Source organism: Oryzias latipes (genome assembly GCF_053564925.1).
Source record: "Oryzias latipes strain Hd-rR chromosome 1 unlocalized genomic scaffold, Olatipes_Hd-rR_3.1 chr1_Y".
Taxonomy (NCBI): domain Eukaryota; kingdom Metazoa; phylum Chordata; class Actinopteri; order Beloniformes; family Adrianichthyidae; genus Oryzias; species Oryzias latipes.
In genome coordinates, this window is record NW_027616335.1 from 3,931,176 (window position 1) to 4,074,729 (window position 143,554).

The window sequence follows — 143,554 nt, forward strand, 5'->3', positions numbered from 1 at the left end:
TTTTACATTCCAGATCCACAGAACGGTTTTGAGTTAAAAAAGGGTATGTACAGTACTCCAAACTTTACTGCCATCTACTGGTGAAAAAAAGCTTTACATGTTTGGAAATTTCAGTTAACAGTGGGCCCAATTCTTGAACCTTAAGAATTTATTATTTTTTGGAAAGTAATACTTTCTTTACTCTTTCTTAATTGAATTTATCCACAAAAAAAAAAAAAACTCAAAAATGTGTATTAGGTTGACACTAATTAACTGAAAATTGTAATCCAACCCAAATTGGATTGAGTTTTGATTACAATTATTGTTCCACCTACTAGCTATATTTAAAGTAATGTACCAAATGTTTTAGCTATATTCAATAACATTGAGTGTTATTGAACATTTTTAATGTCAATGTGAAGACCCATTTAAATGAAAATCGTGGTTTTACTGTTGTCAACATGTTCTTGTAGTGTTTTTCTCCTTATGGAGGACAAATAATGTACATCTTTGATTTCCTCATCTGAGCTGGCATCAGGCTAAAACGGTACGGCTGGATAGCTCCTATATTGCCCATAATATACTTGTTGCACCGGTAATATTAAGTTGTGGTTGTGAGGGGCTGTAAGCTATTTTTATTTTAGTTATCAAACACCTCTGTTCTTTAAGAAATGAGAATGGCAAAAAAAGACTTCCTGTGTACTTTAAAAGCAAACATTTCCACATAGCTTTTAAACCGTTTTTATTTTGATCAATCATCTCCTATAACAAAAATACATTTTTTAATAATTACATGTTGGAGCATCATTGCAATGATCATTTTCAGCTAACCACTGTAAACCAAATTTTCTTGGAGTTGGTATTTTTTATTTATTTAATTTTCTCATTTAATATTTCAGGTTTTTATTTTTATTAACAATTTCATTTTTTACAATGGCTTTGAATACATTCCAGACATTGATCTTGTCTTGGTTTGGAAAGAAAAAAAATCTCTATCGTTTTTCTCTTGAAGTCTCCCAACAATTTATTTTATTTTATTTTCCCGTAGATGTATTTACTTTGCAGAGTTTCATAACCTTATAGTCTGCTGTAATAGAGAAATCCTAATCAAAAATCGTTTTTGGAAATGAGGAAGACTGTGAAAGCAGGTCTATTTATGAGGCTGCAGCTAGATAAAATACTAATATTGTTAATGATTGTATGTTGTGTGTGCAACTCTCTTCTATTGGCAGATTAATTGTGAAGCTTTGACTCTGTGAAAACGGTGGCTCTTTCAGTTCTTTTCTATCATGGAACTTCTCAATGTGGATTAGCATGAAATGCTAGAGCCCACCTCAAGCACTCAAACATTCAGAATCTTATCTGGAAGAATCCGATGGCCCTGTACTGCAAAACAGACACCATCCATTTTACATTTAGTTGGATTCCTGTATGCAGAAATGCAGCATGTTGAGTGTTGTTTTGCAGATGACATGATGGTTTTCTTCCTCTTTTTCTCTGGGGCCCTGTCTGGGTGTTCTTTTGAACACTTTTCTCAAGATTAGAAGAGGAGTTTTATTCAAAGGAACCCCATGGCTGGATTTGATTATTGCTGCAATAAAATGGGAAACCCAAAAAGGATTCTGAATAAAGAAAACTTTTGGGGAAAAAATGTTGGAGCTCTTACATCCTTTCATTCTGTAAACAGGTTGAGTAGTTGGTGTAGAGGGACCTCTCGTGGCACAAAGAGGTATTGCAAATAAAGGCTTCCTGAAGGTGTGCTGCCTTTGGGGTTAAAAAACCCTCAATTCATAGATAATAAACTTCTGTTAGATAAGAAATCTCTGTGTATAACTTGGTGGTGGGGATTGGCTGAAGTTGTATGTTTTGACAAACATGTCTTGACTTCACCCAAAGGTTTCACTTTTACTAAAGAGTGGAGAGCTTCAAGGTGCTAAGCCTCCCTCAAAAAAGCTCTGCAAGTGTGAAGGTTCAACAGGAACATGTAGTGTTGACTTCTCATCAGTCGCCGCAGAATTTCAAAGCCTTGAAGGAAAAGAGAACCAACAAACCTTGCAGCCTGGTGATATTTTAAATTGAAAAGCCTGATTATAGATCAACCAGAAACTGGTGGCAATCCCACTTCATCTATGCTGGTTAACAACATAATGTTTGTATGTAGTCTTTTTTTCTTTCTTTATTTCATCAGTGTAAGGATAGAGATGTAGTTTATATTGACACTGCAGTCTTCTTCATGTCATTGCCAGCTGTATACACATACTTGAAAGACAAAAAAATACATGATCTCTTTGACAAAGGGAAACTTTGAGGAGCACCAAAAAAAGAAATCCTCCCAAAAACTGTAAAAATACATACATTCAAAAAACATATTATCAAGTGTTTTATTATTTATGTCACAGAAAGAACAGTTATTTTCAGGAAAACCAAAACGTATGTGTAGCAGTTCCTTGCATGGATAGACTGCATTCATTATTTTAAAATGGATTTCTTTGTATTTTGGGAAAATTGGATATTTAATAAACTGAGATCTTTACTTGCTTATTTCCTCTCTTGTGTAACGCCGTGATATAGAAAGATTTTTGTAAGATGTTGGAAACAATTATCTAACAAACAAAGATCGTATAAATGAGCTTCGAAGTTTTGAATTAAGCGGTCGACCATCGAACAGCAGAGATAAAAGCAGAACTTGAACATTTTGAACCAAACTGGAGGACATTTTAATCAAAGTCTGAAGCATTGCTTTGATCACGTTGTTCTATTGTTTTCTATCATTTATTTTAAAGTTACTGGAAAGAGTTTCCAATGAGATAATGTTTCCATTATCATTCATAATATGTAGTATTGACCAAATACCGTTATCAATCCAGTTTTTGTAAAATTTTGATTTGTTCCTACATTAATTATACCGACACTTCCATGTGGGAGTGTTATGTGGACTAAAGTTATGTTTGTATGTGAGTTTGCCGTACAGTAACACCTGCTGATGAGAAGTAGAAAGTTTAATAGGAAGTTTTTTCACATTTTAGATGGAACTCAGTGGCCCCTAGATGAGAGAAAATGTTTGAAGGAATATGAAAACAAATATTTCTTCCATTTTGCAGAAAAGACCTAAGCCAATTTATCTTAATCATACCATCCAAACTTTCAAAGTCTATGGCTTTAAGTCCACCTTCACTGTAATCCTGAATTATAGTTCCTTTTTTTGTAATAATTTTTATTTTTTCCAGATTAAGTTGAACTTGGCCTGGTTTATTGCTTTCTTTGCAGATTTAGGGAATTGGGAGTGAATATGCTGGATAAATGAATCTGGATAAACATTCTAATTTAGTGAGAAACACTCTGCCCAAAAAAGAAATGTGACCACATGTTTAAATTGACATTACATTCCTCTAAAGTTTTCCATAAGTTCATTTCCTCCATTATTTGACTATCTTTGGTAATATGAACACCAAGATATTTCACAACAGTCCTAACAGCTGGTTTATGAAGAACTGACTGATCAGAATAGTGAACTGGCAACAATTCATATTTGCTGAGATTTAGTTTTAAACCAGATGCTTTAGAGAAGAAATCCACAGTCTGAATGATCTCCAGTATTTAATGACTGTCCTTCATGAATGTGGCCGTGTCGTCTGCCAGCTGAGTGATGGCTAACTGTTCTCCCGGGACATTGAGTTTACAGAAACCAGAGCTTTTTTATAAGTATTGATAACATTTTCAACCGTGTCAAAGGCTTTAAAGAAATTTAAAAATAAAATGAAGCCATCATCTTCAATTTATTGATATAGTCAATCAAATCAAGAACTATTATTGTGAATTGAACGTCCTTTTAAAAACCCTGATTGTGTGTCTGAGATGATCTGATTCAGTCCTGTTTTTAATCTAGATGCATAAATGTTGGTTAGAATTTTATAATCACTGTTGAGGAGGGATATTGATCTCAAATGATCAATTAGTCTGGCGTCTTTCCCAGGTTTAGGAATCAGGGTACTGACACCCTGCTTCATGGTAAAAGGATGTTCAACTCAACTTATGACCAACAAAAACTGCTCTTTCAAGTGTTCCCAAAAATGTCTGTAAAGGTTCATGATAAGCCCATCAGATCCTGGAGATTTATCTACAGCTAAACTTCTCATGGCTTTTTCTGCTTCTTCCATAGTGATTTCTGCTTCACACACTTGTTTAAAATTTTCATCCACTTTAGGAGCCAAACCCTTGATGTGGTTGAAGAAGCGATCAGCATCCTGAAATGAATAAGAAGAAGAGTACAACCCACTGTAAAACTGGAAAATATCTCTCTTCATGTTTTCCATATTTGTACTTTCTCTGCCATTAATTAGCAATCTGATAACAGCATTTTTCCCTTGTCGCCTTTTTTCCAGTCTACAAAAGTAAGCTGAACTTTTCTCTCCCTCTTCAACCCATTTAGTTATGGATCTAATAAAAGCTCCTTTGGCTTTAGAGATGTTCATATTATCCAGAGAGGTTTGCAGGAATGCAACTCTCTGTTTCTCACATTCACTCAATAGAGATTTACAACAAATAGAGTTCATATCTCTGATCATTTCCATTTCTTTTTGTTTACCATCTCTGCTCAATCTTTTTCTATGAGTTTTTGAAATCTGTCTTGCTTTGAATTTGAAAAATTCCCATTTCTCCCTCTGAGTGGTGAACTGTCAGTCGTTAGTTATCCTTTGGATTTCATTTATAATCGCCTGAGAATAAAATTCCTCCTCTAATAGACTAGCGTTGAACTTCCAGTAACCTTTGCTTTTAGGATTATTGCGAGATTGAATAATGAGCTTGATCATAGAATGGTCTGTTAATGGTGCAGCTGAAGTTTTAGCTATTGATGTAAAATTCTGTTGATTTTCATGTCAACCAAAAATCCAACCTAGATTTAGCAGATCCGTCTGGTTTAAACCAGGGGAACGCTTGAACATCAGGATTATCACGGCGCCAGACATCAGAAACATTGAAATCTCTACATAAATGAAGAAGAGGAGGATTATAATGATGGTTTTGAAATGCTGAAGGAAATCTGTCAAGGTATTCATCTTCCACCATATTGAAATCACCTCCAATGATGAGATTACTGTTAGGATATCTTTGGTTAAGTTCCTTAACAGAGCTTGTAAAGTCTGAAAACGTGATTTTGTTTTTGCTGCAGTTATATACACTTCCCAGAATAACAAATTTATCATCTTTCTGCCGTTAGAATGATAGCCTGTTAATATAGATTGTGTGTGTGTGTGTGTGTATATTTATGTATGTATGTATGTATGTATACAAATTTGGGTGTAATTAGTTCAGTACGGCTGTTTAACAAATCTGATATGAACTACTATTTATGAACTATTATTTTATTGTTATTTATTGTCTGTGTTTTGCTGTCAGACGCCTGAATTTCTCCCTTGGGAGATTAATAAAGTTTTTTTCTATCTATTTTTTTTTTTTTTCAGTACAAAAAAGGCAGTAAAAAATTACTTGCAAAATGCATTTATTGGTTTTATATAAAAATAAATAAAACTGACTTATTCAGGTGATCTGCTTCATAAAATAAGAAAACCTATTAGCTGCCAGAAACCAAAAACTTAACACTGGCCTGAAAAAAAATTAATGTGGCATTTGCTATCTTTGTGTAACAATGTCGACACGCAGCATTCGACTTATCCAATTCTCTTTTCCCTTCATTGATGATGACAACAAATCCAAAGAGCGTAAGGAGATGGGGGGCTGGGGGGAACCTCATGTCTGCCCTAGGCATGCTGATTCTGTGGACATACGCACTGTCACCTCCGTCACCTCCGTCACCTAACAGCAGTTGAACATGAACTGAAATGACCTTTCTGACCGTGGAAGGCGGATCTTCCTTCAGGTTTCACTTCCCTGTTCGAACCCTCAGTTTTTTACCGTTCGAACGGGGAAGAGGGTAAAATTTCAAATAATTTAGTTGAAAATTATTACTGAAAACCAACTTAACTTTTATTACATCTTTTAGAAAAAAACAGCTGCAACTTCCAGTTTTTTCTGCCACAATTATCACAAAAATGCAAGTGAGATTGTGGAGGGACATTAGATCAATACAGACCATAGAGTTTCTCCTTTTTTAATTTTTGGATGCTGGTGTGTCAAGGGATTTTTGTCAAGGATAAAGTGTGCCTTGGCTCAAAAAAGGATGAAAAACACTGAGCTAGAGGAGAAACGCCCACTTGGGAAGCCTGGCTGAAGGTGGTGGAGCAATGTTCCCATGCATGCACTGCAGCAGTAACTCCAAGATGACGGTGCTCTCCTCCCATGAGGAGCCACGTGGTCTCCTCTGGCAATATAACTCATGTTTGGGTGTAGCCTTTATTCTCCTTTTCATTCACACACCCTTGTCACCTTACGTCATGAACCTGTCATCCAAACACCAATGCGGAAGTAAAGACTGTCACATACGCCCCCTCCTCCAGATGAAACGTCCCGTTCCGACATAAAACAATAAAGAGGAAGGAAAGTAGTCTAAGTAGTCCTGCAAAAACAGGCCCACACCATACTTCCTCCTCCACCAAAATTTCTCACTGGGATTTGTTGCACAGGTGGAGTCCTATGACAGTTCCACTCTGGAATACACAGAGCTCCTGAGAGCGGCCCATTCTTTCACAGATGTTTGTAAAAACAGTCTGCATGCCAAAGTGTTTGATTTTATGCACCTGTGGCTGGACAAAGTGATTAGAAAACTGATTCTGATCATTTGGATGGCTGAGCCAATACTTTGGTAATATAGTGTAGGCACTAATGGAAAAAGAGGATAAGCCTAAAACAAATGTCCTTTAACATTTAATTCAACTTTATTTCAACTTTATTTATATAGCGCTTTTCATGCTTCATAGCATCTCAAAGTGCTTCCCAAAGAAAGAATAAAACTAATAAGATAATATTATATATATATATATATATATATATATTATATTGGTTAAAATAATAAACAAAGTAAAAAGAATGTAATAATAATAAAAATAAATGCAAATAATAAAATAAATGAATTTTATTATTCATGCAAATAAGCATTTAATCACCAACATTTATAGCTTAATGTAAAACAGGAGATCAGAATCAGCAAAACACAAAGATTTTAAAATACAATAACGATATCTGTCACTTGAAACAAAGTCACACTCAGCGGTTTTTCTGTCGACTTCCTGGTTAACTCAAGCAGTAAACCAAACTTAAACGTCGCTTCGGATCATTTCTTCTGAAAACGTTTTGTAGGTTGATTGGAGAGCCTCAGGTTCAGTTCCCGGTCTGCCATCCCATCTGTCGAAGTGCCCTTGGGCAAGGCACATGGTGGTTTTAGGTCGGCGTCAGTGTTCAGCAGCGCCATTGACGGTTTTCTTCTGACTTTCAGTGAGCTGTTTCAGCTGGTGAAAGATGTCACTCAGCTTTGTGTCGTCTCTGCTGTAGTTAGACTCTGGCTCTCTCCTTCCAGGTGGAAGATGAAGACGACCTCGACACCAAGGACCAGACGTCAGATGATGATGACGAGGAGGAGGATGAAGATGATTAATAAAGAATGGAGGGAGAAAAGACTTTGCAGAAACGCATCAGAAGAAACTCAACACTAGACATGGAAGCAGTTTCTTTCCCAGCTGCCGCGCTGTCTTCATTTTCCTTTGTCTTGGCGCATTACATGCACTTGTTTTTTCTGTTAAAGTTTGCCAACAGTTCCACTTTCTGTGCCGTTTAGCAATTTCAGTGCCTTCATCTCATCGACTTTATTCATTATGTTTTTTGTTCATTATAAAATCAAGTAAATGAGCAGAAGTGTTCATTTTAACACAGAGGGGTCGTCATGATGCCCAATTTATGAGCCCAGATTAGAAAAGTGACGGATGCGCCGGTGAGGATTACCTGCGACATGCCACGCCTCTGCATCCTGGATTGCTCCGCCCTCGTTGTCGGAGTGACGTCAGCATTCCAAGCATAGAGTTGCGTTCCCCCTTCACAGCTCAGGCCAGCCGCTCTGCAACATGCTGCAAACATCCACCAGTCAGAGAAATGGATTCTTTTTGCAGCGTTCTTGTTCAGTACTGGTATCCAGCTTCTGTATGATATTGTGTAACTTATCAATCTACGAGCCACCTTGAAATGAATAAAATAATCTAAATGTGGGCCGTATGGAGGATTATTTGTTTATTAAATTTTAATAAATCCAAAGTGAGACTTATATTGACTGTATCTTGATTTAAGATTATCAAAGCAGTTCATACATCTAATAGAACATCTTATGTTTGTTTTTTCTCTCCATTTTTTATTTGTATTTCAAAGGATTACTTAAAAAATGTCTAATACATCATTCATGTTTTATAATGGTATTTTTCCATCTGATTTGATTAATTTAGTAAAAACATTTTTGTCTAAATTAACCCCCAGCCCCAGTCTTCTTTTAATGGGTTATGTATAAAACAAATAATATTTTATTGGTTTAATGTTTCAGTTCTTACTTGAAGCACCTACATGAGTTTGTAGATGAATACAAAGGGGGCCCAGTAATAGGTTTTGAAGAACGCCATTAAAAGACATTTGTTCTAGCTATGATGCTTCTGAAGAGCCTTTCTTGAATCTGACTACCGGTATATTCAAGAATATATTAATCTACTAAGGTCAGGCCTGATAAACAGTATTTTATTTTTAAAAGAAGTTCAAATAAATGTCTTCCTCCAGGGCAAACCTCTACTGCAGCTTATCTATGAAGATTCATTTATGTAGGACGGTTCCATAGCAAAAACGTTTTAATTTTCTTCTCTTCTGCAGTGTTTAAAAAAAGAAGTCCAGGGTCGTCGGACTTCTTTCATAACCTCCAGTGTGGACAGGTGTGTCTAGAAGCGCTCTGACTATCAAGAAAAGTAAAACATCTTTAATTTGATCACAATTGTTGCATAACCAACAGCAAGAACTTAAAAAAGGCAAGGTAATGCTAAACTAGAAAGCTGGATTTAATTAAAAATAAAATAGTTGTTTTTGGTACCCTTGTGCTATCACTTTACCATCGGATTTGGGCCTCTAGACCCACTGGACAGTGCGCTGAATCTTTTTTCTTCAATGATTTGTGATCTTCACTGGTGTCCATGAATTACATGAAATCTTTCCACCTTTATCCACCTTTGTCATGGTAAGGAGAACAGGTCAATGTAAGGGTGAGGTCATCTAAGATAGCACAAGGGTTAAAACAAATCTTCCTGTTACTAATTACTTTTATCACTAGAGGGCAACAAATTCCAAATTAGTTTTCCGTAATAATTTTCAACTAAACTATTTGAAATGTTACCCGGGATTTGTAATCCTTCAGATACAGTTACAAAGCAGTCATGTCCGTGCAGATGGGATGTTCCGAATCAACGGCACGCGGGTATTTTGTCAGTTATATATAAAATACCAACGGCTGAAAAAACGATTCAGTCAGATTGACATCCCAGGCATACAGTTGGTGAGCTATATTTTTCTGTTTCATTGATTACAATTTTTTGTGTGTGGAAACTATGCTTAGATTGTTAGATGGAAAATAGAAATAGTTAAGATTTATGGTTCCCAAATAGTAACTTCTATCAAGCGGATTTGTTAACAGCCGTGGCCTGTACCGAACCGTATGGAACCGAACTCTGAATCCAACCAAATTATTGAGATTTTTAGCTGATTGTTACACCCCTAATAAATATAGATAGTGTAGCGACCCGGGGGTTAGCGCTGCCTTCAGCCCCAAAGGCTAATGGGAAGTGGGGAGCTTAAGGGTGAAACCTTGAGTCAGAGGGCTGGAAGCTGAAGTGACCCTCCATGCTGTTTGGGACGTATGTGTGCTGGAATAAACAGGCTTGTTGCTTAAACGCTAACATTGTCGCTCCTCCTGTTGCTTCTGCTTATGACTGTCCGGGGTCGTGCGGTGTATGGGGCACGGACAGCTCTCCAACGAAGCCATCCAAATGAGCAGTTGGCTGTCGCTACCCCACTAAAGTGACGGTCCGGCCGGATCACTACAACAGATATAATTTTGCTGGATGTGACATCCATAGTTACAATTAATAACGACAAAGCTAACAATATATTTGTTTTCTTTTCAAACTAACGGACGCAAATCACAGAAGAGAACCCCGTCAAGGTGAGACATTTGTCTTGATGTTACAATTTGTTGTGTGTGGAAACAAACTGTAGTTAGATACATTGTTTGTTAGATAAATATGCTTTCAGTGTTTTTTTTCTTTGCCCATTGTACAATAAAATGTAAGCTAACCACTCAGCTTGTAGGTACTTCAACGTTAACCGTTTCATGTATTTTTGCAGAATTAACAAAGAAATGGAAAATCAAAATCCCCCACCCCCACCCCACCCAAGGAACCCCCAACCTGCACCCAGCCGTGGGCCCAGGCCCCTGGTCTGGCACGCCGATGTGAATCGCGGGACCGCAGAATCGCCAGCGACAATCAGGTCAGTTGAAAGTGTTTGCTCTAAAACACATCTTTCTCACATACGACACACCTCATTTCTCCACCATTGTTAGATGGAAAATAGAAATAGTTAAGATTTATGGTTCACAAATAGTAACTTCTATATCAAGCGGATTTGTTAACAGCCGTGGCCCGTACCGACCGAACCGTATGGAACCGAACTCTGAAGTGAATCCAACCAAATTATTGAGATTTTTAGCTTATTGTTACACCCCTAATAAATATAGATAGATATAATTTTGCTGGATGTGACATCCATAGTTACAATTAATAACCACAATGTTATGCTAACAATAGATTTGTTTTCTTTTCAAACTAACGGACGCAAATCACAGAAGAAAACCATCCAGGTGAGGTACTATTTGTTTTATTATTACAATTTGTTGTGTGTGGAAACAAACTATAGTTAGATAAATTGTTTGTTAGATAAATATGCTTTCAGTGTTTTTTTTCTTTGCCCATTGTACAATAAAATGTAATCTAACCACTCAGCTTGTAGGTACTTCAACGTTGACCGTTTCATGTATTTTTGCCGAATTAACAGAAAAAAATGGACAATGAAAATCCCCCCCAGCAACCCCCCCCCAGGAAAACAACCCCCCCTCCCCCCCTCCCCAGCAAAACAACCCCCAACCACGGCAGAGGAACCCCCAACCTGCTGCAAATCGTGGGCCCGGACAATTGGTCTGGCACACAGCAAATGCCAGAGCAAAGGAGGCCCGTAGAGTCAATTGGGAGAATCAGGTACGATTCTCACATACGACACACCTCATTTCTCCACGATTTTTTTTCAAAGAAGTACAATTTATAGTTACAAATACTCTTTTAAAATTGATTTCAAATGAAAACAGACACATTTTAGCCTTTTTAGAGTTTTCATCATTAAACTTTTCCCGTCTATTACACTGACCTATGTAGAAATGCTTTGTGTAAGCCCAACGTTTAAAATTTCACGTCATTTTCTTATTTAAACAATTTTATACACGCAGATTGTCTGAAGTTTTTCCTTGTGAAGTCAAATATTGTTTTTTATTCTGTCGTCAGGTTCTTCTGAGGAGGCTGCTCCCATTGGCGCGGAACGAGGAGGAGAGGCGCCGTCTCCTGAGAATTTACGGTTCCAACTAAAATTGTAAGTTTGACTCCTGCTTGTTGTGTGTGAACAGATGAGTCGGTGATGTTATTTTTCAATCAAATGTGCATTAAAAAAAAGAAATCTAAAAACAAAACAAAAACAAAATAGAAAATAATTAAATAATAATTCAAAGAAAAGATTGACCTACAGTTTTTGTTCTCTTTTATGATATTATTAGCTCATTTAAAGAAATCAACATTTTATTTAAGTCAAAAAACGATAGATTTTCTTGTTTCTACTGGATACTTCAAGCCTGAAACCAACTTAAGGTTTTTGCCAAATACTCATACAATTTATTAATAAACGCATGAGAAAACCATCACCAGTAATTATTACACATTTGAAAAAAATAGAAAAACTAGGTTTTTCAAATCAACGAATTCCTATTATTTACTCAAAAACACATTTTTGTCTCATTTTTAAAAAACAAATTTGCATGTGGACGTTTCAGTAATAATTAGAAATGTATATTTCTGATTTGAACACCTTTTTAATTGAGTTTATGTACAAATAGAAACATTTGTCATTTTTTGCTTAAAAAAAGTTATGTTAGATCTAGGGCTGTGACGATAACCGCATCAACGCGGTGATGAGGTCATCAAAATGAGGTCCAATGAATTATGCTACACATTTACCAGAGAACGTCTTGAAAATGAAATGTCAAATACCATTTTCATTTTAATTTTAATTAAGTGACAGAATAAGCTGTGTTGAGGAAAGAAATGAAAAAGCATTTTGAAATATTGCTTTTTCATTTTATTTTTGAGTCAAAAAATGCAGCTTCATTTTGAAAATTAAAAAGCATTTCTGGTTTTGACTTTGCTTTTTATATATGCTACATAATCGCTTCCATAGTTTCTATATGGGAAACCTTTTATCACTCTTCTTCTCTCCTCGTCGCACCCGCCTGCGCGCGCCCGCGGCTGTCACTGTCTCAGAGAAGCACGCGGCACGTGCGCTGTTTCAGAAACACACATGTCCTCATCCTACATAAGTTTGTGTCTTGCGAGGAAATACGACATATTTGCTGCGTTCTAATTATTCATTTCCATTGTATTCATTTCCATTACAAGCTGCGTGCATTCTTGAGTGCGCGACACGGCCGCCCAACGGAGGATTTTGTGTTGGGGGGGGGGATTACTGTTCTCAGTCACTCTGTAACACCAAACATGAACGCGCGCTGTTAGATTTGCGTGAATATCACTTCATTTTCTTGTTGGGAACTATTTTGTTTGCAGCAAAGTTACGTGTTTGAATAAACAACGGCGGAGCCTCCTGCCCCGCGTTCTTCATGGGTGTCAGGCTTCACGACTACCGGATAGGTGACAAAGTGTCTGCAGTCTGTTTATTACTGGGCAATATCTAATATTCTGGGAAGATGTCTGTACCAGAGAGCACAGGCGAAGCCTCACATGCAGCCAGAGGGCAGAAGAATCAACACGCACCCCCCAACACACGTGTGCGCGCTTCTTTCTCCTAGTCCTACACAAGACGCAACGCGCAGACACAGTCACAGTTCTACTCCCAATTCCTAAATCTGCAAGGGAAGCGATAAACCAGGCCAATTTTAACTTCATCTGGAAAAACAAAACTCATTATATTAAAAAAGGAACAATAATTCAGGATTACAGTGAAGGTGGACTTAATAGTCTTTGAAAGTTTGGATGGTATGATTAAGATAAACTGACTTAGGTCTTTCTGCAAAATGAAAGAAATATTTGGTTTCTTATTTGTTCCAACATTTTCTCTCATCTAGGGGCCACTGAGTTCCTTCTAAAATGTGATTTTGATTACAGAAAACTTCCTATTAAACTTTCTACTTCTCATCAGCAGGTGTTACTGTACGGCAAACTCATATTCAAACATAACTTTAGTCCACATAACACTCCCATATGGAGCTGCCGGTATAATTTATGTAGGAATAAATCAACATTTTTACAAAAATTAGATCGATAATGGTATTTGGTCATTATTACATATTATGAATGATAATGGAAACATAATCTCATTGGAAACTTTTTTCCTGTAAGTTTGAATTGAATGATAGAAATCAATACAATGGAAATGCTTTGTGTGAAGCCCCAAAAAAATTCTAGTCATTTTCTTATTTAAACAATTTTATACACGCAGATTGTTTCCAGTTTTTCCTTGTGAAGTCATTTGTTTTTTATTCTGTCGTCAGGCTCTCCTTCGAAGGCTCCTGGCCTTAGCCACAAGCAACAAGGAGAGGCGCCGCCGATTTGAATACACAGCCCGCTTTAAGAAAAAAATTGGACAAAAAAAATCTTTGTTGTTGAATTTGAAAAAAAAATGTTTTGAAAAAACAAACTTTTTTTGTTGAAATTAAAATTTTTATTTTTGAAAAAACGAAAAAAAAAATTGTTGTTGAAACCGGAAAAAAATGTAAAGAAAAAAATCTTTGTTGTTCGTTTGTTGTTGAATTTGAAAAAAAAATTGTTTTGAAAAAACAAAACAAATCTTTGTTATTGAAACCGGAAAAAAATGTTAAGAAAAAAATCTTTGTTGTTTGTTTGTTGTTGAATTTGAAAAAAAAACATTTGAAAAACAAATCTTTGTTTGTCGTTAAAGTTGAAAAAAAAAAAAATTGGAAAAAAAAATCTTTGTTGTTGAATTTGAAAAAAAAAAATGTTTTGAAAAAACAAACTTTTGTTGTTGAAATTAAAATTTTTATTTTTGAAAAAACAAAAAAAAAAAAACTTTGTTGTTGAAACCGGAAAAAAATGTAAAGAAAAAAATCTTTGTTGTTCGTTTGTCGTTGAATTTGAAAAAAAAAATTGACAGCTGCACATTTGATCGTCAATGGCTACTTGGGCAGTCTTGTTGGGCAGTGCTCCAACAAGACCTTTTGGAAGAGAAAGTGACATTTCAGCTTGTGTGTGGAAGTTCTCTTTTTCTTTGTCTTTGGTTCAGCTCCAATTTGTCCCACAACTGGAGCCCTCTTTAGTTTAAAAAAGTAGGTTCTTGTCCATTCACTTTGTCCCATGCTATCTGCTTATCTCTTAAGAGTTTCTTTTTTTCAGCAACTAGGGGAGAGTTTGGCTCATTTTCACACTGGGGCTTGATGTGCCCGTCCTCCCCACATCTGAAGCAGTACCAGGGCTTTGGACGATTTCTTGGATGAGGTTCTGATTTTTGTTCTGAAGGCTGTGGCTTTGGAGTTTTAAGGCTTTCAGGGGGGACTTTTGTCTTGGTCGAGTTTGTGGATTTTGACTTTACTTTACTGTTTGAGTCTTTTTTGTTCTTTAGAGATGCAAGATGGGACTGCAGATTGGCGATCTGCTTCTTGAGGTCTTGTATTTCAGAAAGGGGGTCAACAGTTTTTGATGTATCTCGCTCTGGACTTTGGGACTGAGCGCCTTGGTAGTTGGAAAACACTTTTGGTTTTGTTGTATTCAAGTGCTGTTTCTCAGCAGTCCGGAGCATGAGAAGAAGTTCGGAAAAGTTAGGTGGAATTTGCCTTTTCTGCTTGTCCAGTTCACCAGCAGGAACACCACCTCTTATGAACGTGGTGTTCAGCATGACTTGAAGACGCTGGAGGTAAGACGATGGTGCCTCACCATTATTCTGCACAGTGTTCAAGTATTTGGCAAAGAGGTCGTCTCCATCTTCAACCGTACCGAAGGCAGAGTCGAGTATTTTCAAGTAGGTGGAAGGAGGTGACTCGGTAGGTATGTGCTTTACCAGATCGACAGCAGGTGAAGAGAGACTTTCGTAGAGCCTCCTGGACTTGCATGAATCAGGCTGTCTGGGGTCTTTTAAAAGGAGTTCCACACTCGAGCGCCAGCTCTCATAGTCGACTTCGTTGTTTGGGTGGGGACAGCGCCCTGAAAAGGGTCTCAATCTGAAAGGAGTGTTCATCTGAGCATTGAAGTCTTCAGTTCTCAGCACATGTTCCACTATTACTTTCTGAAGCTCTGGTGGGTTTACTTCAGAAGGTTTGAGAGTGGGTGTCTTAACATTGACCTGCACTTGTGGGAGATTCTCAACTGGAGCTTGGATCAGTGGGTGGACTGGTTCAAGAGTTGGTGGGTTCTCTTGCAGAGGACTCAGAGGAGCATTCGTGTCAGGGACTTGGGGTGAGTCCTGGCGGTCACCTGAGTCATTTTCGTCAGGGTTAACTACTTGGCTTATAGAGGAAAGTTCGTCTCTCAGTAAGTCTGCAAAGTCTTTACCTGTCAGTCTTGCAATGTCTCTCAGTTCAGTCAGGTAAGTCTGAGTAGCTGCCTTGCTAACTACGGGGCTGTAAACTGAGCTTAATGCCTCGACAAGGTAAAGTATGTCAGGTTTGTTCTTGGGTGAGAATCTGTATGGCAGTAAGCTAGATAATGCCTGCACTGGTGCACTGGACGCGTACTCAAGAAAGGACTGCTTGCCCTTTTCTGGACACGGGGGATTTACAGGTACCATTGTCTGAATGGACCCATATTGTTTGAGGAAGTCAAAAAGCTCTTCATCAGATTCAGTGTCAGTTAAACCAGTAATAAGAAGTGAGTTTGGCATCTTAACATTACTTCGTTGCACGGCTTCCATTTTTTTGTTCAGTTCTTAGTCAAATTTGAGCTCTGAAAATTATATACGAACCACTCCTGGCTGGCTCGCCAAGTACTTGTAGCACCTATGCTATTAGGCAGAGGTAGTCAAGCTACTGGACCAGATATAGGTTCGCACGGAGTGGTGTGTATTGAATAAAAGAGCCAAGAATCAATATAAAAGGTAGAATGGAAAAGAAAAAGCCGGCAGTTTACTGAACAATTGACAAACAACAATAAACATACAAATATGGTTCTTAAGTAATGTTAAGACACCTCTTAAACACCCTTTATGTTGTTTTGTTCCTTTACTTTTTCAGTTAAAGTTCAAATAAAAGGTTTTGTTCAAGTTAATTTCAGTTTCAATCTATTTTAATTAAAGATGACCGGTCATTTAGTTTAAAGGGATTTTAGTTACAGAACTAAATTTATTTAACTTAAATTTAGTTTTAAGCTTTCTTTTGAGTTCACTGTATTTACCCTTTTCACTTTTTTTAAAATCAGTTTTGTCACTTTAAATTTACACCAAAAGTATCCTTTAAAGTTACAAAATATCAGATATCAAACAAAAGACAATTCAATATGCAAAGCAAACAAAGAACTGTTTTTCTAAATGTCCAATTGCTTAGCAAAACCCTTTAAAGTTTGTTAGCAGATGTATCCAGTTTTTGGTAGTGCTCCTTTAAAGTGTATTGGATCCACAGTTAGTGTTCAATCTCCTACCGCGACCTTGGCAGAGATTTTGTAGTAGTGAGGAAAAGTAAAGGACCACGTGATGCTCTACAGCCAGTCCGGATTATTGTGCTCCTTGGGTAGGCTCGCCATCCATGGATCAGGAGAAGTCCAGAACGATCCGGTCCGGAACCATCTCCCAATTACTCTCGGGGGGGAATCAAAAACCTGGCCTGCAGGACAGGCCATAAAAATAATTTTAGTCCATATGCAAAATAAAACCACTCCAAAATGAAAGCGGAGCCGCACTAGAAGGCTACGTGACTCTTTAGAACTTAAAATGGCGGCTGCTCTTTTTTCTTTTTCATACATCCAACTCTACTTGCAAAATTAGCTTCTTTTCACACAAAATATACCCAAAATACATCAAATAAAATACATTCATGTTTCGAAGTGTCAAAAAAAAATTATAAATAACTCAAAAGTACTGTTTTGTCGTCTTTTCACAACTTAAATTGGTCTCAACTGGGCTCGCCTCATCACGGCAAAACCCACGCCACAAAAGTAGGCAAAATACAAAACAAAACTCACCAAAACTCGTCTCGTAATGGCATAAAATCTTATTTGGCTCACACCCCTCTTCCGGTCTGGCTCGACAACAGGTTTGCACCGTTATTTTAGTTTTTCACCGTAGTTTTTCAGCTAATGGCTACTTTGCTGCGCGTGCTTGCTGTCTCTGCCCTAAACAGGCCTATCTCTCCGCTACGCGCCGCACAGGTTGGGGAGGGCTCTTGAAAAAACTTAAACTTTATCGACAAAAAAAACAATTTCTCCTTTTAAACAAAAATAGCCTCCAGCTCCTGTAGCAACAGAAGACAAACAAGGAACTCCCATTAGCGCCTTGGTGACTGTAAAGAAATACAACTATTTGTGTCTAAAACCTGACACGTCTAGCATTAACCAGTCTTTTCTTGGAAAGGGATTGATGAAAGGATTATGGGTAAAAGTCTGTGAATTTCAGAGAATTTGAGAAGGCATTTCTGGCTGCTTAAAAATGGCTTTAATGTTCGCCAAATATTTTGATTTGATTTTTGATTTGAAATGGTTTATTTCAAGCAATCAAATAGAAGTAATACACAAAAGCAATTTAATCATCAGTTATACATTCATACAATAACTAATCAAACTTAGGATAATTAAACATAATTAATAAATATTGCTTGAAAGGGAGTGGAAGGAAGCGAACTTATATAATCCCACCCCGTTATACTATAACCATTTCATTACATGATTTATCAATATCCGGTTCCTAGGTTTTATCAGACAGAATTAACAATCATAAGGTATCAATAAAGCACATGCCAAAGATGAATTACTTAAGTACTAGGTCAAAAATAACTATTTTAGAAATCAACATGACAAATGCAGATCAGTCATCTGAAATATATGCAAATTATGTTACTTTTAAAAGTCATTCATATGCTTTAAAACATAATACTATATCAGTAAAATAGACACAACACTGTTTCAGGAATTTTCATAGCAAAATTTCATCAAGTATCAAAAGTTAAAAACGTGCAAAGTTATGATACATTAGGAAAGATTTTTGAATCAATTTATCAATTTTAGGAGCTAGTGAAGTAATATCAAAAGTCAATCAATTTAACAATTTTCAAAAGTGATTAATCATTTGTTTTACTCTTTTTATATATTTTTTTGTTTTTTTATTTTTTTTTATAATAAAGTAATGCTGTAGGGGAAAAAATAAAAAGGGTCCATAAACTGTCGAATTGTCCAAGGTTGGCATTTCTTCTTTTACTGATAACAGCCGATCTTCTGGGTTTAAACAGTTTACATTTCTCTTCGATGCTATGTCTGCAGACATTAGATTCAGGTCCATATCCTTCAGCTGATATCAGCTGCGGTGAAAGTTGAGGTCAAGTTGTCTGCAGGTCAGAACTCTGCTGTTATTCAGGTGACGTCAGACGTATGGAGAAAGTGAGGAATCCAGGCGTCATATTTCTTGAAATTATTTGGCTCTTTGATTTATTACTCCACGTTGTTTCATACAACCGTAATCAAGCACTTTTCAAAGTCCTTCATGATGTTCACAACCACAACCTTGGCCCGGTCCAGTGGACCGAGTGGTTTGACATGAATCCTGCAGCCTTTAACCCAAGTGTTCTCAATCTGCTTACGCTTCCTGAGAAGCCGTGCATGTTTTGAGATTGCAGCATTCCTTCTAGTCAGATAGTCGTTCAGATAAACAGCAGATCCTCTGAGATTTTTGCGTTGATTCATCAAAGCTAGCTTGTGTTTGTGATTCACAAACCTGATGAGGATCGCTGGTTTATCCGTCTCCTTTATCCTGGGGAGCAGGTGGCAGGTCTCGATGGTATTGAGATCCAGGGAAATTCCTTTAGATGTGAGAAATGAATGTATTTGCTGCACCAGAGACTCTGCACCGATCTCCGTATTAGCACTGCTAGCTACGCTAAGCGTTAACCCTGAAATCAGGGAAACCCTGGGTTTTCTGTTTCAGAATGGGAGGTTTGTTAAACCAGAGAAAGCAGATTAAGTAAAACCCATTTCTGAAAGAGAGGTAACTTATACTCGGAGTCAGTGTCCATGGTTACTTATGCTGTGAACCTAACCTGGTCGGGAGCAGGTTTTATTCTCCAAACTCAAAGTTTCTGCCGGTCCCCTCCCCTTTTTAAAAACGAAGCGGTATGTTTCGCTTTAACCTTCATTGCCCACATTTCCGTCACACAAAGACGGTCTAAGTGACAAGAATGGCTTGTTCTTTTTTGGAGGACCCAATAGACGAGGAGGCTGCATTAATTCGTAGAGAATTATATTTACCTCGTACGAGGATTTTGAGAAGACTCGATTTTTTTGTCATTTCCCCTTACGTTTTTGTTTGAGCGTTACCGTTTTTCGTTGCAGTCAATTACATATATACAATGAAAACAACATTGGGTATTGCTATGTAGATGTTTCATATGTCAAATATAGTCAACAAAGCCTACATCCATGACATGCTCAAATTTGACCTGATTGAATTATGTTTTTATACTTCATTTTTAGCTGCTGCCATGTTCTTTTAATTCCTGCAGGATTGCATCTACATAAAAATGAAATCAGGGACATTGAATTAGATTAATGTAACAATTACTTTTTGGAAACACAATTTGCTAGTACTGCTTACTTTCTTATTCCCATATAAACCTATACCACTTGATCAATACAAGGGTAGTGTTGCAGCGTGTGTGTGCTGAGCGGGGTGCGATCCACGAGAGAGAAGGGGAGGGGCGATTGCAGGTGCAGATGGGGGGGGGGGGGGGTGAGCACGGAGCGGAGGTGTGTGCGTGGTATATATTGTGTGTTCGGAGGACGGAGCACTTAGTTAAATAAAGAGAAGGTGTCATTCCCAGAATAACTGTTTTGGAGTCATTCTTAATCCGCTCTGGAGGTTGAGGGTTTCGAACGGAAGTGAACCCCGAAGGAGAATTCCCTTCGTCCCTGAAGGAAATCTCCCCTGCGCTTCTGACCACGGTCGGAAAGACGAGAGAAAAGAAAGGAGAAGTTTTCGCGCAGCGAAAGGTTCAACAGTAGACAAAAGTTCACTTTTAAAAACACAATTGCATGTATTAATATTAAACTGACCAACGTTTGCAAGAGGGGAAGGTTAACAAAAAAGTCCTCTAAACATTACCGACGTTTAATGCATTTTCCCCCCATATTGATTCTGTACACTATGCAGCATTTCATGCATTTACACCAGGAATGACACTTCAAAAGTACACCTAAATACCGCCATTTTTTATTTCACTCCTTACGCTGTTTAAAAAGTTATTACAGTCAATATTTCATAACAATGATTTAAATGCAAACTTTCGCATTAACTTGAGCAGCTATGTTTTCCCACGCTAACTGTCTCTGTTTTGCAGATGCAGCGGTGTTGCTTTTCTTCTGGAATATGTGCTCATATTCACTGTAACTCTGCAGCAGCACGTCAAGTTCAGCTGGAGAAAAATACGCAGACCTCTTTTTTTCACAGTTGCCATGGTGACTCGTGATATCTGCGCTCCATTGATAATGGCTTCTTATAGTCGCGGTGCGCACGCTCACCTCCGAATCAGTCCACTCTGAGTTGATTGACCTAACGTGGATCAGCTTCTCTGAAACAGAAAACTCAGAGTTGTTAATCTCCCGATTGACCAACTCAGAGTTCAAGTTCAACCTCAGAGTTGGTTGAACCCATATCTGTACTGAAAGGTCTGACAGTTTGTTTGCATTGAACGCTTTGCCCAATGTCTACATAGTTAATCATAAATTATACAAAACATGAGTCACGTGATGAGGTGCCAGGAGGTGGCTGCATAGTAGATGAGCTCCGTACCCCGTCTTAATTTTTACACGTCAAATTACGAAACTCTTCCCGTCTGCATAATTTAAACGCAGCTAAACTTGTTAAGATACAAGATTTTTTTCCTCTCCCAGCCGAAACATCGCCATGAGTCAGAAAAAACGAAGTATACAAACGCGCCTCCCGACTGTTTCTACTGGCGAAGCTAGCTCTGCTAATCAACATGAAGGCCAGAGGACCGAAATAAGCGACCTGCTTGCAGAAATTACTAAAGTGGGAGCTACACTGAACGTGGTGGCAAGTGATGTTTCGCTTATTAAGTCTGACACGACAGAGTTAAAGAACGCCGTAAGTGCAATCCAACTACGGCTAACTGGAGCCGAGAACCGCATTTCGGACATGGAGGACCAAGTTGCTAATGTGGCTAAAGACAAGAAGCTGCTAGCTAAGAAGCTTGATCTACTTTGGGCTCGTGCGGATGATCAAGAAAACAGACATCGGCAGAAGAATATAAGATTGGTGGGACTGAAAGAAGGAATGGAAGGAAACGGCGCTCTATGTGATTACATTAGGAAGTTAATCTCCGACGGCCTCGGGCTGGATGGAGTGGAATACGAGATTGAAAGCTGCTACAGAAGCCCGGGACCACGTCCAGGACCTAACCAACCTCCACGCATCATACTGGTGAGATTTCTGCGATTTACAGCCCGGCAGAAAGTCCTCATGGCTGCCAAGAAGAAAAGAGGCATATTGTGGGAAAACTGTAAGCTGTCATTTTTTGAAGACCTGACCAAGGAGCGTGTGGCTCAGCGGAAGCAGTTTTCCCCAGTGATGAAGCTGTTGTGGCAACGCCAGGTGAAACACACACTGGCACATCCAGCAACCCTCAGATTTACATGGAAGCAGGAACGCATGAGCTTCACAGATGCGAAGGAAGCTGAAAACTTTGTTAAAGAAAACATGGCCGTGGAGACGGAGTAATGCAAGAAGAGGGGAGAGAGGAAGATTTTCACACATGACGGGGAGGGGGGGCATCGAGGCGTGGCTACATCCAGAAGACAGGTGGAGGACAGGTAGAGTCTTCAGAACCCACACGGACCAAAATAAAGTCTACACTTGGTTGGAGAGTTACTACACTGCCATGTTCTGTTTTAGTGCAGTGTTTAAGTTTTCGTTTTTATATTTTTGTTAATTATGGGAAATTTTCAAACAGTGAGGAAGTTGTTTATGTTGCATGTGTATTTGTTCTAAAATGTCATTGGATTCTAGGTCACGTTAAACGAGAAGCTGATTCTGAAATTCTATAACAATGGGTAATATGGATATAAACCTGGTGTCTTGGAATATAAATGGCTGCAGCACACCGATTAAAAGGAAAAAAGTTCTCAGTTACCTCAAATCTCATGGTACTGATGTTGCATTTATCCAAGAAACGCATTTTGGAAAAGATAAGGAAGCCTTAAAAATGAGAAGAGACTGGGTTGGCAAAGTGTTTCACAACTCCGTGTCGAGTAAAAGCCGTGGTGTGATGACACTTATCAACAAAAAACTTAACTTTGTATTTCTAAAGCAGCTTCAGGATGATGATGGACGACTGCTATGCATTCAGGCCCTTATTAATGGAATTAAGGTTGTCTTGGTGAATGTATATGCCCCAAATGGGGATGAACCTGACTTTATTTACAAGATTAGTAAGATGCTGAGTAATTTAGAAGGACATATATTGATAGGTGGGGACTTTAACCAGGTGCCTGATGATTTTCTAGATAAAAGTACTAACAATGTTAAGTTCAACACCAGAAAAGGGTTAGCATTAAATTCCCTTAAGGAGGAAATTGGGTTGGTAGATATCTGGAGACTTGTGCACCCCTCGGAAAGGGAATATACATTCTACTCACATTCCCACAAATCTTATTCCCGAATTGATTATTTTCTTATCTCAAACTCTAGCACTGAACTAGTTACTAATTGTGAAATAGGTGTTATTGCTCTCACTGATCATGCACCAGTGGAACTACACATTCAATTTCAAATGGGTAAAATTAAGCGTGGTAGATGGAGACTAAACTTGGGTATCCTGCGTGATGAACAGTTTGTAGCATCATTAAAAGAGGAAATCAAATGTTTTTTAGATATAAATATTGGGTCAACCGACAGACTGGCCACGGTATGGGATGCTCTCAAGGCATTCATGAGAGGAAAATGTCTGGGCTATAGCTCTAAAAAAGCAAGAGAGAGCAGGGAGAAAATAAAAATACTGGAAAATCAAATAAAGGAATGGGAAAAACAGCTAGCACAAAACTATAATGAAAGTACATTTAAAGAAATTTGTAAACTGAAATTTAACCTCCATGAAACATATAACAAAAAGGCGGAATATGCACTTTTTCGGCTTAGAACAAACTTCTATGAGAAAGGTGAAAAGACGGGAAAGCTACTTGCTAGACAACTCAAACAGCTGGACAATCAAAACGTCATCACAGCAATAAAAAAGAATGATAGACTGGTGACATCATCTGGTGAAATTAACACCGTCTTTGAACAGTTCTACCAAAAACTGTATACATCAGAAACTGCTGCTAGCACAGAACAGTTAGATGCTTTTTATAATAAGGTGACGATACCACAGATTTCACGAGAGGGGAAGGATGCAATGGACTCTATTTTAACGGAAGCTGAGGTTAGGAAAGCAATCAGTAAGATGAAAACTGGGAAATCACCTGGGATAGATGGCTTTCCAGTTGAATATTACCAAACATTTACAGAAGTACTGTGCCCATTCTTAACTAAAGTACTTCAAGAAGCCTATGATTTTGGGACACTCCCTGAAAGTTTTAACCAGGCAATAATATCATTAATACCAAAAGGTGACAAAGACTTAACGGACCCAGCCAATTACAGACCAATAAGTTTAATAAATGTGGATTGCAAAATACTATCAAAAATATTAGCAATGAGGCTAGAGAAGGAGTTGCCAAAGATTATTCATAAAGATCAAGTTGGTTTTGTCAAAAATAGACTGTCAGCTGATAACATGAGGAGATTACTACATCTTCTATGGATGAATAAACATAGTTCGAACCCCGTAGTCGCAATATCCCTCGATGCCCAAAAGGCTTTCGATAGGGTTGAATGGAATTTTTTGTTTACAGCACTAACAAAATTTGGATTTGGAGACAACTTCTGCCGGTGGATTAAGACATTATACTCGAGACCAAAAGCTGCAGTTTTCACAAATGGGGTACTATCTCCTTTTTTTGATATCTCTAGATCAACCCGTCAGGGATGCAGTCTCAGCCCGCTCTTATTCACAATATTTTTGGAACCCCTGGCTATCCAAATCAGGGAAGACCCTAGAATTAAGGGCGTATATGGAGGAGATAGGGACCATAAACTATTTCTGTATGCGGATGATATTCTAATACTGAGCCAAGACCCCGCTAACTCCATACCAACTCTACTTGAGGTTATGAATGAATACTCCAAACTTTCTGGGTATAAAATAAATTGGCACAAATCAGAGGCAATGCCAGTATCTCAAACTTGCACCCCAAGTTTGCTGTCTGGCTTTAACTTTAGATGGGTAGATAAAGGGATGAAATATTTAGGTATAGAACTGAACCCAAGTATTCTTGACATTATGGCAGATAATATGGAAAAATTACTCACCAAAATTAAAACTAATTTAGATAAGTGGAGTAAGTTAAACTTGACATTATGGGGTAAGGTTAATACAATAAAAATGGCTGTGGCCCCGCTAATTAATTACTACACCGGAATGTTACCAATGAGCATCCCAAAACAAATCCTACTAAGATATAATAAAATGATTAAAGAATTTCTTTGGAATGGCGGGAAACCCAGAATCAGTATGGACCGGCTTTGCCAACCAAAAAAAGATGGTGGATTAGCTCTACCTAATATAGAACACTACAGCATCTCCTTTGAGATGTCAAGACTGACAAAGCACTGGGTTGGTAGAGAACTGGACGCAGACTGGGTCCTAGTAGAACGGGGCATTACGTTCCCATTTACACCGATGGAGATATTAGTGCAAAAGCCAGGTGAGCAGAGAGGCAGGACCAATAACCCAATCTTGGAATTCTCAAAGATGGTGTGGTTGGAGGTGCATAAAAAGTGTAAGCTTTCTCCACATCTGCAAAAGTATGCATCTTTATGGCACAACCCTAAAATTAAGATTGGTAAGCGATCTATCTACTGGGCACAGTGGTTGCAAAAAGGTATTAGAACAATTGGGGATGTATTCCAAGGGGACATTTTCATGTCATATGATGACATTAAGATGAAATATAATTTGGAAGGACATGGTAACTTTTGGAGGTATTTACAACTTAGAGATTGCTTAAAAGGGAAAGTCGGACTGTCGCAAGATGGGAATCCAATAGAAAACTTTCTAAGACTACCCACACTGCTAGGCAAGGCATCCAAATGGTATAAAATCTGCCCATGGGCTAAAAAAAACACAAGCAAAGGACTTAAAACAATATGGGAAAGAGACCTGCGTTGTATAATCGATGATGATTCATGGCAAACAATTCTTTCTGACAATGGAATTTACATCAGGGAAGCCAGAGGCAAATTTATTCAATATAAAATACTTAACAGGTACTACTACACTCCATCTAGACTTCATGTGATCGGAATCAGTGAAAATGATCTGTGTTGGAAGTGTCATAAGGAGAGAGGTACCTTTATTCATGCAATATGGGAGTGCCCACTTATTTCTAGACTTTGGAGTAAAGTGTTGGAATGCATACAGGGCTGGATAGCATGTGAACTTCCCAAATCAGCAAGACTATGTCTCTTAGGGGATAGAAAAGAGGTGCCGCTACTAAGCAAAACTACTTTCAGAGTATTGAATACTGGACTGGTAACATGTGCTCGTCTGATTTTGAAATTATGGAAAGAACCCCAAATCCCAACGCTAAAAATGTGGAAAGAAAAAATGATAGAAAATAGCGCCTGTGAAAAGATGTTAGGAAGAGTGAGTTGCAAAAATATATATGTGGCTGAAAAATGGGACAGCTTTTGTCTTTACTTATCAATGATGCCTTAATGATGACACGTTAATACACTATGTATTGGAAATTGTTATCGGTAATCCTCACTTGTGTATGTTTATGTTCTGTTTTTATTTTTATTTTATTTTTATTTTAGTGTTTTTTTGTTTTTATTGGGGGGATTTGTCATACATGTTAACTGTGAAAACTCAATAAAATACTTGAATTAAAAAAAAAATTATACAAAACATTTGTATTTTCAAGCTAAAAAAATAAATCTGCATGAGTTTGGGTTTCTTTTAGTATGATTTCAGGTCAAATGCGTTAATACCATACAGCAAAATGACAACTAAAACACCCTGGTAAAGTCGTACTGAAAAAAAATGACCAACAGTTTTTAAGGTGAAAACATCAAACTCCAAAGGAGACAAAAACTTTGAATTCCACCTCAGACTCCTGAGAGTTAAATAAAGGTTCAGCACCAAAGGTACCTCTGTAAGTCATGCCTCACAGGCGGTGAGTTTACTCCTCCTGCTGGAACAACTACAGACTTTCTCAGACCAGGGGCCTGTTTCAGAAAGGAGGTTCAACCAACTCTGAGGTTGAACTTGAACTCTGAGTTGGTCAATCGGGAGATTAACAACTCTGAGTTTTCTGTTTCAGAGAAGCTGATCCACGTTAGGTCAATCAACTCTGAGTGGACTGATTCGGAGGTGAGCGTGCGAACCGCGACTATAAGAAGCCATTATCAATGGAGCGCAGATATCACGAGTCACCATGGCAACCGTGAAAAAAAGAGGTCTGCGTATTTTTCTCCAGCTGAACTTGACGTGCTGCTGCAGAGTTACAGTGAATATGAGCATATATTCCAGAAGAAAAGCAACACCGCTGCATCTGCAAAACAGAGACAGTTAGCGTGGGAAAACATAGCTGCTCAAGTTAATGCCTAAGTTTGCATTTAAATCATTGTTAAAAAATATTGGCTGTAATAACTTCTTAAATAGCGTAAGGAGTGAAATAAAAAAGGGTGATATTTAGGTGTACTTTTGAAGTGTCATTCCTGGTGTAAATGCATGAAATGCTGCATAGTGTACAGAATCAATCTCGGTAATGTTTAGAGGACTTTTTTGTTAACCTTCCCCTCTTGCAAACGTTGGTCAGTTTAATATTAATACATGCAATTGTGTTTTTAAAAGTGAACTGTTGTCTACTGTTGAACCTTTCGCTGCGCGAAGACTTCTCCTTTCTTTTCTCTCGTCTTTCCGACCGTGGTCAGAAGCGCAGGGGAGATTTCCTTCAGGGCCGAAGGGAATTCTCCTTCGGGGTTCACTTCCCGTTCGAAACCCTCAACCTCCAGAGCGGATTAAGAATGACTCCAAAACAGTTATTCTGGGAATGACACCTTCTCTTTATTTAACTAAGTGCTCCGTCCTCCGAACACACAATATATACCAAGCACACACCTCCGCTCCGTGCTCACGCCCCCCCACCACCCATCTGCACCTGCAATCGCCCCTCCCCTTCTCTCTCGTGGATCGCACCCCGCTCAGCACACACACGCTGCAACACTACCCTTGTATTGATCAAGTGGTATAGGTTTATATGGGAATAAGAAAGTAAGCAGTACTAGCAAATTGTGTTTCCAAAAAGTAATTGTTACATTAATCTAATTCAATGTCCCTGATTTAATTTTCATGTAGATGCAATCCTGCAGGAATTAAAAGAACATGGCAGCAGCTAAAAATGAAGTATAAAAACATGATTCAATCAGGTCAAATTTGAGCATGTCATGGATGTAGGCTTTGTTGACAATATTTGACATATGAAACATCTACATAGCAATACATATCTAATGTTGTTTTCATTGTATATATGTAATTGACTGCAACAAAAAACGGTAACGCTCAAACAAAAACGTAAGGGGAAATGACAAAAAATCGAGTCTTCTCAAAATCCTCGTACGAGGTAAATATAATTCTCTACGAATTAATGCAGCCTCCTCGTCTATTGGGTCCTCCAAGAAAGAACAAGCCATTCTTGTCACTTAGACCGTCTCTGTGTGACGGACATTTGGGCAATGAAGGTTAAAGCGAAACATACCGCTTCGTCTTTAAAAAGGGGAGGGGACCGGCAGAAACCTTGAGTTTACAGAGTAAAACCTGCTCCCGACCAGGTTAGGTTCACAGCATAAGTAACCATGGACACTGACTCCGAGTATAAGTTACCTCTCTTTCAGAAACGGGTTTGACTTACTCTGCTTTCTCTGGTTTAACAAACCTCCCATTCTGAAACAGAAAACCCAGGGTTTCCCTGATTTCAGGGTTAATGCACTCAGAGTTTACACTTAACCTCCTTTCTGAAACAGGCCCCAGGTGGTTTGTGTAAAAACAACAGGCGGGGTATTAAATAGCTCTGAGATCAAAGTCCCACACAGCTAAACTGAAACTGAGCTGATAGCTGATCAGTGAGAATGATAAAAAAATCTCACCAAACCGACTTTGCGACTTAACAAAAAACGATCACTTGTGAAAAATATAGCAGTATTTTAGTTATGTTAAAATGCACGACTTTAGAAAACATTAGTCCCAGACTTTAGCGCTCTGAACGGTTTGCCAGATGGAAACGGTTCAAACTGTTCATCTGTTCTGATCGTCTCTTTTTAGATTGTTTGAAATGCTCAACTCCAACAATTCTAGGGAAAGATCTGGTCTTTCAGCAGCGGACAGACAAACAGTCAAGACAAACTGAGCTCCTGCAGATGTTCACAGGATGGAGGGAGGCAGTTTGGGGTTTGTTTGTGTTTTTTACACCTTGATTGCAGAGAAGTCTTAACCAGCTGGTGATAGTCAGTAAACTCTTCTTTCTACCATCAAGACTGGATCTGCAATGATCTGAACCAGGAGATCCTTCAGGTCTGCTTTTGAAAGCTTTTTCCATGAGGTTTGTGTCCGAGCACCACTTGCTCTGATGGTCCACATCCATTAGGATTTTCAAAGTAAAAACAGGGAGCAAAGTGAAGAAGATGAGGGCTCAGCACACTGCCCTGTGGCGTATCTGTATTCGTGCTTTTTTAAAGTCTCCATGACAGACATGACATGAACCGGATCTTTTTACAGTTTGGCGTTGTTCTCATGTACTAACTGGAGCAAACTCGTATCAGCACATAAAAAAGTCCCAGTTCACCTGCAGCAGCTCTGTGTTGTCTGATCCTCCTGCCGGGCTCTCTGTCGTCTGGGAGCTCGACTGCTACAGTTACAATGAAATAAATAAACATTAAATACCAGGAATCACATTTCAAGACATTTAAACCTTCAAATTGAAGTAGATTACAGCTGGTGACAAAAACGGATGCAATGGTTTTTCTTCAGATCTGAACAAAAATGTCACTTTTCAAATCAGCAGAAATTATTTTATTTACTGGTTTATTTCATGACGTTTTTAGAATCCTCCTCATCCCAGCACACACACACACACACACACACACTCACTCACTCACTCACTCACTCAATCTTCTAGATCTACTAACCAGGGTGGTGATTAGTGCGTCTCGCTCGGCGAGTTGCGTCTGCAGGACTGCGTGCTGCTTGCGGAGCTCGTCCAGCTCCTCTCTGAGCTGAGAGAGCTCCTCGGTCTGCAGTCCGTTCTGCTGGGAGCCGTCCCCCTGACTCGGACTCTCCTTACCTGAAGATGACAATACACATGATTACATACCAAAACACTCCAATCCTTCAGACATACCACACACCTGTTCTTAAAGCATCGATTAAATTCTGAGGTAAAACGAGTCTCATTTCTATAGAGGGCTGGCGGGAACACCGTTTCTGTTTAAACAAACAGGAGAGTCAGATAGAAGCTGCTGATTCAGCACTATAGACCTGCTGTGGTTCGCAGACATGAAGATTTATCTCTCAAATCAAAATGTCTGCTCAAAATTGTCTCATTGAACTTAAAAGGCTAAACAAGTCTTTGATTTGGAGAATTTTCTTCCATCATCAGAAGCTGCTAAACCTTTTTTTGGGTCACAAGCCAAAGGCGCGGTTAAAACCCTGAACATGTCGCCGGTCTGTTGCAGGTACACAAACTCACACAAGCACACCTGGGGACATTTTAGAGTCATCAGTGAACCTATGAAGACGCTTTTTGGACTGTGGGAGGAAGCCACAAAACCCTCACATGCATGGGAGAACATGCCAACTCCACACAGAAAGAACCCGGCCAGGATTCAAACCTTCTCCTGTGAGGCGAGAGTGCTAACCACTACACCACCATTAAGGCAATTGGGAGAATTTACAGACTGAAAATATTATTTACCATCAAAGGAAATCAAGAAAATATTTTAAGATTACTGGCTGTTTTTTTTCCCAATCAGGCACAGTAACAAATATCATGTAATGTGATATGACTACACTACCCAGAATGCCTAGAAGGGCCAGGAAGCAGGTGATTGGTCACAGGAGTTGATGGCAAATTGTGTTGTTATTCATGTTTGTGTCTTAACTGCAATAAAAGCTTCTGCTGCAACACGACAGACGGAACAAAGTTAAGCTTTGAAAACCAAGAAGTGACTTTCTTTTACATTTCTGGAAAACAGGAAAAAATAAAATAGACTACAGTAATCAGCAACGTTTCATACCAAAATCCATCATCAAAAACTAAAAATCTGAAAAAAGCTCAGGGAAAAGTGACTTTTTCTGTGGGACGTGTGACTCAAACCTTTCAAAGTGTAAATAAAAACCCTACAAATCCAGTCTTCAGCTACAGTGGAAGCTTTTCCCTCAAAGGCAGATAAGAGACAAGAAAATGAATTTCCTTTAATAACATAAGCTGCTCTTTATGGCAAAAAGGATCAGACATGAATGTCTCCATCATTTCTAAACCAACAAAAAGGTTATAGAAACTGTAAAAGTGTCAGAGTGAGCTTTTGCGTGTTGGACGAGGACTGACCTAGTTTCAGCTTCAGGATATTGTACTGGTCTTTGTGCTGCTGGATCTGGGATAGCTGCTGTGCGACAGTGGCCTGCATCTGCTCGTGCTGGGAGGACAGAGCTGCTACCTGCTCCTTCAGCTCCTGGATCTGAGCATCCTGAGTCACACAGTCCAAACTCTGATGTTATCTGGAGACTACAGCAAATCCACGACTAATGGGCAACATTTTTAGAAGCCAAATTCGACAAACCTGTTCTCTGATCAGCTCCTTGTATCGGGTTACGATGTTGTCGTGCTGCTCCAACGTCTTCTTCACCTCTTCCTCCTTTTTGTCCTCCTCGGTGGACTTGTGAACCGCTTTGGTGATCACCCCTGTGATGAGCAGCGTTACGTCAACTGGGACTCAAACCATCACTTGCACATGAGGACGGCGGCCTCCCTGACCTTCCAGTTCTTTGACCAGCTTGGTGAACTCGTGGTCGAACAGCATCTGCTCCGGCGACGGGAAGACGGGCTGCGGCTTTAGGGCCGCCCGCGAATACAGTTCATGTTTGGTGATGAAGCCCAGCTTCTCCACAAAGTTCTCCTTTCCGATGCGCTTCTCAATCAGCTGCTTTAGCTTCTCCCTGAAGACGACGGGAAGAAAATCTGTGTTTTCATTCAAACATCGAGTCTAACAGAATGTTAAAGTGACTCAAAGACACGTACTTGGTGTAGTTTTCCAGTGAGTTATCGTTATGATAGATACAGATGCCGAGCAGCAGCGCACAAAGGCCCTGCACCAGCCTCTCGTCTTCTCCCAGGTTCTCAGAGATCTGAGCCGTCAGCTGCAGGACTCAGAGTCAAGGCTCATGCAGAGAAGCCAGTGGAGGACAGGGGCTCCCTCCCCAGCAATAAACACATGGGTCCTCTTTACGCTCAGAGGTCGGATTTGATGTGAAGATGCATTTAAGCAGAAATGTAGACTCAGAGGTCAAAGGGGGGAGAAGGTAAAAAGGTTGTGATGAAGGATACAAAGGGAACGTTATCCTGGTTGTGCAGGAAGTGCGTGACAGCAATGGGACAGTTGCTGATCCATGTGCACAGCAGCATGAGGAGGCCCACCCTGGTCTGGACTTTGCTGCCCTGCAGAAAACCAAACAGTGAGTCTGACGAGGAGCTTCTGACACGCGAGCAGAGGCATCAAAAGCATGTTAGACAGCTCACACAAAGAGACTTCAGACCCAAAGAACTAAACACAGGAGTGGAAGTTAGAAGGGTTAAAATCGATCGGGTTCAGAGTTCATCTAAACCTCAACCGAATCACAACCACAGAACACCCCAAAATGAACTCCACGGTTTTTTAAAGCGCTCAAGCACAAAACAACTAACAACTAACCCTAAAACAAGCAGAAAAAGGAAATATTTGAAAGAAATTAGCCTTAATAAGCATCTGAAGGCCAAACAAACAAACAAAAAATAATAAACACACCTATAAATAATAAATGTAAACAAATGTTTTGAAATCATCGTTATGGCAGTCAAATGATGCCAAGTGTTAGTATCCATTACAGCCAACACCAAACAGTTTGGATGTTTTAAAGAATAAAACAAAACCAAACAAGCAAAAAAAAAAAAAAATATTTCATATTCTGTTCTGGAAATGTTCAGGAGCAGAAGCAATACCAAAAGGTAGCTGCCTAAAATAGTAACGGCCAAAAGGTGTAATAGAGGTGGTGTATTTGGCTGACTCTTCTGTAAGGGGAATTTGCCAAAATCCCATATTAGCATCCAATTTGCTGAAAATTTTGGCTCCAGCCAATTTGCCTAGTGTCTCTTCCACTGATGGCAGGATGTATTTTTCTCGACACACAGAAAGGTTGAGGTGTGTGAGATCAACACAAATATGCACCTTGTCTGTTTTCTTTTTGGGTACCACCACCATGCCAGAACACCCGTCTGTTGGCTCCTCTATTTTGGTTATCACACCTAAGTCTTCCATGCGGGACAGTTCCTGCTTCACTTTGTCCATGAGCGGCAATGGAACTCTCCGAGGTGTCTTTAATGAGAAGGGCTGAGCATCTGGTCTTAACTTGATGTTGTATGGCTGCTTCACTTCACCAAGACCGCTGCACAGCTTTGGGTAGCTGACTTTTAGTGTTTCGATGCTGAGAGTGTCTATTTGAGTAACTAACTCCAACTTGTGAATAGCAGGTCTCCCCAGCAATGCTGTGTGCAGGTGTTTCAGGATGTACACATCCTCTCTTGCTTCTTTAGCTCATTTCCTTAGTCTCTTCTCTGTGAACCCCAGGACTTCCAACGGCTTTCTTCCAGGTCCAAACAGAGGCTTGGTTGGTTTTTGAAGAGTGGGTGGGCAACTGTCTCTGAAGATTTCTTTGAACACCTGAAGTGGCAATACTGTGACATCAGCTCCTGTGTCTATTTTGAATGACACGCTTTTGTTGTTTATGATTATGTTTACCATCCACGGCTCTCCATTGCTGGTAACACTGCCAAGGAATAAGGCATTGACATCTTCCTCCACTTCACTCAAAGTCTTCCTATTTTTACACACTCTCATGTAATGTCCCTTTTTTCCACATGCATGACATACTGTTTCATTAGCTGGACACTCACGTTTTGGATGGGGTGACGAGCTGCCGCACCTATGACACTGTGCATTTGGTTTACTGTGTTGAGGCCTCCACGATTTGCTCTGTTTGACGTCTGGATGTGATTTGGTTTTAAACTTTCTGCTGCTTTTGTGCACCCTGTCAACACATTTAGCATCTCCTTCCTGCTGCCCCCCGCACCGCTGTGACGTCATAACAATGCGACCCTGTAGTTCTTTAACAGAATTATGTTTAACCAATGGCATAACACCACAACAGCCATATCATATACAAGTGGCCGGGATGGGCTCCGGCAGACCCGTGACCCTGTGAGGGAAAAAACGGTTAAGATAAATGAATGAATGAATTCTGTCTGGGTGTTCTTTTGAACACTTTTCTCAAGATTAGAAGAGGAGTTTTATTCAAAGGAACCCCATGGCTGGATTTGATTATTGCTGCAATAAAATGGGAAACCCAAAAAGGATTCTGAATAAAGAAAACTTTTGGGAAAAAAATGTTGGAGCTCTTACATCCTGTCATTCTGTAAACAGGTTGAGTAGTTGGTGTAGAGGGACCTCTCGTGGCACAAAGAGGTATTGCAAATAAAGGCTTCCTGAAGGTGTGCTGCCTTCGGGGTTAAAAAAAACCCTCAATTCATAGATAATAAACTTGTGTTAGATAAGAAATCTCTGTGTATAAGTTGGTGGTGGGGATTGGCTGAAGTTGTATGTTTTGACAAACATGTCTTGACTTCACCCAAAGGTTTCACTTTTACTAAAGAGTGGAGAGCTTCAAGGTGCTAAGCCTCCCTCAAAAAAGCTCTGCAAGTGTGAAGGTTCAACAGGAACATGTAGTGTTGACTTCTCATCAGTCGCCGCAGAATTTCAAAGCCTTGAAGGAAAAGAGAACCAACAAACCTTGCAGCCTGGTGATATTTTAAATTGAAAAGCCTGATTATAGATCAACCAGAAACTGGTGGCAATCCCACTTCATCTATGCTGGTTAACAACATAATGTTTGTATGTAGTCTTTTTTTCTTTATTTATTTCATTAGTGGAAGGATAGAGATGTAGTTTATATTGACACTGCAGTCTTCTTCATGTCATTGCCAGCTGTATGTATGTACTTGAAAGACAAAAAAATACATGATCTCTTTGACAAAGGGAAACTTTGAGGAGCACCAAAAAAAGAAATCCTCCCAAAAACTGTAAAAATACATACATTCAAAAAACATATTATCAAGTGTTTTATTATTTATGTCACAGAAAGAACAGTTATTTTCAGGAAAACCAAAACGTATGTGTAGCAGTTCCTTGCATGGATAGACTGCATTCATTATTTTAAAATGGATTTCTTTGTATTTTGGGAAAATTGGATATTTAATAAACTGAGATCTTTACTTGCTTATTTCCTCTCTTGTGTAACGCCGTGATATAGAAAGATTTTTGTAAGATGTTGGAAACAATTATCTAACAAACAAAGATCGTATAAATGAGCTTCGAAGTTTTGAATTAAGCGGTCGACCATCGAACAGCAGAGATAAAAGCAGAACTTGAACATTTTGAACCAAACTGGAGGACATTTTAATCAAAGTCTGAAGGATTGCTTTGATCACGTTGTTCTATTGTTTTCTATCATTTATTTTAAAGTTACTGGAAAGAGAATGATAATGTTTCCATTATCATTCATGTGGGAGTTTTATGTGGACTAAAGTTATGTTTGTATGTGAGTTTGCCGTACAGTAACACCTGCTGATGAGAAGTAGAAAGTTTAATAGGAAGTTTTTTCACATTTTAGATGGAACTCAGTGGCCCCTAGATGAGAGAAAATGTTTGAAGGAATATGAAAACAAATATTTCTTCCATTTTGCAGAAAAGACCTAAGCCAATTTATCTTAATCATACCATCCAAACTTTCAAAGTCTATGGCTTTAAATCCACCTTCACTGTAATCCTGAATTATAGTTCCTTTTTTTGTAATAATTTTTATTTTTCCAGATTAAGTTGAACTTGGCCTGGTTTATTGCTTTCTTTGCAGATTTAGGAATTGGGAGTGAATATGCTGGATAAATGAATCTGGATAAACATTCTAATTTAGTGAGAAACACTCTGCCCAAAAAAGAAATGTGACCACATGTTTAAATTGACATTACATTCCTCTAAAGTTTTCCATAAGTTCATTTCCTCCATTATTTGACTATCTTTGGTAATATGAACACCAAGATATTTCACAACAGTCCTAACAGCTGTGTTATGAAGAACTGACTGATCAGAATAGTGAACTGGCAACAATTCATATTTGCTGAGATTTAGTTTTAAACCAGATGCTTTAGAGAAGAAATCCACAGTCTGAATGATCTCTGGTATTTGATGACTGTCTTTCTTGAATGTGGCCGTGTCGTCTGCCAGCTGAGTGATGGCTAACTGTTCTCCCAGGAAATTGAGTTTACAGAAACCAGAGCTTTTTTATAAGTATTGATAACATTTTCAACCGTGCCAAAGGCTTTAAAGAAATTTAAAAATAAAATGAAGCCATCATCTTCAATTTATTGATTATAGTCAATCAAATCAAGAACTATTATTGTGAATTGAACGTCCTTTTAAAAACCCTGATTGTGTGTCTGCGATGATCTGATTCAGTCCTGTTTTTAATCTAGATGCATAAATGTTGGTTAGAATTTTATAATCACTGTTGAGGAGGGATATTGATCTCAAATGATCAATAGTCTGGCGTCTTTCCCAGGTTTAGGAATCAGGGTACTGACACCCTGCTTCATGGTAAAAGGATGTTCAACTCAACTTATGACCAACAAAAACTGCTCTTTCAAGTGTTCCCAAAAATGTCTGTAAAGGTTCATGATAAGCCCATCAGATCCTGGACATTTATCTACAGCTAAACTTCTCATGGCTTTTTCTGCTTCTTCCATAGTGATTTCTGCTTCACACACTTGTTTAAAATTTTCATCCACTTTAGGAGCCAAACCCTTGATGTGGTTGAAGAAGCGATCAGCATCCTGAAATGAATAAGAAGAAGAGTACAACCCACTGTAAAACTGGAAAATATCTCTCTTCATTTTTTCCATATTTGTACTTTCTCTGCCATTAATTAGCAATCTGTTAACAGCATTTTTCCCTTGTCCCCTTTTTTCCAGTCTACAAAAGTAAGCTGAACTTTTCTCTCCCTCTTCAACCCATTTAGCTATGGATCTAATAAAAGCACCTTTGGCTTTAGAGATGTTCATATTATCCAAAGAGGTTTGCAGGAATGCAACTCTCTGTTTCTCACCTTCACTCAATAGAGATTTACAACAAATAGAGTTCATATCTCTGATCATTTCCATTTCTTTTTGTTTACCATCTCTGCTCAATCTTTTGCTATTAGTTTTTGAAATCTGTCTTGCTTTGAATTTGAAAAATTCCCATTTCTCCCTCTGAGTGGTGAACTGTCAGTCGTTAGTTATCCTTTGGATTTCATTTATAATCGCCTGAGAATAAAATTCCTCCTCTAATAGACTAGCGTTGAACTTCCAGTAACCTTCGCTTTTAGGATTATTGCGAGATTGAATAATGAGCTTGATCATAGAATGGTCTGTTAATGGTGCAGCTGAAGTTTTAGCTATTGATGTAAAATTCTGTTGATTTTCATGTCAACCAAAAATCCAACCTAGATTTAGCAGATCCGTCTGGTTGTTGCACAGGTGGAGTCCTATGACAGTTCCACTCTGGAATACACAGAGCTCCTGAGAGCGGCCCATTCTTTCACAGATGTTTGTAAAAACAGTCTGCATGCCAAAGTGTTTGATTTTATGCACCTGTGGCTGGACAAAGTGATTAGAAAACTGATTCTGATCATTTGGATGGCTGAGCCAATACTTTGGTAATATAGTGTAGGCACTAATGGAAAAAGAGGATAAGCCTAAAACAAATGTCCTTTAACATTTAGGATCCATTTATTTAACACTGAAGTTTTCCATCAAACACCTGTGGTTTTCTGCTGCTGAGGAGTCTTCCAGGAACTTCTCCTGCTCCATCTCTTCCTTCTTTTCTGCAGGACTCATCTCACCGTTGGTCATCTTGTCAGTAGAGTCTGAAACAATCACCACTTCAGTCTTGATGAAATGTCATTTCACAATTCTAACTACCACAGAAAGAAAAGCATGTGATAACACATGCAGCACTCCAGACTTCCATTCAATTGAAGGATTTTACACCAATTAGCTAAACTTTGAACCCAAAAACAAAGACCTTTGACTAAACTATGGACCTGTGTTGGAAAAACTGAATTCCAGCAAGGATGTGGCTGGAAATCTTTGAACCGGTTCTGTCTGCAAACCACAGAGACCTTCTGATCCCCCCTGGAAGAGGACAGGAAACTGCATGAGGCGCTTTAAGGTTTCTGGTCTTTGGCTGGTTTAGATGTGACTTACTGCTCATTATTGATTTGTCACTAAAGAACATGCTTTTTTCTAGAAAAACATTTGTATCCAATATCCAAAATAAACTTCTAAAAAACCATTTGTTTGATGAAATGTCACAATTTTTTTACTTTGGTTTTCTGCATTGTTTTGTTAATTATAAAACTTATATTTTTCTCTAATTGAGAAATGTTCCTGTCCTACTGTTATAATCAGACAGCAACAACAAAGAAGAAAGTGAGATTCAGATTGATGTTTCTAAACTCACAGAAGTATCTGAATGTAACAAAAAGAAAACAGTAAATCTATATATTGTACCTGCAGCGTTTTCTTTGACTTGCTCAGCTTTCTTTGCTTCCTCGTATTGCCGCTGTTCAGCTAAAGACTTGTTGAGCTCTTGGCTGAGCACACAGTCCCCTTCTCCAACCAGGAACATGCTCTTGAACTTGTTATACAGCATGGTGGCTTTGTCCATTATGTCTTGGCTAGCTTTGAATCGGCGGATCTAAAACACAAATCCTGTTTTTTGTCAGCAGTGGGATGAGATTTAAAACATTTTCTTTAGAGGTTTACCTTTTTGAGTGTGGAAATGAGATCACTGTGTTTCTGAAGATGCTGAGTCGTGACCTGAAGAAAGCTGATCTCATCTAAAGCATCCAAGCATTTCTTCACATCCTGGTAGGGGGAAAGGCAGGAACCAACATCAGACCAATGAAAGTGCATTTCAGGTCAACATAAAGAAAAGGAAATGTGGTTAAGCTGTAAGGAAACAGCACAAGATGCTTTCCTTCATTCCAGGGTAACACTCTGGTTTGAAAAGATCAAAGGAGTTTTAGCATGTGATATAGATTCAACAGATTACCGGGTTGTCTATTTTCAGGGACATTTTGATCTGCGTGTGGAGCCTCTGGAGCTTCATGTCAGTAGACATCTCTGAGTAGAGGAAAGAAACCAGACAAATTACTTAGAAAAAACAAATTTACTGACTTCAGACGACAGACGCTTAGGTTCTGAACTGAAATGCCAAAAAGATTAAACTCCTGCACACCTTTTTTCTTGACCCCTGCCTCAGTTTTCTTTGCGCCGTCTTTGTTTGGTCTGAAAATCAAAAAGAATCTCTCATAATCTAGAGTTTATAGGTGGAAGTGCAAAAGATAAGACACTAGTTGTCTCATTATTGGAGAAAATGTATGTTTCATTTCTCATTTCTGCTTTTTCAATAACTGTCACCTCTGCAGCCTCATCCAAGTCTTTGAATTGTATGAAATAGCCATTTGTGACCTTTATGTAATCCTAGTTCTAGCACCGATACAGACTCAGAATGCAGAATTCACATTCTAGTTTTACAAACAACTGATTTTTACTCTTTACCTAAAAGGAAAAAAACTATAAAAAATAGAGCAAATCACAATATTAAATCAAATTTGATTGAATTAGAACGCTATTCAACTAAAGACCTGGTTGCTTTTGCATCAAGCAGTTTAGTAACTAAGTCCAAGTGGAACTATCAATAACTGTCATAAAGAAATGAATTATCAGTCATTGTGAACTAACTACTTCTGCTTGAACTACAAAGTAAAAACACGGGGGCTTTTAGATTTCACTGAATATTCTTCACATAGTTACTCTTTCCCTTCATCAGGTTTCTGCCGACGCCGGTCTTTGTCCATTTCGGAGTTTTGTTGTTTTTTATTATTACCTTTGTTTTCCTAAGATAAAAATAAAATGGATGGCAGGAGAATATTAACTGAGAATGTCTTCATGTGATGAGCATAAGTCATCGTGTGTGTGATCATGCTGAGTTGCCTCATCATCGTCAGAGCCAGACGAGCCGTCGTCTTTGGTCTGCCTCTTCTTCTTGGCTTCCGGCTCTTTGCATTCCAACTCCTTGCCTTTACTACCTTCCCTCTTCTTCCTCCTTTCTTCTTCACGGTGGGTCTTGTCCTCCGATGCCCTCTTCCTCTTTTTCTCTGGTTCTGCTGTTTCCCTAAGAAAAGATGCAAAGCTTTACTGACCAATAGAAGGACAGCAGTTGTACACTTGTATTTGTCTGCATCATTTGAACATTAGATATGGAAGTATGTTGGAAATGCAGCACTTCTTTTTTGGGAGGTACTGACATTTCACTTCCTGATCCGTGATGGTCTTGTTGCTGAAGCAAATGCAACTTCTCACTTTTGGGCTTCCTGCCTCGTCGTTTAAGAGGATCTCCACCTAAAAACACCAAGAAACACATTCAGAAAATACTTCCACTTTATGGATAATTGCAATAATTCTGAGACATTTTCATTGAAATCTGCTTTGAGTTTTTAGTCTTTGTTATTCCATTCTCCTGCAGCAGATCTAAACTATTCTGCTGTGCACTTCAATGGGCCTTTTTAACACCGGGAAGATGTCAGCATTGCACATCACACTTACCAGATGGACTGACATACTTGCAGGGGCTTCATCTTTTTCATTTTCTTGTTCTGAGTCACTCTGGAAAGTAGTTAACGTTCTCCTTAGAAAGATTTCCAACTCTTTCATAGACAAAATGTAGAAATGTTCATGACCAACCTTTTTCTTTCTTCCTCTCTTGGCTTTTGAAACATCTGTTGATTCTTTCTGAGATGATCCCTGAAAATGGAGATGATTAAATTGTCTTCTTACCGTCTGCTTTGCAGCTAACCCCGCTGCATTTATAACTGGTCACCTGGATCAGGTGAGCTCAGTCAAGCAGAAACTGGGAAGACTCAATCCAGCTAACCAGCAAGGGCCTCAGAGACTTCTGCCATAGTGATGGGTTTCCCTAGAATTTCAGCATCCTCATCATCGACACGTGGAAAGTTATTTTTATCGGGCGTTGGATCTGGGGAGTGTGGACACTCAGATGCATAAAGAGGCCAGTAGAACTTTGCAAATGTCTCATTTATACTAACTGGGTTTGTGATGCTCACGCTCGTTGAATAATCCCCGCACTCAGGTTGAGGATCTGAGTAATCTGACTCCTCGTAGATAGAACTTGTTGGTTTTACAGTGATATGCATGCAGTTTAAGGGTTTTACTTTGTTATGTTAGTTATGTGAATGAACACTTTACTGTGGAGCAGTGCAATGTTACTGATGAGAAATCTTTTAGTTATGTTACCCTGACGTTCTTCGTTTAAGAAAGGGGGGTATAATATCAGGTGACACAAATGGGTAGGAACCTTTGTGTGTCGATATGTTCATGAAGGGGAGATTAATAAAAGGGGAACCTGTGTGAAGCTACAAAGTGTGTCTCGAGTGTTGGTGATATAAAAAGACGTAAAACTCAGCCACTTGAACAATCACAACAAATAGCTTAGCTGGTACCTCAGGGCAGGCTAAAGCTGGTAAAGCTTCCTCATGACATCTCGTTACTGGGTGCGCTGCTACAAAACCTCCGGGGCAGTAAGCCTCGAAGATATGGATAGGAGAGCCCTTGTCAGAGAGATTGCCCCCAAGTCTGCAAGCCGTCCACACCACCAGCTCGCTGGTCTGAAAGTGGGGGATGCATACCGGTGCATGCGTGCATACCGGTGCATGCGTGCATACCGGTGCATGCATGCATGCATACATACCGGAGGGCCCCGGCTTAGCAGCTAGTGAGAGCTGTGCACGGTCTGAGTCCAGGATGTCAGCACCAAGCACCTCAAAGTTTGGACACACGCGTCTACTCCATTCAGCAGCACCGAAAGTCCCACTAACCTAGGTTTTTAAAGATGTTGTCACCTTGGCTGGTCAGTTAGGTTTACTTTATGAATTTGTGCACATATTTGGTGATCCTTTAAAATTAAAACAAATTTTCCTTAATACTTGTCCAGTGGAACCCCCACCTGCTGAAGCTGGTTGTGAACTTTTACAGGCTTAAAGTATCCAGTTGGAACGAGAACATCCACCATTTTGTATGACTTAAATAAAATGTTTCTTTCTTTAAATGAGCTAATATAATAAAAGAATTTCAATACTTTTGCATGTGTACAAGGAATAAAAAGAAGAGAACAAGAAGCGTTGCTGAGGTTGTTTTTTTTCCAATTTTTTTTTTTTTTTTGTTTTTTCAAAAATAAAAATTTTAATTTCAACAACAAAATTTTTTTTTTATTCAACAACGAAGATTTTTTTGTCCAATTTTTTTCAGAAAAGGGGGCCGTGTATTCAAATCAGGCGGCGCCTCTCCTTGTCGGTTGTCGCTAAGGCCAGGAGCCTTCGAAGGAGAGCCTGATGACAGAATAAAATCAACAAATGACTTCACAAGGAAAAACTGGAAACAATCTGCGTGTATAAAATTGTTTAAATAAGAAAATGACTAGAATTTTTTTGGGGCTTCACACAAAGCATTTCCATTGTATTGATTTCTATCATTCAATTCAAACTTACAGGAAAAAAGTTTCCAATGAGATTATGTTTCCATTATCATTCATAATATGTAATAATGACCAAATACCATTATCGATCTAATTTTTGTAAAAATGTTGATTTATTCCTACATAAATTATACCGGCAGCTCCATATGGGAGTGTTATGTGGACTAAAGTTATGTTTGAATATGAGTTTGCCGTACAGTAACACCTGCTGATGAGAAGTAGAAAGTTTAATAGGAAGTTTTCCGTAATCAAAATCACATTTTAGAAGGAACTCAGTGGCCCCTAGATGAGAGAAAATGTTGGAACAAATAAGAAACCAAATATTTCTTTCATTTTGCAGAAAGACCTAAGTCAGTTTATCTTAATCATACCATCCAAACTTTCAAAGACTATTAAGTCCACCTTCACTGTAATCCTGAATTATTGTTCCTTTTTTAATATAATGAGTTTTGTTTTTCCAGATGAAGTTAAAATTGGCCTGGTTTATTGCTTTCCTTGCAGATTTAGGAATTGGGAGTAGAACTGTGACTGTGTCTGCGCGCTGCGTCTTGTGTAGGACTAGGAGAAAGAAGCGCGCACACGTGTGTTGGGGGGTGCGTGTTGATTCTTCTGCCCTCTGGCTGCATGTGAGGCTTCGCCTGTGCTCTCTGGTACAGACATCTTCCCAGAATATTAGATATTGCCCAGTAATAAACAGACTGCAGACACTTTGTCACCTCTCCGGTAGTCGTGAAGCCTGACACCCATGAAGAACGCGGGGCAGGAGGCTCCGCCGTTGTTTATTCAAACACGTAACTTTGCTGCAAACAAAATAGTTCCCGACAAGAAAATGTAGTGATATTCACGCAAATCTAACAGCGCGCGTTCATGTTTGGTGTTACAGAGTGACTGAGAACAGTAATCCCCCCCCCCCCCCCCCAACACAAAATCCTCCGGCGGGCGGCCGTGTCGCGCACTCAAGAATGCACGCAGCTTGTAATGGAAATGAATACAATGGAAATGAATAATTAGGACGCAGTAAATTTGTCGTATTTCCTCGCAAGACACAAACTCTTGTAGAATGAGGACATGTGTGTTTCTGAAACAGCGCACGTGCCGCGTGCTTCTCTGAGACAGTGACAGCCGCGGGCGCGCGCAGGCGGGTGCGACGAGGAGAGAAGAAGAGTGATAAAAGGTTTCCCATATAGAAACCATGGAAGCGATTATGTAGCATAAATAAAAAGCAAAGTCAAAACCAGAAATGCTTTTTAATTTTCAAAATGAAGCTGCATTTTTTGACGCAAAAATAAAATGAAAAAGCAATATTTCAAAATGCTTTTTCATTTCTTTATTCAACACAGCTTATTCTGTCACTTAATTAAAATTAAAATGAAAATGGTATTTGACATTTCATTTTCAAGACATTCTCTGGTAAATGTGTAGCATAATTCATTTAGAAATGTATAATTTGACAATTAAAATAGATTAACAGAAATGCTTTTTAATTTTCAAAATGTAGCTGCATTTTTTGACTCAAAATTAAAAAGAAAAAGCAATATTTCAAAATGCTTTTTCATTTTATACTTAAAACCGCTTATTCTGTTTCATTATTAAAACGAAAATGCAAAGAGGGGATTTGCAGTCATCAAACTTACCATTTTAGTTAGGCCCGTAAACCTGGCGGAGGCGTTGCCTCTCCTCCTCATTTCTCGCCAGCGGGAGGAGCCTCCTTAGGAGAAACTGACGACAGAATAAAAAACAATATTTGACTTCACAAGGAAAAACTTCAGACAATCTGCGTGTATAAAATTGTTTAAATAAGAAAATGACGTGAAATTTTAAACGTTGGGCCTACACAAAGCATTTCTACATAGGTCAGTGTAATAGACGGGAAAAGTTTAATGATGAAAACTCTAAAAAGGCTAAAATGTGTCTGTTTTCATTTGAAATCAATTTTAAAAGAGTATTTGTAACTATAAATTGTACTTCTTTGAAAAAAAATGGTGGAGAAATGAGGAGTGTCGTATGTGAGAAAGATGACATGTTTTAGAGCAAACACTTTCAACTCACCTGATTCTCCCCGGCGACTCTGCGGTCCCGCCTGGCTCGATTTACCGCTGAATGCCAGATTAGGGGGGCAGGTTGGGGGTTCCTCTGAGGGGGTGGGGGTGGGGGGTTATTTTCCTGGGGTGGGGGTGGGGGTGGGGGGTTATCTTCCTGGGGGGGTGGTGGTGGTGGGGGGGGATTTTTATTCTCCATTTTCTTTCTGTTAATTCGGCAAAAATACATGAAACGGTTAACGTTGAAGTACCTACAAGCTGAGTGGTGGCTTACATTTTATTGTACAATGGGCAAAGAAAAAAACACTGAAAGCATATTTATCTAACAAACAATTTATCTAACTATACTTTGTTTCCACACACAACAAATTGTAATAATAAAACAAATAGTACCTCACCTGGATGGTTTTCTCCTGTGATTTGCGTCCGTTAGTTTGAAAAGAAAACAAATGTGTTGTTAGCATTGTCGTTATTAATTGTAACTATGGATGTCACATCCAGCAAAATTATATCTATCTATATTTATTAGGGGTGTAACAATAAGCTAAAAATCTCAATAATTTGGTTGGATTCACTTCAGAGTTCGGTTCCATACGGTTCGGTCGGTACGGGCCACGGCTGTTAACAAATCCGCTTGATATAGAAGTTACTATTTGTGAACCATATATCTTAACTATTTCTATTTTCCATCTAACAATCTATCTAAGCATAGTTTCCACACACAAAAAATTGTAATCAATGAAACAGAAAAATATAGCTCACCAACTGTTAGTTTATCTGGGATGTCAGTCTGACTCTGAATCGTTTTTTCAGCCGTTGGTATTTTATATATAACTGACAAAATACCCGCGTGCCGTTGATTCGGAACATCCCATCTGCACGGATATGACTGCTTTGTAACTGTATCTGAAAGATTACATCTACCGGGGTAACATTTCAAATAGTTTAGTTGAAAATTATTACGGAAAACTAACTCAACTTTTGTTAAATCTTTTAAAAAGAAACAGCTGCCACAATTATCACAAAATGCATGTGAGATTACAGAATATAGAGTTTCTCCTTTTTCAATTTTTGAAAACTGGTGTCCCGCAGGATTTTTGTATTTTGATAAAGTGTGCCTTGTCTCAAAATAGTTCGAAAAACACTGCACATACATACATACATACACACACACACACACACATATATATATATATACACACACACACACACCTCATTTGTTGTGGGTAATTAAGAGATAAGAAAGCAGTCAGCCTTATAAACTCAAACTTTAATGAAAAATACATAGTTGCAGGACTTCTAACAAAGAAAATAATTATTACAGAGAATTTTTAAAAATAATTTTTCATCATGTAGAAGTTTTAGACCTCTTTGACATGTAATTTAAATGATTTAGAAAAGCCCTACAATAATTCAATAGTAAGTAAATAACAATACATAATGACAACATACATATATAATAAGTCAATAATAATAATAATAATGAATTAATAGTAAATAATAATAATAAAATCAAATGTAAGTCAATAGTAATAAATAATAATAATATATCAATAATAAGTCAACAGTAAGTCAGAAAGTCAACAACAGATTTGCCCAAAATAAAAGGAATAAGAAGATAAAAAATAAAAAAAAACAATAGATTTACCCAACTGGTTCATGTGCGTGATCAATTTGGTGTAACCCAGAAGTATTGTGCCGGGTTTCAAGTGAAAAGTTTCCACAAATTAATTGCAGATAGAACGTGTTTACACATCATTTGACAAATTCGTTTGTATTTTTGTTAATCATTGAGTACCTCAGTCCTTCACACACTGTGGTTCATGTGTTTCTACCTTTGGTTTGGTGCTGAGTCTCAGTGTCACTGTCAAAGAACTAAAGCTATTTGATTTACAAATTTAAAATAGAAAATTATTACATTTTAGATAAATTGTATGAAAAATATTTATATAAAATTGGGATTTTTTTAATTTTTTACTGTTTTCAAGTAACTAGAACAAAACTTTGATTAATAAATCATAAATTCTTACTTTCAAAATTCAACAGAAAAGCTCTTATTCTGAAATATCTTCATATCCAACTTTATTGGCATCAGCTGGAGCTGCAGTGAAATGCCACTTCTACTAATGAAAAGAGGTGGAGCCTTCTTGAAGTGAAAGCGGCTGCTGAGCAGCACTGGAAGCACCGACCGGACGTCTGTGATGATGACCAGATGTTCACAGATCCCCTGATGGCAGTACATCGGGAAACCCACCTTCAGCTTCAGATCCTGGAGCAGCGTGTCCTCCATCTTGGCTTGTGTGAATGGTGGGAAGTTATGGGATTTGGCCCAATTTATAGTAGTTCTGCACCACAATAAATAGAAAGTTCACCAACAGAACTGCTTTAAATATGATGTACTTCTGCATTATGAAGTTTGTTTAAACATTTTTGGGAGCATTTCTACTAACAGACTTTATTGATTTTAATTCATTTTAAAATAAAGTAAAAAAAAGTTTGATTTTTTTCTTTATGTGTGACGACAACACATACATGCTGATGTCTTGGCACTCTGGGAATCTCATGTCATTGTAGAAAACTCCCTCAAAGAAAAAAAGGCGGACTTGAAATGATCCTGAAACAGAATATGTCAAAGTATTACCTTCAGGTTAAGCTTCTTTTCAAGTATCACAATCACCGCAGCAGTTTGGTGTAAAGTCAGATCCGAGTCACCTTGCAGAGGAAATCTGGAGCCATGTCTGGTGTCCTGCTGAAGTCGCCGCACACTTGCAAGTCGCTGATGCAGCAGATAGCGTCTCTGAGCTCGGTGAGGTTTTGGGTTCAATGTGGTTCATCAGCAGAGTCATCTGATGTAATTAAACTGTGGAAGATGGACTAATGGTTGAACTGCTTTTCAGTTCAATTCAATTCAATTCAATTTTATTTGTATAGCCCAAAATCACAACAACAGTCGTCTCGATGGGCTTCGAAGTAAAACATGAAATCAAAAGGATCACGAATACAAAGAGTTCAATAGAAAAATACTAAAATGAACTAACAAACTGACTAAGCTATACTGGCATCCCTGCCCTTAGACCCCCCTTCGCGGTAAGGAAAAACTCCCAAAAAAACGGATTCCGGAAAAAACGAAGAAACCTCAGGGGTGCCCACATTAAGGAGGGATCCTCCCCCAGGACGGACAGGCGATTTACCAGAACTCTTAGAGAAGAATTAACTTATCTAAATCTACAACTACGTATATAAAAGTCCAGCAGACGAGCTTCATCCAGCCGTGGTTGTGGGGACAGTCAAAGGCGCGAGTCGAGCCGGAGACAGGAACCACAGCCAGGTGTAGGAGCGGGAGCAGAGACGAGGTACTCAGTCAGGTACAGAGCAGAGACGAGCCAGAGATGAACCAGAGGCAGGATCCACAGCCAGGTGTAGGAGCAGGAGCAGAGACGAGGTAAACGGTCAGGAACTGGAGCACGGATGAAACAACTGGAGTCTGGAAGCACTCCCACTCCCCAGGAGGGGAGAGGAAAAGAGGGACAATACATGAATCGCACTGTACCAAACAGAGGCATGGAGAACTAAATGATAAATTATGATCAAGAATAGAGGAGAGGAAGGGTAGAAGTAAAAAAGGAAAGAGGACAGAACCCCAGTGCACCATAGCTTAAACTTCTAGCAGCCTTTTAAAAGAAATAGTTATTATTAAGTTTAATTTAAACAAACTAACATTAAGTTAAATAATCTCTGAATACTAACTAGTCTAACAATAAGCCTGTCCAAAGAGGAATGTTTTCAGTCTAACTTTGAATGTAGAAACTGAGTCGGCCTCTCTTACATGAGCTGGGAGTTTATTCCATAAGACAGGGGCGTGGTGGCTAAACGCTCTACCTCCAACCGTACTTTTACTAATTCTAGGAACCACAAGCAGTCCTGCATTTTGCGAGCGAAGTGTTCTCATTGGATGGTAAGGGACTATGAGGTCCTTAATATAGGACGGGGCCATTCCATGTAAGGCCTTATAGCAGGGGTCGGGAACCTATGGCTCGCGAGCCATATATGGCTCTTTTGATGGTCACATGTGGCTCGCAGACAAATCTTTAATTATGCTTTTTTTTATCATTAGTCCAGTCCTTCTCGGGCGCGATGCGATGCCAGAGGCGCGCAGTAGTAGCGGTGCTTGGAGAGAAAAATCTGCGCCAGCACCATCAGTTTACTATTATCTATAATTTCACAGAGTTTATACCAGCTGGAAACCTGTGAATTGCCGTGCCTAAAAGTGCGCGCTCCCGTCTCTGAGAAAGAGCGCGCAGTTGCGGGGACGGGATGTGTGAGGGAGAAAGCAGAGGGTGGGGCTGAGGTGTTGTGGGGACAGGCAGCAGGTGAATCGCGCAGGGATTGTAAAAACGTAAAACCCGCTGCCCGTCACTCACTGCAGTGTGTGAGTGTGTGTTTGTCTCCACGTCTGCATGTGAGCGTCTGCCTCACATCTAAAGAACAGTCAGACATAAGATCACGTTTAAAGTCTCAATGCCTGCATGAAGCAGAAACTCACCACGTATCAACCAGACTAGACCATCAGCAAAACTACCACGAGAAATACTCATCATTTATTAGCAATAGCATAACAATGTTATTAAAAATAATCCACAGACTTATTGTACTTTAAAAGTGTTGAAATTACATCAAATGCAGACATTCACTTGTATATTTAGTTTCAAACATATCGTTGCGGTCCGAGTTGGACTGGGTTGCTGTTGGGCCGCGTTATAAGTTCTGGAGTTCATGAAACGCATCAAGCAGAGATCTGATTGGCTCTCAGTTCTGTCGCTCAGCCTGTTGTTAGGTAGTTTGGACCAATGGGGTTCAGCTATGGGCCGAATAAGGAAATGGGAGGGCTGGAGCGGGAGCAGGGGAATATAAAGTTGGGAGAAGCGCTCTCGTCTCGTGTCGACAGGAGAGATTCAGGAGTTGCTGAATTAATTGTACGGCGTTTGTTGTGGTCTACAGTAACCAGAATAAAGAACCTTAAAAGAGGTTAAGTCTCCGTGCCTCAGTGTGGGAAAGGGACGCTACATTATTGTATGGCTCTTTTTAAATTACATTTAAAAATATGTGGCGTTTTATGGCTCTCTTGGCCAAAAAGGTTCCCGACCCCTGCCTTATAGGTTAACAGGAGGATCTTGAACTTGATTCTGGAATCAACTTGGAGCCAATGGAGCGAAACTAACACAGGAGTGATGTGATCTCTTCTGCTAGTTCCTGCTAACAATCTAGCTGCTGCGTTCTGAACAAGCTGGAGACTTCTTAAGGAACTCTTAGGACACGCTGCTAACAAGGAGTTACAGTAATCCAGCCTCGACGTAACAAATGCATGGATGAGTTTTTCAGCATCACTCTTAGAAAGTATATTTCTGATCTTAGCAATATTACGCAGGTGAAAAAAGGCAGTTCTACACGTCTGAGATATGTGAGCCTTAAATGATAAATCCTGGTCAAGTAAAACCCCAAGGTTTCTAACTGTGGAATTGGGGGCTATACTTATGCCATCCAGGGAGACTATCTGAGCAGACAGAGCATCTCTGAGGTTTTTAGGACCAAGTATAATGACCTCAGTTTTTTCTGGGTTCAAGAGGAGGTAATTAATTGTCATCCAGGTCTTGATGTCACTGATGCAGGCGTTCAGTTTCTCTATCTGGTCATTCTGGTCAGGCTTCATGGATAAATACAACTGCGTATCGTCGGCATAACAATGAAAATTAATGCTGTGTTTCCTGATTAGGTTTCCTAGGGGTAGCAATTCAGGAATCCAAACAAAATGTGTTTTTTCTTGTCAGACTGTAAGTCAGAGACGACTAAAATGTACCTTCTCAAAAACAGCAGGGTAGTAGACGTTGATGGTCAGAATGATTTCCCCTTCAGGAATCCGGTCACTCTCTGTTTTTGGTGTCCGGCCAACAATTAGACGCTCCTGGTTTCACACAGACAAAAGAGTCTTAGGTTACTCTTCTCAAATAACACACTTTGCACAAATGGGACTAACATTTTATTTAAACATGTCTTCACCCTAGAACAAGGCTGATCTGCTGATTCCAATTTCTGCAGGTTTTTAAAAAGGACTTGTATTCCACAAACACTCCAAGTCTCCTCATTGTAGCTTTGCTCACATCACTGCCATAAGATCAAGAGACGCTGACTGTACCTCTGCTTCTTCCTGCTGTAGTCGTAGTCTGATCACTGGCTGCAAATGCTGCGTTCTCAGCTTTATGGTGGTTTTTCTAATGCTAAATAGGTGTTTTCGTTCCAAATGTTTTTGTTGCTAGCGACGTATGACTTACCCTTGCATAGGTTGCCATCTGGCATTCTTTACCTATTCTCCCCCCTCAAAAAAAAACTACCAAATTGACCATATCACTGATAGAAAGTCTGACATTTGCTACACTGGAGGACGGTCCAGCAGTCTGCCTTCCTTCACAGCAGACACTGGCAGGATCTCAGGCTTGTGTAGAGGCAGATAAAAATGGGGGTTAAGATTGATTTCACATGCAAGTCAATCAACAACCGTACCCATATTTAAGGGAATCGGAGTACAGAGAAGGACAAAAGTGAATTTTCTCATCCCCTAACATCGAGTTAGCTTGAATGACTTTAAAGTAACTCACCAGCTCATCAGCATAGAGATCATGTCGGTTCTTGTTGACCTTTAGTGAAGCTTTGTGATCTTGCCTTGTTTTTCTTTGTCTGTTAGAGGAAAGAGAACAGATACTTCATCAAGCAGCATTGGAGCTTAAAACAGTAGAACTATTAGTGAGATGTTTTTACATCAGAGCTTTCAGTGTTGAGTCTGGAGGAACAACTTCTGTATCAGGCAGCTCATCTTCAGCATGGCAACGAAGGGAATCCAGGCTGGAAAAAAAAGATAAGTGTGACATCTGATTGGGATAAAGTCGTCAAAAGTAAGAGAATGAACTCAAGCTTATTATTAGCTTTTTGATAGAAGTCAAGCTACTTCCTGTTGGATTGTTGAGAAAATTCCAACGGAAGGCAAAGATTATAAAATTATTTAAAACGATTTGTAATTGTATTTTTTTATATTACTCACAATGTGTTACAAATAATTGTCTGTATTCATCCAAAAGTGAATGCACAAGTGTTTTTAAATGAATAACTTAAATATTTAGTTGCTTGATATGGAGTCAAATTATGTTAAAAATATGAATTTTAAGTTGAAAGGACATTTTTGTAATTCACTTCCTGTTTGTTAGCTTAAGCGCATCAACGCAACTCGCTTTCTTTAACTGCTGCAACTTGGTTTATTTTAAGAGTTACAAGTTTAATACTTATTTATATGAAAAAAAATATTTATTTACAAAAAAACACACTTAAAAAACGTTCCTAGGTAGCTGTGTCTACCTGCAGACAGATCTGAGCTCAGCCTCCTCAGTGACTCACTGACTGATCCCCATCGCTTCTGCAAAGTTAGCTTCAAATGTGTCTTTGTCTTCTTGTTGGTATGAATAATCCTTGGGCCTCAGTCTTGTCATCCATTCGTCTCGCACAGAACCGATGAGAAACGGATTGGTGTTAACGCCAATGTATTCATATTCAGGGATGTTTGTGTCTGGAAACGTCGACTGCTCGGACGCCGCCATGTTTCTAAACAAGAGGACGGAAAAAAACGTAGAAGAAGAGGACTCTTCCGGGCGATAGGCATTATGGGTAATGTAGGAAAATTACTCATTTATTTCTCAAAACTATTTGAGTAAAACGAATCCTTTCAGGTTCTGAAAATATGTGTTGTTCATATTGTCATTAACTTCCACACAGCTCCCATGAAAATTAGCAACATTTAAAAGTGTGATGCCTCTCAATGAATTTAAGCCACATTACTCAAATTCTTTCTTTTACTTTTTCTTTGTGGATTTTCCTGTCTTTAATGCCCGTAGGCTGTGTAAGAAAGAGCCTGACAGCCATATCATAGATAGATAGATATCCTGGTATTCCTTTGTGGGAGACTGATAAAATAATCATTTAGTGTTAACAATCGTGCACATGAGAAAGCACAGCAAAACAGTTATTAAAACAAGCTTACTTTTTAGAAACTATGATGAAGGTTTTTGTAATAATAATAGGAACATGATTTACTTTTACATTCCAGATCCACAGAACGGTTTTGAGTTAAAAAAGGGTATGTACAGTACTCCAAACTTTACTGCCATCTACTGGTGAAAAAAAGCTTTACATGTTTGGAAATTTCAGTTAACAGTGGGCCCAATTCTTGAACCTTAAGAATTTATTATTTTTTGGAAAGTAATACTTTCTTTACTCTTTCTTAATTGAATTTATCCACACAAAAAAAAAAAAACTCAAAAATGTGTATTAGGTTGACACTAATTAACTGAAAATTGTAATCCAACCCAAATTGGATTGAGTTTTGATTACAATTATTGTTCCACCTACTAGCTATATTTAAAGTAATGTACCAAATGTTTTAGCTATATTCAATAACATTGAGTGTTATTGAACATTTTTAATGTCAATGTGAAGACCCATTTAAATGAAAATCGTGGTTTTACTGTTGTCAACATGTTCTTGTAGTGTTTTTCTCCTTATGGAGGACAAATAATGTACATCTTTGATTTCCTCATCTGAGCTGGCATCAGGCTAAAACGGTACGGCTGGATAGCTCCTATATTGCCCGTAATATACTTGTTGCACCGGTAATATTAAGTTGTGGTTGTGAGGGGCTGTAAGCTATTTTTATTTTAGTTATCAAACACCTCTGTTCTTTAAGAAATGAGAATGGCAAAAAAGACTTCCTGTGTACTTTAAAAGCAAACATTTCCACATAGCTTTTAAACCGTTTTTATTTTGATCAATCATCTCCTATAACAAAAATACATTTTTTAATAATTACATGTTGGAGCATCATTGCAATGATCATTTTCAGCTAACCACTGTAAACCAAATTTTCTTGGAGTTGGTATTTTTTATTTATTTAATTTTCTCATTTAATATTTCAGGTTTTTATTTTTATTAACAATTTCATTTTTTACAATGGCTTTGAATACATTCCAGACATTGATCTTGTCTTGGTTTGGAAAGAAAAAAAATCTCTATCGTTTTTCTCTTGAAGTCTCCCAACAATTTATTTTATTTTATTTTCCCGTAGATGTATTTACTTTGCAGAGTTTCATAACCTTATAGTCTGCTGTAATAGAGAAATCCTAATCAAAAATCGTTTTTGGAAATGAGGAAGACTGTGAAAGCAGGTCTATTTATGAGGCTGCAGCTAGATAAAATACTAATATTGTTAATGATTGTATGTTGTGTGTGCAACTCTCTTCTATTGGCAGATTAATTGTGAAGCTTTGACTCTGTGAAAACGGTGGCTCTTTCAGTTCTTTTCTATCATGGAACTTCTCAATGTGGATTAGCATGAAATGCTAGAGCCCACCTCAAGCACTCAAACATTCAGAATCTTATCTGGAAGAATCCGATGGCCCTGTACTGCAAAACAGACACCATCCATTTTACATTTAGTTGGATTCCTGTATGCAGAAATGCAGCATGTTGAGTGTTGTTTTGCAGATGACATGATGGTTTTCTTCCTCTTTTTCTCTGGGGCCCTGTCTGGGTGTTCTTTTGAACACTTTTCTCAAGATTAGAAGAGGAGTTTTATTCAAAGGAACCCCATGGCTGGATTTGATTATTGCTGCAATAAAATGGGAAACCCAAAAAGGATTCTGAATAAAGAAAACTTTTGGGGAAAAAATGTTGGAGCTCTTACATCCTTTCATTCTGTAAACAGGTTGAGTAGTTGGTGTAGAGGGACCTCTCGTGGCACAAAGAGGTATTGCAAATAAAGGCTTCCTGAAGGTGTGCTGCCTTTGGGGTTAAAAAACCCTCAATTCATAGATAATAAACTTCCGTTAGATAAGAAATCTCTGTGTATAAATTGGTGGTGGGGATTGGCTGAAGTTGTATGTTTTGACAAACATGTCTTGACTTCACCCAAAGGTTTCACTTTTACTAAAGAGTGGAGAGCTTCAAGGTGCTAAGCCTCCCTCAAAAAAGCTCTGCAAGTGTGAAGGTTCAACAGGAACATGTAGTGTTGACTTCTCATCAGTCGCCGCAGAATTTCAAAGCCTTGAAGGAAAAGAGAACCAACAAACCTTGCAGCCTGGTGATATTTTAAATTGAAAAGCCTGATTATAGATCAACCAGAAACTGGTGGCAATCCCACTTCATCTATGCTGGTTAACAACATAATGTTTGTATGTAGTCTTTTTTTCTTTCTTTATTTCATCAGTGTAAGGATAGAGATGTAGTTTATATTGACACTGCAGTCTTCTTCATGTCATTGCCAGCTGTATACACATACTTGAAAGACAAAAAAATACATGATCTCTTTGACAAAGGGAAACTTTGAGGAGCACCAAAAAAAGAAATCCTCCCAAAAACTGTAAAAATACATACATTCAAAAAACAGATTATCAAGTGTTTTATTATTTATGTCACAGAAAGAACAGTTATTTTCAGGAAAACCAAAACGTATGTGTAGCAGTTCCTTGCATGGATAGACTGCATTCATTATTTTAAAATGGATTTCTTTGTATTTTGGGAAAATTGGATATTTAATAAACTGAGATCTTTACTTGCTTATTTCCTCTCTTGTGTAACGCCGTGATATAGAAAGATTTTTGTAAGATGTTGGAAACAATTATCTAACAAACAAAGATCGTATAAATGAGCTTCGAAGTTTTGAATTAAGCGGTCGACCATCGAACAGCAGAGATAAAAGCAGAACTTGAACATTTTGAACCAAACTGGAGGACATTTTGATCAAAGTCTGAAGGATTGCTTTGATCACGTTGTTCTATTGTTTTCTATCATTTATTTTAAAGTTACTGGAAAGAGTTTCCAATGAGATAATGTTTCCATTATCATTCATAATATGTAGTATTGACCAAATACCGTTATCAATCCAGTTTTTGTAAAATATTGATTTGTTCCTACATTAATTATACCGACACTTCCATGTGGGAGTGTTATGTGGACTAAAGTTATGTTTGTATGTGAGTTTGCCGTACAGTAACACCTGCTGATGAGAAGTAGAAAGTTTAATAGGAAGTTTTTTCACATTTTAGATGGAACTCAGTGGCCCCTAGATGAGAGAAAATGTTTGAAGGAATATGAAAACATATATTTTTTCCATTTTGCAGAAAAGACCTAAGCCAATTTATGTTAATCATACCATCCAAACTTTCAAAGTCTATGGCTTTAAATCCACCTTCACTGTAATCCTGAATTATAGTTCCTTTTTTTGTAATAATTTTTATTTTTTCCAGATTAAGTTGAACTTGGCCTGGTTTATTGCTTTCTTTGCAGATTTAGGAATTGGGAGTGAATATGCTGGATAAATGAATCTGGATAAACATTCTAATTTAGTGAGAAACACTCTGCCCAAAATAGAAATGTGACCACATGTTTAAATTGACATTACATTCCTCTAAAGTTTTCCATAAGTTCATTTCCTCCATTATTTGACTATCTTTGGTAATATGAACACCAAGATATTTCACAACAGTCCTAACAGCTGTGTTATGAAGAACTGACTGATCAGAATAGTGAACTGGCAACAATTCATATTTGCTGAGATTTAGTTTTAAACCAGATGCTTTAGAGAAGAAATCCACAGTCTGAATGATCTCTGGTATTTGATGACTGTCTTTCTTGAATGTGGCCGTGTCGTCTGCCAGCTGAGTGATGGCTAACTGTTCTCCCGGGACATTGAGTTTACAGAAACCAGAGCTTTTTTATAAGTATTGATAACATTTTCAACCGTGTCAAAGGCTTTAAAGAAATTTAAAAATAAAATGAAGCCATCATCTTCAATTTATTGATATAGTCAATCAAATCAAGAACTATTATTGTGAATTGAACGTCCTTTTAAAAACCCTGATTGTGTGTCTGAGATGATCTGATTCAGTCCTGTTTTTAATCTAGATGCATAAATGTTGGTTAGAATTTTATAATCACTGTTGAGGAGGGATATTGATCTCAAATGATCAATTAGTCTGGCGTCTTTCCCAGGTTTAGGAATCAGGGTACTGACACCCTGCTTCATGGTAAAAGGATGTTCAACTCAACTTATGACCAACAAAAACTGCTCTTTCAAGTGTTCCCAAAAATGTCTGTAAAGGTTCATGATAAGCCCATCAGATCCTGGACATTTATCTACAGCTAAACTTCTCATGGCTTTTTCTGCTTCTTCCATAGTGATTTCTGCTTCACACACTTGTTTAAAATTTTCATCCACTTTAGGAGCCAAACCCTTGATGTGGTTGAAGAAGCGATCAGCATCCTGAAATGAATAAGAAGAAGAGTACAACCCACTGTAAAACTGGAAAATATCTCTCTTCATGTTTTCCATATTTGTACTTTCTCTGCCATTAATTAGCAATCTGATAACAGCATTTTTCCCTTGTCGCCTTTTTTCCAGTCTACAAAAGTAAGCTGAACTTTTCTCTCCCTCTTCAACCCATTTAGTTATGGATCTAATAAAAGCTCCTTTGGCTTTAGAGATGTTCATATTATCCAGAGAGGTTTGCAGGAATGCAACTCTCTGTTTCTCACCTTCACTCAATAGAGATTTACAACAAATAAAGTTCATATCTCTGATCATTTCCATTTCTTTTTGTTTACCATCTCTGCTCAATCTTTTGCTATTAGTTTTTGAAATCTGTCTTGCTTTGAATTTGAAAAATTCCCATTTCTCCCTCTGAGTGGTGAACTGTCAGTCGTTAGTTATCCTTTGGATTTCATTTATAATCGCCTGAGAATAAAATTCCTCCTCTAATAGACTAGCGTTGAACTTCCAGTAACCTTTGCTTTTAGGATTATTGCGAGATTGAATAATGAGCTTGATCATAGAATGGTCTGTTAATGGTGCAGCTGAAGTTTTAGCTATTGATGTAAAATTCTGTTGATTTTCATGTCAACCAAAAATCCAACCTAGATTTAGCAGATCCGTCTGGTTGTTGCACAGGTGGAGTCCTATGACAGTTCCACTCTGGAATACACAGAGCTCCTGAGAGCGGCCCATTCTTTCACAGATGTTTGTAAAAACAGTCTGCATGCCAAAGTGTTTGATTTTATGCACCTGTGGCTGGACAAAGTGATTAGAAAACTGATTCTGATCATTTGGATGGCTGAGCCAATACTTTGGTAATATAGTGTAGGCACTAATGGAAAAAGAGGATAAGCCTAAAACAAATGTCCTTTAACATTTAGGATCCATTTATTTAACACTGAAGTTTTCCATCAAACACCTGTGGTTTTCTGCTGCTGAGGAGTCTTCCAGGAACTTCTCCTGCTCCATCTCTTCCTTCTTTTCTGCAGGACTCATCTCACCGTTGGTCATCTTGTCAGTAGAGTCTGAAACAATCACCACTTCAGTCTTGATGAAATGTCATTTCACAATTCTAACTACCACAGAAAGAAAAGCATGTGATAACACATGCAGCACTCCAGACTTCCATTCAATTGAAGGATTTTACACCAATTAGCTAAACTTTGAACCCAAAAACAAAGACCTTTGACTAAACTATGGACCTGTGTTGGAAAAACTGAATTCCAGCAAGGATGTGGCTGGAAATCTTTGAACCGGTTCTGTCTGCAAACCACAGAGACCTTCTGATCCCCCCTGGAAGAGGACAGGAAACTGCATGAGGCGCTTTCAGGTTTCTGGTCTTTGGCTGGTTTAGATGTGACTTACTGCTCATTATTGATTTGTCACTAAAGAACATGCTTTTTTCTAGAAAAACATTTGTATCCAATATCCAAAATAAACTTCTAAAAAACCATTTGTTTGATGAAATGTCACAATTTTTTTACTTTGGTTTTCTGCATTGTTTTGTCAATTATAAAACTGACATTTTTCTCTAATTGAGAAATGTTCCTGTCCTACTGTTATAATCAGACAGCAACAACAAAGAAGAAAGTGAGATTCAGATTGATGTTTCTAAACTCACAGAAGTATCTGAATGTAACAAAAAGAAAACAGTAAATCTATATATTGTACCTGCAGCGTTTTCTTTGACTTGCTCAGCTTTCTTTGCTTCCTCGTATTGCCGCTGTTCAGCTAAAGACTTGTTGAGCTCTTGGCTGAGCACACAGTCCCCTTCTCCAACCAGGAACATGCTCTTGAACTTGTTATACAGCATGGTGGCTTTGTCCATTATGTCTTGGCTAGCTTTAAATCGGCGGATCTACAACACAAATCCTGTTTTTTGTCAGCAGTGGGATGAGATTTAAAACATTTTCTTTAGAGGTTTACCTTTTTGAGTGTGGAAATGAGATCACTGTGTTTCTGAAGATGCTGAGTCGTGACCTGAAGAGAGCTGATCTCATCTAAAGCATCCAAGCATTTCTTCACATCCTGGTAGGGGGAAAGGCAGGAACCAACATCAGACCAATGAAAGTGCATTTCAGGTCAACATAAAGAAAAGGAAATGTGGTTAAGCTGTAAGGAAACAGCACAAGATGCTTTCCTTCATTCCAGGGTAACACTCTGGTTTGAAAAGATCAAAGGAGTTTTAGCATGTGATATAGATTCAACAGATTACCGGGTTGTCTATTTTCAGGGATATTTTGATCTGCGTGTGGAGCCTCTGGAGCTTCATGTCAGTAGACATCTCTGAGTAGAGGAAAGAAACCAGACAAATTACTTAGAAAAAACAAATTTACTGACTTCAGACGACAGACGCTTAGGTTCTGAACTGAAATGCCAAAAAGATTAAACTCCTGCACACCTTTTTTCTTGACCCCTGCCTCAGTTTTCTTTGCGCCGTCTTTGTTTGGTCTGAAAATCAAAAAGAATCTCTCATAATCTAGAGTTTATAGGTGGAAGTGCAAAAGATAAGACACTAGTTGTCTCATTATTGGAGAAAATGTATGTTTCATTTCTCATTTCTGCTTTTTCAATAACTGTCACCTCTGCAGCCTCATCCAAGTCTTTGAATTGTATGAAATAGCCATTTGTGACCTTTATGTAATCCTAGTTCTAGCACAGATACAGACTCAGAATGCAGAATTCACATTCTAGTTTTACAAACAACTGATTTTTACTCTTACCTAAAAGGAAAAAAACTATAAAAAATAGAGCAAATCACAATATTAAATCAAATTTGATTGAATTAGAACGCTATTCAACTAAAGACCTGGTTGCTTTTGCATCAAGCAGTTTAGTAACTAAGTCCAAGTGGAACTATCAATAACTGTCATAAAGAAATGAATTATCAGTCATTGTGAACTAACTACTTCTGCTTGAACTACAAAGTAAAAACACGGGGGCTTTTAGATTTCACTGAATATTCTTCACATAGTTACTCTTTCCCTTCATCAGCTTTCTGCCGACGCACGTCTTTGTCCATTTCGGAGTTTTGTTGTTTTTTATTATTACCTTTGTTTTCCTAAGATAAAAATAAAATGGATGGCAGGAGAATATTAACTGAGAATGTCTTCATGTGATGAGCATAAGTCATCGTGTGTGTGATCATGCTGAGTTGCCTCATCATCGTCAGAGCCAGACGAGCCGTCGTCTTTGGTCTGCCTCTTCTTCTTGGCTTCCGGCTCTTTGCATTCCAACTCCTTGCCTTTACTACCTTCCCTCTTCTTCCTCCTTTCTTCTTCACGGTGGGTCTTGTCCTCCGATGCCCTCTTCCTCTTTTTCTCTGGTTCTGCTGTTTCCCTAAGAAAAGATGCAAAGCTTTACTGACCAATAGAAGGACAGCAGTTGTACACTTGTATTTGTCTGCATCATTTGAACATTAGATATGGAAGTATGTTGGAAATGCAGCACTTCTTTTTTGGGAGGTACTGACATTTCACTTCCTGATCCGTGATGGTCTTGTTGCTGAAGCAAATGCAACTTCTCACTTTTGGGCTTCCTGCCTCGTCGTTTAAGAGGATCTCCACCTAAAAACACCAAGAAACACATTCAGAAAATACTTCCACTTTATGGATAATTGCAATAATTCTGAGACATTTTCATTGAAATCTGCTTTGAGTTTTTAGTCTTTGTTATTCCATTCTCCTGCAGCAGATCTAAACTATTCTGCTGTGCACTTCAATGGGCCTTTTTAACACCGGGAAGATGTCAGCATTGCACATCACACTTACCAGATGGACTGACATACTTGCAGGGGCTTCATCTTTTTCATTTTCTTGTTCTGAGTCACTCTGGAAAGTAGTTAACGTTCTCCTTAGAAAGATTTCCAACTCTTTCATAGACAAAATGTAGAAATGTTCATGACCAACCTTTTTCTTTCTTCCTCTCTTGGCTTTTGAAACATCTGTTGATTCTTTCTGAGATGATCCCTGAAAATGAACATGATTAAATTGTCTTCTTACCGTCTGCTTTGCAGCTAACCCCGCTGCATTTATAACTTGTCACCTGGATCAGGTGAGCTCAGTCAAGCAGAAACTGGGAAGACTCAATCCAGCTAACCAGCAAGGGCCTCAGAGACTTCTGCCATAGTGATGGGTTTCCCTAGAATTTCAGCATCCTCATCATCGACATGTGGAAAGTTATTTTTATCAGGCGTTGGATCTGGGGAGTGTGGACACTCAGATGCATAAAGAGGCCAGTAGAACTTTGCAAATGTCTCATTTATACTAACTGGGTCTGTGATGCTCACGCTCGTTGAATAATCCCCGCACTCAGGTTGAGGATCTGAGTAATCTGACTCCTCGTAGATAGAACTTGTTGGTTTTACGGTGATATGCATGCAGTTTAAGGGTTTTACTTTGTTATGTTAGTTATGTGAATGAACACTTTACTGTGGAGCAGTGCAATGTTACTGATGAGAAATCTTTTAGTTATGTTACCCTGACGTTCTTCGTTTAAGAAAGGGGGGTATAATATCAGGTGACACAAATGGGTAGGAACCTTTGTGTGTCGATATGTTCATGAAGGGGAGATTAATAAAAGGGGAACCTGTGTGAAGCTACAAAGTGTGTCTCGAGTGTTGGTGATATAAAAAGACGTAAAACTCAGCCACTTGAACAATCACAACAAATAGCTTAGCTGGTACCTCAGGGCAGGCTAAAGCTGGTAAAGCTTCCTCATGACATCTCGTTACTGGGTGCGCTGCTACAAAACCTCCGGGGCAGTAAGCCTCGAAGATATGGATAGGAGAGCCCTTGTCAGAGAGATTGCCCCCAAGTCTGCAAGCCGTCCACACCACCAGCTCGCTGGTCTGAAAGTGGGGGATGCATACCGGTGCATGCGTGCATACCGGTGCATGCGTGCATACCGGTGCATGCGTGCATACCGGTGCATGCATGCATGCATACATACTGGAGGGCCCCGGCTTAGCAGCTAGTGAGCACTGTGCACGGTCTGAGTCCAGGATGTCAGCACCAAGCACCTCAAAGTTTGGACACACGCGTCTACTCCATTCAGCAGCACCGAAAGTCCCACTAACCTAGGTTTTTAAAGATGTTGTCACCTTGGCTGGTCAGTTAGGTTTACTTTGTGAACTTGTGCACATATTTGGTGATCCTTTAAAATTAAAACAAATTTTCCTTAATACTTGTCCAGTGGAACCCCCACCTGCTGAAGCTGGTTGTGAACTTTTACAGGCTTAAAGTATCCAGTTGGAACGAGAACATCCACCATTTTATATGACTTAAATAAAATGTTTCTTTCTTTAAATGAGCTAATATAATAAAAGAATTTCAATACTTTTGCATGTGTACAAGGAATAAAAAGAAGAGAACAAGAAGCGTTGCTGAGGTTGTTTTTTTTCCAATTTATTTTTTTTTTTTGTTTTTTCAAAAATAAAAATTTTAATTTCAACAACAAAATTTTTTTTTTATTCAACAACGAAGATTTTTTTGTCCAATTTTTTTCATAAAGTGGGCCGTGTATTCAAATCAGGCGGCGCCTCTCCTTGTCGGTTGTCGCTAAGGCCAGGAGCCTTCGAAGGAGAGCCTGACGACAGAATAAAAAACAAATGACTTCACAAGGAAAAACTGGAAACAATCTGTGTGTATAAAATTGTTTAAATAAGAAAATGACTAGAATTTTTTTGGGGCTTCACACAAAGCATTTCCATTGTATTGATTTCTATCATTCAATTCAAACTTACAGGAAAAAAGTTTCCAATGAGATTATGTTTCCATTATCATTCATAATATGTAATAATGACCAAATACCATTATCGATCTAATTTTTGTAAAAATGTTGATTTATTCCTACATAAATTATACCGGCAGCTCCATATGGGAGTGTTATGTGGACTAAAGTTATGTTTGAATATGAGTTTGCCGTACAGTAACACCTGCTGATGAGAAGTAGAAAGTTTAATAGGAAGTTTTCCGTAATCAAAATCACATTTTAGAAGGAACTCAGTGGCCCCTAGATGAGAGAAAATGTTGGAACAAATAAGAAACCAAATATTTCTTTCATTTTGCAGAAAGACCTAAGTCAGTTTATCTTAATCATACCATCCAAACTTTCAAAGACTATTAAGTCCACCTTCACTGTAATCCTGAATTATTGTTCCTTTTTTAATATAATGAGTTTTGTTTTTCCAGATGAAGTTAAAATTGGCCTGGTTTATTGCTTTCCTTGCAGATTTAGGAATTGGGAGTAGAACTGTGACTGTGTCTGCGCGCTGCGTCTTGTGTAGGACTAGGAGGAAGAAGCGCGCACACGTGTGTTGGGGGGTGCGTGTTGATTCTTCTGCCCTCTGGCTGCATGTGAGGCTTCGCCTGTGCTCTCTGGTACAGACATCTTCCCAGAATATTAGATATTGCCCAGTAATAAACAGACTGCAGACACTTTGTCACCTCTCCGGTAGTCGTGAAGCCTGACACCCATGAAGAACGCGGGGCAGGAGGCTCCGCCGTTGTTTATTCAAACACGTAACTTTGCTGCAAACAAAATAGTTCCCAACAAGAAAATGTAGTGATATTCACGCAAATCTAACAGCGCGCGTTCATGTTTGGTGTTACAGAGTGACTGAAAACAGTAATCCCCCCCCCCCCCCCCCCCCCCCAACACAAAATCCTCCGGCGGGCGGCCGTGTCGCGCACTCAAGAATGCACGCAGCTTGTAATGGAAATGAATACAATGGAAATGAATAATTAGGACGCAGTAAATTTGTCGTATTTCCTCGCAAGACACAAACTCTTGTAGAATGAGGACATGTGTGTTTCTGAAACAGCGCACGTGCCGCGTGCTTCTCTGAGACAGTGACAGCCGCGGGCGCGCGCAGGCGGGTGCGACGAGGAGAGAAGAAGAGTGATAAAAGGTTTCCCATATAGAAACCATGGAAGCGATTATGTAGCATAAATAAAAAGCAAAGTCAAAACCAGAAATGCTTTTTAATTTTCAAAATGAAGCTGCATTTTTTGACGCAAAAATAAAATGAAAGAGCAATATTTCAAAATGCTTTTTCATTTCTTTATTCAACACAGCTTATTCTGTCACTTAATTAAAATTAAAATGAAAATGGTATTTGACATTTCATTTTCAAGACATTCTCTGGTAAATGTGTAGCATAATTCATTTAGAAATTTATAATTTGACAATTAAAATAGATTAACAGAAATGCTTTTTAATTTTCAAAATGAAGCTGCATTTTTTGACGCAAAAATAAAATGAAAAAGCAATATTTCAAAATGCTTTTTCATTTCTTTATTCAACACAGCTTATTCTGTCACTTAATTAAAATTAAAATGAAAATGGTATTTGACATTTCATTTTCAAGACATTCTCTGGTAAATGTGTAGCATAATTCATTTAGAAATGTATAATTTGACAATTAAAATAGATTAACAGAAATGCTTTTTAATTTTCAAAATGTAGCTGCATTTTTTGACTCAAAATTAAAAAGAAAAAGCAATATTTCAAAATGCTTTTTCATTTTATACTTAAAACCGCTTATTCTGTTTCATTATTAAAACGAAAATGCAAAGAGGGGATTGCAGTCATCAAACTTACCATTTTAGTTAGGCCCGTAAACCTGGCGGAGGCGTTGCCTCTCCTCCTCATTTCTCGCCAGCGGGAGGAGCCTCCTTAGGAGAAACTGACGACAGAATAAAAAACAATATTTGACTTCACAAGGAAAAACTTCAGACAATCTGCGTGTATAAAATAGTTTAAATAAGAAAATGACGTGAAATTTTAAACGTTGGGCCTACACAAAGCATTTCTACATAGGTCAGTGTAATAGACGGGAAAAGTTTAATGATGAAAACTCTAAAAAGGCTAAAATGTGTCTGTTTTCATTTGAAATCAATTTTAAAAGAGTATTTGTAACTATAAATTGTGCTTCTTTGAAAAAAAATGGTGGAGAAATGAGGTGTGTCGTATGTGAGAAAGATGACATGTTTTAGAGCAAACACTTTCAACTCACCTGATTCTCCCCGGCGACTCTGCGGTCCCGCCTGGCTCGATTTACCGCTGAATGCCAGATTAGGGGGGCAGGTTGGGGGTTCCTCTGAGGGGGTGGGGGTGGGGGGTTATTTTCCTGGGGTGGGGGTGGGGGTGGGGGGTTATCTTCCTGGGGGGGTGGTGGTGGTGGGGGGGGATTTTTATTCTCCATTTTCTTTCTGTTAATTCGGCAAAAATACATGAAACGGTTAACGTTGAAGTACCTACAAGCTGAGTGGTGGCTTACATTTTATTGTACAATGGGCAAAGAAAAAAACACTGAAAGCATATTTATCTAACAAACAATTTATCTAACTATACTTTGTTTCCACACACAACAAATTGTAATAATAAAACAAATAGTACCTCACCTGGATGGTTTTCTCCTGTGATTTGCGTCCGTTAGTTTGAAAAGAAAACAAATGTGTTGTTAGCATTGTCGTTATTAATTGTAACTATGGATGTCACATCCAGCAAAATTATATCTATCTATATTTATTAGGGGTGTAACAATAAGCTAAAAATCTCAATAATTTGGTTGGATTCACTTCAGAGTTCGGTTCCATACGGTTCGGTCGGTACGGGCCACGGCTGTTAACAAATCCGCTTGATATAGAAGTTACTATTTGTGAACCATATATCTTAACTATTTCTATTTTCCATCTAACAATCTATCTAAGCATAGTTTCCACACACAAAAAATTGTAATCAATGAAACAGAAAAATATAGCTCACCAACTGTTAGTTTATCTGGGATGTCAGTCTGACTCTGAATCGTTTTTTCAGCCGTTGGTATTTTATATATAACTGACAAAATACCCGCGTGCCGTTGATTCGGAACATCCCATCTGCACGGATATGACTGCTTTGTAACTGTATCTGAAAGATTACATCTACCGGGGTAACATTTCAAATAGTTTAGTTGAAAATTATTACGGAAAACTAACTCAACTTTTGTTAAATCTTTTAAAAAGAAACAGCTGCCACAATTATCACAAAATGCATGTGAGATTACAGAATATAGAGTTTCTCCTTTTTCAATTTTTGAAAACTGGTGTCCCGCAGGATTTTTGTATTTTGATAAAGTGTGCCTTGTCTCAAAATAGTTCGAAAAACACTGCACATACATACACACACACACACACACACACACACACACACACACACACACACACACACACACACACACACACACACACACACACACACATATATATATATATATATATATATATATATATATATATATATATATATATATATATATATATATATATATATATATATATATATATATATATATATATATATATATATATATACACACACACACACACCTCATTTGTTGTGGGTAATTAAGAGATAAGAAAGCAGTCAGCCTTATAAACTCAAACTTTAATGAAAAATACATAGTTGCAGGACTTCTAACAAAGAAAATAATTATTACAGAGAATTTTTAAAAATAATTTTTCATCATGTAGAAGTTTTAGACCTCTTTGACATGTAATTTAAATGATTTAGAAAAGCCCTACAATAATTCAATAGTAAGTAAATAACAATACATAATGACAACATACATATATAATAAGTCAATAATAATAATAATAATGAATTAATAGTAAATAATAATAATAAAATCAAATGTAAGTCAATAGTAATAAATAATAATAATATATCAATAATAAGTCAACAGTAAGTCAGAAAGTCAACAACAGATTTGCCCAAAATAAAAGGAATAAGAAGATAAAAAATAAAAAAAAACAATAGATTTACCCAACTGGTTCATGTGCGTGATCAATTTGGTGTAACCCAGAAGTATTGTGCCGGGTTTCAAGTGAAAAGTTTCCACAAATTAATTGCAGATAGAACGTGTTTACACATCATTTGACAAATTCGTTTGTATTTTTGTTAATCATTGAGTACCTCAGTCCTTCACACACTGTGGTTCATGTGTTTCTACCTTTGGTTTGGTGCTGAGTCTCAGTGTCACTGTCAAAGAACTAAAGCTATTTGATTTACAAATTTAAAATAGAAAATTATTACATTTTAGATAAATTGTATGAAAAATATTTATATAAAATTGGGATTTTTTTAATTTTTTACTGTTTTCAAGTAACTAGAACAAAACTTTGATTAATAAATCATAAATTCTTACTTTCAAAATTCAACAGAAAAGCTCTTATTCTGAAATATCTTCATATCCAACTTTATTGGCATCAGCTGGAGCTGCAGTGAAATGCCACTTCTACTAATGAAAAGAGGTGGAGCCTTCTTGAAGTGAAAGCGGCTGCTGAGCAGCACTGGAAGCACCGACCGGACGTCTGTGATGATGACCAGATGTTCACAGATCCCCTGATGGCAGTACATCGGGAAACCCACCTTCAGCTTCAGATCCTGGAGCAGCGTGTCCTCCATCTTGGCTTGTGTGAATGGTGGGAAGTTATGGGATTTGGCCCAATTTATAGTAGTTCTGCACCACAATAAATAGAAAGTTCACCAACAGAACTGCTTTAAATATGATGTACTTCTGCATTATGAAGTTTGTTTAAACATTTTTGGGAGCATTTCTACTAACAGACTTTATTGATTTTAATTCATTTTAAAATAAAGTAAAAAAAAGTTTGATTTTTTTCTTTATGTGTGACGACAACACATACATGCTGATGTCTTGGCACTCTGGGAATCTCATGTCATTGTAGAAAACTCCCTCAAAGAAAAAAAGGCGGACTTGAAATGATCCTGAAACAGAATATGTCAAAGTATTACCTTCAGGTTAAGCTTCTTTTCAAGTATCACAATCACCGCAGCAGTTTGGTGTAAAGTCAGATCCGAGTCACCTTGCAGAGGAAATCTGGAGCCATGTCTGGTGTCCTGCTGAAGTCGCCGCACACTTGCAAGTCGCTGATGCAGCAGATAGCGTCTCTGAGCTCGGTGAGGTTTTGGGTTCAATGTGGTTCATCAGCAGAGTCATCTGATGTAATTAAACTGTGGAAGATGGACTAATGGTTGAACTGCTTTTCAGTTCAATTCAATTCAATTCAATTTTATTTGTATAGCCCAAAATCACAACAACAGTCGTCTCGATGGGCTTCGAAGTAAAACATGAAATCAAAAGGATCACGAATACAAAGAGTTCAATAGAAAAATACTAAAATGAACTAACAAACTGACTAAGCTATACTGGCATCCCTGCCCTTAGACCCCCCTTCGCGGTAAGGAAAAACTCCCAAAAAAACGGATTCCGGAAAAAACGAAGAAACCTCAGGGGTGCCCACATTAAGGAGGGATCCTCCCCCAGGACGGACAGGCGATTTACCAGAACTCTTAGAGAAGAATTAACTTATCTAAATCTACAACTACGTATATAAAAGTCCAGCAGACGAGCTTCATCCAGCCGTGGTTGTGGGGACAGTCAAAGGCGCGAGTCGAGCCGGAGACAGGAACCACAGCCAGGTGTAGGAGCGGGAGCAGAGACGAGGTACTCAGTCAGGTACAGAGCAGAGACGAGCCAGAGATGAACCAGAGGCAGGATCCACAGCCAGGTGTAGGAGCAGGAGCAGAGACGAGGTAAACGGTCAGGAACTGGAGCACGGATGAAACAACTGGAGTCTGGAAGCACTCCCACTCCCCAGGAGGGGAGAGGAAAAGAGGGACAATACATGAATCGCACTGCACCAAACAGAGGCATGGAGAACTAAATGATAAATTATGATCAAGAATAGAGGAGAGGAAGGGTAGAAGTAAAAAAGGAAAGAGGACAGAACCCCAGTGCACCATAGCTTAAACTTCTAGCAGCCTTTTAAAAGAAATAGTTATTATTAAGTTTAATTTAAACAAACTAACATTAAGTTAAATAATCTCTGAATACTAACTAGTCTAACAATAAGCCTGTCCAAAGAGGAATGTTTTCAGTCTAACTTTGAATGTAGAAACTGAGTCGGCCTCTCTTACATGAGCTGGGAGTTTATTCCATAAGACAGGGGCGTGGTGGCTAAACGCTCTACCTCCAACCGTACTTTTACTAATTCTAGGAACCACAAGCAGTCCTGCATTTTGCGAGCGAAGTGTTCTCATTGGATGGTAAGGGACTATGAGGTCCTTAATATAGGACGGGGCCATTCCATGTAAGGCCTTATAGCAGGGGTCGGGAACCTATGGCTCGCGAGCCATATATGGCTCTTTTGATGGTCACATGTGGCTCGCAGACAAATCTTTAATTATGCTTTTTTTTATCATTAGTCCAGTCCTTCTCGGGCGCGATGCGATGCCAGAGGCGCGCAGTAGTAGCGGTGCTTGGAGAGAAAAATCTGCGCCAGCACCATCAGTTTACTATTATCTATAATTTCACAGAGTTTATACCAGCTGGAAACCTGTGAATTGCCGTGCCTAAAAGTGCGCGCTCCCGTCTCTGAGAAAGAGCGCGCAGTTGCGGGGACGGGATGTGTGAGGGAGAAAGCAGAGGGTGGGGCTGAGGTGTTGTGGGGACAGGCAGCAGGTGAATCGCGCAGGGATTGTAAAAACGTAAAACCCGCTGCCCGTCACTCACTGCAGTGTGTGAGTGTGTGTTTGTCTCCACGTCTGCATGTGAGCGTCTGCCTCACATCTAAAGAACAGTCAGACATAAGATCACGTTTAAAGTCTCAATGCCTGCATGAAGCAGAAACTCACCACGTATCAACCAGACTAGACCATCAGCAAAACTACCACGAGAAATACTCATCATTTATTAGCAATAGCATAACAATGTTATTAAAAATAATCCACAGACTTATTGTACTTTAAAAGTGTTGAAATTACATCAAATGCAGACATTCACTTGTATATTTAGTTTCAAACATATCGTTGCGGTCCGAGTTGGACTGGGTTGCTGTTGGGCCGCGTTATAAGTTCTGGAGTTCATGAAACGCATCAAGCAGAGATCTGATTGGCTCTCAGTTCTGTCGCTCAGCCTGTTGTTAGGTAGTTTGGACCAATGGGGTTCAGCTATGGGCCGAATAAGGAAATGGGAGGGCTGGAGCGGGAGCAGGGGAATATAAAGTTGGGAGAAGCGCTCTCGTCTGGTGTCGACAGGAGAGATTCAGGAGTTGCTGAATTAATTGTACGGCGTTTGTTGTGGTCTACAGTAACCAGAATAAAGAACCTTAAAAGAGGTTAAGTCTCCGTGCCTCAGTGTGGGAAAGGGACGCTACATTATTGTATGGCTCTTTTTAAATTACATTTAAAAATATGTGGCGTTTTATGGCTCTCTTGGCCAAAAAGGTTCCCGACCCCTGCCTTATAGGTTAACAGGAGGATCTTGAACTTGATTCTGGAATCAACTTGGAGCCAATGGAGCGAAACTAACACAGGAGTGATGTGATCTCTTCTGCTAGTTCCTGCTAACAATCTAGCTGCTGCGTTCTGAACAAGCTGGAGACTTCTTAAGGAACTCTTAGGACACGCTGCTAACAAGGAGTTACAGTAATCCAGCCTCGACGTAACAAATGCATGGATGAGTTTTTCAGCATCACTCTTAGAAAGTATATTTCTGATCTTAGCAATATTACGCAGGTGAAAAAAGGCAGTTCTACACGTCTGAGATATGTGAGCCTTAAATGATAAATCCTGGTCAAGTAAAACCCCAAGGTTTCTAACTGTGGAATTGGGGGCTATACTTATGCCATCCAGGGAGACTATCTGAGCAGACAGAGCATCTCTGAGGTTTTTAGGACCAAGTATAATGACCTCAGTTTTTTCTGGGTTCAAGAGGAGGTAATTAATTGTCATCCAGGTCTTGATGTCACTGATGCGGGCGTTCAGTTTCTCTATCTGGTCATTCTGGTCAGGCTTCATGGATAAATACAACTGCGTATCGTCGGCATAACAATGAAAATTAATGCTGTGTTTCCTGATTAGGTTTCCTAGGGGTAGCAATTCAGGAATCCAAACAAAATGTGTTTTTTCTTGTCAGACTGTAAGTCAGAGACGACTAAAATGTACCTTCTCAAAAACAGCAGGGTAGTAGACGTTGATGGTCAGAATGATTTCCCCTTCAGGAATCCGGTCACTCTCTGTTTTTGGTGTCCGGCCAACAATTAGACGCTCCTGGTTTCACACAGACAAAAGAGTCTTAGGTTACTCTTCTCAAATAACACACTTTGCACAAATGGGACTAACATTTTATTTAAACATGTCTTCACCCTAGAACAAGGCTGATCTGCTGATTCCAATTTCTGCAGGTTTTTAAAAAGGACTTGTATTCCACAAACACTCCAAGTCTCCTCATTGTAGCTTTGCTCACATCACTGCCATAAGATCAAGAGACGCTGACTGTACCTCTGCTTCTTCCTGCTGTAGTCGTAGTCTGATCACTGGCTGCAAATGCTGCGTTCTCAGCTTTATGGTGGTTTTTCTAATGCTAAATAGGTGTTTTCGTTCCAAATGTTTTTGTTGCTAGCGACGTATGACTTACCCTTGCATAGGTTGCCATCTGGCATTCTTTACCTATTCTCCCCCCTCAAAAAAAAACTACCAAATTGACCATATCACTGATAGAAAGTCTGACATTTGCTACACTGGAGGACGGTCCAGCAGTCTGCCTTCCTTCACAGCAGACACTGGCAGGATCTCAGGCTTGTGTAGAGGCAGATAAAAATGGGGGTTAAGATTGATTTCACATGCAAGTCAATCAACAACCGTACCCATATTTAAGGGAATCGGAGCACAGAGAAGGACAAAAGTGAATTTTCTCATCCCCTAACATCGAGTTAGCTTGAATGACTTTAAAGTAACTCACCAGCTCATCAGCATAGAGATCATGTCGGTTCTTGTTGACCTTTAGTGAAGCTTTGTGATCTTGCCTTGTTTTTCTTTGTCTGTTAGAGGAAAGAGAACAGATACTTCATCAAGCAGCATTGGAGCTTAAAACAGTAGAACTATTAGTGAGATGTTTTTACATCAGAGTTTTCAGTGTTGAGTCTGGAGGAACAACTTCTGTATCAGGCAGCTCATCTTCAGCATGGCAACGAAGGGAATCCAGGCTGGAAAAAAAAGATAAGTGTGACATCTGATTGGGATAAAGTCGTCAAAAGTAAGAGAATGAACTCAAGCTTATTATTAGCTTTTTGATAGAAGTCAAGCTACTTCCTGTTGGATTGTTGAGAAAATTCCAACGGAAGGCAAAGATTATAAAATTATTTAAAACGATTTGTAATTGTATTTTTTTATATTACTCACAATGTGTTACAAATAATTGTCTGTATTCATCCAAAAGTGAATGCACAAGTGTTTTTAAATGAATAACTTAAATATTTAGTTGCTTGATATGGAGTCAAATTATGTTAAAAATATGAATTTTAAGTTGAAAGGACATTTTTGTAATTCACTTCCTGTTTGTTAGCTTAAGCGCATCAACGCAACTCGCTTTCTTTAACTGCTGCAACTTGGTTTATTTTAAGAGTTACAAGTTTAATACTTATTTATATGAAAAAAAATATTTATTTACAAAAAAACACACTTAAAAAACGTTCCTAGGTAGCTGTGTCTACCTGCAGACAGATCTGAGCTCAGCCTCCTCACTGTCTGACTATCCCCATCGCTTCTGCAAAGTTAGCTTCAAATGTGTCTTTGTCTTCTTGTTGGTATGAATAATCCTTGGGCCTCAGTCTTGTCATCCATTCGTCTCGCACAGAACCGATGAGAAACGGATTGGTGTTAACGCCAATGTATTCATATTCAGGGATGTTTGTGTCTGGAAACGTCGACTGCTCGGACGCCGCCATGTTTCTAAACAAGAGGACGGAAAAAAACGTAGAAGAAGAGGACTCTTCCGGGCGATAGGCATTATGGGTAATGTAGGAAAATTACTCATTTATTTCTCAAAACTATTTGAGTAAAACGAATCCTTTCAGGTTCTGAAAATATGTGTTGTTCATATTGTCATTAACTTCCACACAGCTCCCATGAAAATTAGCAACATTTAAAAGTGTGATGCCTCTCAATGAATTTAAGCCACATTACTCAAATTCTTTCTTTTACTTTTTCTTTGTGGATTTTCCTGTCTTTAATGCCCGTAGGCTGTGTAAGAAAGAGCCTGACAGCCATATCATAGATAGATAGATATCCTGGTATTCCTTTGTGGGAGACTGATAAAATAATCATTTAGTGTTAACAATCGTGCACATGAGAAAGCACAGCAAAACAGTTATTAAAACAAGCTTACTTTTTAGAAACTATGATGAAGGTTTTTGTAATAATAATAGGAACATGATTTACTTTTACATTCCAGATCCACAGAACGGTTTTGAGTTAAAAAAGGGTATGTACAGTACTCCAAACTTTACTGCCATCTACTGGTGAAAAAAAGCTTTACATGTTTGGAAATTTCAGTTAACAGTGGGCCCAATTCTTGAACCTTAAGAATTTATTATTTTTTGGAAAGTAATACTTTCTTTACTCTTTCTTAATTGAATTTATCCACAAAAAAAAAACAACTCAAAAATGTGTATTAGGTTGACACTAATTAACTGAAAATTGTAATCCAACCCAAATTGGATTGAGTTTTGATTACAATTATTGTTCCACCTACTAGCTATATTTAAAGTAATGTACCAAATGTTTTAGCTATATTCAATAACATTGAGTGTTATTGAACATTTTTAATGTCAAAGTGAAGACCCATTTAAATGAAAATCGTGGTTTTACTGTTGTCAACATGTTCTTGTAGTGTTTTTCTCCTTATGGAGGACAAATAATGTACATCTTTGATTTCCTCATCTGAGCTGGCATCAGGCTAAAACGGTACGGCTGGATAGCTCCTATATTGCCCGTAATATACTTGTTGCACCGGTAATATTAAGTTGTGGTTGTGAGGGGCTGTAAGCTATTTTTATTTTAGTTATCAAACACCTCTGTTCTTTAAGAAATGAGAATGGCAAAAAAAGACTTCCTGTGTACTTTAAAAGCAAACATTTCCACATAGCTTTTAAACCGTTTTTATTTTGATCAATCATCTCCTATAACAAAAATACATTTTTTAATAATTACATGTTGGAGCATCATTGCAATGATCATTTTCAGCTAACCACTGTAAACCAAATTTTCTTGGAGTTGGTATTTTTTATTTATTTAATTTTCTCATTTAATATTTCAGGTTTTTATTTTTATTAACAATTTCATTTTTTACAATGGCTTTGAATACATTCCAGACATTGATCTTGTCTTGGTTTGGAAAGAAAAAAAATCTCTATCGTTTTTCTCTTGAAGTCTCCCAACAATTTATTTTATTTTATTTTCCCGTAGATGTATTTACTTTGCAGAGTTTCATAACCTTATAGTCTGCTGTAATAGAGAAATCCTAATCAAAAATCGTTTTTGGAAATGAGGAAGACTGTGAAAGCAGGTCTATTTATGAGGCTGCAGCTAGATAAAATACTAATATTGTTAATGATTGTATGTTGTGTGTGCAACTCTCTTCTATTGGCAGATTAATTGTGAAGCTTTGACTCTGTGAAAACGGTGGCTCTTTCAGTTCTTTTCTATCATGGAACTTCTCAATGTGGATTAGCATGAAATGCTAGAGCCCACCTCAAGCACTCAAACATTCAGAATCTTATCTGGAAGAATCCGATGGCCCTGTACTGCAAAACAGACACCATCCATTTTACATTTAGTTGGATTCCTGTATGCAGAAATGCAGCATGTTGAGTGTTGTTTTGCAGATGACATGATGGTTTTCTTCCTCTTTTTCTCTGGGGCCCTGTCTGGGTGTTCTTTTGAACACTTTTCTCAAGATTAGAAGAGGAGTTTTATTCAAAGGAACCCCATGGCTGGATTTGATTATTGCTGCAATAAAATGGGAAACCCAAAAAGGATTCTGAATAAAGAAAACTTTTGGGGAAAAAATGTTGGAGCTCTTACATCCTTTCATTCTGTAAACAGGTTGAGTAGTTGGTGTAGAGGGACCTCTCGTGGCACAAAGAGGTATTGCAAATAAAGGCTTCCTGAAGGTGTGCTGCCTTTGGGGTTAAAAAACCCTCAATTCATAGATAATAAACTTGTGTTAGATAAGAAATCTCTGTGTATAAGTTGGTGGTGGGGATTGGCTGAAGTTGTATGTTTTGACAAACATGTCTTGACTTCACCCAAAGGTTTCACTTTTACTAAAGAGTGGAGAGCTTCAAGGTGCTAAGCCTCCCTCAAAAAAGCTCTGCAAGTGTGAAGGTTCAACAGGAACATGTAGTGTTGACTTCTCATCAGTCGCCGCAGAATTTCAAAGCCTTGAAGGAAAAGAGAACCAACAAACCTTGCAGCCTGGTGATATTTTAAATTGAAAAGCCTGATTATAGATCAACCAGAAACTGGTGGCAATCCCACTTCATCTATGCTGGTTAACAACATAATGTTTGTATGTAGTCTTTTTTTCTTTCTTTATTTCATCAGTGTAAGGATAGAGATGTAGTTTATATTGACACTGCAGTCTTCTTCATGTCATTGCCAGCTGTATACACATACTTGAAAGACAAAAAAATACATGATCTCTTTGACAAAGGGAAACTTTGAGGAGCACCAAAAAAAGAAATCCTCCCAAAAACTGTAAAAATACATACATTCAAAAAACATATTATCAAGTGTTTTATTATTTATGTCACAGAAAGAACAGTTATTTTCAGGAAAACCAAAACGTATGTGTAGCAGTTCCTTGCATGGATAGACTGCATTCATTATTTTAAAATGGATTTCTTTGTATTTTGGGAAAATTGGATATTTAATAAACTGAGATCTTTACTTGCTTATTTCCTCTCTTGTGTAACGCCGTGATATAGAAAGATTTTTGTAAGATGTTGGAAACAATTATCTAACAAACAAAGATCGTATAAATGAGCTTCGAAGTTTTGAATTAAGCGGTCGACCATCGAACAGCAGAGATAAAAGCAGAACTTGAACATTTTGAACCAAACTGGAGGACATTTTAATCAAAGTCTGAAGGATTGCTTTGATCACGTTGTTCTATTGTTTTCTATCATTTATTTTAAAGTTACTGGAAAGAGTTTCCAATGAGATAATGTTTCCATTATCATTCATAATATGTAGTATTGACCAAATACCGTTATCAATCCAGTTTTTGTAAAATTTTGATTTGTTCCTACATTAATTATACCGACACTTCCATGTGGGAGTGTTATGTGGACTAAAGTTATGTTTGTATATGAGTTTGCCGTACAGTAACACCTGCTGATGAGAAGTAGAAAGTTTAATAGGAAGTTTTTTCACATTTTAGATGGAACTCAGTGGCCCCTAGATGAGAGAAAATGTTTGAAGGAATATGAAAACAAATATTTCTTCCATTTTGCAGAAAAGACCTAAGCCAATTTATGTTAATCATACCATCCAAACTTTCAAAGTCTATGGCTTTAAATCCACCTTCACTGTAATCCTGAATTATAGTTCCTTTTTTTGTAATAATTTTTATTTTTTCCAGATTAAGTTGAACTTGGCCTGGTTTATTGCTTTCTTTGCAGATTTAGGAATTGGGAGTGAATATGCTGGATAAATGAATCTGGATAAACATTCTAATTTAGTGAGAAACACTCTGCCCAAAAAAGAAATGTGACCACATGTTTAAATTGACATTACATTCCTCTAAAGTTTTCCATAAGTTCATTTCCTCCATTATTTGACTATCTTTGGTAATATGAACACCAAGATATTTCACAACAGTCCTAACAGCTGTGTTATGAAGAACTGACTGATCAGAATAGTGAACTGGCAACAATTCATATTTGCTGAGATTTAGTTTTAAACCAGATGCTTTAGAGAAGAAATCCACAGTCTGAATGATCTCTGGTATTTGATGACTGTCTTTCTTGAATGTGGCCGTGTCGTCTGCCAGCTGAGTGATGGCTAACTGTTCTCCCGGGACATTGAGTTTACAGAAACCAGAGCTTTTTTATAAGTATTGATAACATTTTCAACCGTGTCAAAGGCTTTAAAGAAATTTAAAAATAAAATGAAGCCATCATCTTCAATTTATTGATATAGTCAATCAAATCAAGAACTATTATTGTGAATTGAACGTCCTTTTAAAAACCCTGATTGTGTGTCTGAGATGATCTGATTCAGTCCTGTTTTTAATCTAGATGCATAAATGTTGGTTAGAATTTTATAATCACTGTTGAGGAGGGATATTGATCTCAAATGATCAATTAGTCTGGCGTCTTTCCCAGGTTTAGGAATCAGGGTACTGACACCCTGCTTCATGGTAAAAGGATGTTCAACTCAACTTATGACCAACAAAAACTGCTCTTTCAAGTGTTCCCAAAAATGTCTGTAAAAGTTCATGATAAGCCCATCAGATCCTGGAGATTTATCTACAGCTAAACTTCTCATGGCTTTTTCTGCTTCTTCCATAGTGATTTCTGCTTCACACACTTGTTTAAAATTTTCATCCACTTTAGGAGCCAAACCCTTGATGTGGTTGAAGAAGCGATCAGCATCCTGAAATGAATAAGAAGAAGAGTACAACCCACTGTAAAACTGGAAAATTTCTCTCTTCATGTTTTCCATATTTGTACTTTCTCTGCCATTAATTAGCAATCTGATAACAGCATTTCTCTCTTGTCCCCTTTTTTCCAGTCTACAAAAGTAAGCTGAACTTTTCTCTCCCTCTTCAACCCATTTAGCTCTAGATCTAATAAAAGCACCTTTGGCTTTAGAGATGTTCATATTATCCAGAGAGGTTTGCAGGAATGCAACTCTCTGTTTCTCACCTTCACTCAATAGAGATTTACAACAAATAGAGTTCATATCTCTGATCATTTCCATTTCTTTTTGTTTACCATCTCTGCTCAATCTTTTGCTATTAGTTTTTGAAATCTGTCTTGCTTTGAATTTGAAAAATTCCCATTTCTCCCTCTGAGTGGTGAACTGTCAGTCGTTAGTTATCCTTTGGATTTCATTTATAATCGCCTGAGAATAAAATTCGTCCTCTAATAGACTAGCGTTGAACTTCCAGTAACCTTTGCTTTTAGGATTATTGCGAGATTGAATAATGAGCTTGATCATAGAATGGTCTGTTAATGGTGCAGCTGAAGTTTTAGCTATTGATGTAAAATTCTGTTGATTTTCATGTCAACCAAAAATCCAACCTAGATTTAGCAGATCCGTCTGGTTTAAACCAGGGGAACGCTTGAACATCAGGATTATCACGGCGCCAGACATCAGAAACATTGAAATCTCTACATAAATGAAGAAGAGGAGGATTATAATGATGGTTTTGAAATGCTGAAGGAAATCTGTCAAGGTATTCATCTTCCACCATATTGAAATCACCTCCAATGATGAGATTACTGTTAGGATATCTTTGGTTAAGTTCCTTAACAGAGCTTGTAAAGTCTGAAAACGTGATTTTGTTTTTGCTGCAGTTATATACACTTCCCAGAATAACAAATTTATCATCTTTCTGCCGTTAGAATGATAGCCTGTTAATATAGATTGTGTGTGTGTGTGTATATTTATGCATGTATGTATGTATACACATTTGGGTGTAATTAGTTCGGTACGGCTGTTTAACAAATCTGATATGAACTACTATTTATGAACTATTATTTTATTGTTATTTATTGTCTGTGTTTTGCTGTCGGACGCCTGAATTTCTCCCTTGGGAGATTAATAAAGTTTTTTTCTATCTATTTTTGTTTTATTTTTCAGTACAAAAAAGGCAGTAAAAAATTACTTGCAAAATGCATTTATTGGTTTTATATAAAAATAAATAAAACTGACTTATTCAGGTGATCTGCTTCATAAAATAAGAAAACCTATTAGCTGCCAGAAACCAAAAACTTAACACTGGCCTGAAAAAAAATTAATGTGGCATTTGCTATCTTTGTGTAACAATGTCGACACGCAGCATTCGACTTATCCAATTCTCTTTTCCCTTCATTGATGATGACAACAAATCCAAAGAGCGTAAGGAGATGGGGGGCTGGGGGGAACCTCATGTCTGCCTTAGGTATGCTGATTCTGTGGACATACGCACTGTCACCTCCGTCACCTAACAGCAGTTGAACATGAACTGAAATGACCTTTCTGACCGTGGAAGGCGGATCTTCCTTCAGGTTTCACTTCCCTGTTCGAACCCTCAGTTTTTTACCGTTCGAACGGGGAAGAGGGTAAAATTTCAAATAATTTAGTTGAAAATTATTACTGAAAACCAACTTAACTTTTATTACATCTTTTAGAAAAAAACAGCTGCAACTTCCAGTTTTTTCTGCCACAATTATCACAAAAATGCAAGTGAGATTGTGGAGGGACAGTACATCAATACAGACCATAGAGTTTCTCCTTTTTTAATTTTTGGATGCTGGTGTGTCAAGGGATTTTTGTCAAGGATAAAGTGTGCCTTGGCTCAAAAAAGGATGAAAAACACTGAGCTAGAGGAGAAACGCCCACTTGGGAAGCCTGGCTGAAGGTGGTGGAGCAATGTTCCCATGCATGCACTGCAGCAGTAACTCCAAGATGACGGTGCTCTCCTCCCATGAGGAGCCACGTGGTCTCCTCTGGCAATATAACTCATTGTGTTTGGGTGTAGCCTTTATTCTCCTTTTCATTCACACACCCTTGTCACCTTACGTCATGAACCTGTCATCCAAACACCAATGCGGAAGTAAAGAGTGTCACATACCCCCCTCCTCCAGATGAAACGTCCCGTTCCGACATAAAACAATGAAGAGGAAGGAAAGTAGTCTAAGTAGTCCTGCAAAAACAGGCCCACACCATAATTCCTCCTCCACCAAAATTTCTCACTGGGATTTGTTGCACAGGTGGAGTCCTATGACAGTTCCACTCTGGAATACACAGAGCTCCTGAGAGCGGCCCATTCTTTCACAGATGTTTGTAAAAAAAGTCTGCATGCCAAAGTGTTTGATTTTATGCACCTGTGGCTGGACAAAGTGATTAATAACTGATTCTGATCATTTGGATGGCTGAGCCAATACTTTGGTAATATAGTGTAGGCACTAATGGAAAAAGAGGATAAGCCTAAAACAAATGTCCTTTAACATTTAGGATCCATTTATTTAACACTGAAGTTTTCCATCAAACACCTGTGGTTTTCTGCTGCTGAGGAGTCTTCCAGGAACTTCTCCTGCTCCATCTCTTCCTTCTTTTCTGCAGGACTCATCTCACCGTTGGTCATCTTGTCAGTAGAGTCTGAAACAATCACCACTTCAGTCTTGATGAAATGTCATTTCACAATTCTAACTACCACAGAAAGAAAAGCATGTGATAACACATGCAGCACTCCAGACTTCCATTCAATTGAAGGATTTTACACCAATTAGCTAAACTTTGAACCCAAAAACAAAGACCTTTGACTAAACTATGGACCTGTGTTGGAAAAACTGAATTCCAGCAAGGATGTGGCTGGAAATCTTTGAACCGCCTCTGCCGGCAAACTACAGAGACCTTCTGATCTCCCCTGGAAGAGGACAGGAAACTGCATGAGGCGCTTTAAGGTTTCTGGTCTTTGGCTGGTTTAGATGTGACTTACTGCTCATTATTGATTTGTCACTAAAGAACATGCTTTTTTCTAGAAAAACATTTGTATCCAATATCCAAAATAAACTTCTAAAAAACCATTTGTTTGATGAAATGTCACAATTTTTTTACTTTGGTTTTCTGCATTGTTTTGTTAATTATAAAACTTATATTTTTCTCTAATTGAGAAATGTTCCTGTCCTACTGTTATAATCAGACAGCAACAACAAAGAAGAAAGTGAGATTCAGATTGATGTTTCTAAACTCACAGAAGTATCTGAATGTAACAAAAAGAAAACAGTAAATCTATATATTGTACCTGCAGCGTTTTCTTTGACTTGCTCAGCTTTCTTTGCTTCCTCGTATTGCCGCTGTTCAGCTAAAGACTTGTTGAGCTCTTGGCTGAGCACACAGTCCCCTTCTCCAACCAGGAACATGCTCTTGAACTTGTTATACAGCATGGTGGCTTTGTCCATTATGTCTTGGCTAGCTTTGAATCGGCGGATCTAAAACACAAATCCTGTTTTTTGTCAGCAGTGGGATGAGATTTAAAACATTTTCTTTAGAGGTTTACCTTTTTGAGTGTGGAAATGAGATCACTGTGTTTCTGAAGATGCTGAGTCGTGACCTGAAGAGAGCTGATCTCATCTAAAGCATCCAAGCATTTCTTTACATCCTGGTAGGGGGAAAGGCAGGAACCAACATCAGACCAATGAAAGTGCATTTCAGGTCAACATAAAGAAAAGGAAATGTGGTTAAGCTGTAAGGAAACAGCACAAGATGCTTTCCTTCATTCCAGGGTAACACTCTGGTTTGAAAAGATCAAAGGAGTTTTAGCATGTGATATAGATTCAACAGATTACCGGGTTGTCTATTTTCAGGGATATTTTGATCTGCGTGTGGAGCCTCTGGAGCTTCATGTCAGTAGACATCTCTGAGTAGAGGAAAGAAACCAGACAAATTACTTAGAAAAACCAAATTTACTGACTTCAGACGACAGACGCTTAGGTTCTGAACTGAAATGCCAAAAAGATTAAACTCCTGCACACCTTTTTTCTTGACCCCTGCCTCAGTTTTCTTTGCGCCGTCTTTGTTTGGTCTGAAAATCAAAAAGAATCTCTCATAATCTAGAGTTTATAGGTGGAAGTGCAAAAGATAAGACACTAGTTGTCTCATTATTGGAGAAAATGTATGTTTCATTTCTCATTTCTGCTTTTTCAATAACTGTCACCTCTGCAGCCTCATCCAAGTCTTTGAATTGTATGAAATAGCCATTTGTGACCTTTATGTAATCCTAGTTCTAGCACCGATACAGACTCAGAATGCAGAATTCACATTCTAGTTTTACAAACAACTGATTTTTACTCTTACCTAAAAGGAAAAAAACTATAAAAAATAGAGCAAATCACAATATTAAATCAAATTTGATTGAATTAGAACGCTATTCAACTAAAGACCTGGTTGCTTTTGCATCAAGCAGTTTAGTAACTAAGTCCAAGTGGAACTATCAATAACTGTCATAAAGAAATGAATTATCAGTCATTGTGAACTAACTACTTCTGCTTGAACTACAAAGTAAAAACACGGGGGCTTTTAGATTTCACTGAATATTCTTCACATAGTTACTCTTTCCCTTCATCAGCTTTCTGCCGACGCACGTCTTTGTCCATTTCGGAGTTTTGTTGTTTTTTATTATTACCTTTGTTTTCCTAAGATAAAAATAAAATGGATGGCAGGAGAATATTAACTGAGAATGTCTTCATGTGATGAGCATAAGTCATCGTGTGTGTGATCATGCTGAGTTGCCTCATCATCGTCAGAGCCAGACGAGCCGTCGTCTTTGGTCTGCCTCTTCTTCTTGGCTTCCGGCTCTTTGCATTCCAACTCCTTGCCTTTACTACCTTCCCTCTTCTTCCTCCTTTCTTCTTCACGGTGGGTCTTGTCCTCCGATGCCCTCTTCCTCTTTTTCTCTGGTTCTGCTGTTTCCCTAAGAAAAGATGCAAAGCTTTACTGACCAATAGAAGGACAGCAGTTGTACACTTGTATTTGTCTGCATCATTTGAACATTAGATATGGAAGTATGTTGGAAATGCAGCACTTCTTTTTTGGGAGGTACTGACATTTCACTTCCTGATCCGTGATGGTCTTGTTGCTGAAGCAAATGCAACTTCTCACTTTAAAATGGACCTCATTTTGATGACCTCATCACCGCATTGATGCGGTTATCGTCACAGCCCTAGATCTAACATAACTTTTTTAAGCAAAAAATGACAAATGTTTCTATTCAAAAAAATGACAAATGTTTCTATTTGTACATAAACTCAATTAAAAAGGTGTTCAAATCAGAAATATACATTTCTAATTATTACTGAAACATCCACATGCAAATTTGTTTTTTAAAAATGAGACAAAAATGTGTTTTTTTGAGTAAATAATAGGAATTCATTGATTTGAAAAACCTAGTTTTTCTATTTTTTTCAAATGTGTAATAATTACTGGTGATGGTTTTCTCATGCGTTTATTAATTAGATTAGATTAGATTGGTCAGTCTATTGCTGCTCAGATTCAGAACAATGTTGGGAGTTCTCCTTCACAGTCCCACAGCAGTTTTCAAACAGCTCCAAGTCATCCTGAGCTGAACCTGTCTGGTGTCAAACTTGTAATGCAGTCTGACGTTAAGGAACCACCAATATACAGAGGTGATGGGAGTGACAAATGCTCAGTTTATGAGTGGGTTCAGATGGTAGAGCTTTTTCTGTCTAAGAAAGAATTTCCAGTTCAACAACAGAAAACTGAAGTTTTAACTAAGTTGTTGGGAAAAGCTAGAGATGTAGTGACAGTGACTTTACGTAATCTTCCATTGACTGACGACTCTCAAACACCTGCTGTTATATTCGACTTATTAAAGCAGCACTTTGGTGAGCTAGCCTACTCTGCTATGCCCATGGCTGACTTTTATGACACCAAGCCACTCCCCACCGAAAGTGTGATGGACTACTGGATCAGGCTGAACAAGAAAATCTATCATTTTTTGACTTAAATAAACTGTTGATTTCTTTAAATGAGCCAATAATATCATAAAAGAGAACAAAAATTGTAGGTCAATCTTTTCTTTGAATTATTATTTCATTATTTTCTATTTTGTTTTTGTTTTGTTTTTAGATTTCCTCTTTTTTAATGCACATTTGATTGAAAAATAACATCACCGACTCATCTGTTCACACACAACAAGCAGGAGTAGTCAAACTTACCATTTTAGTTAGGACCGTAAACTTGGCGGAGGCGGCGCCTCTCCTCCTCGTTCCGCGCCAATGGTAGCAGCCTCCCCAGAATAAACTGACGACAGAATAAAAAACAATATTTGACTTCACAAGGAAAAACTTCAGACAATCTGCGTGTATAAAATTGTTTAAATAAGAAAATGACGTGAAATTTTAAACGTTGGGCCTACACAAAGCATTTCTACATAGGTCAGTGTAATAGACGGGAAAAGTTTAATGAGGAAAACTCTAAAAAGGCTAAAATGTGTCTTTTTTTCATGTGAAATCAATTTTAAAAGAGTATTTGTAACTATAAATTGTGCTGTTTTGAAAAAAAATCGTGGAGAAATGAGGTGTGTCGTATGTGAGAAAGATGTGTTTTAGAGCAAACACTTTCAACTCACCTGATTGTCGCTGGCGATTCTGCGGTCCCGCCTCGCGCGATTCACATCGGCGTGCCAGACCAGGGGCCTTGGCCCACGGCTGTGGGCAGGTTGGGGGTTCCTTGGGTGGGGTGGGGGTGGGGGGTTATCTTCCTGGGGGGGTGGGGGATTTTGATTTTCCATTTCTTTCTGTTATTCTGCAAAAATACATTAAACGGTTAACGTTGAAGTACCTACAAGCTGAGTGGTTAGCTTACATTTTATTGTACAATGGGCAAAGAAAAAAAACACTGAAAGCATATTTATCTAACAAACAATGTATCTAACTATAGTTTGTTTCCACACACAACAAATTGTAATATCAAGACAAATGTCTCACCTTGACGGGGTTCTCTTCTGTGATTTGCGTCCGTTAGTTTGAAAAGAAAACAAATATATTGTTAGCATTGTCGTACAGCAGTTTTCAAACAGCTCCAAGTCATCCTGAGCTGAACCTGTCTGGTGTCAAACTTGTAATGCAGTCTGACGTCAAGGAACCACCAATATACAGAGGTGATGGGAGTGACAAATGCTCAGTTTATGAGTGGGTTCAGATGGTAGAGCTTTTTCTGTCTAAGAAAGAATTTCCAGTTCAACAACAGAAAACTGAAGTTTTAACTAAGTTGTTGGGAAAAGCTAGAGATGTAGTGACAGTGACTTTACGTAATCTTCCATTGACTGACGACTCTCAAACACCTGCTGTTATATTCGACTTATTAAAGCAGCACTTTGGTGAGCTAGCCTACTCTGCTATGCCCATGGCTGACTTTTATGACACCAAGCCACTCCCCACCGAAAGTGTGATGGACTACTGGATCAGGCTGAACAAGAAAATCTATCATTTTTTGACTTAAATAAACTGTTGATTTCTTTAAATGAGCCAATAATATCATAAAAGAGAACAAAAATTGTAGGTCAATCTTTTCTTTGAATTATTATTTCATTATTTTCTATTTTGTTTTTGTTTTGTTTTTAGATTTCCTCTTTTTTAATGCACATTTGATTGAAAAATAACATCACCGACTCATCTGTTCACACACAACAAGCAGGAGTAGTCAAACTTACCATTTTAGTTAGGACCGTAAACTTGGCGGAGGCGGCGCCTCTCCTCCTCGTTCCGCGCCAATGGTAGCAGCCTCCCCAGAATAAACTGACGACAGAATAAAAAACAATATTTGACTTCACAAGGAAAAACTTCAGACAATCTGCGTGTATAAAATTGTTTAAATAAGAAAATGACGTGAAATTTTAAACGTTGGGCCTACACAAAGCATTTCTACATAGGTCAGTGTAATAGACGGGAAAAGTTTAATGAGGAAAACTCTAAAAAGGCTAAAATGTGTCTGTTTTCATTTGAAATCAATTTTAAAAGAGTATTTGTAACTATAAATTGTGCTTCTTTGAAAAAAAATCGTGGAGAAATGAGGTGTGTCGTATGTGAGAAAGATGACATGTTTTTGAGCAAACACTTTCAACTCACCTGATTGTCGCTGGCGATTCTGCGGTCCCGCCTCGCGCGATTCACATCGGCGTGCCAGACCAGGGGCCTGGGCCCACGGCTGTGGGCAGGTTGGGGGTTCCTTGGGTGGGGTGGGGGTGGGGGGTTATCTTCCTGGGGGGGTGGGGGTGGTGGTGGTGGGGGATTTTGATTTTCCATTTCTTTCTGTTATTCTGCAAAAATACATTTAACGGTTAACGTTGAAGTACCTACAAGCTGAGTGGTTAGCTTACATTTTATTGTACAATGGGCAAAGAAAAAAAACACTGAAAACTCACCTGATTTTCCCCAAGCGACTCTGCGGGCTTCCTTCGCTCTGGCATTTGCTGTATGCCAGACCAGGGGCCTGGGCCCACGGCTGGGGGTTCCTTGGGTGGGGTGGGGGTGGGGGGTTATCTTCCTGGGTGTGGGGTTGGGGTGGGGAGTTATCTTCCTGGGGGGGTGGGGGAGGTGGTGGGGGTTTTTGATTTTCCATTTCTTTCTGTTATTCTGCAAAAATACATTAAACGGTTAACGTTGAAGTACCTACAAGCTGAGTGGTTAGCTTACATTTTATTGTACAATGGGCAAAGAAAAAAAACACTGAAAACTCACCTGATTTTCCCAAGCGACTCTGCGGGCTTCCTTCGCTCTGGCATTCGCTGTATGCCAGACCAGGGGCCTGGGCCCACGGCTGGGGGTTCCTTGGGTGGGGTGGGGGTGGGGGGTTATCTTCCTGGGGGTGGGGGTGGGGGGGTTATCTTCCTGGGGGGGTGGGGGTGGTGGTGGGGGATTTTGATTTTCCGTTTCTTTCTGTTATTCTGCAAAAATACATTAAACGGTTAACGTTGAAGTACTTACAAGCTGAGTGGTTAGCTTACATTTTATTGTACAATGGGCAAAGAAAAAAAACACTGAAAACTCACCTGATTTTCCCAAGCGACTCTGCGGGCTTCCTTCGCTCTGGCATTCGCTGTATGCCAGACCAGGGGCCTGGGCCCACGGCTGGGGGCAGGTTGGGGGTTCCTTGGAGGGGGTGGGGGTTATCTTCCTGGGGGGGTGGGGGAGGTGGTGGGGGATTTTGATTTTCCATTTCTTTCTGTTATTCTGCAAAAATACATTAAACGGTTAACGTTGAAGTACCTACAAGCTGAGTGGTTAGCTTACATTTTATTGTACAATGGGCAAAGAAAAAAAACACTGAAAGCATATTTATCTAACAAACAATGTATCTAACTATAGTTTGTTTCCACACACAACAAATTGTAATATCAAGACAAATGTCTCACCTTGACGGGGTTCTCTTCTGTGATTTGCGTCCGTTAGTTTGAAAAGAAAACAAATATATTGTTAGCATTGTCGTACAGCAGTTTTCAAACAGCTCCAAGTCATCCTGAGCTGAACCTGTCTGGTGTCAAACTTGTAATGCAGTCTGACGTCAAGGAACCACCAATATACAGAGGTGATGGGAGTGACAAATGCTCAGTTTATGAGTGGGTTCAGATGGTAGAGCTTTTTCTGTCTAAGAAAGAATTTCCAGTTCAACAACAGAAAACTGAAGTTTTAACTAAGTTGTTGGGAAAAGCTAGAGATGTAGTGACAGTGACTTTACGTAATCTTCCATTGACTGACGACTCTCAAACACCTGCTGTTATATTCGACTTATTAAAGCAGCACTTTGGTGAGCTAGCCTACTCTGCTATGCCCATGGCTGACTTTTATGACACCAAGCCACTCCCCACCGAAAGTGTGATGGACTACTGGATCAGGCTGAACAAGAAAATCTATCATTTTTTGACTTAAATAAACTGTTGATTTCTTTAAATGAGCCAATAATATCATAAAAGAGAACAAAAATTGTAGGTCAATCTTTTCTTTGAATTATTATTTCATTATTTTCTATTTTGTTTTTGTTTTGTTTTTAGATTTCCTCTTTTTTAATGCACATTTGATTGAAAAATAACATCACCGACTCATCTGTTCACACACAACAAGCAGGAGTAGTCAAACTTACCATTTTAGTTAGGACCGTAAACTTGGCGGAGGCGGCGCCTCTCCTCCTCGTTCCGCGCCAATGGTAGCAGCCTCCCCAGAATAAACTGACGACAGAATAAAAAACAATATTTGACTTCACAAGGAAAAACTTCAGACAATCTGCGTGTATAAAATTGTTTAAATAAGAAAATGACGTGAAATTTTAAACGTTGGGCCTACACAAAGCATTTCTTCATAGGTCAGTGTAATAGACGGGAAAAGTTTAATGAGGAAAACTCTAAAAAGGCTAAAATGTGTCTGTTTTCATTTGAAATCAATTTTAAAAGAGTATTTGTAACTATAAATTGTGCTTCTTTGAAAAAAAATCGTGGAGAAATGAGGTGTGTCGTATGTGAGAAAGATGACATGTTTTTGAGCAAACACTTTCAACTCACCTGATTGTCGCTGGCGATTCTGCGGTCCCGCCTCGCGCGATTCACATCGGCGTGCCAGACCAGGGGCCTGGGCCCACGGCTGTGGGCAGGTTGGGGGTTCCTTGGGTGGGGTGGGGGTGGGGGGTTATCTTCCTGGGGGGGTGGGGGTGGTGGTGGTGGGGGATTTTGATTTTCCATTTCTTTCTGTTATTCTGCAAAAATACATTTAACGGTTAACGTTGAAGTACCTACAAGCTGAGTGGTTAGCTTACATTTTATTGTACAATGGGCAAAGAAAAAAAACACTGAAAACTCACCTGATTTTCCCCAAGCGACTCTGCGGGCTTCCTTCGCTCTGGCATTTGCTGTATGCCAGACCAGGGGCCTGGGCCCACGGCTGGGGGTTCCTTGGGTGGGGTGGGGGTGGGGGGTTATCTTCCTGGGTGTGGGGTTGGGGTGGGGAGTTATCTTCCTGGGGGGGTGGGGGAGGTGGTGGGGGTTTTTGATTTTCCATTTCTTTCTGTTATTCTGCAAAAATACATTAAACGGTTAACGTTGAAGTACCTACAAGCTGAGTGGTTAGCTTACATTTTATTGTACAATGGGCAAAGAAAAAAAACACTGAAAACTCACCTGATTTTCCCAAGCGACTCTGCGGGCTTCCTTCGCTCTGGCATTCGCTGTATGCCAGACCAGGGGCCTGGGCCCACGGCTGGGGGCAGGTTGGGGGTTCCTTGGAGGGGGTGGGGGTTATCTTCCTGGGGGGGTGGGGGAGGTGGTGGGGGATTTTGATTTTCCATTTCTTTCTGTTATTCTGCAAAAATACATTAAACGGTTAACGTTGAAGTACCTACAAGCTGAGTGGTTAGCTTACATTTTATTGTACAATGGGCAAAGAAAAAAAACACTGAAAGCATATTTATCTAACAAACAATGTATCTAACTATAGTTTGTTTCCACACACAACAAATTGTAATATCAAGACAAATGTCTCACCTTGACGGGGTTCTCTTCTGTGATTTGCGTCCGTTAGTTTGAAAAGAAAACAAATATATTGTTAGCATTGTCGTACAGCAGTTTTCAAACAGCTCCAAGTCATCCTGAGCTGAACCTGTCTGGTGTCAAACTTGTAATGCAGTCTGACGTCAAGGAACCACCAATATACAGAGGTGATGGGAGTGACAAATGCTCAGTTTATGAGTGGGTTCAGATGGTAGAGCTTTTTCTGTCTAAGAAAGAATTTCCAGTTCAACAACAGAAAACTGAAGTTTTAACTAAGTTGTTGGGAAAAGCTAGAGATGTAGTGACAGTGACTTTACGTAATCTTCCATTGACTGACGACTCTCAAACACCTGCTGTTATATTCGACTTATTAAAGCAGCACTTTGGTGAGCTAGCCTACTCTGCTATGCCCATGGCTGACTTTTATGACACCAAGCCACTCCCCACCGAAAGTGTGATGGACTACTGGATCAGGCTGAACAAGAAAATCTATCATTTTTTGACTTAAATAAAATGTGGATTTCTTTAAATGAGCTAATAATATCATAAAAGAGAACAAAAATTGTAGGTCAATCTTTTCTTTGAATTATTATTTCATTTTTTTTCTATTTTGTTTTGTTTTTAGATTTCCTCTTTTTTAATGCACATTTGATTGAAAAATAACATCACCGACTCATCTGTTCACACACAACAAGCAGGAGTAGTCAAACTTACCATTTTAGTTAGGACCGTAAACTTGGCGGAGGCGGCGCCTCTCCTCCTCGTTCCGCGCCAATGGTAGCAGCCTCCCCAGAATAAACTGACGACAGAATAAAAAACAATATTTGACTTCACAAGGAAAAACTTCAGACAATCTGCGTGTATAAAATTGTTTAAATAAGAAAATGACGTGAAATTTTAAACGTTGGGCCTACACAAAGCATTTCTACATAGGTCAGTGTAATAGACGGGAAAAGTTTAATGAGGAAAACTCTAAAAAGGCTAAAATGTGTCTTTTTTTCATGTGAAATCAATTTTAAAAGAGTATTTGTAACTATAAATTGTGCTGTTTTGAAAAAAAATCGTGGAGAAATGAGGTGTGTCGTATGTGAGAAAGATGTGTTTTAGAGCAAACACTTTCAACTCACCTGATTGTCGCTGGCGATTCTGCGGTCCCGCCTCGCGCGATTCACATCGGCGTGCCAGACCAGGGGCCTTGGCCCACGGCTGTGGGCAGGTTGGGGGTTCCTTGGGTGGGGTGGGGGTGGGGGGTTATCTTCCTGGGGGGGTGGGGGATTTTGATTTTCCATTTCTTTCTGTTATTCTGCAAAAATACATTAAACGGTTAACGTTGAAGTACCTACAAGCTGAGTGGTTAGCTTACATTTTATTGTACAATGGGCAAAGAAAAAAAACACTGAAAGCATATTTATCTAACAAACAATGTATCTAACTATAGTTTGTTTCCACACACAACAAATTGTAATATCAAGACAAATGTCTCACCTTGACGGGGTTCTCTTCTGTGATTTGCGTCCGTTAGTTTGAAAAGAAAACAAATATATTGTTAGCATTGTCGTACAGCAGTTTTCAAACAGCTCCAAGTCATCCTGAGCTGAACCTGTCTGGTGTCAAACTTGTAATGCAGTCTGACGTCAAGGAACCACCAATATACAGAGGTGATGGGAGTGACAAATGCTCAGTTTATGAGTGGGTTCAGATGGTAGAGCTTTTTCTGTCTAAGAAAGAATTTCCAGTTCAACAACAGAAAACTGAAGTTTTAACTAAGTTGTTGGGAAAAGCTAGAGATGTAGTGACAGTGACTTTACGTAATCTTCCATTGACTGACGACTCTCAAACACCTGCTGTTATATTCGACTTATTAAAGCAGCACTTTGGTGAGCTAGCCTACTCTGCTATGCCCATGGCTGACTTTTATGACACCAAGCCACTCCCCACCGAAAGTGTGATGGACTACTGGATCAGGCTGAACAAGAAAATCTATCATTTTTTGACTTAAATAAACTGTTGATTTCTTTAAATGAGCCAATAATATCATAAAAGAGAACAAAAATTGTAGGTCAATCTTTTCTTTGAATTATTATTTCATTATTTTCTATTTTGTTTTTGTTTTGTTTTTAGATTTCCTCTTTTTTAATGCACATTTGATTGAAAAATAACATCACCGACTCATCTGTTCACACACAACAAGCAGGAGTAGTCAAACTTACCATTTTAGTTAGGACCGTAAACTTGGCGGAGGCGGCGCCTCTCCTCCTCGTTCCGCGCCAATGGTAGCAGCCTCCCCAGAATAAACTGACGACAGAATAAAAAACAATATTTGACTTCACAAGGAAAAACTTCAGACAATCTGCGTGTATAAAATTGTTTAAATAAGAAAATGACGTGAAATTTTAAACGTTGGGCCTACACAAAGCATTTCTACATAGGTCAGTGTAATAGACGGGAAAAGTTTAATGAGGAAAACTCTAAAAAGGCTAAAATGTGTCTGTTTTCATTTGAAATCAATTTTAAAAGAGTATTTGTAACTATAAATTGTGCTTCTTTGAAAAAAAATCGTGGAGAAATGAGGTGTGTCGTATGTGAGAAAGATGACATGTTTTTGAGCAAACACTTTCAACTCACCTGATTGTCGCTGGCGATTCTGCGGTCCCGCCTCGCGCGATTCACATCGGCGTGCCAGACCAGGGGCCTGGGCCCACGGCTGTGGGCAGGTTGGGGGTTCCTTGGGTGGGGTGGGGGTGGGGGGTTATCTTCCTGGGGGGGTGGGGGTGGTGGTGGTGGGGGATTTTGATTTTCCATTTCTTTCTGTTATTCTGCAAAAATACATTTAACGGTTAACGTTGAAGTACCTACAAGCTGAGTGGTTAGCTTACATTTTATTGTACAATGGGCAAAGAAAAAAAACACTGAAAACTCACCTGATTTTCCCCAAGCGACTCTGCGGGCTTCCTTCGCTCTGGCATTTGCTGTATGCCAGACCAGGGGCCTGGGCCCACGGCTGGGGGTTCCTTGGGTGGGGTGGGGGTGGGGGGTTATCTTCCTGGGTGTGGGGTTGGGGTGGGGAGTTATCTTCCTGGGGGGGTGGGGGAGGTGGTGGGGGTTTTTGATTTTCCATTTCTTTCTGTTATTCTGCAAAAATACATTAAACGGTTAACGTTGAAGTACCTACAAGCTGAGTGGTTAGCTTACATTTTATTGTACAATGGGCAAAGAAAAAAAACACTGAAAACTCACCTGATTTTCCCAAGCGACTCTGCGGGCTTCCTTCGCTCTGGCATTCGCTGTATGCCAGACCAGGGGCCTGGGCCCACGGCTGGGGGTTCCTTGGGTGGGGTGGGGGTGGGGGGTTATCTTCCTGGGGGTGGGGGTGGGGGGGTTATCTTCCTGGGGGGGTGGGGGTGGTGGTGGGGGATTTTGATTTTCCGTTTCTTTCTGTTATTCTGCAAAAATACATTAAACGGTTAACGTTGAAGTACTTACAAGCTGAGTGGTTAGCTTACATTTTATTGTACAATGGGCAAAGAAAAAAAACACTGAAAACTCACCTGATTTTCCCAAGCGACTCTGCGGGCTTCCTTCGCTCTGGCATTCGCTGTATGCCAGACCAGGGGCCTGGGCCCACGGCTGGGGGCAGGTTGGGGGTTCCTTGGAGGGGGTGGGGGTTATCTTCCTGGGGGGGTGGGGGAGGTGGTGGGGGATTTTGATTTTCCATTTCTTTCTGTTATTCTGCAAAAATACATTAAACGGTTAACGTTGAAGTACCTACAAGCTGAGTGGTTAGCTTACATTTTATTGTACAATGGGCAAAGAAAAAAAACACTGAAAGCATATTTATCTAACAAACAATGTATCTAACTATAGTTTGTTTCCACACACAACAAATTGTAATATCAAGACAAATGTCTCACCTTGACGGGGTTCTCTTCTGTGATTTGCGTCCGTTAGTTTGAAAAGAAAACAAATATATTGTTAGCATTGTCGTACAGCAGTTTTCAAACAGCTCCAAGTCATCCTGAGCTGAACCTGTCTGGTGTCAAACTTGTAATGCAGTCTGACGTCAAGGAACCACCAATATACAGAGGTGATGGGAGTGACAAATGCTCAGTTTATGAGTGGGTTCAGATGGTAGAGCTTTTTCTGTCTAAGAAAGAATTTCCAGTTCAACAACAGAAAACTGAAGTTTTAACTAAGTTGTTGGGAAAAGCTAGAGATGTAGTGACAGTGACTTTACGTAATCTTCCATTGACTGACGACTCTCAAACACCTGCTGTTATATTCGACTTATTAAAGCAGCACTTTGGTGAGCTAGCCTACTCTGCTATGCCCATGGCTGACTTTTATGACACCAAGCCACTCCCCACCGAAAGTGTGATGGACTACTGGATCAGGCTGAACAAGAAAATCTATCATTTTTTGACTTAAATAAACTGTTGATTTCTTTAAATGAGCCAATAATATCATAAAAGAGAACAAAAATTGTAGGTCAATCTTTTCTTTGAATTATTATTTCATTATTTTCTATTTTGTTTTTGTTTTGTTTTTAGATTTCCTCTTTTTTAATGCACATTTGATTGAAAAATAACATCACCGACTCATCTGTTCACACACAACAAGCAGGAGTAGTCAAACTTACCATTTTAGTTAGGACCGTAAACTTGGCGGAGGCGGCGCCTCTCCTCCTCGTTCCGCGCCAATGGTAGCAGCCTCCCCAGAATAAACTGACGACAGAATAAAAAACAATATTTGACTTCACAAGGAAAAACTTCAGACAATCTGCGTGTATAAAATTGTTTAAATAAGAAAATGACGTGAAATTTTAAACGTTGGGCCTACACAAAGCATTTCTTCATAGGTCAGTGTAATAGACGGGAAAAGTTTAATGAGGAAAACTCTAAAAAGGCTAAAATGTGTCTGTTTTCATTTGAAATCAATTTTAAAAGAGTATTTGTAACTATAAATTGTGCTTCTTTGAAAAAAAATCGTGGAGAAATGAGGTGTGTCGTATGTGAGAAAGATGACATGTTTTTGAGCAAACACTTTCAACTCACCTGATTGTCGCTGGCGATTCTGCGGTCCCGCCTCGCGCGATTCACATCGGCGTGCCAGACCAGGGGCCTGGGCCCACGGCTGTGGGCAGGTTGGGGGTTCCTTGGGTGGGGTGGGGGTGGGGGGTTATCTTCCTGGGGGGGTGGGGGTGGTGGTGGTGGGGGATTTTGATTTTCCATTTCTTTCTGTTATTCTGCAAAAATACATTTAACGGTTAACGTTGAAGTACCTACAAGCTGAGTGGTTAGCTTACATTTTATTGTACAATGGGCAAAGAAAAAAAACACTGAAAACTCACCTGATTTTCCCCAAGCGACTCTGCGGGCTTCCTTCGCTCTGGCATTTGCTGTATGCCAGACCAGGGGCCTGGGCCCACGGCTGGGGGTTCCTTGGGTGGGGTGGGGGTGGGGGGTTATCTTCCTGGGTGTGGGGTTGGGGTGGGGAGTTATCTTCCTGGGGGGGTGGGGGAGGTGGTGGGGGTTTTTGATTTTCCATTTCTTTCTGTTATTCTGCAAAAATACATTAAACGGTTAACGTTGAAGTACCTACAAGCTGAGTGGTTAGCTTACATTTTATTGTACAATGGGCAAAGAAAAAAAACACTGAAAACTCACCTGATTTTCCCAAGCGACTCTGCGGGCTTCCTTCGCTCTGGCATTCGCTGTATGCCAGACCAGGGGCCTGGGCCCACGGCTGGGGGCAGGTTGGGGGTTCCTTGGAGGGGGTGGGGGTTATCTTCCTGGGGGGGTGGGGGAGGTGGTGGGGGATTTTGATTTTCCATTTCTTTCTGTTATTCTGCAAAAATACATTAAACGGTTAACGTTGAAGTACCTACAAGCTGAGTGGTTAGCTTACATTTTATTGTACAATGGGCAAAGAAAAAAAACACTGAAAGCATATTTATCTAACAAACAATGTATCTAACTATAGTTTGTTTCCACACACAACAAATTGTAATATCAAGACAAATGTCTCACCTTGACGGGGTTCTCTTCTGTGATTTGCGTCCGTTAGTTTGAAAAGAAAACAAATATATTGTTAGCATTGTCGTACAGCAGTTTTCAAACAGCTCCAAGTCATCCTGAGCTGAACCTGTCTGGTGTCAAACTTGTAATGCAGTCTGACGTCAAGGAACCACCAATATACAGAGGTGATGGGAGTGACAAATGCTCAGTTTATGAGTGGGTTCAGATGGTAGAGCTTTTTCTGTCTAAGAAAGAATTTCCAGTTCAACAACAGAAAACTGAAGTTTTAACTAAGTTGTTGGGAAAAGCTAGAGATGTAGTGACAGTGACTTTACGTAATCTTCCATTGACTGACGACTCTCAAACACCTGCTGTTATATTCGACTTATTAAAGCAGCACTTTGGTGAGCTAGCCTACTCTGCTATGCCCATGGCTGACTTTTATGACACCAAGCCACTCCCCACCGAAAGTGTGATGGACTACTGGATCAGGCTGAACAAGAAAATCTATCATTTTTTGACTTAAATAAAATGTGGATTTCTTTAAATGAGCTAATAATATCATAAAAGAGAACAAAAATTGTAGGTCAATCTTTTCTTTGAATTATTATTTCATTTTTTTTCTATTTTGTTTTGTTTTTAGATTTCCTCTTTTTTAATGCACATTTGATTGAAAAATAACATCACCGACTCATCTGTTCACACACAACAAGCAGGAGTAGTCAAACTTACCATTTTAGTTAGGACCGTAAACTTGGCGGAGGCGGCGCCTCTCCTCCTCGTTCCGCGCCAATGGTAGCAGCCTCCCCAGAATAAACTGACGACAGAATAAAAAACAATATTTGACTTCACAAGGAAAAACTTCAGACAATCTGCGTGTATAAAATTGTTTAAATAAGAAAATGACGTGAAATTTTAAACGTTGGGCCTACACAAAGCATTTCTACATAGGTCAGTGTAATAGACGGGAAAAGTTTAATGAGGAAAACTCTAAAAAGGCTAAAATGTGTCTTTTTTTCATGTGAAATCAATTTTAAAAGAGTATTTGTAACTATAAATTGTGCTGTTTTGAAAAAAAATCGTGGAGAAATGAGGTGTGTCGTATGTGAGAAAGATGTGTTTTAGAGCAAACACTTTCAACTCACCTGATTGTCGCTGGCGATTCTGCGGTCCCGCCTCGCGCGATTCACATCGGCGTGCCAGACCAGGGGCCTTGGCCCACGGCTGTGGGAAGGTTGGGGGTTCCTTGGGTGGGGTGGGGGTGGGGGGTTATCTTCCTGGGGGGGTGGGGGATTTTGATTTTCCATTTCTTTCTGTTATTCTGCAAAAATACATTAAACGGTTAACGTTGAAGTACCTACAAGCTGAGTGGTTAGCTTACATTTTATTGTACAATGGGCAAAGAAAAAAAACACTGAAAACTCACCTGATTTTCCCAAGCGACTCTGCGGGCTTCCTTCGCTCTGGCATTCACTGTATGCCAGACCAGGGGCCTGGGCCCACGGCTGGGGGCAGGTTGGGGGTTCCTTGGAGGGGGTGGGGGTTATCTTCCTGGGGGGGTGGGGGAGGTGGTGGGGGATTTTGATTTTCCATTTCTTTCTGTTATTCTGCAAAAATACATTAAACGGTTAACGTTGAAGTACCTACAAGCTGAGTGGTTAGCTTACATTTTATTGTACAATGGGCAAAGAAAAAAACACTGAAAGCATATTTATCTAACAAACAATGTATCTAACTATAGTTTGTTTCCACACACAACAAATTGTAATATCAAGACAAATGTCTCACCTTGACGGGGTTCTCTTCTGTGATTTGCGTCCGTTAGTTTGAAAAGAAAACAAATATATTGTTAGCATTGTCGTACAGCAGTTTTCAAACAGCTCCAAGTCATCCTGAGCTGAACCTGTCTGGTGTCAAACTTGTAATGCAGTCTGACGTCAAGGAACCACCAATATACAGAGGTGATGGGAGTGACAAATGCTCAGTTTATGAGTGGGTTCAGATGGTAGAGCTTTTTCTGTCTAAGAAAGAATTTCCAGTTCAACAACAGAAAACTGAAGTTTTAACTAAGTTGTTGGGAAAAGCTAGAGATGTAGTGACAGTGACTTAACGTAATCTTCCATTGACTGACGACTCTCAAACACCTGCTGTTATATTCGACTTATTAAAGCAGCACTTTGGTGAGCTAGCCTACTCTGCTATGCCCATGGCTGACTTTTATGACACCAAGCCACTCCCCACCGAAAGTGTGATGGACTACTGGATCAGGCTGAACAAGAAAATCTATCATTTTTTGACTTAAATAAAATGTGGATTTCTTTAAATGAGCTAATAATATCATAAAAGAGAACAAAAATTGTAGGTCAATCTTTTCTTTGAATTATTATTTCATTATTTTCTATTTTGTTTTTGTTTTGTTTTTAGATTTCCTCTTTTTTAATGCACATTTGATTGAAAAATAACATCACCGACTCATCTGTTCACACGCAACAAGCAGGAGTAGTCAAACTTACCATTTTAGTTAGGACCGTAAACTTGGCGGAGGCGGCGCCTCTCCTCCTCGTTCCGCGCCAATGGTAGCAGCCTCCCCAGAATAAACTGACGACAGAATAAAAAACAATATTTGACTTCACAAGGAAAAACTTCAGACAATCTGCGTGTATAAAATTGTTTAAATAAGAAAATGACGTGAAATTTTAAACGTTGGGCCTACACAAAGCATTTCTACATAGGTCAGTGTAATAGACGGGAAAAGTTTAATGAGGAAAACTCTAAAAAGGCTAAAATGTGTCTTTTTTTCATGTGAAATCAATTTTAAAAGAGTATTTGTAACTATAAATTGTGCTTCTTTGAAAACAAATCGTGGAGAAATGAGGTGTGTCGTATGTGAGAAAGATGTGTTTTAGAGCAAACACTTTCAACTCACCTGATTGTCGCTGGCGATTCTGCGGTCCCGCCTCGCGCGATTCACATCGGCGTGCCAGACCAGGGGCCTGGGCCCACGGCTGTGGGCAGGTTGGGGGTTCCTTGGGTGGGGTGGGGGTGGGGGGTTATCTTCCTGGGGGGGTGGGGGTGGTGGTGGGGGATTTTGATTTTCCATTTCTTTCTGTTATCCTGCAAAAATACATTTAACGGTTAACGTTGAAGTACCTACAAGCTGAGTGGTTAGCTTACATTTTATTGTACAATGGGCAAAGAAAAAAAACACTGAAAACTCACCTGATTTTCCCCAAGCGACTCTGCGGGCTTCCTTCGCTCTGGCATTTGCTGTATGCCAGACCAGGGACCTGGGCCCACGGCTGGGGGTTCCTTGGGTGGGGTGGGGGTGGGGGGTTATCTTCCTGGGTGTGGGGTTGGGGTGGGGAGTTATCTTCCTGGGGGGGTGGGGGTGGTGGTGGGGGATATTGATTTTTCATTTCTTTCTGTTATTCTGCAAAAATACATTAAACGGTTAACGTTGAAGTACCTACAAGCTGAGTGGTTAGCTTACATTTTATTGTACAATGGGCAAAGAAAAAAAACACTGAAAGCATATTTATCTAACAAACAATGTATCTAACTATAGTTTGTTTCCACACACAACAAATTGTAATATCAAGACAAATGTCTCACCTTGACGGGGTTCTCTTCTGTGATTTGCGTCCGTTAGTTTGAAAAGAAAACAAATATATTGTTAGCATTGTCGTACAGCAGTTTTCAAACAGCTCCAAGTCATCCTGAGCTGAACCTGTCTGGTGTCAAACTTGTAATGCAGTCTGACGTCAAGGAACCACCAATATACAGAGGTGATGGGAGTGACAAATGCTCAGTTTATGAGTGGGTTCAGATGGTAGAGCTTTTTCTGTCTAAGAAAGAATTTCCAGTTCAACAACAGAAAACTGAAGTTTTAACTAAGTTGTTGGGAAAAGCTAGAGATGTAGTGACAGTGACTTTACGTAATCTTCCATTGACTGACGACTCTCAAACACCTGCTGTTATATTCGACTTATTAAAGCAGCACTTTGGTGAGCTAGCCTACTCTGCTATGCCCATGGCTGACTTTTATGACACCAAGCCACTCCCCACCGAAAGTGTGATGGACTACTGGATCAGGCTGAACAAGAAAATCTATCATTTTTTGACTTAAATAAAATGTGGATTTCTTTAAATGAGCTAATAATATCATAAAAGACAACAAAAATTGTAGGTCAATCTTTTCTTTGAATTATTATTTCATTTTTTTTCTATTTTGTTTTGTTTTTAGATTTCCTCTTTTTTAATGCACATTTGATTGAAAAATAACATCACCGACTCATCTGTTCACACACAACAAGCAGGAGTAGTCAAACTTACCATTTTAGTTAGGACCGTAAACTTGGCGGAGGCGGCGCCTCTCCTCCTCGTTCCGCGCCAATGGTAGCAGCCTCCCCAGAATAAACTGACGACAGAATAAAAAACAATATTTGACTTCACAAGGAAAAACTTCAGACAATCTGCGTGTATAAAATTGTTTAAATAAGAAAATGACGTGAAATTTTAAACGTTGGGCCTACACAAAGCATTTCTACATAGGTCAGTGTAATAGACGGGAAAAGTTTAATGAGGAAAACTCTAAAAAGGCTAAAATGTGTCTTTTTTTCATGTGAAATCAATTTTAAAAGAGTATTTGTAACTATAAATTGTGCTGTTTTGAAAAAAAATCGTGGAGAAATGAGGTGTGTCGTATGTGAGAAAGATGTGTTTTAGAGCAAACACTTTCAACTCACCTGATTGTCGCTGGCGATTCTGCGGTCCCGCCTCGCGCGATTCACATCGGCGTGCCAGACCAGGGGCCTTGGCCCACGGCTGTGGGCAGGTTGGGGGTTCCTTGGGTGGGGTGGGGGTGGGGGGTTATCTTCCTGGGGGGGTGGGGGATTTTGATTTTCCATTTCTTTCTGTTATTCTGCAAAAATACATTAAACGGTTAACGTTGAAGTACCTACAAGCTGAGTGGTTAGCTTACATTTTATTGTACAATGGGCAAAGAAAAAAAACACTGAAAGCATATTTATCTAACAAACAATGTATCTAACTATAGTTTGTTTCCACACACAACAAATTGTAATATCAAGACAAATGTCTCACCTTGACGGGGTTCTCTTCTGTGATTTGCGTCCGTTAGTTTGAAAAGAAAACAAATGTATTGTTAGCATTGTCGTACAGCAGTTTTCAAACAGCTCCAAGTCATCCTGAGCTGAACCTATCTGGTGTCAAACTTGTAATGCAGTCTGACGTCAAGGAACCACCAATATACAGAGGTGATGGGAGTGACAAATGCTCAGTTTATGAGTGGGTTCAGATGGTAGAGCTTTTTCTGTCTAAGAAAGAATTTCCAGTTCAACAACAGAAAACTGAAGTTTTAACTAAGTTGTTGGGAAAAGCTAGAGATGTAGTGACAGTGACTTTACGTAATCTTCCATTGACTGACGACTCTCAAACACCTGCTGTTATATTCGACTTATTAAAGCAGCACTTTGGTGAGCTAGCCTACTCTGCTATGCCCATGGCTGACTTTTATGACACCAAGCCACTCCCCACCGAAAGTGTGATGGACTACTGGATCAGGCTGAACAAGAAAATCTATCATTTTTTGACTTAAATAAAATGTGGATTTCTTTAAATGAGCTAATAATATCATAAAAGAGAACAAAAATTGTAGGTCAATCTTTTCTTTGAATTATTATTTCATTATTTTCTATTTTGTTTTTGTTTTGTTTTTAGATTTCCTCTTTTTTAATGCACATTTGATTGAAAAATAACATCACCGACTCATCTGTTCACACACAACAAGCAGGAGTAGTCAAACTTACCATTTTAGTTAGGACCGTAAACTTGGCGGAGGCGGCGCCTCTCCTCCTCGTTCCGCGCCAATGGTAGCAGCCTCCCCAGAATAAACTGACGACAGAATAAAAAACAATATTTGACTTCACAAGGAAAAACTTCAGACCACAAAAAAATTGTTTAAATAAGAAAATGACGTGAAATTTTAAACGTTGGGCCTACACAAAGCATTTCTACATAGGTCAGTGTAATAGACGGGAAAAGTTTAATGAGGAAAACTCTAAAAAGGCTAAAATGTGTCTTTTTTTCATGTGAAATCAATTTTAAAAGAGTATTTGTAACTATAAATTGTGCTGTTTTGAAAAAAAATCGTGGAGAAATGAGGTGTGTCGTATGTGAGAAAGATGTGTTTTAGAGCAAACACTTTCAACTCACCTGATTGTCGCTGGCGATTCTGCGGTCCCGCCTCGCGCGATTCACATCGGCGTGCCAGACCAGGGGCCTGGGCCCACGGCTGGGGGCAGGTTGGGGGTTCCTTGGGTGGGGTGGGGGTGGGGGGTTATCTTCCTGGGGGGGTGGGGGTGGTGGTGGGGATTTTGATTTTCCATTTCTTTCTGTTATTCTGCAAAAATACATTAAACGGTTAACGTTGAAGTACCTACAAGCTGAGTGGTTAGCTTACATTTTATTGTACAATGGGCAAAGAAAAAAAACACTGAAAACTCACCTGATTTTCCCAAGCGACTCTGCGGGCTTCCTTCGCTCTGGCATTCGCTGTATGCCAGACCAGGAGCCTGGGCCCACGGCTGGGGGCAGGTTGGGGGTTCCTTGGAGGGGGTGGGGGTTATCTTCCTGGGGGGGTGGGGGAGGTGGTGGGGGATTTTGATTTTCCATTTCTTTCTGTTATTCTGCAAAAATACATTAAACGGTTAACGTTGAAGTACCTACAAGCTGAGTGGTTAGCTTACATTTTATTGTACAATGGGCAAATAAAAAAAACACTGAAAGCATATTTATCTAACAAACAATGTATCTAACTATAGTTTGTTTCCACACACAACAAATTGTAATATCAAGACAAATGTCTCACCTTGACGGGGTTCTCTTCTGTGATTTCAATCAATCAATCAATCAAATCTTTATTTGTATAGCACTTTCACATCTTCCAGACATCCAAAGTGCTGCACACGTATAACTACACTAAAACCATAGGTAAAATTCAAAGAAACACAGTAAAATGATAATAAAATCATCAATAAAAGAAAACACACAAAAAAAAAAAAAACAAAAAAAAAAAAAAAAAAACTGTCTAATTATCATTCTCTCTGGTGTTAAAAGCCAATGTAAAAAGATGAGTTTTTAGCAGAGATTTAAAATCGTTTAAGGATCTGGCAGATCTCATAGACAGGGGGAGACGATTCCAGAGTTTGGGAGCAACCACTGAAAACGCTCTGTCCCCCTTGGTCACCAGTCGAGTCCTTGGAACCTCTAAGAGCATCTGGTCTACAGATCGCAGAGCTCTACGAGGACAATGGCTCTGCAGGAGCTCAGAGAGATAAGGAGGTGCCAGACCATTTAAACATTTAAAAACCAAGAGTAAGATTTTAAAATCAATTCTAAAAGAAACAGGCAGCCAGTGCAGAGAGCGCAGTATTGGTGTGATATGATCACGCCGTCTGGTCCCCGTTAGAAGTCGGGCAGCGGAGTTCTGGACCAGCTGAAGACGGTGGAGGAGAGACTGGTCGATCCCGGAATAAAGGGAGTTACAATAGTCCAGTCTGGAAAAGATGAATGCATGAACAACCCTTTCCAGGGTGTCATGGGGGAGATATGGCTTCACTTTACTTATTAATCTCAGATGATAAAAGCTGGACTGGACCACTGCACTAACTTGTTTGTCAAATTTAAAATGACAATCTAAAATGACCCCAAGTGTCAGGCGTCGGGGTCGTCCCCGCACACCTGCGTGATGATCCGGTCTCACACACCTGTTCAACATCCAATCAGGGACCCTATTTAGTCCATCTGGCCCTCCAGCCATTGTCGGTTCGTCTGCCCTAATGAAGGACTCGCCGATCCAAGCCAAAGCCAAACTAAAGCCTACGCCAAAGCCCTCGCCAAGGCCAAAGCCGAAGTCTACGCTAAAACCTACGCCGAAACCCAAACCAAATCCAAAGCCAAGCCAAGTCAAGCCAAAGCTAACGCCCACAGTCCACACCAAGCCAAGCCGACGCCCAAGCCAACGCCAAAGCCAACGTCCACTCCAAAGCCACCAGAACCGAAGCCACAAGAACCCAAGCCTCCAGATCAAAATTTCGCAAGAAACTCTGAAACCTCCTCCAAAGAACAAAAGCCCAAAAGAACCAAGACCAACACCAAAAATCCAATACCCAACATCATCTGTTTCATCCTACAATAAAACTCACTAAATCAAACCAAGTCCTCGTCTGCCTTTTTGGGTCCAGCAACTCCAAACCTAACAGAACGAACCGACCATCATGGACCCAGCAGGCCCGGACCCCGTGAACCAGACTTTGTCCTCCCACGCCTCCACCATGGACAGACATGAACAAATGCTTCACAGCCTTTCGGGAAATCAACAAGCCATCTCACAGCAGTTGTCCCAGCTCCACTCATTGCTCCAAACCATTGCCGATTCACGCTCACCTGACTCCGCCGGTGTGGCTCCTATGCCGCCGACTCCGCCACCTCATGCTTCACCACTCCTGGAAGCTCGCATCCCCAATCCGGATCCTTTTTCGGGAACATCCGACCATTGTAGGGGATTCCTCCTCCAGTGCTCTCAGGTGTTCTCACAACAAGGCAGCATGTATTCCTCCGACGCAGCCAAGATAGCCTATGTTACCGGACTGTTAACGCGGTCGAGCTCTTGAATGGGCCGAAGCGTTCTTAGCGAACCACAACATGACGGCGTTATCATTTCAAGATTTTATGGGCCACTTTAAACAAGTATTCGAGACACCAGAAAGATACCACGACGCCTCTCGCAAACTGCTGACCCTGCGCCAAGACAAACGCTCCGTGGCCGAATACTCAGTTGACTTCCGCATCCTGGCCACGGAGGCGGGTTGGGACACTAGAGCGCTTCTAGAAGTGTTTTACAACGGTTTATCCGATTCCATAAAGGACGAGCTTTTGCATTACGACAAACCTGACTCCCTGGAATCTCTTATTTCTCTCTCCATTAGAATTGACAACCGCCTTCGAGAGCGCCGCTCATCCCGGAACTACAAATCCCAGCAGACCTTTCCGAAACCTACGTCACGGCAGGTAACGCCCCCTCCCAGTTTTTTTGAATCCTCAGCTCCCACGTCATCAACAGAGGAACCGATGCAGTAGGGGAGGACTCGTTTGACTCCAAAGGAAAGTCAGGATCGATGGACAAGAGGTGAATGCTTCTATTGTGGCAGTAATACACACAGGGTGGCGGTCTGTCCTGTAAAACCAAAAGACAGAGCCCCTCAGTGATAATGGGGTCACTGAGGGGCAAAGACTCTCAAAGCCTCACCCCATCAAGTTCAGAATTCCTGGTTTCTCTTTCCTCTGGTTCGTGGTCTGGTTCTGTTTCGGCCCTGATTGACTCTGGTGCAGAAGGAAACTTCCTCAATGAGGACCTGGCTCTCGAGGCTGGTTTATCACTCGTTCCGTTAGACCCTCCTCTAAGAGTAAGTGCGGCAAATGGGCAACCCCTCACAGTTATTAATAACCAAACTGCTCCAGTTCTCCTTTGTGTTTCGGGCAACCATGTGGAAACCCTGCAGTTTTATGTTTTCCAGGCGCCTTCCAGACAAATAATCTTGGGTCGCCCCTGGCTGTGTCAACACAATCCCCATATCGACTGGCAGTCTAACAGCATTATGAGCTGGAGTCCATATTGTCATTCCACCTGTCTTCGCTCTGCATATCCAGATTTACCCATGACCACACCTCCTCCAGAGGTCCCAGATCTGTCCGGCGTCCCTCCCATCTACCATGACCTGGCGGCTGTCTTCAGTAAAAAAAAAGCATCTACTCTTCCTCCTCACAGACCATATGACTGTCCCATAGAGTTGATCCCGGGGGCCACCTTGCCCACTTCTCGCCTCTACCGCCTTTCGAAACCAGAGCTCCAAGCCATGGAACTTTATATCAAGGAATCGCTGGCGGCTGGGATCATCCGACCATCTTCCTCCCCCCTGGCAGCGGGTTTTTTCTTTGTCGAGAAAAAGGACAAAACACTTCGTCCCTGTATTGACTACAGCCAGTTAAATAAAATCACTGTCAAAAATAAATACCCCCTGCCCTTGTTGAACTCTGCTTTCGAATACCTCCAGGGTGCTTCAGTATTCAGTAAGTTAGACTTACGAAACGCCTATCACCTGGTGCGAATTCGGGAAGGGGATGAATGGAAAACAGCTTTCAACACCCCATTGGGCCATTTTGAATATCTAGTTATGCCCTTTGGTTTAACCAACGCCCCTGCTGTGTTCCAGGCTCTTGTTAACGATGTCCTACGTGATTTCCTGAACCGCTTTGTTTTTGTCTATCTTGATGACATACTCATCTATTCACCCTCACTCGAGACCCACTGTCAACATGTCCGCTTGGTCCTTCAGAGATTACTCGAAAACAAACTTTTTGTCAAGGCGGAGAAATGTGACTTTCATGTTCCTAGAGTCTCTTTCCTGGGTTTCATTATCGAAAAGGGGAAAATGAATATGGACCCAACTAAAGTCTCAGCAATCAAGGACTGGCCCAAACCAACTACACGAAAAGACCTACAGCGCTTCCTGGGTTTTGCAAACTTTTATCGCCGTTTCATACGCAACTATAGCAGTTTAGTAAATCCCCTGACCAACCTAACATCCACCAAAAGGCCTTTTCTGTGGCACCAGGGGGCGGAGGAGGCCTTCAAACATCTCAAGGAGCTGTTTACCTCAGCCCCAGTTTTGGCCCAAGCCGACCCCACCCGTCAGTTCGTTGTGGAAGTTGACGCCTCAGATACCGGGGTGGGAGCCGTTCTCTCCCAACGCGCGGAGGACGGCAAACTCCATCCATGTGCTTTCTTCTCCCGTAAGCTTTCAGCCTCCGAACGAAACTACGACGTGGGAAATCGGGAATTATTGGCCATTAAACTGGCCCTCGAAGAGTGGCGCCACTGGTTGGAGGGGGCTGAACACCCTTTCTTAGTTTGGACCGACCACAAAAAATTGGAGTATCTGAGCTCGGCCAAGAGACTCAACCCTCGCCAAGCTCGATGGGCCTTGTTCTTTAGTCGGTTCAATTTCACAGTTTCCTTCCGTCCTGGATCTCGCAACCTCAAGCCCGACGCACTTTCGCGTTTACACCCCCCTAATGACCCTGACCTCTCGGCAAATCCAATTCTCCCTTCTTCGTGTGTGGTGGCCAGCCTAACTTGGGAGATAGAGACGGCCATTAATGATGCTCTGACCACCGACCCCGACCCAGGAAGGGGACCGACCAACCGCCAATATGTTCCTGCAGCTGTTCGGTCTCAAGTGCTGTCTTGGATCCATGCTTCTCGTTTTTCTTGCCACCCGGGTTTCCGTCGTACTCTGTCTTTGATTCAACGCCGTTTCTGGTGGCCAACTATAGTCAGGGACACCAGGTCGTTTGTGGCGGCGTGCACTGTGTGTGCTACCAGCAAGTCCACCCATCAAGCACCCGCCGGGCTCCTCCAGCCTCTACCTATTCCCTCCCGGCCGTGGTCTCACATCGCTGTTGACTTTGTCACCGGTCTCCCCGCTTCTAAGGGGAATACAGTCATACTCACCATAGTCGACCGTTTTTCCAAGGCTGCTCACTTCGTGGCTATGCCCAAGCTTCCCACCGCCGCTGACACTGCCAGTGCTCTCTCCATCCATGTGTTCCGCCTTCATGGTATTCCCTCGGACATAGTCTCGGATCGGGGGCCCCAGTTCACATCCCAGGTCTGGAAATGTTTTTGCCAAGCTCTGGGAGCCACGGCCAGTCTGTCCTCTAGCTTCCATCCTCAAACCAATGGTCAGACAGAGCGCACCAACCAGGACTTGGAGTCCGCTCTCCGCTGTGTCTGCTCCCAGAACCCCTCGTCTTGGTCTGATTACCTGGCCTGGGTGGAATACTCTCATAATTCTCTGGTTTCTTCTGCCACTGGCCTTTCTCCTTTTGAAGCATCACTGGGATACCAGCCTCCTCTTTTTCCTTCTGAGGAGTTGGATTTGGCAGTGCCGTCGGTGACAGCCCATATCCGTCGTTGTCGTAAGATCTGGACAGCAACCAAACAGTCTCTCCTCCGCACTTCTCACCGCACTAAGACGGTTGCGGACAGGCGTCGCACTGCTGCCCCTGCTTATACACCTGGGCAAAAGGTATGGCTGTCAACCAGGGATCTGCCGTTGCTCACAGAGTCCAGGAAGTTGTCTCCCCGTTATGTTGGCCCTTTTGAGATTGACTCCATCATCAATCCGGCGTCTGTCAAGCTCCGTCTTCCCCGCTCCATGAGAGTCCACCCAGTGTTCCACGTGTCCCGCCTCAAGCCAGTGGTGACCAGTCCGCTGTGCCCTCCGTCCGTGCCCCCTCCGCCCGCCCGGCTCGTGGATGGCCATCCCGCTTTTTCGGTTCGTCGCATCCTGGATGTGCGCCGTCGGGGTCGTGGGTTTCAGTATCTTGTTGATTGGGAGGGCTATGGCCCGGGGGAGCGGTGTTGGGTGCCTCGCTCCTTCATTTTGGATGATGGTCTTGTGCGTGATTTCCGTCTTCTGCACCCTGACCGTTTTCGGCCGCCGGGTGGCGTCCCTTGTGGAGGGGGTACTGTCAGGCGTCGGGGTCGTCCCCGCACACCTGCGTGATGATCCGGTCTCACACACCTGTTCAACATCCAATCAGGGACCCTATTTAGTCCATCTGGCCCTCCAGCCATTGTCGGTTCGTCTGCCCTAATGAAGGACTCGCCGATCCAAGCCAAAGCCAAACTAAAGCCTACGCCAAAGCCCTCGCCAAGGCCAAAGCCGAAGTCTACGCTAAAACCTACGCCGAAACCCAAACCAAATCCAAAGCCAAGCCAAGTCAAGCCAAAGCTAACGCCCACAGTCCACACCAAGCCAAGCCGACGCCCAAGCCAACGCCAAAGCCAACGTCCACTCCAAAGCCACCAGAACCGAAGCCACAAGAACCCAAGCCTCCAGATCAAAATTTCGCAAGAAACTCTGAAACCTCCTCCAAAGAACAAAAGCCCAAAAGAACCAAGACCAACACCAAAAATCCAATACCCAACATCATCTGTTTCATCCTACAATAAAACTCACTAAATCAAACCAAGTCCTCGTCTGCCTTTTTGGGTCCAGCAACTCCAAACCTAACACCAAGATTTCTAATAAAAGACTGGTTAGAGTCTAATGACCCAATGGCACTGCTGCATCCTGTCAGGAGGTCCGTTTTCCCAAACCGAAGGACCTCGGTTTTACTTTCATTTAAGTTGAGGAAGTTTAGGTTCATCCAGGCTTTAACCTCCTCTAAACACCTTTGTAAGTTCTCTACACACTGGACTCCCCCAGATTTTAAGGGTAGATAAATCTGGATGTCATCTGCATAACAGTGATATGAGACATTATGTTTTTCAAAGATGGAGCCAAGTGGAAGCAGGTATAAAGAAAATAAAATAGGACCTAAAATTGAGCCTTGAGGAACCCCATGTCCGAGTGGGACCATTGTGGATGAGAATGGTCCCAGTTGGACAGAAAAACTCCTATTGGATAAATAGGACTTAAACCACTGAAGCGCTGTGCCTCTCAAACCAACAGATTGCTCTAATCGAGAGAGTAAAATATCATGATTCACCGTATCAAAAGCAGCGGTAAGGTCAAGAAGGATTAAAACAGCAGAAGCTCCAGAATCGACAGTTAAAAACAAATCATTGTATACCCTGAGTAGAGATGTTTCCGTACTGTGACGTGCTCTAAAACCAGACTGGAATTTGTCTAAGATGCCATAGAGCTCTAGATGGTCCTGTAGCTGAAGGTAAACAGCTTTCTCTAAAACTTTCGACAGAAAAGGCAGCTTGGATATGGGCCTAAAGTTTGAGAGAACAGAAGGATCCAAGCTGCTCTTTTTAAGAAGTGGTTGCACCACAGCATGTTTAAAGGCAGCTGGAACGCAACCTGAAAGAAGAGAAGTATTAATAAAACTGACTACCCAGGGACCGATAGAACTGAATACTTCCTTCAGCAGTCTGGGGGGAATACTGTCCCCTGGACAATAAGAGGGTCTCAGGTGCTGAACTATCTCAGAAGTTTCTGAGAGAGTCACAGGTTCAAAATGATCTAAAACAGCAGAAAGTGCAGATACAATAACAGGATCTGGGGTACAGGATACAGATAAAAGCCTGGCAGCACTTACTTTATCAATAAAATATCTTAAGAATCGTTCACAGAGTGCAGAAGAAGGAGTCAAGGATGATGATGATGAATCTTGAGGATTTAAAAGAGAGTTCAAAGAGTTAAAAAGAATTTGGGGCTTACTGAGATTCTCCGCCACATAAGAAGAAATAAACTGTGCCTTGGCACTTTTGACAGCTGCCTGATACTCAGATAAGCAGTTTTTCAAAATCTCCAAAGAAATGTGGAGCTTGTCCTTCTTCCATCTCCTCTCAGCCTGTCGGAGAGCGCGCCTGAGCGTCCGGGTGTGTTCATTGAGCCACGGCTCTGATGCTGAATTACAGCGCTTCGTTTTAAAAGGGGCAATAGTGTCTAAAATATTCTCACACACAGAGTTAAAATCATTTAAGAGCTGATCAACATTTCCATGCTGCTGTGTATCTAAAAGAAATGTACATTCATTAAGACCAGCTACAAAGTGCGACGCCGTCTGTGCATTGATCAGGCGACGTGGGCGCGCAGAAGGGCGCGAGCCGGGTACAGGCTTTAAAAGTTCGAACTCGAATAAAACGGGTAAATGATCAGAAATCCCGGCATCACAAACCTCTTTAACCTCTGCACATAACCCAAGAGTTAAAATCAAGTCCAGTGTGTGTCCTTTTGCATGCGTAGGAGACTGCACTAACTGGTTCAGACTAAAAGAGCCGGTCAAGTCCATGAAATCTTTTGTTAGTGGCTTGGACTCACAACACACATGAATGTTAAAGTCACCAAGAATTAAAATACGATCGTAGTCTAAAATAATAGCTGACAAAAGATCTCCAAAGTCCTGCAGGAAGTCACTGTTAAATTTAGGTGGTCGGTAGACCACCACACAAAGGACCGGGGATCCACATCTGATCTCCACAAGCTGGACCTCAAAGCTAGAGATCCCGGAGAAGCGGTCAGACGGGAGCTGCCGACAAGAAAACCTGGACTGGAACACGACGGCGACTCCTCCGCCTCTGCCTTTAGTTCGCGGGGAGCTGAAGAATCCACAATCCGGAGGCAAAAGTTCAGAGAAAGGAGTGAGTTCACCAGGCCGAAGCCACGTCTCTGTCAAGAACATAAAATCCAGCTCTCGGGACGTGAAAAAGTCGTTCAGGATAAAAGTTTTGTTGGCTAGGGATCTAGCGTTTATGAGAGCTGAGCGGACAATCAGCTCGTCCGTGGCTGAAGACAAGGCCCGATTCAGCGGCCGAAGAATGCCGAAATCTACGCCAACGACCTGACGGCGAGACCGGCGGACAGGTGGAGCCGCCACCGGCAGGTGCGCTTGGTCAGCTGATGCCCCTGGCCAAACGGGAAGGATCCAGCCCAAAACTTTGCAGTCACGTCCACACCGTCGGATATTTCCTCTAGACGTTCTTCGGAGCGCCTTGATTTTCACCAGAACACCACTTCGCCTTCCTCGTCTCCTTGACCATTGCCTTCGTGGAAGATTGAACGGAGTGCGGCGCAGGAACGCCGGTATGTCCAATAGCGGTGATTCTGACGTCTTGTTCTTGTAAGTCCATTTTGACATAAACTCATAATATTGTCCGATGTTTAAGAGTGCTTGGCGATCGTAGACCAGAAGAGCAGCTACATTCTGGTAACTAATAAAAAATAGTATAAACACAAAAAACAAACTAAGTCCGTTAGTTTGAAAAGAAAACAAATATATTGTTAGCATTGTCGTACAGCAGTTTTCAAACAGCTCCAAGTCATCCTGAGCTGAACCTGTCTGGTGTCAAACTTGTAATGCAGTCTGACGTCAAGGAACCACCAATATACAGAGGTGATGGGAGTGACAAATGCTCAGTTTATGAGTGGGTTCAGATGGTAGAGCTTTTTCTGTCTAAGAACGAATTTCCAGTTCAACAACAGAAAACTGAAGTTTTAACTAAGTTGTTGGGAAAAGCTAGAGATATAGTGACAGTGACTTTACGTAATCTTCCATTGACTGACGACTCTCAAACACCTGCTGTTATATTCGACTTATTAAAGCAGCACTTTGGTGAGCTAGCCTACTCTGCTATGCCCATGGCTGACTTTTATGACACCAAGCCACTCCCCACCGAAAGTGTGATGGACTACTGGATCAGGCTGAACAAGAAAATCTATCATTTTTTGACTTAAATAAAATGTTGATTTCTTTAAATGAGCTAATAATATCATAAAAGAGAACAAAAATTGTAGGTCAGAATAAGATACTTACAACAGAACTATTACGACTCAGGCCCCAAAGCCACAAGGCTGTTGGCTCGACGAATACGGGAAAGACAAGTAGAACTAAACATTAATAAAATTCGAGACCCTAAAACAAATCAATTAAAATGTAATCCAGAAGAAATTGAGAATATATTTAGGGACTATTATGAGGACTTATACACTGAGCCAAAGACTGCAAAACAAGAGGAGATGCAAACCTTACTAGACTCATTAGACCTACCTTCAATAGGAACGAAACAAAATGATCTCATGACAGCAGAAATTTCCACGGAAGAAATTAAAAAAACAATTGGCAAGCTGAAATCAAACAAGGCACCTGGGAGTGATGGCTTTCCATCAGAATGGTATAAAGAATTCGAAGAAATAATTATTCCACTGCTTCACTCCACTTTCAATTGGATTTTATCAAGTGGACAAACTCCACCCTCCTGGAAGGAGGCAGTCATCACAGTACTTCCTAAGCCATTAAAGGACAAGGAACATTGTCAAAACTACAGACCAATTTCTATATTAAACGTTGACTATAAAATATACACCTCTATAATTTCAAATAGACTCCAATCATTTATATCAAACTTAATAGATGAGGACCAAACCGGATTCGTCAAAGGTAGACAAACACACGATAATATAAGAAGAACACTCAACTCAACTCAACTCAACTTTATTTATATAGCACTTTCATACAACAGTAGTTGAGACAAAGTGCTGAACACAACAGTAAAAAACATTAAAACATGTTACGGGGGGGAAAACACAGAGGGAGATAAAACTATAGAAAACAGTAAACAGTTAGAAAAACAGTGGTCTCATATTGGGTTAAAAGCCAGAGCATAAAAATGGGTTTATAAACTGGTTTTAAAAATGGACAGTGAAGGGGCTTCTCTAATGGCCAGCGGCAAAGTATTCCACAGCTTTGGAGCGGCTACAGCAAAAGCTCTGTCCCCTCTGAGCTTCCGTCTGGACCTCGGTACCTCTAAAAGCATCTGATCAGCTGATCTGAGGCACCGTGCCGGCGAATAGGGAGTGAGAAGCTCAGAGAGGTACAGCGGGGCAAGACCGTGTAAAGATTTAAAAACAAGCAGAAGAATCTTAAAATGAATTCTAAAATGCACAGGTAGCCAGTGAAGCGATGCTAGGATCGGTGTGATGTGGTCTCTTTTGCGTGCTCCAACCATAAGACGAGCAGCTGCATTTTGAACACGTTGGAGACGCAAGAGAGACGACTGGCTGAGTCCAAGATAAAGAGAGTTGCAGTAATCCAGCCGGGACGTGATGAAAGCATGGATTACTGTTTCAAAGTGTGCAGGTGTTAAAAAAGGTTTTACCTTAGCAAGTTGGCGAAGGCTTAAAAAGCTTAACTTCACTACAGAGCTTATCTGTTGGTCCATCCTAAAATTACTCTCCAATTTAACACCCAAGTTAGAAACAGTTGATTTTAAGAAACCAGTCAGAGAGCCCAGATCAATCGGGGACGGTCCACTAAAATCATTCGGTCCAAAAATTACAACTTCTGTTTTCTTTTCATTCAAACTCAAGAAACTTAGGGCCAACCAGTCCTTAATGTCATGGAGACATGACAGGAGCCGCGTCACAGAGAGATTATCCTTTTTTAGCGGCAGATAGATCTGACTGTCGTCAGCGTATAAATGAAAGGAAATGCCGTGTTTTCTTAGAATGGACCCTAAAGGTAACAGATATAAAGAAAACAGAAGAGGTCCCAAAACCGACCCTTGTGGGACCCCATAGGGAACCCGAGCTGTGGTGGATTCATAACCACCTAAACTGACACACATGGTTCTTTCCGCCAGGTAGGATTTGAACCAGTCCAGTGCAGTACCTTGAATCCCCACCAGGTTCTGGAGCCTAGAAATTAAAGTGCTATGGTCTACGGTGTCGAATGCTGCAGTTAGGTCCAGCAGAACTAGAACAACATAATCTCCAGCATCATTGGCCAAGAGAATGTCGTTGCTGACTCTTAGCAGTGCTGACTCCGTACTGTGAAGGGGTCTAAACCCAGACTGGAAGACTTCAGGAATTTTATGTTGGTTTAAGAAATCCTCCAGCTGTGAATAGACCACTTTCTCCAAGAGTTTAGAGATATAGGGCATCTTGGAGATGGGTCTAAAATTGGCCAGTACAGCACTGTCCAGGCTGGGTTTTTTAAGTATCGGCTGAACCATTGCATGTTTAAAGGTGGAGGGGACGACACCAGCAGCAAGACTGCTGTTGATAATAGAGAGGACCGTCTGTGCAATGCTGGGGAAGACCTCCTTGAAAAACTTAGGAGGTATGGAGTCTAGGGGAGAACCTGATGGTTTGCTTTGACTGACTAATTCATTTAAAAATTGAAGAGACGCTGGCTCAAATTCTCTAAATACAGCTGGGCAGAGAACACAGGTCGAAGGGTCGGAGGAAGGTAGAGTAATGTCAGCCCTTATATTTGATACCTTATTGTTAAAAAACTGTAAAAACATATTGCACAGGTCAGTGGAAGCTTCTAAGGACACCGCCTGTGGAGGATTAAGAACAGAGTCTATCATTTTAAAAAGCACCCGTGGGTTATGCTGATTAAGAACAATAATATTAGCCAAGTACTCTTGTTTAGCAAGTTTTACAGTGCCCTGGTAAAAATGCCAACAATTCTTCAAGATTTGTAGTGAGATTTGCAGTTTGTCCCTCCTCCACCTGCGTTCAGCTTTCCTACAGGCCCTCCGAGCTGCCCGGGTTCTCTCATTGAACCAGGGCTCAGGTTTAGGACGGGGCTTTAGTGTCTTTAGAGGAGCCACAGAATCCAGGATGCTGGTGCAGGAGGAACTGAACCAGGAACTCAGCTCAAGAACATCAGCAGCAGAGGGAGGGACAACGAGCTGGTTAAAAGCAGAGGAAAACCGACCAGCAGTGGAAGAGTTAAAAATCCTGCGACGCTGAGGAGGGGCGGTAGATTTAACAGCAGTGCGTGCTCATCATAAACAGTATACATAAAAAAAAATTATCAGCTGCCTTAATAAGTTTAGATGCCGAAAAGGCATTTGATAGAGTCAATTGGGAATTTCTATATTTAACATTGGAGAAATTTGGATTCAATGAAAAGTCAATTAAGTGTATCAGTGCTCTCTACTGCAAACCAACAGGTAGAATCAAAATTAACGGATCCCTCACAAATAGATTCAGTCTCGGACGGGGGACTAGACAGGGCTGTTGCCTTAGCCCTGTACTCTTTGCCCTTTATATTGAACCATTAGCCCAAATGGTGAGGCAAGACACAAGGATAACAGGATTAGACATCGGTGGACAGGAACATATTATAGGCCTGTTCGCGGATGACGTTATGATCTATTTATCAGATCCAGTCAAATCATTTGGTAATTTGATGAAGATTTTTGATAGATTTGGTCAAAGCTCAGGATACAAAATAAATATAAATAAAACTCAGACACTCATGTTTAATTGCGTTGCAAATCAAGGTTTAAAGGAATGGAAGATAAAATGGGATGCCAAATCACTTGAGTACCTGGGGGTGAATATACCTAAAGACCCAGGAAAACTTTATCAGAATAACTATGAACGTATAAATATCAATATCAGAAAAGACATAGAAAGATGGTCCACATACACTCTAGGATTAAGTGAAAGAATACATGTTATAAAAATGAATATACTACCACGCCTCCTTTACCTCTTTCTAGCTTTACCAGTAGAGATCCCACAATCCCAATTCCAAAAATGGGATAAACTTATATCAAGATTTATATGGGAAGGAAAACGACCAAGAATACGATACCACACTTTACAACTACCCAATATTAAGGGGGGAAGAGCCTTACCTAATCTAAAAGAATACTTTAGAGCTGCCCAAATACATCGTTTAGTATACTGGTGTAATACAGAGTATGTTGCCCGATGGAAAGATATAGAACTTTTTACACCCAAATTCCCAATTCAAACATGTATGGGGGAAAACGGGGTCCCAGCCACTGCTAAAGAGCATTTAGATCTAAATTCAATAACATTATTTACTCTTGAGAACTGGTATTATGTTATAAAACAATTAAAATTAGGTAAAGAAATCAGATTGTTGAAATGGACAGCATATGAAGACAAATTTAGACCTGCACAATTTGATCACAGATTTAAACAATGGGCTGACAAGGGTATTACGGCCATGTGCACAATGATAAAGAAAGGTGAAATGAAAGAATTTCAGGAACTTAAGGACACATATGGTCTAATAAATCAGGACCTATTCAGATATATGCAAATGCAAGACTACTATGAAAAGGAAATCAAAACAGAGGAACACAAAGTACACCCAATAATTAAGACATTTATACAGGCCTACAGTGAAAATATTCCCAAGATTATATCAGTTCTATATAAGCACCTTATGGAATCAAAAATGGGTTCAACTCTATATGTCAAAGCAAAATGGGAAAAGGATTTGAGAGAGAAAATCTCAGAGGAGAAGTGGGATGATATGTGGAAAGTTCACCAAACCACTACGCAGTCACTAAAATGGCGAGAATTTGCCTGGAAAAATCAAATAAGATATTTTACAACACCACAAATCAAGGGCAAACTAATTAAAACTCAGCAACTCTGCTGGAGAACTTGCAGGGATGAGGACTCAAATCAGACACATATTTTTTGGGAATGTGAGAAAATAAAGCCCTTCTGGGACACCATCCACTCTGCTATATGTGAAACACTCAGGTATAAGATACCCCAAACCTGTCTTGTGACGTATCTGGGTTACTTAGAGGGAACAGTACATAAAACGGACCAAAACCTAGTAAAAGTTCTTCTTGTGGCAGCAAAGAAAGCCATAACTAAGAACTGGCAGAAGGCTGAAGCCCCAACACACAAACAATGGATGTATATTGTGGAAGAAATCCAAACAATGGAGAGACTTACATACAAACTAAGAATGAAGGAAGAAAGATTTCTGAAGGACTGGGAAAAATGGTTTTTGTACAAAACAAGAAAAGGTTATGACATATTGTTAACTCTGTGATCAATATCCTGGTTAGGAGGAAAATTTCAACCTGACAACTTTACGTACCTTCTTGTACTAATTTTTCATTTTCTTTGGATTTTTGTTCAATATATGCTGTTTCACTGCTTCTAACTTTGTTCCTGTGTTTAAAAACAATAAAAAGATATTTGCAAAAAAAAAATTGTAGGTCAATCTTTTCTTTGAATTATTATTTAATTATTTTCTATTTTGTTTATGTTTTGTTTTTAGATTTCCTCTTTTTTAATGCACATTTGATTGAAAAATAACATCACCGACTCATCTGTTCACACACAACAAGCAGGAGTAGTCAAACTTACCATTTTAGTTAGGACCGTAAACTTGGCGGAGGCGGCGCCTCTCCTCCTCGTTCCGCGCCAATGGTAGCAGCCTCCCCAGAATAAACTGACGACAGAATAAAAAACAATATTTGACTTCACAAGGAAAAACTTCAGACAATCTGCGTGTATAAAATTGTTTAAATAAGAAAATGACGTGAAATTTTAAACGTTGGGCCTACACAAAGCATTTCTACATAGGTCAGTGTAATAGACGGGAAAAGTTTAATGAGGAAAACTCTAAAAAGGCTAAAATGTGTCTGTTTTCATTTGAAATCAATTTTAAAAGAGTATTTGTAACTATAAATTGTGCTTCTTTGAAAAAAAATCGTGGAGAAATGAGGTGTGTCGTATGTGAGAAAGATGTGTTTTAGAGCAAACACTTTCAACTCACCTGATTGTCGCTGGCGATTCTGCGGTCCCGCCTCGCGCGATTCACATCGGCGTGCCAGACCAGGGGCCTGGGCCCACGGCTGGGGGTTCCTCGGGTGGGGGGTTATCTTCCTGGGGGTGGGGTGGGGTGGGGGTGGGGGGGGGGTTTATCTTCCTGGGGGGGTGGGGGTGGTGGTGGGGGATTTTGATTTTCCATTTCTTTCTGTTATTCTGCAAAAATACATGAAACGGTTAACGTTGAAGTACCTACAAGCTGAGTGGTTAGCTTACATTTTATTGTACAATGGGCAAAGAAAAAAAACACTGAAAGCATATTTATCTAACAAACAATGTATCTAACTATAGTTTGTTTCCACACACAACAAATTGTAATATCAAGACAAATGTCTCACCTTGACGGGGTTCTCTTCTGTGATTTGCGTCCGTTAGTTTGAAAAGAAAACAAATATATTGTTAGCATTGTCGTTATTAATTGTAACTATGGATGTCACATCCAGCAAAATTATATCTATTGTAACGATCCGGCCGGACCGTCACTTTAGTGGGGTAGCGAAAGCCAACTGATCATTTGGATGGCTTCGTTGGAGAGCTGTCCGTGCCCCATACACCGCACGACCCCGGACAGTCTCAAGCAGAATAAACAGGAGGAGAGACAATGTTAGCTTTTAAGCAACAAGCCGTAAGCAGTAATACCCCCCAACACAAAATCCTCCGGTGGGCGGCCGTGTCGCGCACTCAAGAATGCACGCAGCTTGTAATGGAAATGAATACAATGGAAATGAATAATTAGAACGCAGCAAATTTGTCGTATTTTCTCGCAAGACACAAACTTATGTAGAATGAGGACGTGTGTTTCTGAAACAGCGCACGTGTGCGTGTTTAAGTAGAGTGCGCACGTGCCGCGTGCTTCTCTGAGACAGTGACAGCCGCGGGCGCGCGCAGGCGGGTGCGACGAGGAGAGAAGAAGAGTGATAAAAGGTTTCCCATATAGAAACTATGGAAGCGATTATGTAGCATATATAAAACGCAAAGTCAAAACCAGAAATGCTTTTTAATTTTCAAAATGAAGCTGCATTTTTTGACTCAAAAATAAAATGAAAAAGCAATCCACCAAAATGCTTTTTCATTTCTTTCCTCAACACAGCTTATTCTGTCACTTAATTAAAATGAAAATGAAAATGGTATTTGACATTTCATTTTCAAGACGGTCTCTGGTAAATGTGTAGCATAATTCATTTAGAAATGTCTAATTTGACAATTAAAATGGATTAACAGAAATGCTTTTTCATTTTCAAAATGAAGCTGCATTTTTTGACTCAAAATTAAAAAGAAAAAGCAATATTTCAAAAATGCTTTATCATTTCCTTCCTCAATACAGCTTATTCTGTCACTTAATTAAAATGATAATGAAAATGGTATTTGACATTTCATTTTAAAAAAGGTCCATGGTAAATGTGTACCAAAATTCATTTAGAAATGTCTAATTTGACAGTTAAAATGGACCTCATTTTGATGACCTCATCACCGCGGTGATGCGGTTATCGTCACAGCTCTAGATCTAACATAACTTTTTTAAGCAAAAAATGACAAATGTTTCTATTCAAAAAAATGAAAAATGTTTCTATTTGTACATAAACTCAATTAAAAAGGTGTTCAAATCAGAAATATACATTTCTAATTATTACTGAAATGTCCACATGCAAATTTGTTTTTTAAAAATGAGACAAAAATGTGTTTTTTTGAGTAAATAATAGGAATTCATTGATTTGAAAAGCCTAGTTTGTCTATTTTTTTCAAATGTGTAATAATTACTGGTGATGGTTTTCTCATGCGTTTATTAATAAACTTACCATTTTAGTTAGGACCGTAAATTCGCAGGAGGCGACGCCTCTCCTCCTCGTTCCGCGCCAATGGTAGCAGCCTCCTCAGAAGAAACTGACGACAGAATAAAAAACAATATTTGACTTCACAAGGAAAAACTTCAGACAATCTGCGTGTATAAAATAGTTTAAATAAGAAAATGACGTGAAATTTTAAACGTTGGGCCTACACAAAGCATTTCTACATAGGTCAGTGTAATAGACGGGAAAAGTTTAATGAGGAAAACTCTAAAAAGGCTAAAATGTGTCTGTTTTCATTTGAAATCAATTTTAAAAGAGTATTTGTAACTATAAATTGTGCTTCTTTGAAAAAAAATCGTGGAGAAATGAGGTGTGTCGTATGTGAGAAAGATGTGTTTTAGAGCAAACACTTTCAACTCACCTGATTGTCGCTGGCGATTCTGCGGTCCCGCCTCGCGCGATTCACATCGGCGTGCCAGACCAGGGGCCTGGGCCCACGGCTGGGGGAAGGTTGGGGGTTCCTTGGGTGGGGGGTTATCTTCCTGGGGTGGTGGGGGTGGTGGTGGGGGATTTTGATTTTCCATTTCTTTCTGTTATTCTGCAAAAATACATGAAACGGTTAACGTTGAAGTACCTACAAGCTGAGTGGTTAGCTTACGTTTTATTGTACAATGGGCAAAGAAAAAAAACACTGAAAGCATATTTATCTAACAAACAATGTATCTAACTATAGTTTGTTTCCACACACAACAAATTGTAATATCAAGACAAATGTCTCACCTTGACGGGGTTCTCTTCTGTGATTTGCGTCCGTTAGTTTGAAAAGAAAACAAATAGATTGTTAGCATTGTCGTACAGCAGTTTTCAAACAGCTCCAAGTCATCCTGAGCTGAACCTGTCTGGTGTCAAACTTGTAATGCAGTCTGACGTCAAGGAACCACCAATATACAGAGGTGATGGGAGTGACAAATGCTCAGTTTATGAGTGGGTTCAGATGGTAGAGCTTTTTCTGTCTAAGAACGAATTTCCAGTTCAACAACAGAAAACTGAAGTTTTAACTAAGTTGTTGGGAAAAGCTAGAGATATAGTGACAGTGACTTTACGTAATCTTCCATTGACTGACGACTCTCAAACACCTGCTGTTATATTCGACTTATTAAAGCAGCACTTTGGTGAGCTAGCCTACTCTGCTATGCCCATGGCTGACTTTTATGACACCAAGCCACTCCCCACCGAAAGTGTGATGGACTACTGGATCAGGCTGAACAAGAAAATCTATCATTTACTTAAATAAAATGTTGATTTCTTTAAATGAGCTAATATCACAAAGGAGAACAAAAATTGTAGGTCAATCTTTTCTTTGAATTATTATTTAATTATTATTATTATAATATTTGTAACTATAAATTGTGCTTCTTTGAAAACAAATCGTGGAGAAATGAGGTGTGAGAAAGGTATGTGAGAAAGATGTGTTTTAGAGCAAACACTTTCAACTCACCTGATTGTCGCTGGCGATTCTGCGGTCCCGCCTCGCGCGATTCACATCGGCGTGCCAGACCAGGGGCCTGGGCCCACGGCTGGGGGCAGGTTGGGGGTTCCTTGGGTGGGGTGGGGGTGGGGGGGTTATCTTCCTGTGGGGGTGGGGGGGGGGGGGGGATTTTGATTTTCCATTTCTTTCTGTTATTCTGCAAAAATACATTAAACGGTTAACGTTGAGGTACCTACAAGCTGAGTGGTTAGCTTACATTTTATTGTACAATGGGCAAAGAAAAAAAACACTGAAAACTCACCTGATTTTCCCAAGCGACTCTGCGGGCTTCCTTCGCTCTGGCATTCGCTGTATGCCAGACCAGGGGCCTGGGCCCACGGCTGGGGGCAGGTTGGGGGTTCCTTGGAGGGGGTGGGGGTGGGGGGTTATCTTCCTGGGGGGGTGGGGGTGGTGGTGGGGGATTTTGATTTTCCATTTCTTTCCGTTATTCTGCAAAAATACATTAAACGGTTAACGTTGAAGTACCTACAAGCTGAGTGGTGGCTTACATTTTATTGTACAATGGGCAAAGAAAAAAAACACTAAAAGCATATTTATCTAACAAACAATGTCTCTAACTATAGTTACTTTCCACACACAACAAATTGTAATAATAAAACAAGTACCTCACCTGGCTTGAGCGTTTTCTTCTGTGATTTGCGTCCGTTAGTTTGAAAAGAAAACAAATCTATTGTTAGCATAGCATTGTCGTTATTAATTGTAACTATGGATGTCACATCCAGCAAAATTATATCTATTGTAACGATCCGGCCGGACCGTCACTTTAGTGGGGTAGCGAAAGCCAACTGCTCATTGGGATGGCTTCGTTGGAGAGCTGTCCGTGCCCCATACACCGCACGACCCCGGACAGTCTCAAGCAGAATAAACAGGAGGAGAGACAATGTTAGCTTTTAAGCAACAAGCCGTAAGCAGTAATCCCCCCCCCCCCCCCCCCCCCCCAACACAAAATCCTCCGGCGGGCGGCCGTGTCGCGCACTCAAGAGTGCACGCAGCTTGTAATGGAAATGAATACAATGGAAATGAATAATTAAAACGCAGCAAATTTGTCGTATTTCCTCGCAAGACACAAACTTATGTAGAATGAGGACATGTGTGGGTTCCTTGGGTGGGGTGGGGGTGGGGGGTTATCTTCCTGGGGGGGTGGTGGTGGTGGTGGGGGATTTTGATTTTCTATTTCTTTCTGTTATTCTGCAAAAATACATTAAACGGTTAACGTTGAAGTACCTACAAGCTGAGTGGTTAGCTTACATTTTATTGTACAATGGGCAAAGAAAAAAAACACTGAAAGCATATTTATCTCACCTTATTTGTCTCACCTTGACGGGGTTCTCTTCTGTGATTTGCGTCCGTTAGTTTGAAAAGAAAACAAATCTATTGTTAGCATAGCATTGTCGTTATTAATTGTAACTATGGATGTCACATCCAGCAAAATTATATCTATCTATATTTATTAGGGGTGTAACAATAAGCTAAAAATCTCAATAATTTGGTTGGATTCAGAGTTCGGTTCCATACGGTTCGGTCGGTACGGGCCACGGCTGTTAACAAATCTGCTTCATATAGAAGTTACTATTTGTGAACCATAAATCTTAACTATTTCTATTTTCCATCTAACAATCTAAGCATAGTTTCCACATACAAAAAATTGTAATCAATGAAACAGAAAAATATAGCTCACCAACTGTATGCCTGGGATGTCAGTCTGACTCTGAATCGTTTTTTCAGCAACTGTATCTGAAAGATTACAACTACAGTGGTAACATTTTAAATAGTTTAGTTGAAAATTATTACGGAAAACTAACTCAACTTTTATTAAATCTTTTAAAAAGAAACAGCTGCCACAATTATCACAAAATGCATGTGAGATTACAGAATATAGAGTTTCTCCTTTTTCAATTTTTGAAAACTGGTGTCCCGCAGGATTTTTGTATTTTGATAAAGTGTGCCTTGTCTCAAAAAAGTTCGAAAAACACCATACATACATACATACATACATACATACGTAACAAGTGTTAAGTTTATTAGTTTAATTCCACCAATTCCATGGTAAACTGCCGTTTTCATACATTTGCACCAGAGTATTTATCTGTCTGAGGGTGCTTGAACTCACCACGAGCACGCTAGCAGGTGCTAATGAACATGCGCACTTAGACTGCTGGGAGCCGTGGCTGAGGTAAGACGTGAATCGCCGAGTGTCCACCCTTATTAGTTTTATTTCTTTGTAAATTGTTCGTTAGTGTGTTACACTCATAACTCACAAAGTTGGGAATCGTGTGGTGTCAATTTTACGTAATTTGTGTTGTTTTATTTATTTTTTTGCTGCTCTATATCAGCAGATCTGTACTGCTTCGCGTGAACTAGTTGAGGTTCGCGCCATTTTTCTTTGATGTTTAAATTAACTTTGCTTTCTTTTTGTTCATTTTTCAATTGTTTAAGGGGGAAAAAAAATCACACAGAAGAAACTCCAGACAGCATTCTGAATTTGTATTTTCTGTTAACCAGTTACAGATTAAAAGAGTTTGACTCGGCATCAAAGTGTGGTCTCTCATTCGCCTGAACACAACGCAGAGCGGAAAACTCCACCAGTTACTATGAGGTGCCGTGTAGGACATTATTCAGAATTAGCATTCATAGACACATATGAAATCTCTCACACACACTAGTGAAATGCTTGTATACATACAACTGAAAATATATTCATTCACATACACATGTGAAATCTCTCACATACACATGTGAAAATGCTCTCACATACAATACTGAAAATGCTCTCACATACACTACTAAAAATGCTCTCACACACACTACTGAAAATGCTCTCACATACACTACTGAAAATGCTCTCACACACACTACTGAAAATGCTCTCACACACACTACTGAAAATGCTCTCACACACACTTCTGAAAATGCTCTCACACACACTACTGAAAATGCTCTAACATTCACTACTAAAAATGCTCTCAAACACACTACTGAAAATGCTCTCACACACACTACTGAAAATGCTCTCACACACACTACTGAAAATGCTCTCACACACACTACTGAAAATGCTCTCACACACATTACTGAAAATGCTCTCACACACACTACTGAAAATGCTCTCACATACACTACTAAAAATGCTCTCACACACACTACTGAAAATGCTCTCACACACACTACTGAAAATGCTCTCACACACACTACTGAAAATGCTCTCACACACACTACTGAAAATGCTCTCACACACAGTACTGAAAATTTCGATAGAAACGGAAGGCATTTCAGTAGAAACGGAAGTTGGTTGATTATCGCGAGATTTAACGGCAGTCAAAAGCGTTGCTATGGTGATGTGTATCGGCAGCCTGCACTAGAAATTTCCCAGAAGTGTCTACGAAAAACCAGTGTGGATCGATGTAGAGGGCTGCATTGGGATTGCCAAAATATCGCGTGATTGGGCGGTTCGAATTGTGCTGCGGGCGGGAGCGGGCGGCAGAAAAAAACCCCCGCGGGAATCATCATGAATCATGAATATATATTAGCGGACCACGTTAGGCTTTGCGGCTTTTGGAGTCTTATGTACTGAAGCTCCGTGAAAGCACCAAGTAGAGACGCCTAATGGCCACTGTCATCTAACCTGTTGTTGGGGGTGTGCAACGCCCCGCCTCTTAGAAATTGTGTTCTTTAAAGCCTGATACCGCGGTCGCGTGTGGGCGGAGCTACCAGCTAGAGGTTATGGTCTGATCGCTGCATGGAGCGATGTGTGCATCAATGCATGGTAGACACTGAGAATAGGGAGATCAGGTTTATTATTTTGAAGAGTTCTACTTGGTAATCATGTTTCCATGTTTGAGTTCATAAAATCATCCCAGGGAAAGTCTCTGCTTCAACTCCCGCAGGGAAAGCTGCGTCTGAATCTGACGCCGTGTTTTCATCTCTCTGACAGGGTTTGAAGCCAAAGCCCCTCCCCCGCCTCTTTACCTGCTTCTCCTCTCTACCTCTTCACCTGTTCACATCCTCTGCAGCTGAGAGTTATTTTTCCCCGCGCTCCCAGTGTATTTCACAGAGAGCACGCACGATAGTTGGGGCAGCAGAAGGATGAAAGAGCTGTGACTCTATCTGGCAACACTGCGCTGGATGAGGAAGGAAGGAGCAGGTTTCCTGGCAGGGACATGATGTCAATTGATAAAGCAGAAAAGAACCTCAAACGAGCTTCATCGTGAGACACGCATGGTGTTCAGATCTGCGTGCCGATGCCCAACTGAGGCCAGAACAGCAAAAACGGGAAATGGCTGAAGCTAAAAAAAAAAAAAGTATTTTTCCATCAGGAAAAAAATAATTCATAGATTTTCAGCTCTGTTGAACCATTACAACGTTTTTTTTTACTTTGACCTGCATCTTTACCAGCTGGTTTAGCGCGCTTCAGGCCGTCTTTCTGCGCGCTGACACACGCACACTTTTAACCGAACAGGATTTGTGAAAATATATTTAATAATTAAGTTGCACATTACACAAAGGAGGAATGCATGAAAAGATGAGGCTGGAGGAGGAACATGAATCTCTTTAATAATATCAATACCAATACCTGTTTTTTTTTCCTGCACAAAATGATCTCACGAAAAACGGTTGAATTATTGCCATGAACACGGACAGATCTATATTCAAAGCCATTTTTAGTAAGGTGTGAGAAAACTACAGAAGAAAATGCCTCCTCGCAAGAGCCAGTTAATCGTTCAGCGGCATAAAAACAAAAAATAAATATTGCCATGAATAAATAACTTGGGGCTTTATTTATGAACAAATACATTAAATCAACACCAAAGTGTTTGTAATTTAATTATTTATAAATCAGCCACGTTTTCCATGATCAGAACAGAGCAGTCTTTGTAAAATGTCCATATTTATTGTGTTTTTACTCTGACAAATAGGTGTCATTCTCTGCGTTAAATTGGAGTAGTTCGCCTCCAGACCAGGTGGTGGCGGTAATGCGCCAATTTGTTTTCGTGTCAAGCACCTTATGAACAACACCCGAAAGAAAAAAGTAGTAAGCATGGGTGTCCAAATTGCTTTTAAAATTCAGAGAACTATATAGAGAACTATATAGTGCTGCACTATATAGGGTTCTTGTAATTAGGGATTAGGGCAGGAATTCGGACACAGGTTCGTTTCCACTGAAATGCCTTCCGTCGACCAACTTCGTTTCTAATAAAGTTTAAAAAAAACTGTCTCTACTGAAATGCCTTCCGTCGTTTCTATTGAAAATTTCAGTAGTATGTGTGTGAGTATTTTGGTAGTGTGTGTGAGAGCATTTTCAGTAGTGTATGTTAGAGCATTTTCAGTAGTGTGTGTGAGAGCATTTTCACATGTGTATGTGAGAGCATTTTCGATAGTGTGTGTGAGAGCATTTTCACATCTGTGTGTGAGAGCATTTTCGATAGTGTGTGTGAGAGCATTTTCAGTAGTGTGTGTGAGAGCATTTTCAGTAGTGTGTGTGAGAGCATTTTCAGTAGTGTATGTGAGAGCATTTTCAGTAGTGTGTGTGAGAGCATTTTCACATGTGTATGTGAGAGATTTCACACGTGTATGTGAATGAATATATTTTCAGTTGTATGTATACAAGCATTTCACTAGTGTGTGTGAGAGATTTCATATGTGTTTATGAATGCTAATTCTGAATAATGTCTTACACGGCACCTAATAAGTTACATTGGTGCCGTGACCTCTTGGATTCCAGAAGCATCGACGTCATCTCGATCACCGGGAAGATCATCTCATCACTGCTTTTCAAGTTTGTTTGGTTTGGAGTGTTAATATTTAGGACTTAGTGATTTAATTAGGTCGAGTTGAGCATTTTTTTCGAATTCTGTAGTGTCTGATATTTTTTCAGTCCTGTTTTATTTTGGTTTCTCGCCATGTTTACGACACATAATCCAGACGTTGATGAATGTGTGTCTGATGGGGCGGTTAATTCGAATGTGGGTTTTGGGAGGGGATGGTTTAAAGATGTTACTGAGACTCCCCAGGTAGGAGCGTTAACAACGCCGAGGTTGAGCTCTACTCGTGTAAACCCCCCCTTACATGTTACAAACTCACAAGACACAGAGCTGAGCTCAGAATTTTAATATCTGACCTGGCTAATCAGATTGGTCAGTCTATTGCTGCTCAGATTCAAAACAATGTTGGGAGTTCTCCTTCACAGTCCCACAGCAGTTTTCAAACAGCTCCAAGTCATCCTGAGCTGAACCTGTCTGGTGTCAAACTTGTAATGCAGTCTGACGTTAAGGAACCACCAATATACAGAGGTGATGGGAGTGACAAATGCTCAGTTTATGAGTGGGTTCAGATGGTAGAGCTTTTTCTGTCTAAGAAAGAATTTCCAGTTCAACAACAGAAAACTGAAGTTTTAACTAAGTTGTTGGGAAAAGCTAGAGATGTAGTGACAGTGACTTTACGTAATCTTCCATTGACTGACGACTCTCAAACACCTGCTGTTATATTCGACTTATTAAAGCAGCACTTTGGTGAGCTAGCCTACTCTGCTATGCCCATGGCTGACTTTTATGACACCAAGCCACTCCCCACCGAAAGTGTGATGGACTACTGGATCAGGCTGAACAAGAAAATCTATCATTTTTTGACTTAAATAAAATGTGGATTTCTTTAAATGAGCTAATAATATCATAAAAGACAACAAAAATTGTAGGTCAATCTTTTCTTTGAATTATTATTTAATTATTTTCTATTTTGTTTATGTTTTGTTTTTAGATTTCCTCTTTTTTAATGCACATTTGATTGAAAAATAACATCACCGACTCATCTGTTCACACACAACAAGCAGGAGTAGTCAAACTTACCATTTTAGTTAGGACCGTAAACTTGGCGGAGGCGGCGCCTCTCCTCCTCGTTCCGCGCCAATGGTAGCAGCCTCCCCAGAATAAACTGACGACAGAATAAAAAACAATATTTGACTTCACAAGGAAAAACTTCAGACAATCTGCGTGTATAAAATTGTTTAAATAAGAAAATGACGTGAAATTTTAAACGTTGGGCCTACACAAAGCATTTCTACATAGGTCAGTGTAATAGACGGGAAAAGTTTAATGAGGAAAACTCTAAAAAGGCTAAAATGTGTCTGTTTTCATTTGAAATCAATTTTAAAAGAGTATTTGTAACTATAAATTGTGCTTCTTTGAAAAAAAATCGTGGAGAAATGAGGTGTGTCGTATGTGAGAAAGATGTGTTTTAGAGCAAACACTTTCAACTCACCTGATTGTCGCTGGCGATTCTGCGGTCCCGCCTCGCGCGATTCACATCGGCGTGCCAGACCAGGGGCCTGGGCCCACGGCTGGGGGCAGGTTGGGGGTTCCTTGGGTGGGGTGGGGGTGGGGGGTTATCTTCCTGGGGGTGGGGTGGGGGTGGGGGGGTTATCTTCCTGGGGGGGTGGGGGTGGTGGTGGGGGATTTTGATTTTCCATTTCTTTCTGTTATTCTGCAAAAATACATTAAACGGTTAACGTTGAAGTACCTACAAGCTGAGTGGTGGCTTACATTTTATTGTACAATGGGCAAAGAAAAAAAACACTAAAAGCATATTTATCTAACAAACAATGTCTCTAACTATAGTTACTTTCCACACACAACAAATTGTAATAATAAAACAAGTACCTCACCTGGCTTGAGCGTTTTCTTCTGTGATTTGCGTCCGTTAGTTTGAAAAGAAAACAAATCTATTGTTAGCATAGCATTGTCGTTATTAATTGTAACTATGTATGTCACATCCAGCAAAATTATATCTATATTTATTAGGGGTGTAACAATAAGCTAAAAATCTCAATTTGGTTGGATTCACTTCAGAGTTCGGTTCCATACGGTTCGGTCGGTACGGGCCACGGCTGTTAACAAATCCGCTTGATATAGAAGTTACTATTTGTGAACCATATATCTTAACTATTTCTATTTTCCATCTAACAATCTAAGCATAGTTTCCACACACAAAAAATTGTAATCAATGAAACAGAAAAATATAGCTCACCAACTGTATGCCTGGGATGTCAGTCTGACTCTGAATCGTTTTTTCAGCCGTTGGTATTTTTTATATAACTGACAAAATACCCACGTGCCGTTTATTCGGAACATCCCATCTGCACGGATATGACTGCTTTGTAACTGTATCTGAAAGATTACATCTACCGGGGTAACATTTCAAATAGTTTAGTTGAAAATTATTACGGAAAACTCACTCAACTTTTATTAAATCTTTTAAAAAGAAACAGCTGCCACAATTATCACAAAATGCATGTGAGATTACAGAATATAGAGTTTCTCCTTTTTCAATTTTTGAAAACTGGTGTCCCGCAGGATTTTTGTATTTCGATAAAGTGTGCCTTGTCTCAAAAAAGTTCGAAAAACACTGCATATACATACATACCTCAATTGTTGTGCGTAATTAAGAGATAAGAGAAGCAGTCAGCCTTATAAGCTCAAACTTTAATGAAAAATACATAGTTGCAGGACTTCTAACAAAGAAAAAAATTATTACAGAGAATTTTTAAAAATAATTTTTCATCATGTAGAAGTTTTAGACCTCTTTGACATGTAATTTAAATGATTTAGAAAAGCCCTACAATAATTCAATAGTAAGTAAATAACAATACATAATGACAACATACATATATAATAAGTCAATAATAATAATAATGGATTAATAGTAAATAATAATAATAAAATCAAATCAAAGTCAATAGTAATAAATAATAATATATCAATAATAAGTCAACAGTAAGTCAGAAAGTCAACAACAGATTTGCCCAAAATAAAAGGAATAAGAAGATAAAAAAAACAATAGATTTACCCAACTGGTTCATGTGAGTGATCAATTTGGTGTAACCCAGAAGTATTGTGCCGGGTTTCAAGTGAGAAGTTTCCACAAATTAATTGCAGATAGAACGTGTTTACACATTTGACAAATTTGTTTGTATTTTTGTTAATCATTGAGTACCTCAGTCCTTCACACACTGTGGTTCATGTGTTTCTACCTTTGGTTTGGTGCTGAGTCTCAGTGTCACTGTCAAAGAACTAAAGCTATTTGATTTACAAATTTAAAATAGAAAATTATTACATTTTAGATAAATTGTATGAAAAATATTTATATAAATTGGGATTTTTTTTAAGTTTTAATGTTTTCAAGTAACTAGAACAAAACTTTGATTAATAAATCATAAATTCTTACTTTGAAAATTCAACAGAAAAGCTCTTATTCTGAAATATCTTCATATCCAACTTTATTGGCATCAGCTGGAGCTGCAGTGAAATGCCACTTCTACTAATGAAAAGAGGTGGAGCCTTCTTGAAGTGAAAGCGGCTGCTGAGCAGCACTGGAAGCACCGACCGGACGTCTGTGATGATGACCAGATGTTCACAGATCCCCTGATGGCAGTACATCGGGAAGCCCACCTTCAGCTTCAGATCCTGGAGCAGCGTGTCCTCCATCTTGGCTTGTGTGAATGGTGGGAAGTTATGGGATTTGGCCCAATTTATAGTAGTTCTGCACCACAATAAATAGAAAGTTCACCAACAGAACTGCTTTAAATATGATGCACTTCTGCATTATGAAGTTTGTTTAAACACTTTTGGGAGCGTTTCTACTAACAGACTTTATTGATTTTAATTCATTTTAAAATAAAGTAAAAAAAAAGTTTGATTTTTTTCTTTATGTGTGACGACAACACATACATACTGATGTCTTGGCACTCTGGGAATCTCATGTCATTGTAGAAAACTCCCTCAAAGAAAAAAAAGGCGGACTTGAAATGATCCTGAAACAGAATATGTCAAAGTATTACCTTCAGGTTAAGCTTCTTTTCAAGTATCACAATCACTGCAGCAGTTTGGTGTAAAGTCAGATCCGAGTCACCTTGCAGAGGAAATCTGGAGCCATGTCTGGTGTCCTGCTGAAGTCGCCGCACACTTGCAAGTCGCTGATGCAGCAGATAGCGTCTCTGAGCTCGGTGAGGTTTTGGGTTCAAAGTGGTTCATCAGCAGAGTCATCTGATGTAATTAAACTGTGTAAGATGAACTAATGGTTGATCTGCTTCTCAGGAATCCAAACAAAATGATTTTTTTCTTGTCAGACTGTAAGTCAGAGACGACTAAAATGTACCTTCTCAAAAACAGCAGGGTAGTAGACGTTGATGGTCAGAATGATTTCCCCTTCAGGAATCCGGTCACTCTCTGTTTTTGGTGTCCGGCCAACAATTAGACGCTCATGGTTTCACACAGACAAAAGAGTCTTAGGTTACTCTTCTCAAATAACACACTTCAGGGCTCCAGACTGCGAGCAATTGGTCGCATTTTGCGACCAAAATTTGAGAGTGTGCGACTGAATTTTACATCCAGTCGCACATGCGCGACCAGTAAATTTGCCTCCCCCACCCTTCGTATTTTTTATACATTAAACGTGGAAGGGGCACGTCAATGATCAATGAAATAATTAATGAGACGCAAGCGCACACGGACGCAGGAAGACACACACACTCGCGCACATACTCATGAAACGCGAGCACGTACACTCTCGCGTGATGCCTGTGTGCGAGGCGGCCACTGCGTGTGAGAAGAATAGGGACAGCCACTGTGAGTGGCTAAAATGCGTGTAGGGGGAGGGGCCTAGAGATAATCGAGTGCGCGTAAACATCTGTGGGAAGGAAACGGAGAGACAAATATCAAAACCTGATATATGTGCGTCTGAGCTATGAGCAAGCGAACTATTGATTCGTTCTTCCCACCTGCGGCTAGTGTACCAGTGCCAGAGTGTACAGCAGGGGTCTCAAACTCGCGGCCCGCAGGCTATTTGCGGCCCCCAAGATGATATTTTGCGGTCCCCGCCTTAATATGAAGGTTTAATGTTACTGCAGCCCGCCAGTTTTAATGAATGACACTTTTTCATTGTCGTGCGCGAAGCTGACCAACCAATCACAGTGGGGTAAATGACTCTTGGGGGCGGGACAATGACAGGGTTTGAAAGCAGGAAACCTGACAGCTCCCTCCCCGGACCACATTAAGGAGTTCCTTACTTTCCTTTAGAACGTATTTATTCGCTCGTAATTTTCTAAATACATGCAGTCCGTGCTGAACTTTTCTCTGGGCCGCACAGACCCGGAGGAAGGTTTAGGTTTTGGTTACGGTTACGGCGGCGCATAAAACGGTCCTGCGCGGTTGTTACGGCAGCACACCGCTCCCTCAGCTGAGGAGAATAAATGTCCCACACCTACATGCGTGACAGCTAACGGGGCTTGAACTTTAAACACGTGCGAGCAACAACAACATTAGTTTTAGACACACTGAAAATACGTGGGGAAAATGCAACGATAGACGTGTTTGAGATGAACCAGCGGCTCGCCTAGATCGTTGGGGAGACCGGGGGGGGGGGGCTGTGAGATGAAAGCGAATCTGCAGCAAGACTGAAGGACAGGAAATTAAAATTGTCCTTAACATTCAATTTAGTTTTAATATTCTTCTCCCGCTTAGTATGATCTGTGTTATATATTTTATGATTATTTTAATGTTTTGTGATGTATGTAGCCTTTTTTTAATGAATTGGTATTTTAAATTATTTTAATTAATCACTCCACTACAAAAACCATCAGGACACATGTCCCATAATGCATTGTTTTGTAGTCTGTAGGGCAGCTTTCAGTCAGTTCAGTTTCCAGCTGTGTCCGGGTAGTTTTGCCCCTTGCCCCACCCCTTTCTCGATTGACAGTTGATGTTGGAGCAAAAACAAAAATATATGTCACACACCAGGTGATCTGTGCAGCGTTGAGTTCACCTGGGTGATCTCAAACACGCTTATTGTGCATCTTGGCTGCACCTATTTGGTGTCACAAAGATACATTTGTACTGTCATGACAGTGATGCTTTTGTTTTGTTGCATCTTCAAAAGTGCAGAATAAAATGTCACACTGAATTTGAAACAGCACATTGTAATTTCTGCATCTATTATTAAAGTTTTTATAAGTAATACAGTGGAAATTAGTAGATTTGGTTAGAATGTTGATTTACGGTATGCGCCCCTAAATTCTCTGGTTGCGCCCCTAAAATTTTCAGTTAGGGGCCACTGTGCTCCTAGTGAAAAAAGTTAGTCTGGAGCCCTGCACTTTGCACAAATGGGACTAACATTTTTTTTAAACATGTCTTCACCCTATAACAAGGCTGATCTGCTGATTCCAATTTCTGCAGGTTTTTAAAAATGACTTGTATTCCACAAACACTCCAAGTGTCCTCATTGTAGCTTTGCTCACATCACTGCCATAAGATCAAGAGACGCTGACTGTACCTCTGCTTCTTCCTGCTGTAGTCGTAGTCTGATCACTGGCTGCAAATGCTGCGTTCTCAGCTTTATGGTGGTTTTTCTAATGCTAAATAAGGGTTTTCGTTCCAAATGTTTTTGTTGCTAGCGACGTATGACTTACCCTTGCATAAGTTGCCATCTGGCATTCTTTACCTATTCTCCCCCCTCAAAAAAAAATACCAAAATGACCATATCACTGATAGAAAGTCTGACATTTGCTACACTGGAGGACGGTTCAGCAGTCTGCCTTCCTTCACAGCAGACACTGGCAGAATCTCAGGCTTGTGTAGAGGCAGATAAAAATGGGGGTTAAGATTGATTTCACATGCAAGTCAATCAACAACCGTACCCATATTTAAGGGAATCGGAGCACAGAGAAGGACAAAAGTGAATTTTCTCATCCCCTAACATCGAGTTAGCTTGAATGACTTTAACGTAACCCACCAGCTCATCAGCATAGAGATCATGTCGGTTCTTGTTGACCTTTAGTGAAGCTTTGTGATCTTGCCTTGTTTTTCTTTGTCTGTTGGAGGAAAGAGAACAGATACTTCATCAAGCAGCATTGGAGCTTAAAACAGTAGAACTATTAGTGAGATGTTTTTACATCAGAGTTTTCAGTGTTGAGTCTGGAGGAACAACTTCTGTATCAGGCAGCTCATCTTCAGCATGGCAACGAAGGGAATCCAGGCTGGAAAAAAAAAAGATAAGTGTGACATCTGATTGGGATAAAGTCGTCAAAAGTAAGAGAATGAACTCAAGCTTATTATTAGCTTTTTGATAGAAGTCAAGCTACTTCCTGTTGGATTGTTGAGAAAATTCCAACAGAAGGCAAAGATTATAAAATTATTTAAAACGATTTGTAATTGTATTTTTTTATATTACTCACAATGTGTTACAAATAATTGTCTGTATTCATCCAAAAGTGAATGCACAAGTGTTTTTATATGAATAACTTAAATATTTAGTTGCTTGATATGGAGTCAAATTATGTTAAAAATATGAATTTTAAGTTGAAAGGACATTTTTGTAATTCACTTCCTGTTTGTTAGCTTAAGCGCATCAACGCAACTCGCTTTCTTTAACTGCTGCAACTTGGTTTATTTTAAGAGGTACAAGTTTAATACTTATTTATATGAAAAAAATATTTATTTACAAAAAAAAAAAAACACACTTAAAAAACGTTCCTAAGTAGCTGTGTCTACCTGCAGACAGATCTGAGCTCAGCCTCCTCAGTGACTGACTGATCCCCATCGCTTCTGCAAAGTTAGCTTCAAATGTGTCTTTGTCTTCTTGTTGGTATGAATAATCCTTGGGCCTCAGTCTTGTCATCCATTCGTCTCGCACAGAACCGATGAGAAACGGTTTGGTGTTAACGCCAATGTATTCATATTCAGGGATGTTTGTGTCTGGAAACGTCGACTGCTCGGACGCCGCCATGTTTCTAAACAAGAGGACGGAAAAAAACGTAGAAGAAGAGGACTTTTCCGGGCGATAGGCATTATGGGTAATGTAGGAAAATTACTCATTTATTTCTCAAAACTATTTGAGTAAAACGAATCCTTTCGGGTTCTGAAAATATGTGTTGTTCATATTGTCATTAATTTCCACACAGCTGTTTGTTGAATTTTCCCATGAAAATTAGCAACATTTAAAAGTGTGTAGCCTCTCAAGGAATTTAAGCCACATTACTCAAATTCTTTCTTTTACTTTTTCTTTGTGGATTTTCCTGTCTTTAATGCCCGTAGGCTGTGTAAGAAAGAGCCTGACAGCCATATCATAGATAGATAGATATACTGGTATTCCTTTGTGGGAGACTGATAAAATAATCATTTAGTGTTAACAATCGTGCACATGAGAAAGCACAGCAAAACAGTTATTAAAACAAGCTTATTATTTAAAAACTATGATGAAGGTTTTTGTAATAATAATAGGAACATGATTTACTTTTACATTCCAGATCCACAGAACGGTTTTGAGTTAAAAAAGGGTATGTACAGTACTCCAAACTTTACTGCCATCTACTGGTGAAAAAAAGCTTTACATGTTTGGAAATTTCAGTTAACAGTGGGCCCAATTCTTGAACCTTAAGAATTTATTATTTTTTGGAAAGTAATACTTTCTTTACTCTTTCTTAATTGAATTTATCCACAAAAAAATAAATTAAAAAAAACAACTCAAAAATTTGTATTAGGTTGACACTAATTAACTGAAAATTGTAATCCAACCCAAATTGGATTGAGTTTTGATTACAATTATTGTTCCACCTACTAGCTATATTTAAAGTAATGTATCAAATGTTTTAGCTATATTCAATAACATGGAGTGTTATTGAACATTTTTAATGTCAATGTGAAGACCCACTTAAATGAAAATCGTGGTTTTACTGTTGTCAACATGTTCTTGTAGTGTTTTTCTCCTTATGGAGGACAAATAATGTACATCCCAGCCAGCAAAGCCAAGTGGGCCCCATATGGTTTAAAAATGGGCAGAAAATGTGGGCCCCGAATGGTTTTGTCCGCAGTTTCCGTGGTGGCCCCAACTGTGTATGCCCACATAGCCTTGAAGTGGGTGCTGAGTGGGTGTCAGATAGGCCCGAGGTTGGTAAATAATATTAGAACCCATGTAGGGCCCATATTTTTGCCCATGTGGGCTGGAAGTGGGATTGAAACAGGGCCTATATGGGTCCCAACTGGGTAAACTACCCAAGACCCACTTTGGCCCCACTAATGTGTCTATCAGTATCTTATATGGGTTTTATGTGGGACCTAAATGGGCTATAATGTGGGCTATGAGTGGGTTTGTCCGCAGTTTCCGTGGTGGCCCCAACTGTGTATGCCCACATAGGCTTGAAGTGGGGGCTGAGTGTGTTTCCTGTAGGTCACAAGTGGGTAAGTAGCATTAAAACTGACATTGGGCCCATATTTTCACCCATGTGGGTTAGAAGTGGGATTAAAACAGGACCCATATGGGTCCCAACTAGGAAAAGTACCCAAGACCCATTTTGGCCCGACTAATATGTCTATCAGTATTGCATATGGGTTTTATGTGGGACCTAAATGGGCTATAATGTGGGCTATAAGTGGGTTTGTCCGCAGTTTCCATGGTGGCCCCAACTGTGTTTGCCCACATGGGTTTGAAGTGGTTGGTCAGTGGGTTTCCTGTAGGCCCCAAGTGGGTAAGTAGCATTAGAACCATACTCATAGTTAACCATAACTCGTAGTTCTTCTTCTGTGGGCTGGAATTATGACTGAAACAGGGCAAAGATGGGCCCAATCAGGTAATCATCCATGACCCATTTTGGCCCCACTTATGCATCAATTAGTATTGCATATTGGGTTAATGTGGGACCTAAATAAGCCACCATGTGGGCCATGAGTGGGTTTGTGCAGTGTTGCCATGGAGGTCCCAGCTGTGTTTCCCTACAGTGCTATATACCAGTGAACCATTATAGGGTCTTCTTTTCCATCTAGCTTTCCTAAAACCCAAATGAGAAGATTCTGTAAAATCCCACTGTTTCACAACATAATTTTCCAAATGACATCAACAAAATGCTTTTTAAAATGCTTCAATTTAATAAAAGAAAATAAATTATCCTGATCCTGCATTATGAAAACGATATACAAGACCATGGCAAGGTCACCCAAAGGTTTCAGGGCTCCAGACTGCGACCAATTGGTCGCATTTTGCGACCAAAATTTGAGAGTGTGCGACTGAATTTTACATCCAGTCGCACATGTGCGACCAGTAAATTTGCCTCCCCTACCCTCCGTATTTTTTTATACATCAAACGTGGAAGGGGCACGTCAATGATCAATGAAATAATCAATGAGACGCGAGCGCACACGCACGCAGGCAGACACACACTCGCGCACATACTCATGAAACGCGAGCACGTACACTCTCGCGTGATACCTGTCTGTGAGGCTGCCACTGCGTGTGAGAAGAATAGGGAAAGCCACTGTGAGTGGCTAAATGCGTGGAGGGGGAGGGGCCTAGAGATAATCGAGCGCGCGTAAACATCTGTGGGAAGGAAACGGAGACAAATATCACAACCTCATCATGTCCGTCTGAGTTATGAGCAAGAGAACTATTGATTCGTTCTTCCGACCTGCGGCTAGTGTACCAGTGCCAGAGTGTACAGCAGGGATCTCAAACTCGCGGCCCGCGGGCTATTTGCGGCCCCCAAGATGATATTTTGCGGTCCCCGCCTTAATATGAAGGTTTAATGTTACTGCAGCCCGCCAGTTTGTATGAATGACACTTTTTCATTGTCGTGCACGGAGCTGACCAACCAATCACAGTGGGGTATATGACTCTTGGGGGCGTGACAATGACAGGGTTTGAAAGCAGGAAACCCGACAGCCCCCTCCCTCCCCGGACCACATGAAAGAGTTCCTTACTTTCCTTTAGAACGTATTTATTCGCTCGTAATTTTCTAAATACATGCAGTCCGTGCTGAACTTTTCTCTGGGCCGCACAGACCCGGTGGAAGGTTTAGGTTTTGGTGACGGTTACGGCGGCGCATCAGACGGTTTATGCGCGGCTGTTATTACGGCAGCTCATCGCTCCCGCGGGAGTCGGGTCAGCTGAGGAGAATAAATGTCCCACACCTACATGCGTGACAGCTAACGGGGCTTGAACTTTAAACACGCTCGAGCAAAAACAACATTAGTTTTAGACACACTAAAAATACGTGGGGAAAATGCAACGATAGACGTGTTTGAGATGAACCGGCACCTCGCCTGGATCGTTGGGGAGACCAGGCGGGGGGGCTGTGAGATGAAGGGGAATCTGCAGCAAGACTGAATGAGAACAGGAAATTGGAGTTGTACTTAACATTCAATTTAGTTTTAATATTCTTCTCCCCCTCAGTATGATCTGTGTTATTATATATGTTATGATTATTTTAATGTTTTGTGATGTATGTAGCCTTTTTTAATGAATTGGTATTTTAAATTATTTTAATTAATCACTCCACTACAAAAACCATCAGGACACATGTCCCATAATGCATTGTTTTGTAGTCTGTAGGGCAGCTTTCAGTCAGTTCAGTTTCCAGCTGTGTCCGGGTAGGTTTGCCCCTTGATCCCACCCCTTTCTCGCGATATTTTTGTGATGATTAACAGGTGATGTTGGAGCAAAAACAAAAATATATGTCACACACCAGGTGATCTGCGCAGCGTTGAGTCCACATGGGTGATCTCAAACACGCTTATCGTGCATCTTGGCTGCACCTATTTGGTGTCACAAAGATAAATTTCCATCCGTTTTGTTTAGTATTTGTACTGTCATGACAGCGATGGTGCTGTCAGTTTACCTTGTTGTTGCATCTTCAAAAGTGCAGAATAAAATGTGACACTGAATTTGAAACAGCACATTGTAATTTCTGCATCTATTATTAAAGTTTTTATAAGTAATACAGTGGAAATTAGTAGATTTGGTTAGAATGTTGATTTACGGGATGCGCCCCTAAATTTGCTGGTTGTGCCCCTAAAATTTTCAGTTAGGGGCCACTGTGCTCCTAGTGAAAAAAGTTAGTCTGGAGCCCTGGGTTTAACAGATAACACACAGGATCTAACATACTACAGTTACTTAATAAAATAAAGAACAACTTCACTTGGTACAGTACAATATCAACAACCTTAATGTGTGCCAATTATGTGACGAATAAATAAATAAATCCAGTAAAACAAAATACTCATGGCATCCTTGACGGTTCCTGAGAACAAGCTCCATCGGCTTGTTATTCAAGGTCTCTTTGAGTCCTTATAGCTCGGTTTCCTCCCCTGTCACGAGCTCCAACAAACCATTTGGAAAGGCCCTTCTCCACTTCCTTTAGTGGGACTGGTTGGGTGCTGGCATTTTTCTTCACTGCCCCTAAAAAGAAATCACAAAAAACAAAGTATTCATTTTAGCCTGGGATTAAACTTACTAAATCATTTGTCAGTGATGAATATAGATTAATAAATTCAAATCCAATTACCATAGAAGACATCAAAAAGACACAGCTAGCAGAACTTATTCTCTCCATGACGTCCAAACAGGTTATATTGCAGAGCCAACTCATTGGACATGAGGAAGCCCATCATTCTTCTGGTTGCATCGTCCAAGAGTCCCCAATTACTCCAACCACAGCAACCTTTTTAAATAGAGAAAATATCACAAGATAGAAAGATGTAGTTAAACGTTAACAGCTTAATTACAAATATAAATAATAAAATGTTACTTTAAGAATAAACTTACAACTGCTGACATGAAATCTACATCGGCGAGTCTGTCACGACAACTTGAGTGAAGCTGCAGGTGACCTGACCAACACAAGGGACAAAATAACTAAACTCTGAAATAACCATTCCCTGAAGCAAGTATTCAAGTAACTCTAGGATGAGATATATACATATATATATATATATATATATATATATATATATACATATATACATATACATATATATATACATATACATATATATATACATATATATATATATATACATATACATATATACATATATACATATATATATATACATATACATATATACATATATATATATATACATATATACATATATATATATATACATATATACATATATACATATATACATATATACATATATATATATATACATATATATATATATATATACATATATATATATATATATATACATATACATATATATATATATACATATATATATACATATACATACATATATATATATACATATACATATATATATATATATATATATATATATATACATATATATATATATATATACATATATATAATATATATATACATATATATAATATATATATATATATATATATACATATATATATATATACATATATATAATATACATATATATAATATATATATATATATACATATATATATATACATATATATATATACATATATATATATATATATATATATATACATACATATATATATATATATATATATATATACATATATATATATATATATATATATATATATATATATATATACATATATATATATATATACATATATATATATATATATATATATATATATATATATATATATATATATATATTTAGCATAATTAAAACTATTAAATGCTTCCAGAAACTCAATAAAGGGGCCTATACCCTGTTATTTTTAATCCCTTAATAGTAAGCAACATCCATATATATGATAGTATTACCTTTGGCACACACACAAAATGATTTTTTAAATTAAATATCGGTTATTATCCTGAGTTTCTTTCCAAACTGGAAATAACAGGACTCATCCTCTGAGTCACCGGCTTTCGCTCTGTGTGTGTGACGTCAATCTCGGCAGATAGAGCCGGCCTCAGCAGCGTGTCTGCGTTTCTCCCAGGAAAACAAAAACACATTCAAACTTCTGCAAAGGTGGATGTGCATATTCTGAATATAAAAATAAAGCGCTTTTTGACAAACATTCTTGCTCATCGGAGAAAGTGGGTGTGTGTCTGTGGGCGGGGCCGGCAGCGCAGACTCTTCATGAACGGGACCGTTCTCAATGTGTCCGTCACGTCACCTCATGAGAACCCGCTCGAGTTTAGAGGAATACTCAAATGCTTGAATGGGTCGAAATACCGCTTGGGTGTCTTTTTGTGAGGAATAAACATTATAATACACTAAAAAGCAAAAACGAAAAAGATTTTGCATTTTATGGATCTAAACTCGCCGCTGGACTGATTAGTATTCATTCATTTTACCGAGAAATTCCGGTCATTTTTCAAAATAAAACGAACTAAAAAACATTTCACACAAAACCTGGCCAAATTATATCTGACCAAAACAAGTTATCCCCGCAAGATCCAAATCAAAACCACTAAACTGGACGGAAACCCGCCGAATCTGGCAACTGACAACTCTGTTACTAGGATGCGCTTCCTAGTTTGATGCCTCGGTGAAACGCCGACACACACTGGCTGGATGATCGGTGACGCGACCCACCACTACTTGTCATCATGTCTGCAAATAAACCTGCTGCACGTGGAAACTAGTCGTCTGCCCGTTTGTGACACCGGCTTCTTTCAAATGCAAAAGCCGCTGTAACGTGGATGGATTCAACTGCAGAACAGAACAACACTCCCGAGCTGCGCATGCTTTTATGAACCACATTTATCATTGCCAGTTAGAGCTGTAAGCGAAACACAAAACCAGAAAGGTATCTTACCTTGATATCAATAAATGGCCTGGATGAACGGTGCGACAGAAGTGCAGAATCTCCTTGAGTTGAAGGAACAGGACGACTGACTGAAGCCGTACCAGGAAATGAGCGGGAGATTCAAAACGCAACAACCAGCCAATCAGCAACGCCTGCTTACCACTTTGAACTCCTTAAACCACCCTGCTTGCCCCTTCGAGAAAAAATTAAAACGTCCATACTATTTTTTTTTTACTTTTCACCAGTCAAAATAGGTTTTTGTAATAAGGCAGGTTTCTACTTCAATATAAAAGTCATTTTATTTACATTTAAAATTTTCTATAAAAACTACATCCAGCATATGAACACATTTTATTTCAGTAGTAGTGTCAGGTAAGTTTGCATGACAGATGTTAAACTATTTTTTGTAAGCTAACACAAGTAAAAGAAAAAATAACAAATTGCTCTTTATGCTCATTGTGATTAAATGATAAATGGCGTATACTTATATAGCGCTTTCTACCTTCTTTCAAAGGCCCAAAGCGCTTTACAGTCACAGTCCCATTCACCCATGCACACAAACATTCATACACTGATGGCGGCTCCGCTGCCGAACACTGGCGCCAACCTCCCACCAGAGGCAAGGTGGGGTTCAGTGTCTTGCTTAAGGACACTGCGACACATGGGCGTGCAAGGCGGGAATCATACCTGCAATCTTACGACCATGGGTCGACCGCCCTACCGCTGCACCACGGCCGCCCCATATTAGTGCAAATGTAACTGGTGGAGTTTTCCGCTCTGCGTTGTGTTCAGGCGAATGAGAGACCACACTTGGATGCCGAGTCAAACTCTTTTAATCTGTACCTGGTTAACAGAAAATACAAATTCAGAATGCTGTCTGGAGTTTCTTCTGTGTGATTTTTTTCCCCCTCAGCCACGGCTCCCAGCAGTCTCAGTGCTCATGCTTATTAGCACCTCCCCCCACAGCATGTAAAGTAATACAAAAAGAACACGATAAAAAGAGAAAACTGCACCGTACCTGGTTAACAGAAAATACAAATTCAGAATGCTGTCTGGAGTTTCTTCTGTGTGATTTTTTTCCCCCTTAAACAATTGAAAAATGAACAAAAAAGAAAGAAAGAAAAGTTAATTTAAACATCAAAGAAAAATGGCGCGAACCTCAACTAGTTCACGCGAAGCAGTGCAGATCTGCTGATATAGAGCAGCCAAAAATAAATAAAACAACACAAATTACGTAAAATTGACACCACACGATTCCCAACTTTGTGAGTTATGAGTGTAACACACTAATGAACAATTTACAAAGAAATAAAACTAATAAGGGTGGACACTCGGCGATTCACGTCTTACCTCAGCCACGGCTCCCAGCAGTCTAAGTGCGCATGTTCATTAGCACCTGCTAGCGTGCTCGTGGTGAGTTCAAGTACCCTCAGACAGATGAAATACTCTGGTGCAAATGTATGAAAACGGCAGTTTACCATGGATTTGGTGGAATTAAACTAATAAACTTAACACTCGTTACATTCACCCCTCCTAGAATTCCACCAAATATTCACAACACATCGGCAGAGAACCAGGTTCGTGCAAAGAAACAGAGACCAATTTCGCAAGAATCAAATTCTTGAATCAGTATAGAAAAACTATCTGATTTAACAGATTAAAAGAAGTAAACAGGTTGATCAAGTCCGTTAACCCTTTTAGAATACAGAGATGCAGCCTACATCCCTAATTACACTGGTCAAAATAAACTAATAACCAAATGTCATAAAACACAAACATCGACAGCAGATGAAAAGAAAAAGACCCAACTAAACTGTAGGTCACACCCACACAGGTTCCTGCATCATGACTTCTATAAATCTGGTCACAGGTTTAACTACGCGACCCGTTCTAGATACAAAGTACCCTGGAACATGGGCTGAACTCACTGGTGGTACAGATCTATAGTCACTGTTGGATTCTTTGTGTCCTGAGTCAAGTAAGGGACTAGTGTCAGTCAGAGGACTGGTCACATCAGCTCTTGGTGAGTCACCATCAGCACCGGCAACGACTGGTGGGAGATCAGGGGTAATATCCTCTTCAAAGTCCCCCAAAACACTGTGGGAACCAGACGCATCTGATCCCAGACTAGTTTTCACTGAACCACCGATGATGCTGTTGTCACACCCAGACGAAACCCAAGTAGCGGTCCGCTCTTCCGGAGAATCATGTAGGAGGCTATTCAGGTCACTCAGATCCACGCTTTCTGTGTCACACCCCTCCGAAGTTGCTCCAACACCAAGATGTTGTGACTCAACAACAGGAAGGAAGCTTACATCAAGCAGCAGATTCCTGTGGACAACTTTGCAGCGTCCGTTCGAATCCTGTATTTTGTAGACATGAATTT

At 39.7% G+C, this 143,554-nt stretch overlaps 4 protein-coding genes and 6 long non-coding RNA genes across 19 annotated transcripts; all 10 read right to left on the reverse strand.

Moving 5' to 3' along the window:
- Positions 1-6,994: 6,994 nt before the first annotated feature.
- LOC144990298 (uncharacterized) lies at positions 6,995-10,306 on the reverse strand. The gene is made up of 2 exons (XR_013654298.1): positions 7,873-10,306; positions 6,995-7,443 (listed from the first exon to the last, which is right to left on the reverse strand). It is a non-coding gene; the product is annotated as an uncharacterized LOC144990298 (long non-coding RNA).
- Positions 10,307-17,650: 7,344 nt separating this feature from the next.
- Positions 17,651-40,122, reverse strand: LOC144990225 (general vesicular transport factor p115-like). The gene is made up of 10 exons (XM_078943261.1): positions 40,037-40,122; positions 37,702-37,807; positions 32,145-32,255; positions 31,839-31,957; positions 31,575-31,756; positions 31,381-31,502; positions 31,149-31,287; positions 29,731-29,885; positions 29,388-29,450; positions 17,651-17,674 (listed from the first exon to the last, which is right to left on the reverse strand). Exons 3-10 carry the CDS (start codon positions 32,220-32,222, stop codon positions 17,651-17,653), a joined length of 882 nt encoding a protein of 293 aa, XP_078799387.1. The 5' UTR covers positions 32,223-32,255; positions 37,702-37,807; positions 40,037-40,122.
- Positions 38,462-52,208, reverse strand: LOC111947748 (uncharacterized). 2 transcript variants are annotated; one of them, XM_078943459.1, is made up of 16 exons: positions 51,939-52,208; positions 51,348-51,431; positions 51,188-51,266; positions 47,250-50,496; positions 47,070-47,151; positions 44,936-46,882; positions 44,548-44,743; positions 44,133-44,217; positions 40,692-40,751; positions 40,554-40,613; positions 40,256-40,349; positions 39,942-40,122; positions 39,184-39,233; positions 38,998-39,068; positions 38,709-38,810; positions 38,462-38,654 (listed from the first exon to the last, which is right to left on the reverse strand). In XM_078943459.1, exons 8-16 carry the CDS (start codon positions 44,181-44,183, stop codon positions 38,610-38,612), a joined length of 714 nt encoding a protein of 237 aa, XP_078799585.1. In that variant the 5' UTR covers positions 44,184-44,217; positions 44,548-44,743; positions 44,936-46,882; positions 47,070-47,151; positions 47,250-50,496; positions 51,188-51,266; positions 51,348-51,431; positions 51,939-52,208; the 3' UTR covers positions 38,462-38,609. The 2 variants fall into 2 exon arrangements, 1 of the variants encoding a protein (XP_078799585.1); XR_013654294.1 differs by lacking the exons at positions 38,462-38,654; positions 38,709-38,810; positions 38,998-39,068; ... (3 more) ...; positions 40,554-40,613; positions 40,692-40,751 and adding an exon at positions 42,150-42,352 and having other exon boundaries at positions 51,939-52,200.
- Positions 52,209-55,800: 3,592 nt separating this feature from the next.
- On the reverse strand, positions 55,801-66,191 carry LOC144990293 (uncharacterized). Of its 5 annotated transcripts, XM_078943453.1 has the most exons (13): positions 65,346-66,190; positions 64,958-65,153; positions 64,543-64,627; positions 60,849-60,908; positions 60,711-60,770; positions 60,413-60,506; positions 60,099-60,279; positions 59,342-59,391; positions 59,156-59,226; positions 58,867-58,968; positions 58,612-58,798; positions 57,860-57,965; positions 55,801-56,892 (listed from the first exon to the last, which is right to left on the reverse strand). In XM_078943453.1, the coding sequence occupies exons 3-13, from the start codon at positions 64,591-64,593 to the stop codon at positions 56,781-56,783; spliced, it is 1,074 nt and encodes a 357-aa protein (XP_078799579.1). In that variant the 5' UTR covers positions 64,594-64,627; positions 64,958-65,153; positions 65,346-66,190; the 3' UTR covers positions 55,801-56,780. The 5 variants fall into 5 exon arrangements, with proteins under 5 accessions (XP_078799579.1, XP_078799581.1, XP_078799578.1 ...); XM_078943452.1 differs by having other exon boundaries at positions 55,802-56,892; positions 60,711-60,908; positions 65,346-66,191; XM_078943456.1 differs by lacking the exons at positions 64,543-64,627; positions 64,958-65,153; positions 65,346-66,190 and adding exons at positions 59,919-60,001; positions 60,985-61,101 and having other exon boundaries at positions 55,806-56,892.
- Positions 66,192-66,348: 157 nt separating this feature from the next.
- LOC144990296 (uncharacterized) lies at positions 66,349-72,765 on the reverse strand. 2 transcript variants are annotated; one of them, XR_013654296.1, is made up of 7 exons: positions 72,501-72,765; positions 71,910-71,993; positions 71,750-71,828; positions 70,954-71,058; positions 67,812-67,959; positions 67,632-67,713; positions 66,349-67,444 (listed from the first exon to the last, which is right to left on the reverse strand). It is a non-coding gene; the product is annotated as an uncharacterized LOC144990296 (long non-coding RNA). The 2 variants fall into 2 exon arrangements; XR_013654295.1 differs by having other exon boundaries at positions 67,812-71,058.
- Positions 72,766-75,584: 2,819 nt separating this feature from the next.
- LOC144990295 (uncharacterized) lies at positions 75,585-82,662 on the reverse strand. The gene is made up of 9 exons (XM_078943458.1): positions 82,608-82,662; positions 82,294-82,474; positions 82,114-82,196; positions 81,537-81,586; positions 81,351-81,421; positions 81,062-81,163; positions 80,807-80,993; positions 80,055-80,160; positions 75,585-77,448 (listed from the first exon to the last, which is right to left on the reverse strand). Coding segments are annotated over exons 1-9 (894 nt in total). The 5' UTR covers positions 82,610-82,662; the 3' UTR covers positions 75,585-77,336.
- Positions 82,663-99,265: 16,603 nt separating this feature from the next.
- On the reverse strand, positions 99,266-101,433 carry LOC111948823 (uncharacterized). The gene is made up of 3 exons (XR_013654299.1): positions 101,305-101,433; positions 99,816-100,983; positions 99,266-99,487 (listed from the first exon to the last, which is right to left on the reverse strand). It is a non-coding gene; the product is annotated as an uncharacterized LOC111948823 (long non-coding RNA).
- Positions 101,434-116,833: 15,400 nt separating this feature from the next.
- Positions 116,834-117,452, reverse strand: LOC144990299 (uncharacterized). Its single transcript, XR_013654300.1, has 2 exons — positions 117,244-117,452; positions 116,834-116,916 (listed from the first exon to the last, which is right to left on the reverse strand). It is a non-coding gene; the product is annotated as an uncharacterized LOC144990299 (long non-coding RNA).
- A 3,427-nt stretch (positions 117,453-120,879) lies between these two features.
- Positions 120,880-127,988, reverse strand: LOC110013927 (uncharacterized). The gene is made up of 6 exons (XR_013654301.1): positions 127,884-127,988; positions 127,472-127,556; positions 122,311-122,366; positions 121,935-121,965; positions 121,243-121,261; positions 120,880-121,061 (listed from the first exon to the last, which is right to left on the reverse strand). It is a non-coding gene; the product is annotated as an uncharacterized LOC110013927 (long non-coding RNA).
- A 1,892-nt stretch (positions 127,989-129,880) lies between these two features.
- On the reverse strand, positions 129,881-142,899 carry LOC144990301 (uncharacterized). 4 transcript variants are annotated; one of them, XR_013654305.1, is made up of 10 exons: positions 141,178-141,849; positions 139,206-139,270; positions 138,946-139,101; positions 138,661-138,839; positions 134,165-134,403; positions 133,567-133,650; positions 130,776-133,485; positions 130,530-130,663; positions 130,349-130,431; positions 129,881-130,160 (listed from the first exon to the last, which is right to left on the reverse strand). It is a non-coding gene; the product is annotated as an uncharacterized LOC144990301 (long non-coding RNA). The 4 variants fall into 4 exon arrangements; XR_013654303.1 differs by having other exon boundaries at positions 130,353-130,431; positions 130,530-130,677; XR_013654302.1 differs by having other exon boundaries at positions 130,530-130,677.
- Positions 142,900-143,554: the final 655 nt, after the last annotated feature.

Coding starts and splice junctions, on each gene's coding strand:
- LOC144990295 (XM_078943458.1), bottom strand. Junction 81,422..81,536: donor GGCAGGGGTCAAGAAAAAAG/GTGTGCAGGAGT, acceptor TCCTCTACTCAG/AGATGTCTACTGACATGAAG. Junction 77,449..80,054: donor TCAGCAGCAGAAAACCACAG/GTGTTTGATGGA, acceptor TATTCATTTCAG/GATGCTGATCGCTTCTTCAA.
- LOC144990293 (XM_078943452.1), bottom strand. CDS start 64,593: ATGAGGAGGAGAGGCAACGCCTCCGCCAGGTTTACGGGCCTAACTAAA. Junction 60,280..60,412: donor CACGGATCAGGAAGTGAAAT/GTCAGTACCTCC, acceptor ATCTTTTCTTAG/GGAAACAGCAGAACCAGAGA. Junction 59,392..60,098: donor CTGGCTCTGACGATGATGAG/GCAACTCAGCAT, acceptor TTTGATTTTCAG/ACCAAACAAAGACGGCGCAA.
- LOC144990225 (XM_078943261.1), bottom strand. CDS start 32,222: ATGCTGCTGTGCACATGGATCAGCAACTGTCCCATTGCTGTCACGCAC. Junction 31,503..31,574: donor GCTGGTCAAAGAACTGGAAG/GTCAGGGAGGCC, acceptor TGCTCATCACAG/GGGTGATCACCAAAGCGGTT. Junction 31,288..31,380: donor AGGAGCTGATCAGAGAACAG/GTTTGTCGAATT, acceptor TGTGTGACTCAG/GATGCTCAGATCCAGGAGCT.
- LOC111947748 (XM_078943459.1), bottom strand. CDS start 44,183: ATGAGGAGGAGAGGCAACGCCTCCGCCAGGTTTACGGGCCTAACTAAA. Junction 40,752..44,132: donor TTACGGGCCTAACTAAAATG/GTAAGTTTGATG, acceptor CTCCATTTTCAG/GGATCATCTCAGAAAGAATC. Junction 39,234..39,941: donor CTGGCTCTGACGATGATGAG/GCAACTCAGCAT, acceptor TTTGATTTTCAG/ACCAAACAAAGACGGCGCAA.